The sequence below is a fragment of the Bufo bufo genome, chromosome 1 (assembly GCF_905171765.1).
Source record: "Bufo bufo chromosome 1, aBufBuf1.1, whole genome shotgun sequence".
In the NCBI taxonomy this organism is placed as follows: domain Eukaryota; kingdom Metazoa; phylum Chordata; class Amphibia; order Anura; family Bufonidae; genus Bufo; species Bufo bufo.
Genome location: NC_053389.1, coordinates 682543608 through 682687786, shown reverse-complemented (window position 1 = coordinate 682687786; position 144179 = coordinate 682543608). Strand labels below are relative to the sequence as shown.

General features: G+C 44.0%; 1 protein-coding gene across 1 annotated transcript; it reads left to right on the top strand.

The window, feature by feature from the left end:
* The first annotated feature begins 61022 nt into the window (after window positions 1-61022).
* ABHD17C (abhydrolase domain containing 17C, depalmitoylase) lies at window positions 61023-105792 on the top strand. The gene is made up of 3 exons (XM_040414145.1): window positions 61023-61749; window positions 99853-100032; window positions 104271-105792. The coding sequence occupies exons 1-3, from the start codon at window positions 61202-61204 to the stop codon at window positions 104488-104490; spliced, it is 948 nt and encodes a 315-aa protein (XP_040270079.1). The 5' UTR covers window positions 61023-61201; the 3' UTR covers window positions 104491-105792.
* Window positions 105793-144179: the final 38387 nt, after the last annotated feature.

The window sequence follows — 144179 nt, the reverse complement described above, 5'->3', positions numbered from 1 at the left end:
AATGGATAAGTGCCGCTGATTGAAGGCTACTATTAATCACATTCTGGCAAGCCAACCTCAACTGCACTGATTTGTGCCAACACAGTTGTCTATGGAAAGTGAGAGAGTCCATTGTAGCTATATCCTCCATAATCATGCATCCCTTGTGCCTTTTCTGTAAATTATATTTATAACGTCCAGCCCCTCATGAAGTTTTCAATCAGACATAATGGTTTTGATTCCGACTTACTGATACGGACTGAGCAACATTTTGAATAGACTCCAAGTCACAATAAAGACATCAAACATCCTCCAGCTCTTTCTGACTCTGCCCAGTATATGTCCTGTACAACACTGTACAAATCTTTTTTTTTTTCCTATGAAGAGAATTTGGAAAGAGCTAATAGGTGACCATTGCGAGGAGTATGTTTTCATTACAGTACTGCATTTTGGGATGATTTGCACTAAGAAATTATTCAATTTGTAGAAAGCAGAATCCTCTTCTGACTTTGTCTACCTGAAATGTAAATAATTAAAGGAGTATTCCAGGTTAAAAATACTGATGACTTGTCATTAGGATAGGTCATCAATGTCAGATCAGATCTACTACTGAGAATGGAGCCTGAAGCACAGCTCCCTTTTGGACCTCCGCCAATCTGATATTGATGGATAGTTCGATCTGATCTGATATTGATAGTTCATCAATATCATTAGCCTGGTAAACCCCTTTAGTGTTAGAGAAATTATATTTGCAGAAATCTGCTAACTTTCTTCATGAACTGTAGTTGTATCTCCTGTAGGTAGGGACAGACATGGACTTTAATCCCTGACCTACTACCTAGCCTGCTTTTCCCTACCTACTTGCAGTACAAGCCTGCAACTGATCGACAGTCCTTGCGCCACTTACTTGCAAAGACAGACAAACACCAAGAGACAAAACAACACAAAAACAGGGTCATACATAAATGGGTCAGAACCAGCCTATGCAGTACCAAATGAGAGACAGAGAGTGGCTAGAAGACAAGCCAAGATCTGAACCAGACAGACAACGCAGTACCAAACGAGAGACAGAGAGTCGCCAGAAGACAAGTTGGGGTCAGAGGAAAGAGCAAGTCAATAAGCACAAGAACCAGGAACACAGCTAGTGAGTCAGAGACTATCACTGGCACTTGTGTATGACCAGGAAGGGGTTTAAATAGAGCACTAAGTTCCAGGATCAGAACCTAATAGGTCATGACTCAGCGCTCCATTAGTCAGAAACACAGAAACACTAGCACATAGGATAGAGCAGCTGTGCTGTGACCACTGCTAATCTCCTCCAGCACACACCTGCTATGGGGAGAAACAGAGCATTGCATCCTGTCGAGGTTATGGCTGCTCTCCAAAAAGGGGTGGTAAACTGTGGTGCACTCCAACAGAAAATTAGTCCAGAGAGTCAGGGTCTGGAATAAACCATTGTGCTTCTTTACTGGAGCAACTCAAGGTTAAAAGGCAATGCACTGAGCTGTCTTCTTCAGTCTCCTCCCTGGCGGAAGAAGGTTTTATGCTGAGGAAAGGCCTGAGCTAGCTGTCCCTTTTTCTAAGAAGGCTGGTACTCTGGCCAAAGCTGGTGGCCCAGGGTCTGTGGCTCAGTCATCCAGCTGCCTCCCTGGTCAACAGGCTGGTTACCTAGGGCTCAATATCTCCATCTCAGTGTCGTCGTCTGGTTACTCATGCAGTCTGGCAGAGTCCCTTCCACTAAACAGTGGTCCCTATCTGCAGACAACTAGGGGATCTAACTGCTCTCCTTATTTACAGTTGCTAACTTAACTAGAAAGTTCTACTGAAAGGGGTGGTGTGGAGTGGAGAATCACAGCCTAAACAGAAAAATTTTTACAACTTCTGCCTGCCATAGACTTGTATAGAGTTTCAATGCAAGTCTATGGGAATTACTAAGCAGTTTTTCCAGACATAAACACGTCTTCAGACATAAATAATAGAGCTAATTTAGACAGTCAAAAGGTCAGTGGGTCTGTTTTATTCCCTCCAAAACTATATATACGGTAGATAAACAAAACAAGCAATGCAACAGCTCACTGCAAATCAAATAAGGCCAAGCTAAATACTAACACTAATTAAAATCAACCTGTGGGACAGACGAGCTGGAAGGAGTGCACGACTGACCCCCTTTTTCTTTGCAGTTTGTACTGGAGGTGTGGCTACCTCCCCAGTCGTGCACTCCTGACCAGCTCGTCTGTCCCACAGGTTGATTTTAATTAGTGTTAGTATTTAGCTTGGCCCGCTCCCCCCCACTCACTGAAGCCATCTGGCACCAGGAGAGAGATAGTGTGTGGACTCTCATTGCAGTCCTTGGTGACCATGTGGCGCCAGGGGTGGTGTGGAGTGGGCCCGGCGTACATGCTGGTAACTGCTTTCCCTGGATATAATGGAGGCCATTTTGGCACCGAAAATGACGGAAATTCAGGCGGATCCAGCATGTAAGTGGAACCTACACTTTCTGAATTTTATGATAGCCGCTATGGCACATAGCAGGTATATTTAGTGTTAGGAACCCGTCTAACTAGAGATTGCCTTGACATTCGGCAGACGGGCTCAAATAATTTTGTACAAAACGATTTGCCAAGTATCTCTAACTTATTAGTTCAGCATTTGCTATTATGATGCAATTTTGTACCTTATTTGATTTGCAGTGAGCTGTTGCATTGCTTGTTTTGTTTAACAATCTTGTTCTCAGCCATAGCAATGTGCCCCTGCGCTTTGGGATGTGCTGACTGACCCCCTTTTTCTTTGCACTATATATACGGTAGGTAGAAAGTAATAAAGTCTCTCAGTATTAGCAGGCTGTGCATTAACCCTTTCCCCAGTGCAGTGCAATAACAGCACGAATGAACAAGATATATTATGATACACATATACAATTGCAAGAAAAAGTATGTGAACCCTTTGGAATGATATGGATTTCTGCACAAATTGGTCATAAAATGTGATCTGATCTTCATCTAAGTCACAACAATAGACAATCACAGTCTGCTTAAACTAATAACACACAAAGAATTAAATGTTACCATGTTTTTATTGAACACACCATGTAAACATTCACAGTGCAGGTGGAAAAGGTATGTGAATCCCTAGACTAATGACATCTCCAAGAGCTAATTGGAGTGAGGTGTCAGCCAACTGGAGTCCAATCAATGAGATGAGATTGGAGGTGCTGGTTACAGCTGTCCTGCCCTATAAAAACACACACCAGTTCTGGGTTTGCTTTTCACAAGAAGCATTGCCTGATGTGAATGATGCCTCGCACAAAAGAGCTCTCAGAAGACCTACCATTAAGAATTTTTGACTTGCATAAAGCTGGAAAGGGTTATAAAAGTATCTCCTAAAGCCTTGCTGTTCATCAGTCCACGGTAAGACAAATTGTCTATAAATGGAGAAAGTTTAGCACTGCTGCTACTCTACCTAGGAGTGGCCGTCCTGTAAAGATGACTGCAAGAGCACAGCGCAGACTGCTCAATGAGGTGAAGAAGAATCCTAGAGTGTCAGCTAAAGACTTACAAAAGTCTCTGGCATATGCTAACATCCCTGTTAGCGAATCTACGATACGTAAAACACTAAACAAGAATGGAATTCATGGGAGGATACCACAGAGGAAGCCACTGCTGTCCAAAAAAAACATTGCTGCACGTTTACAGTTTGCACAACAGCACCTGGATGTTCCACAGCAGTACTGGCAAAATATTCTGTGGACAGATGAAACCAAAGTTGAGTTGTTTGGAAGAAACACGTGTGGAGAAAAAGAGGCACAGCACACCAACATCAAAACCTCATCCCAACTGTAAAGTATGGTGGTGGGGGCCTCATGGTTTGGGGCTGCTTTGCGGCGTAAGGGTCTGGGCGGATTTCTATCATCGAAGTAAAAATGAATCCCCAAGTTTATCAAGACATTTTGAAGGAGAACTTAAGGCCATCTGTCCACCAGCTGAAGTTCAACAGAAGATGGGTGTTATAACAGGACAACGAACCAAAGCATAGAAGTAAATCAACAATGGAATGGCTTAAACAGAAGAAAATATGCCTTCTGCAGTGGCCCAGTCAGAGTCCTGACCTCAACCCGATTGAGATGCTGTGGCATGACCTCAAGAAAGCGTTCACACCAGACATCCCAAGAATATTGCTGAACTGAAACAGTTCTGTAAAGAGGAATGGTCAAGAATTACTCCTGACCGTTGTGCACGTCTGATCTGCAACCACAGGAAACGTTTGGTTGAAGTTATTGCTGCCAAAGGAGGTTCAACCAGTTATCAAATCCAAGGGTTCACATACTTTTTGCACCTGCACTGTGAATGTTTACATGGTGTGTTCAATAAAAACATGGTAACATTTAATTATTTGTGTGTTATTAGTTTAAGCAGACTGTGATTGTCTATTGTTGTGACTTAGATGAAGATCAGATCACATTTTATGACCAATTTGTGCAGAAATCCATATCATTCCAAAGGATTCACATACTTTTTCTTGCAACTGTAAAATGCACAATATACGTGCACACAACAGCATAAATCACATTGCAAGCTAACCCTTCAAAGTGCAATAACGTCATGAGTTAATTGCTTTGCATAGTTCCAATAAGGGCAAATGTCCACAAACATCCATAGTCCAAAGTACCTTGCTCCAGGGCACTAGATATACACCAAACACCGGGCCAAAGAAATCATTGTCTCAGATATACAACCAATAATAATAACAGTCTCTCTTAGCTTGTACCTGTGTAATCTAACCAAACAGAAAATACCTATAAACAGCTGTACACAAGGTAATATTGGAAATATATACTGGCACTTTATTAAACTGTTTACCTACCTTCCATGTAGTTATGGCCTATCCTCAGGATGGGCTTTTACCTGATGATCGGCGGTGGTCCAACACCCCACACCCCCACCCCCACTGCTCAGCTGTTCAGCAACAGCTCTGGTGCCGTAAGCAGACTGTCTACTTTGTAGTGGACTGAACTCATCCCTGAAGTTGACTTGAAGTCAGTTGGAACAGTGTTGCAGCGACAAGCTTGGTCCACTATAAAGTAGACAAAGCTGTCCGCTTCCGGCGTCAGAGCTATTGACGAAATGCTGATCAGCGGGTGAGCGGGGCATCAGGCTGCTGCGATCAGCTAGTGATGGCCCAACACTTAAACCAGAACCTGGATCTGAATACTTTTGTAATTGCAGGCAATTATAAATTTAGTATAGATACTGAGTTAATTAATAAAATGTATCTGTATAGCGCCATCTGCTGTTTGTTTTTTCTTATTTCTTTGTCCTACTCACTGAGAAGGTCGCACATGCTCAGTTTCATCCTTCAACTGCCTCCTGAGCTGTGACTGGGAGAGAGCTTCAAAAGAAAGATATGCCCCTAAGAAAGGACACTCCCCTTGAGCTACCAGCTTGATATAAATCTAGCAGAGCAATTACAGTAATGAATGGGGACATTTCTGGATTCACTTGACGTACAGGACTGGTTCTAGCTTTGTTAGGGCTCATGCACATGACCGCAGCCTGTTTTGCGGTCCACAAATTGTGGATCCGCAAAAAACGGATACCGGCAGTGTGCATTCTTTTGCAGAACGGAATATCTGGCCCATAATAGAACAGTCCTATCCTTGTTTGCAATGAGGACAAGAATGGGACATGTTCTATATTTTTGCAGATGCCACGGAACGGACATACCGATGCCGACCTGCAAAAAACGCAAATTGGATGTGGACAAAAAATATATATGTTTGTGTGCATAAGCCCTTAGGCCTCATGCACCCAGACGTTGCCCGGCCATGCCTGTATTGCGGCCCGCAAACAGCCGGTTCCCAATATACAGGTCCGCCCGTTTGTGCACCGCATCACGGATGAAGATCCATTTAATTGAACATGTTCTATTTTTTTGCGGTGTAAACGGATCAAGGACCCATTTAAATTGAATGGGTCTGGATCCGTCTGCGGCAGCCGCATGGATGGTGCCACTGCATTGGGGACCGCAAATTGCGGTCCCCAATGCACAGAACAGCTGGACAACAGCCGTGTGCATGAGGCCTTAGAAAGAGATCGTCATGTCCTATGTGATGTCTGATTTTCATTTTTTACAGTAATCATGGGATGACTCCTAATATAAGGTAGAAAACCCCTTTAAGCTAAAATATGGGATAAAATACATAAAAAATTATTCATAAGGAAAGGGAATGCACACAGGAAGTGGGTGGTTACACAGTGTCAGTAGATCCAAAAGTCATAAATACAGCTGAACAATCTAACAAATGCATCAAAGTTCAATGGTCTACAGCCGGCACTGAAAAGAAAGAACACGTAGCAAGTGCTGCCAGCAGATTAATGGCTTGTTCACATGAACGTATTTTGCGTTCCGTATACAGGTCCGTATACGGAACCATTCATTTCAAAGGGTCTGCAAAAGATGCGGACAGCACTCTGTGTGCTGTCCGCATCCGTTGCTCTGTCCCGTGGCCCCGCAAAAATTATGAGTCCTGTCCTATTCTTGCCTGTTTTGCAGACAAGAATAGGCATTTCTATAATGGGCCTCCTGTTCTGTTCCTCAAATTGCGGAAGGCACACGGGCGGCATCCGTTTTTTGCAGATCCGCAATTTGCGGACCGCAAAAAATAGCACGATCGTGTGAACAAGCCTGCATCACAAAGCATAAAGTATACCAAACAATGTGGCCCCTGCACCTCAATGCATGTTTCGCTCTCGCTTCTCTGGGGGATGCCTCAGACATGTTATCTACAAAGGTAAAAAAGAAATATAAAAAACACGATACAACATTGTGTTAAAGCAAACCTCCAGTCAAAAATGAAAGTGTTCTCCTGAATTTCAATGTGTCATAGCTGTGGCAGTCTTTCCTTGTAAGCTCAGTTCTGAAGCAGTCTGAGTTACCATCCTCAATCATATTAGCCCTTGCAATTGAGCAGCCTGCTGAGGACATGTTCACTAACATGGCTAATGACATCATAACTATCTACTTGTCCTGAATGAGCATAGCAATCGTCCAAAAACAATGTGACTAAAGCTCCTGGGCCTGATGATCAACATTCTCTTACAGAACTTAGCTCTTATTTCTGCTATATAGTCATTAGTCATACCAAGTTATCCCCTGTCCACAGGGAAGGGGGGTCCTGATCGCTGGGACCCCATTAATCACAAGACATGAATGAAGCATGCCGCTCCATTCATTCTCTATTGGACTGCTGGACATAGGTGAGTACAGGTGACTACAGCCCACAGTAATTTCCAGTAGTCCCATACAGAATTAATGGAGCGGCTTGGTGCATGCTAAACTATGGACAAGACTGACATATACACTCACCTAAAGAATTATTAGGAACACCATACTAATACGGTGTTGGGCCCCCTTTTGCCTTCAGAACTGCCTTAATTCTACGTGGCATTGATTCAACAAGGTGCTGATAGCATTCTTTAGAAATGTTGGCCCATATTGATAGGATAGCATCTGGCAGTTGATAGAGATTTGAGGGATGCACATCCAGGGCACGAAGCTCCCGTTCCACCACATCCCAAAGATGCTCTATTGGGTTGAGATCTGGTGACTGTGGGGGCCATTTTAGTACAGTGAACTCATTGTCATGTTCAAGAAACCAATTTGAAATGATTCGAGCTTTGTGACATGGTGCATTATCCTGCTGGAAGTAGCCATCAGAGGATGGGTACATGGTGGTCATGAAGGGATGGACATGGTCAGAAACAATGCTCAGGTAGACCGTGGCATTTTAACGATGCCCAATTGGCACTAAGGGGCCTAAAGTGTGCCCAGAAAACATCCCCCACACCATTACACCACCACCACCAGCCTGCACAGTGGTAACAAGGCATGATGGATACATGTTCTCATTCTGTTTACACCAAATTCGGACTCTACCATTTGAATGTCTCAACAGAAATCGAGACTCATCAGACCTGGCAACATTTTTCCAGTCTTCAACAGTCCAATTTTGGTGAGCTCGTGCAAATTGTAGCCTCTTTTTCCTATTTGTAGTTGAGATGAGTGGTACCCGGTGGGGTCTTCTGCTGTTGTAGCCCATCCGCCTCAAGGTTGTGCGTGTTGTGGCTTCACAAATGCTTTGCTGCATACCTTGGTTGTAATGAGTGGTTATTTCAGTCAACGTTGCTCTTCTATCAGCTTGAATCAGTCGGCCCATTCTCCTCTGACCTCTAGCATCCACAAGGCATTTTTGCCCACAGGACTGCCGCATACTGGATGTTTTTCCCTTTTCACACCATTCTTTGTAAACCCTAGAAATGGTTGTGCGTGAAAATCCCAGTAACTGAGCAGATTGTGAAATACTCAGACCGGCCCGTCCGGCACCAGCAACCATGCCACGCTCAAAATTGCTTAAATCACCTTTCTTTCCCATTCTGACATTCAGTTTGGAGTTCAGGAGATTGTCTTGACCAGGACCACCCCCCTAAATGCATTGAAGCAACTGCCATGTGATTGGTTGACTAGATAATTGCATTAATGAGAAATAGAACAGGTGTTCCTAATAATTCTTTAGGTGAGTGTATATTTCTAAATGGTCCCTATCATAACTTATGCAATAAATTATTTGTTTCATGAACCCAACAGAGAACATAGGGTCACTGCTACAGTTAAATGAAATCCAATTTCATCAAAAAGTTCTAAAGCGTTACTTTATGGTCCAAATCCTAAAATTTGGAACATGCTCCCAAATGAATTGATAATGGCTATGTGAATAGCTTTAAGAAGGGGTTAGATATCTTCCTGCCAGAACACAATATATAGCGTTATATTTACTAGTATACAATGTGATTCTGGGATGTCCTGATTGCCACCAGGTCAGGAAGGAATTTTTTTCCAGTTAAGGGGTTATTTCCATCTCAGCAATTAGGGGTATATCACTAGGATATGCCCCAATGTCTTAGATGGGAATAACCCTTTAAGGCTTCATGCACAAGGCTGTGTCCATTCTATACTTTTCTCGCTCTCATCAATAGAAAGGACTATTCTTGTCCACAGTACGGACAAAAATAGGCCATGTGCTATAATTTGCGAAACAACTACATGGATCCATAAAAAAATAGAGATGTGTGCATGGCCGTATAGAAACACATGGATCAGTGTGCTATCTGCACACAGATGAAACATACAGTTGTGTACATGAGGCCTAATGGTGAATTGCTTTTTGCCTTCCTCTGTACCAACAGGGCATGTAAGTATAAAATGGTTGAACTTGATGGAATTCGGAACTATGTAACTATGTTTATACACCTTGTGAAGCCTGTGATCTTGGACTTCTAGTGATTTCCAGAATTAAATGTTTCTTAAACCCATGTGGCACTGGGCAGAGATTTTTCTCAATGGGAATCTGACAAATCTTTCTAAGAAAAGGGCCATTCATATGTTTACTTAGAATATTGACTTAAAATGAGCCATGCTCTGATCCGTATATATTTCTTGCAAAAAAACAAGAGTTGATCCCCATAAGAGAAAATCCCTGAAGTTACTTCGAGATGTGGGGGGAATTTATCATGAGGGTAATATTTGAAGCCAGTTTTGCTTGAGTCTAAATTGGAGAACTATTCCCCAAATTTATCAAATGCCGCACGTTGAGGGAGATTTATCAAGATTGGCAGATGACTACCAATAAATTAGGCGCATCTCTGGGAGACCGTGCACAGGAAACTGAAGTCTATGCCAGCTAGGAGCTGGCATATACAATCAGCTATAACTTACTCCAGTACACACCTCCCAACTTTTGAAAATCATAAAGCGGGACAATATATGCCGACATGCATCGTGGCAATTTTTTTCATACTAGGCCACACTTCTAACTCTGTCAGAAGGATAATTACTGACACCGTCATAACTGCGGCAGCTGGGGATCGGTTAGGAGGGTGTAAGTCCCTTTATTTTTTTTACAGCATGTGGAGCCTCTGGGACAATTTTTTTTCTTGCACTTCAATACCCATTTAAATATTAGCTTATAAATCATCAGATTATAGATATTTTAAGGTCCAAATTGCACCAAATAAGGAAGTTATGGTCTAATGTACAGGTAGAAACCATACAGATAGTTTAGTAAGGATAATGTAGTAAATTGATTAATGTACATTTGTGCATTAATTCTCCAAGTCAAAAAGAGGGACCTTTAAGGATCAAAGAGGGACAGAGGGACTTGGGTGAAAAAGAGGGACTGTTCCTCCAAAAGAGGGACTCTTGGGAGGCATGGTTCTCCTGACAGGCTGGGGGCTGTAGTTGGGCCCTGTAGTTCTCCTCACAGGCTGGGGGCTGCAGCTGGGCTAGTCCAGTATAGTAAATCAGGTGGGCTTCACAAAACCCCCACCTGCTAAGCCCCACTCCTGCAAATTATGGTGCAAATATGGCATGTGGCATAATTTAAAACTTTTTTAAGCCACAATAGTAAAATTTTTAGTAAATGCCCCTCAATGTTTGTTAAATTTGGCTCACCTTTAAACCTACTTGTCCATTTTTTTCCCACCCCCTACTTGAGTGAGTTTTTACCTTTTTTGCGATATTTTTTTAAGCTCTAGAGATAAATCTGGAGTGAAACCAATGAACTTTTCAAAACTGGAGTGAGTAGTGTAAAAATGCAGAAAGTGGTAATTTTTGCACAAATAAGCTAACAAGACCTTTTAAAGCCATTTGACAATTGTGTGAAATAAAATGTGTTTCATGTAGTTAAGAACATGTAACAAGTTCAGGCAACTTCTTTACCAGACATGTTTCTTTGTCCTAGAAAGTGATTTATTGCATGACTCCAAAGATTTAGGCTAGGGCTACATGGTGCCGCTCAAAAGTCGCGCAATTTTTTTTATAATGATATGGTGTCTATGGTGTTGCATTGCGAAATGCGACATGTGGCTGCGACGCGACAGTCGCAAAAAATCCATCCAAGATGGATTTTAATGTGACTGTTGCGTCGCAGTCGCAGCATGTCGCGTGTCGCAGTGCAACACCATAGATTATCATTATAAAAATTGTGGCTTCTTCACCTTTTTTTAGGCCACCATTCCAGACTTGTGTAATGCGCATCACACGGTGCTTGCTTGGACGTCTGTGATCTCACTATTATGAAGCATACGAGCCACCTCCACTGCTGTGTTTACCGCGCCAGAACTGATGGACCTTGTGATGAGCTGACTTGTTGACTCTGATATTTGCCTGGGCGTCCACCTCTTAGCTTTTGAATGGATAGACGGACTTAATTTCATATTCTTCCAACTATCACTCACATGATGCAGTTTGGCAATTTTCCTGGCTGATATACGGCTATCGAAGAGCTGGATGATGCTTCTTCACGGCTCCTCGAATTGAACCACTGACCTTTCGCTTGGGAATCAACCTAATAACTCACTGTGCTATTAGGGAATGTAAGAACAGGTTGCAATTTGTACTATACAAGAAGAAAAAGATTGTTCCACCACCAGTAGCAAAACAGTAACAATGCAGTTACATGACAAGAATCTGTATAACGTATCACATGCTAAGTAGCAAGTTCAGTTTATGTATGAGATAGCCAAGATGATGGTCTATAAAACAATGGTAGTCTCAGTTTGGAAGCTGTAGTGGATAGTGAGATATGGAGCCTGAATATCAAAAAGTTTAAACATTGTTACCCTTTTGCTCGTCAGTGTATATTTTACTGAATAACTTAGTGGCTATACTATTTTTTTTATTACACACAATTACAAAGGCATTCAAATCCAAGTGCTGGTTTAAAAAAATGTAAAATATGTTTTGTGTGGCAACCACCTAAAGATTATAACTAAAAATCAACAAAATCTGTGTATTTCTCCATGTTTTGTTGCTCTTTGACTATACTGGTGTCCTGATATGGCACAATTCTCATATAAAAAGAGGAAATTGTTTGTGCCCCTTTCATCCTTTGTTCATATAGCATGTGCAGTGTTGCATTACTGATTATAATAATACATTATTATTTCTTTATTTATTTGGAAGAGGATGTGGAACTCGATTGAGCTGCCAAAAAGAGCTATATTTATTAATCATTCGTCCATGTGTACATTGTTATATGAAAGGATGACTATCTTGTTCCTGAATGTTCCCTTGTGCTATAGTCAGCACATTGCTGGGACATAACATAATTGTTTTGATTTAGCTGTAAAGTATTAGGAATGAAGGAGATAGAATAAGATAGGACTTGGCAAGCAAAATTTCAGTCTTGTATGCACTATCGTCACTTGTTTGCCGTAAAATTCTGTAGGTAATTCATTAAAAGGCATTGGGAATGGTCACAGACACATGGTCTTCATATGAGCTGTATTATTTGCAAAGCATAGCTACATACTATGGATTAACTGCTTAATGAATTCCATTACGTCTCCTGTATGCCGTGTCTGTAGTAATGTTCATCACTTAGGAAGGTATACTTGGTGTGGCAAAGTGGAATGCAACTGTAATATGTCTGTTATACCGTATTTCATTCAAGACAGACAACGGTAGTTAGCAGATGAATGCCTGTGTCATTAATAATCTTACAAATCATTAACCATCACGGATATACTGTGGTGTTATCTGATGCTTGCTGCTAACAATTTAGTTTCCTTATATTAAAACATTCCAGGGTAAAATTGCATACATAGATCACTTGGAATGTAACTACACCAAAAGAACATCATTGAACACTGTGTTCTGTTTTTTTAACCTAATTAGGTCCAAATATCTGTGCTGATTTGTCTCTTAATATATCTTTATAGCAGTCAGAGCGCCTTTTTTTCTTATACAGAGCTCCAAATTCCCTTTATAAATATTAAGGCATTGGGTGTTAAACCACTATGTCAACCAACAGATTTGACTTTGGGCTACTTCTAAGGGTGTTATCCTGGAAGTCCCCTGGTATACCCTTTAACCCCTTTGCAGGGATCTGGACTTCGCTGCACGGAGGCCACTAGGATGCCAATTCCTGGAGTAGTCTCTGTATGATTGACAGCTAACCCACAAGGGTCAGAGACACCTGTGCAAAGTACTGAGGGCTTAGGCAATATCATAGTCCAAGGTCAGGGCAGGCAGAGGGTCACAATCAAGTAAATGGGCAGAAGGTACACGAGCAGATAACAGAACAGCCCACCTTTGCAAGAACTTAGAAATCTATGAACCTATTGCTCAGGCAACCTTCCACAGGGGAAGCAGCTAAAGTACCACAAGGTAGCCAGCCACTGGCTGGTGACAATTAGGACATGTGTGCTGGTTCCTTAAGTGTCAGAGGGACCACACATTCACCCTAGGGGCAGAGGAAAAGAGGACTTGCCAGCAACCAGGCCGATGGAGGGACAAAGCAGGCCCAGTGGCATGACCCACCTAGAAAAAGGGAAAAGTGGGAGACAGGTCCAAACCACCTGGTACCTGGGATCGGGAGCAGTTGAGCTGAACAGCGGCAGCCACAGGCTGCATCTATAAACATAGATTTAATTGGGTTTTACAGGGGTTCATTATTGATAGTCTGTGCTCAGGAAAGGTCATCAATATCTGATCGGTGGGGTTCCAACTCCCAGCACCTCCACCGATAAGCTGTTTGAAGAGGCCACAGTGCTACAGTTTGAGCACTAAGGCTTCTTCACCGCATACCATTGTATAGTGGATGTCCTTGGCATTGCAACCCAAGCTCATTCACTTGAATTGGACAGAAATGCAAATAGGTTATGTGATTAATGACCATGACCTCACTGGTGTAGGAAGAGGCTGTGGCATTGAACTGCCATGGCTTCTTCAAAAAGCTGAATGGTGGAGGTGCCAGGAGTCTGACCCCTAATAGTCAGATATTGATGACCTACCCAAAATGAACATGCTATTTGCATTTAATTCACTAACTGGGTCAATGTCTGAATGAAAAACACAAAAAATTGAAAGCTTTATTGATTACCTAAAATACAAATTGGAGATTGTCCTATTTCAGTGTTCTGCAGGGGAGGTGGAGAGGATGGGAGTAGTTGTACTCACGGTGGCAGCTTTCACTCCAGTGCTCCCTGGGTTGTGCAGTGATAACAGGATGCACCTTGTCTTCACTCGGGACACGCTGTGGTTCTGGGGACCTCTGTCTGGTAATAGTGGAGGTGCCCATGATGTTAGTGAGGTTTGGGGATGCAAGGCAAGGATCCCTTGAATGGTCCAATTATGGCAATGATGAGACAGGTTGTAGTATAACAGACTGACTGTACTTTACTGCAGCATATAAGTAACTGGTTCACACAGGCACTAAATACATTAAGTGCAACCTTCACAGTGGTCATATACAGATTCCCTAGGTTGTGTATGAATGGCAGTGATCACAATAGAAGTTCCATCTTGTCTTTTTGTATATAGCTTGCACAGTCTTCCCAAATCGCTCAAGGGGTTCAACTTGTCTCTCTCACTCTCGCTATATTGATATCTCTGCAATATAGTCCAGTCTCAACAGATGGCCTGTTTGCTCTTGCTGTATGTTAGGGAACCTGAAGTGTATTGCTTCCACCAACATGTAAGGATGTCTGTAGCCACAATGTAAATTCCCTTCTCTGCCACGTGCTCTGTACAACTTCCTCTATGGTCATTCAACCTTCTGTAGAATCCAGTAGCTCTTTTACTTAAGAGCTGGTGTATATGTTGTCAATTTGCTGCTTTTTTAATTCACAGGGTAAAAGGTTTCCCTGCTTTGTTACTTGCTGATACTTAAAGTCTATGTACACCTTTGGAGGCAATTTTTGTTTATGATTGCATTTTACTCATTTTTGGCTACAAATCATATTTTAAATTGGCTTTTCTTAAAAATATTGAGCTGTTCTGTCACAAAGGTTTAAAGAGGACCTTTTTTTATGTTTTTTTTTAAATTCTAGATAAATACCTTTAATGCTGCACCCTGCTTGTTTTTTTTTTAAATATTGCTCATGTGCCCCCCTGTAGTTTTCCAGCTCAGTATGTTAATACTGAGCATCGGTACAGGGAGGAGGAGACGCCAGGGTTTCTCAATGGGTGTCTCCTTCTCCCTGGCTGTGCCGCGATCCAATCACAGTGGAGAGCACCACAGCCAGAAAGAAAAAAAACTCACTTTCTCCCTGGCTGGGACGCTCTCCGCTGTGATTCGATCGCGGCACAGCCAGGGAGAAGGAGACGCCCATTGAGAAACCCTGGCATCTCCTCCTCCCTGTACCAATGCTCAGTATTAACATACTGAGCCGGAAAACTACAGGAGGTCACAGCGGGCATAGGAGCGATATTTTTAAAAAAGCAGGCAGGGTGGCAGCATCAGCGGGGGGTACCCCGCAAGTAAAGGTATTTATCTAGAATAAAAAAAAAAACATAAATGGTCCTCTTTAACTGTTTTTCTAACTGTGTGACTGGTACTTTCACCTTGTGCCATCATCTAATAAACCTCATCCCTAAACTACTAAGAGGTCATAAGCTTAGTTAAGCCACATTCTTATCAGTAAGATAAGGAATGATCTTTAATAAGTGTTTATAATGTCAGAGAGCAGAGATAAGGAGCCTATCAGCTCGCCAACTGACGGAAAAGAAAGAAAATCCACAGGACGCCACTAATAAAGTTAATAGCAAGTATATAACAGGTACTCAATCATCCAGAAATGTATGAAGAGGCAGATATGTAGATTTAAACAGTATTTATTAAATCCATATACATATAAAAAACATAAAAATATCTAAGTTATTATAAAAAAAAAGTAAATATATACAGTACAGACCAAAAGTTTGGACACACCTTCTCATTCAAAGAGTTTTCTTTATTTTCATGACTATGAAAATTGTAGATTCACACTGAAGGCATCAAAACTATGAATTAACACATGTGGAATTATATACATAACAAACAAGTGTGAAACAACTGAAAATATGTCATATTCTAGGTTCTTCAAAGTAGCCACCTTTTGCTTTGATTACTGCTTTGCACACTCTTGGCATTCTCTTGATGAGCTTCAAGAGGTAGTCCCCTGAAATGGTTTTCACTTCACAGGTGTGCCCTGTCAGGTTTAATAAGTGGGATTTCTTGCCTTATAAATGGGGTTGGGACCATCAGTTGCGTTGAGGAGAAGTCAGGTGGATACACAGCTGATAGTCCTACTGAATAGACTGTTAGAATTTGTATTATGGCAAGAAAAAAGCAGCTAAGTAAAGAAAAACGAGTAGCCATCATTACTTTAAGAAATGAAGGTCAGTCAGTCAGCCGAAAAATTGGGAAAACTTTGAAAGTAAGGGCTATTTGACCATGACGGAGAGTGATGGGGTGCTGCGCCAGATGACCTGGCCTCCACAGTCACAGGACCTGAACCCAATCGAGATGGTTTGTGGTGAGCTGGACTGCAGAGTGAAGGCAAAAGGGCCAACAAGTGCTAAGCATCTCTGGGAACTCCTTCAAGACTGTTGGAAGACCATTTCAGGGGACTACCTCTTGAAGCTCATCAAGAGAATGCCAAGAGTGTGCAAAGCAGTAATCAAAGCAAAAGGTGGCTACTTTGAATAACCTAGAATATGACATATTTTCAGTTGTTTCACACTTGTTTGTTATGTATATAATTCCACATGTGTTAATTCATAGTTTTGATGCCTTCATAGTCATGAAAATAAAGAAAACTCTTTGAATGAGAAGGTGTGTCCAAACTTTTGGTCTGTACTGTATATAATATATAAAACCATAGAGGATAAATGCACAGATGATAATGTGTCTTCCGGTCTGGCCCAGTGATGCCTAGATGGACTGGTTTGGTATAATAACTGAGGCAGATGGGAGTACGCCTAATCAGCTGTGTATACCAGACTACCGTAATGTGTTATATTAGCAATAGTGGAAAACATTAGTAACAAAATGTATTTTTGTAAGGCAAATCTGTATTTAGTTCTTCTTAACCATAGATATTAATAGTTGTTCCTATTTCCTATTAATGCGCTCAGCTTGTTCAGCGTCTTGGTCAGGCTGCTTGTTGAATCGCTGGTAATGTGCGCTTTACCTTTTTCGGCTCGGGTCTTGGGTAGAGTTCGCAAATTACGCTTTAGACTGCCGGTGTCTCAGAACGGTTATGTCGAGGGTCTTGTTTGGATTATAGTAGTACCATACGCGTTTCGAAGAGACCTGCTCCTTCCTCAGGGGTTGCAAAGCAAAAATTATTAATTTCATTACTATCAATAAGGAATGCCATACAACATAACTCATGAATATTAATTGAATATAAATCATGAACATTATTAAGCTATGTTTCCTATTAAGCACATGCGATTATAAATGAAATGGGACATTATTGAATTCAACTCAACAATTATGGTATCTATTTTTCATTCTAATCATGTGCATCAAAAAAACAATCAAGTTGAACTAGCCACTATATAAGACTTTAAAGAGATTGAAGTTCATATAAAAGTTTTCATTTAATCAAGTCTCTATCCAATCATGATAATTTGAAATAGGAACAACTATCGATAATTATGGTTAACCCCTTCACGACCGCAATCCGTATATATACGTGATAGCTGCACATACCCCGTGCATACCCCGTGCAGCTACCACGTGTATAGACGTCATGGCAGCTCTTTAATCCAAGCGCTGCAAAGCGCTTGGATTAAAGCTTCTGCCCCTGCCCTGGTGTTGTCACGGACAGCATACAGTTCAGTAATGCCGGCAAGAGACCAATCAGAGTGGTCCCTTGCCGGCAATCGATCCGATTGGTTAGTCTGTGCAGACTAACCAATCGGATCGCGTCAGTGAAAAAATGCCGGTTTCAGGCTCTGATCTGTGCTCTGCAGATCAGAGCCTGAAATTAGTGTCCTCGTGCCCCCCCGATCTGTGCCCCCCGATCTGTGCGCCAAGCCCCCCCTTGTCCCCGCCTGCCCCTTATGAAGTCGTCCCCCCGCTTCCATCCACATTCCTGCAGCCTGCCCAGTGCCCTCATGCGGTCCACCTCCTGCCGCCATTTGCGCTGCCCCTCAATGCTGGCCGTACCCGCCCAACCCCCAATAAAACTGGCACCTTATCCCCTAGTTTTTGGGAGTTTCTGCTGTAAGGATGCATCAGGGGGGCTTTAAATGGGACATGGCATCTAAAACCAGTTTAGCAAAATCTGCCTTCCAAAAACCATACGTCGTTCCTTTCCTTCTGCGCCCCGCCCTGAGCCCTTACATCAGTTTACGACCACATGTGGGGTGTTTCTGTAAACCGCAGAATCAGGGTAATAAATGTTGAGTTTTGTTTGGCTGTTAACCCTCAATGTGTTAAAGAAAAAAATGTAGAAAAATGGAAAATCTGCCAAAAAAGTGAAATTTAGAAAGTTCATCTCCATTTTCCTTTAATTCTTGTGGAACACCTAAAGGGTTAACAAAATTTGTAAAATCAGTTTTGAGTAACTTGAGGGGTGTAGTTTCTACAATGGGGTCATTTATGGGGGGTTTCCACTATGTAAGCCCCACAAAGTGACTTCAAACCTGAACTGGTCCTTAAAAAGTGAGTTTTGGAAATTTTCTTAAAAATTTTGAGGATTGCTTCTAAACTTCTAAGTCTTCTAACATCCTAAAAAAATAAAATGACATTTCCAAAATGATGCCAACATAAAGTAGACATATGGGAAATGTTAAGTAATAAATATTTTATTAGGTATGACTTTCTGTTTTAGAAGCAGAGAAATGGAAATTTTGAAAATTGTGAATTTTTAAAAAATTTGGAAAAATTCACGATTTTTTCATAAATAAAGGTGAAATATATTGACTCACATTTATGACCATCATTAAGTACAATATGTCACGAGAAAACATTCTCAGAATGGCTTGGATAAATAAAAGTGTTCTAAAGCAATTACCACATAAAGTGACGCATGTCAGATTTGTAAATTTTGACCTGGACACTGGGGCATCAATGACCCTTGGTCATGAAAGGGTTAAGAAGAACTAAATACAGATTTGCCTTACAAAAAGACATTTTGTTACTAATGTTTTCCACTATTGCTAATATAACACATTACGGTAGTCTGGTATACACATCTGATTAGGCGTACACCCATCTGCCTCAGTTATTATGCCAACCAGATCATCTAGGCATCACTGGGCCAGACGGGAAGACGCATTATCATCTGTGCATTTATCCTCTATGGTTTTATATATTTGTGTATATATATATATATATATATTTTTTTTTTTATATATATACACCGTATATATATATATATATATTCTTTTAGATTAATTTAGATATTTTTATGTTTTTTTATATGTATTGTGACACAGTGAGAGGTTTAGTCTGGGAAAACAGGTATTTTCCTCCCAGCATGTGCTGCTGGGATAATTTACAGCCAGATGAGGTCAAATACCGGACCGGATTTTAAATGCCGGTCCGGGTTTTGGCAGCACCTGGCTGTCCTTAAATAGGCAGCTGGGCTCAGAAGCCATGTCTCTGTGTTGGGATCTGGGAGCCTTGTGTCTGGATGAAGGCTTGCTACCTGTTTGGCATGAAAACAGGTTGGTGCTGCTATGAGCAAGGACTTTCTGAGGCAGAAATGCCTGGTGGTATGACTGCTTGTTTTGTCACTTGCCTAAAGTGTGAATAAAACACTGAACTGTTTGATCCAAAGAACTTGTTGTTGCCTCTATACTGTGACAGCTAATCCTGTCGACCAGAGCGAGTCCCCACAATTGGTGGAGGATGCGGGAAAGAGCAGTGAGGCTGGCGTGAATGCCAATATTTTTGTTTTCTGCATTTTTCAGGCACGGTTGTATGTCATACATTAAACCAGCTGTATTACAACCAGTGCCCCACGACAAAATGGAGGCTGTTGTGAAGGCCCTCATGGAGGCTAATCTGCAGCAGCGAGAGACAAACCTGCAGCAACACAAGGCTAATAAGCAGCAGCAGGAGACTAACCAGTTGCTGCTACAACACGTGATGGCTTTGCAGACAGCAGGAGTAACCCTGAGCGTCCATGATGTCCGGAAAGCAGTCCGTGCCGCGATTCCTAAGATGACCCCCGCAGACGACATCGAAACCTACCTGCCGAAAGTGGCCATCAGGGAAAAGCTACCCCGTGACCAGTGGGTTGAGGTCGTCGCTCCATTCCTGGCATCCGATTCCCAGCCGGTGTATTTCGACTTGCCGATGATCAAGCGGCCGACTACCAAAAAGTGAAGGGTGAGATGTTGGCAAGACTGGGGGTGAATGTGTTGGTGTGGGTCCAGCGGGTACATCAGTGGGGGTTTAAGCGGCTGAGCCTGCGAGGATCCAGTATTATGACTTACTCCACCTCTTGCAAAAGTGGCTACAGCCTGATGTGCTGAGTCCCCCGGCTATGCTGGATAGACTATTAGCCGATATGTTCTGGAGGGCTTTGCCATACCCTCTCCAGCACTGAATCGGCCAGGTGTCTCCTGGCAATACTCTTGAGATTACTGTTGTAATTCCTACACCATTCACCTGATTTGGATGTAAATACCCTCAAATTAAAGCTGACAGTCTGCAGTTAAAGAACATCTTGTTTGTTTCATTTCAAATCCATTGTGGTGGTGTATAGAGCCAAAAATGTTAGAATTGTGTCAATGTCCCAATATTTATGGACCTGACTGTATATATATGTATATATACAGTAGATACGCAAGGAACGTTCACTCACCAGGTTAGGGGGTGCGCTAAATAACAAATGACTGGCACATCAGTCCTCCAATAAATGGAGAGCGCTAGGGACAGATTTACTAAGACTGGATTAAGATTCACTAAAGTTATTAAGAGGTGCAGGCCTCTCAAAGTGTTTTCCAGCTTTGGGTAGTCACACATATGGCAGCGGATCCAGCGGGCTGTTCTGGCAGAGAACCAGATTTAGCCAGAATCAGCATTGCTGGATTCTACAGTTCACCGCTGGATCTGCATTGACTATAGTGGGGTCCAGCAATGATCCAGCCACTTTCCTGCATTAATGCCAGGTTTCAGACTGACAAATACAACTGTCTGTAGCATTTGTTGTCATGCTGACAGCCGGCATTTATACCAGAAAAGGCTAACGGAAGAGCCTGACTGATTTGAATTGCAACTGTGAAGGTACCCTTAGGGGAATTTTTTTCAATTTTAACCCCAGTCTGCAACAACTGTAAAAAAAAAAACATACTCACCTGCTCCCCTCTGTTCTTCCAGTCCCCGTTCTGTAACTTTGGTGCATCCTCTGGCAGTCCATGCACCAGAAACTGCTTGGGCAGAGAAGTGGCAGATGTAAAGTTATGCACATGGGAAGGAATAATGCAAGTCACCAGTACATACTAAATGGAAAAACACTGGGTAACACTGACATGGAAAAGAGCCTAGGAATTTTAGTGAACTGAAAACTAAGCTGTAGAAACCAGTGTCAGGCAGCTGCTGCCAAGGCCAATAAGATAATGGGTTGCATCAAAAGGGGCATAGATGCCGTGATGAAAACATAGTCCTACCACTTTACAAATCACTAGTCAGACCACACATGGAGTACTGTGTACAGTTCTGGGCTCCTGTGTGCAAGGCAGACATAGCAGAACTGGAGAGGGTTCAGAGGAGGGCAACAAAAGTAATAACTGGAATGGGGGGACTACAGTACCCAGAAAGATTATCAAAATTAGGGTTATTCACTTTAGAAAAAAGACGACTGAGGGGAGATCCAATAAATATGTATAAATATATCAGAGGACAGTACAGAGATCTCTCCCATCATCTATTTATCCACAGGACTGTGACTGTGACGAGGGGACATCCTCTGCGTTTGGAGGAAAGAAGGTTTGTACACAAACATAGAAAAGGATTCTTTACGGTAAGAGCAGTGAGACTATGGAACTCTCTGCCTGAGGAGGTGGTGATGGTGAGTACAATAAAGGAATTCAAGAGGGGCCTGGATGTATTTCTGGAGTGTAATAATATTACAGGCTATAGCTACTAGAGAGGGGTCGTTGATCCAGGGAGTTATTCTGATTGCATGATTGGAGTCGGGAAGGAATTTTTTTTCACCTAAAGTGGAGAAAATTGGCTTCTACCTTTTTTGCCTTCCTCTGGATCTACTTGCAGCATAACAGGCTGAACTGGATGGACAAATGTCTTTTTTCAGCCTTATGAACTATGTTTATGTTTAAATTTATAGCAGTTATAAGTCACATTTTGAAACCCCTGCCCTGGGCACCATGAGAGTTTGTTCTGCCTCCACCTCAGCCTCTTGTCACTGGATCTGATTTACAGTAGATCCTTTTTACAGCAAGAAGCATTATAACATGCATTATAACAAGTTGGCGTTTTCATGTACGCGCTCCTAGATATGGAATGTTTTCTTTTAATAAAAGGCTAATACCATAATGCAGATTCCAGAGCAGCGTTATTAATATCTCTGTAACTGGACTCTGTACAGCTTGTCCGCCTGACACCAAGCTGCTGGAAAACACTACTTTTCATCAACTTACTCCTATTACAGTTTGGTAAGGTTAATTCATTTCCTTATTTGAATTGGCCAGTAGATGAAGGTGAAGGCTATGACGCTGCCAGCTGGGATAAGCTGTACTTTTGCAATAGGCAGCAGCCAGTGCAGACCTAATGACAACTTCACAACATGCAATGTAATACTACCCAAAATTAAGGTAAGCGTCTAGGATTTGGAGTTGTTTTGCCCTTTTCCATCTGTCACCACCTCTTACATGTCTGTTTTACCAAACATTTGTGTATAACATGAAGTGTCAATTCTGGAGCATCGATTCTTATGACTCTACGTTGTCCCGTTCCTCTATTATTCCTGCCAGACGTTTAATAAATTGACTCCTGTTACCAGTTCTCTGACATTGTCTAGTCAGTGCTGGCAGTGGCCGACTGTGCAGGAAGACATCACTTTGACAAGGGGAAAGGTAACACCCAGTTGGCAATTTACTTAGAAATTTATAGCAGGAATGATAGAGGAATGGTACAACATACAGTCATAAAAATAGACGCTTTGGAATAGTTATTACATGAGGATCACAAGTAATTACTAAAACAGACACGTCAGAGGAGGTGACAGGTCCTCGTTAAGAAAAGATGCCTTATAATTGATGGTTTATGAGGAATACAAGGAGATCAGCGAGTTTCTATTTAAAGGGCACGTATACATCTGTTCATATGATCTTTACCCATCCCACCCTCTTATACATACATGCTTGACAGAGTTTGCATTTGTTCTGAATGAGGAGAGGGAAATAAGTTGCTAGCAGATCCCCCTGGTGGTGACATGTCTACCCAAGAACAAAAGTATTGAAGTGGGCCAGTCGGGGGCGGAGCCTGGCAGCAGAGCGGAATGGCCGCAAGTTAGATCGCTCTGCTGTGGACTGACAAAGAATAGGGCATTATTAGAAGTTTTTATCAGCTAACATGGGCAAGCCGCTGAGGGATAAGTCTAAGGAGGCCACGGCACATGCCAAGCACGCTTCGGGGCAAGGAGATCTGGACAAATTTGTCAAAAAGACATCGGCGTTGCAGCCTAAGAAGCCGGAGAAAATGGCGCCGCCAGAAGATCCTGATATGCAAACTGACGCTTCGGGTTCTGAGGAAGGTGAAGGCAGTGAAGTAACTGTCCCGTCACTGAAAGAGCACCTCCCGGTCTCGAGACCTTTCATGAGGAAACTCCTAGCAGAAGCTTTGGACCCAATAGTGCAGGAGCTGAAAGATTATAAAAAGGATCTCCAGCACATGGGAGAAAGAATGGAATCGGTGGAAACAGCTCAGACTGCCATTATTGAATTTGGTTCAGCGGTGACACACTCTCTGGACTACACTCAAGCACACATTAACACGCTGTACACACAGCTGGAAGACCAAGACAACCGGGGTCGCAGGAACAACCTGCGTCTTAAGGGCTTCCCGGAAAGCATCATGCCGGACGCCATTGCATCCGCATTAGAAACTTTCTTCACTCACCTCGTGGGACCAGCAATAACCCTGGACTTCACCCTGGAGAGAGCCCATCGAGCGTTGAGGCCGCCGCCAGGACCTACAGATCCGCCCAGAGATATAATCTGTAAGCTTGCAAGTTACCAGGCTAAGGAGGGTATACTGAAAGCTGCCCGCGGCAAAGCTGCTTTGAAGTTTGAGGGGGCGTCGGTAGCCATTTTTCAAGATCTTTCTCCTGTTACGCTGCGCAAGAGAAGAGCGCTGAAACCTCTGCTAGACGTACTAAGGGAAAAGAAGCTCCTTTATCGTTGGCTGTTCCCATTCGGGCTTCTTATAAATGCGCCTGACAAGAAATTAGTTCTCAGGTCCCATAGTGACCTAAGGCGTATATATGAATACCTGGGCATTGGTGATCAAGATATCCAGGACTGGAACCTAGCACAAGAGATCACCGACATTCCGCCTTTGCCGCTTCCTACGTCGTGGGTGCCAGGACGTCAAGCAAAACCCCAGAGGCAGAGGCAGAGAAAGAGAAGCGGGAATGGGGCCTCAAGGAGAGAATCGGAAGGAGAAACCTGAGACGCTAACTCTCCCTAGATGTAATAGTCCAGGACTTGAATGTTTTTAGGAGAGGGGGTGAGAGTCTTATAAGATGCCTGTTATCTAATTGTATAATTATCCATAATATTCACATGATGCCTTCTTCCCCCTTCCCTCTCACATGTGATTATACTAGTGAGTACACTTGTACTTACTCCTGGTTTAAACTTATTTTTCTTCATTCTACTAGAGAGGTGCTTATGTGTCTGTGGAGGGGACAGGAATTTCTTCTCTCCACGGTCACATAGGCCGACTCCTCATTATTGATGATTAAATAGTATGATGAATTGTGACTAGCCGGAGTTGTATACACTTTAAGGATTCTTACTGATGGAATGTACGAACAATTCTTATTGGGTGGTCACATACTGTGCTGTGGCCCATGCCAGACATAATTCCGGGTGCAGATAGAGTAAAGTCGATCCTGGGAAGTTTGCCCTGGCTATAGGGATTGTGGAGGTGCTGGCATGGTTCACAGTACATTTAAACTGTGTCTCCTTAATGATGGTTTTTTCCTGGAATATACTTTGTATGATCTAAGAGTGCATCCTTGCTCATGTCAATTTAGTTGCCCGATCTTTGATGTTAGTCCGTTAGTCGGCTTCCCCCGCCCACTACAACTAAAACTGTCTTCTTCTTGGAAGATAAGTTTTTCATCCTTATGGATGGGAGGTCAGCACGCGCATTTTCACTCTTGGTTTAGGGGAATGTGCGGAGCTATACTTCTTCTTTTTATAGACATATGTCATGTTCCTTATGTTGGTTACCTTGTTAATGTTTACACCCGGCGATGTACACATCATGGAATAGAAACAGAGGGAAAGCTGCTGAGATCAATTGTGCTAAATATGATAGGACTATGGAGCCCTTAAAAGTAATATCGCTCAATGTGAATGGGCTAAATGGGCCGCAAAAAAGAAGTAGGGTTTTCCAGATGTTGAAGAAAGAGAAGGTAGATTTATTGCTCTTACAGGAAACCCACTTCAGGCACAATAGGGTACCTGCACTCTACACGAAAATGTTCTCCACATGGGTGCATAGTACTCATACGTCAGCTTCCAAGGGCGTCTCAATAGGAATTAGGCAAGGTCTCCCCTTCCAAGTTCAGGCACAGCTAGTAGACCCTTTAGGACGGTTTGTATTTGTGAAAGGGTCACTCTTTGGTAATAGGGTTACACTTGCCAATGTATATGCCCCCAATATCAACCAGGTCAGATGGTTAGGAGATACTCTACAAACCCTACACACGTTCAAAGAAGGAGCTTTAATATTGGGAGGTGATCTTAACATTGCTCTGGACCATCCTCTGGACTCCACCTCTCTTCTCCCAAGACATCCTGCTTCACAAGTGAGAAAGCTGAAGAGAGCTTTAGATGCACATCAAGTTTCTGATGCATGGAGAGTATTTCACCCTCAGGGGAAAGATTATACCTTTTTCTCAGCTATGCACGGTACTTATAGGAGATTGGATTATATATTTGTGTCAAACCATCTCCTGGAGAGAGTGGAGTCTGTGAGCATTGGTCCAATCACGGTGACAGATCATGCACCCGTATCGGTGGGAATCCATTTTCAGGGAGCTCCCCCTAGATCTTGGACCTGGAGGCTTAATGAGACCCTTCTGGAAGATGCCAGGCATAGGTCCCAGATAGAAGGAAAAATAAAAATGTTTTTTGAAATAAATGAAAACCCACAAATGGCCAAACCTATTATATGGGAGGCACACAAGGCCTTTGTAAGAGGGGAGCTAATCGCCCTGGGTTCGTGGGACCGCAAACAAAGAATGAAGGAGGTTGATTTAGTAATATCCCAGATAGCGGTATTAGAAAACCTTAATAAGAAACAGCCCTCCAGGGTAACCCATGAAGATATAACTAAACTGCGCATGCAACTCAAAGACCTTCTAAATATTAGAACAGCAAAAATGCTTAAAATGGCGAAGTTTCAGACCTATGTCCATGGTAACAGAGGTTCGAAACTACTAACGAGATTAATAAAAGGCCAGAGAGAAAAGACGCATATTGCTCGCATCCAAAACGGTAAAGGTGAATCCCTGTCCTCAATTCCAGCTATAGCAAATGAATTCGCATCTTCCTATTTTGTATTATAAAAAACTTCAGAAGACACTGCTTCCCCAACTCACAATATTTTGTAATTCGCTATTAGAGGGATCTTCCCTGCCCGCACAGTCCCTGATGGCTCATATAGTAGTTTTGCACAAGGAAGGGAAAGATCCAAACAGATGTGGAAGTTATAGGCCCATTTCGATTTTAAATACCGACGTGAAACTATGGGCCAAAATACTTAGCCTTAGGATAGCCAAATATCTTCCCCAGCTCCTCAAGGAAGAGCAGGTGGGATTCGTAGGAGGCAGAGAGGGTAGACATAATGTTAGTAGGATTTTCCATGCCATCCATTATGCCAGAAAAGAGAGGATTCCTTTAATACTTGTAGGGACGGACGCGGAGAAGGCCTTTGATAGGGTAAGCTGGTCTTTTATGAAGAGTGCACTTTTGCATTTTGGCTTTCCTTCCGCGTTCGTTGCTGCAATTTTCACCCTCTATGGAAATCCTTCAGCGAGGGTTTTGGCTAACGGATACCTCTCTGCCCCCTTCGGAATCTCCAATGGGACGCGTCAAGGCTGCCCCTTATCCCCCACACTTTTTGTACTAGCTCTAGAGATCTTTCTAAATAAAATTAGAACCTCTGACAAAATAAAAGGGCTACGGATAGGAAGATACACACACACAGTAGCGGCTTTCGCCGACGACCTCTTATTGCTGGTCACCAATCCGGCAGAAGCCTTGCCAGAACTTATGAAATTACTGAAAGATTATGGAGAAGTCTCGAATTTCAAGATTAACTTTGAGAAGTCCGAAATACTTAATATCTCCATAGAAAAGAAAAAAGTAGATACCCTAGTTTCACTCTCGCCATTCCAATGGCCAAACCGGGCCATAAAGTTCCTGGGAATTCAAGTTCCTTCAGATCCCCAGCAATTCTATAGCCTAAACTATCCTCCCCTGTTTTCCAAAATCAAGTCCTACCTTAATTCCATAAAAATCCCCTTCTTATCTTGGCTTGGTAGAAAAAATGTACTGACAACGTATGCCCTCCCACAGATCCTTTACATTTTGAGGTGTTTACCTAAAAAAATCTCAGATAAACTCTTTGCTGATTTCAGGAAGCTTTTTACCAAATTTTTGTGGGCCAGTGGGAAACCACGTCTATCCTATACTCTCCTCATTAAGAAGAGAGGGGCAGGAGGTCTTTCTTTCCCCGATATAAGAACTTACCACCACGCTTTACACTTAGAAAGATGGACTGAACTGGCAGACATGTCCAATAACAAATTACATGTAGACATTGAGCGTAGCCTCATGGGCACTAATGCCACAAGATATATGTGGGTGGCATACAAAGATAGGAAGAAGCCTTTGTTCCTTTCGGATATGACTAATACTATGCTGTCTTATTGTCAGAAAACAGTAGGTCTCCTGATGCATCATAATAAGCTTTCCCCACTTGCCCCGCTCTCGGTACTGCCTTATTTCATGAGGGGTAGGGGAAATGTAAGTCAGCAGTGCTGGTACAAGCTCACGGAGATGAGAATCTCGAACTTGCGGAAGGCTGTTGACCTGGACTCCTTTATTGGAGGTATATTAGAGAAACTCCCGAGAACCCTGGGAAACTCTTTGGCAATAAGAGACCTGACTATTACATGTGGAGAATATAAAAAGAAGTATACTAGTGAAGCTTTGGACCCAACATGGTTAGAGAACTTATCGTTGTCCTCCAATAAACCCCCACCGAAATTCTTGTCCTATTTGTACTCCCAACTGCTCCTCACACCACCTTGTGAGAAGACCTTGTATTTAAAGGCATGGGAAAATGAGCTTGGAATACTCATACCAGACTTAGAAGTCAAAACTATCCTGGCTAACTCGCATGGCTTCTCAAGAAGCATTCGTTTGCAAGAGAACTCTTTTAAAATTCTCACAAGGTGGTATAGGACTCCAGACTTCTTGTACAAAATAAATTTACTCCCCGATGACAGGTGCTGGAGATGTCTGGTTGATAAAGGTACGATTTCCCACATATGGTGGTCTTGTTCCTCCTTGAACCATTTCTGGAGAGAAATTGGGAGACAAATAAACACGATATGTAACAAGAGCATTATACTAACTCCAGAGTTAGTGTTGTTGTGGAAGCCCCAGTCGGATTTCGTGCCCTCGTCTAAAAATCTACCCACACACCTGATAGCAGCTGCAAAAATTCTAATACCAAGGAGATGGAGGGATAGGGAGCCTCCAGGGATGGAAGAATGGTTGGAGGAAGTTCATAATATATGCCTAATGGAAGAACAGGTGGGGTGGAGTACAGGAAATAGGGGGGCATTCCTTAAGATCTGGAATCCTTGGCTAAATTTTCACGCAAAGAGAATACAAACCACTAACCCATAATAACTCACACTTAACCTACTTCTGATAGTATGGTCAAGATTTGGCCTTTGGTGGTACTGAGTAGTGGTGTATGCCTACCTCTTGTTGCTAATTAGTCTGCCCATTGCAGTGAGATTTCACATTGATCCTCTGAATAGGGTCTACTAATAGAACAGCTATTCCATTGAAATATCCGCTTAGTTATTCGCTGAGACAGGGTGTGTGTTTGTTTTATGTTATAACTCAACATTATTTTCCTTTCTTTTTATTACTTTAAAAATGTTTTATACATATAGATATATTATTTGAGAGAATGCATTTGCATGGGAACTCGTATACAAGAAAAATCTCCAAGGGTACAACACTTTCATAAGATTAATGACAATGTAATTTTGGATATTTATTGTACATGCACAATTCCTTATTGTACAATGTGAATGCCAATTACTCTGCCTACAAAAATAAAGAATTGTTAAAAAAAAAAGAACAAAAGTATTGGGCATGTTGAAATTCAACTCCCCAGTCCTTCTCTCCGCCAACAACAAATTGGCCCAAACCCTCCAAAACTATTGGGTTTGTCTGACATTAAAGGGGTTATATATAGTTTAATGAGAAAAGATTCAGTAAAACTTGTAGTTTATTCATTTAAATTCCCGCTGATCCTGGGTTTTGAAGTCCAGGAGACGGTCCTATCAGTGATTGACAGCCTTCCCTCTATGACTGTGTATACATAGATAGATGCCAATCACTGATAGGACCGTCTCCTGGACTTCAAAGCCCAAAATGAGCAGGAATTTAAATGAATAAATTACAAGTTTTACTGAATCTTTTCCCATAAAACTATATATCAATCTGCTCAGCTCCTCCTGCTCTATAACATGCTGCCTGTAGCTCAGACACCATGCTCAATGTGACAGGATTCCTTTAAATATTAACGAAGTTTATTTTTTTCCAGTAGCCATGAGTCTAAAATCTGTAGAAACTCATCATGACAAGCTTATTTCATACATAAAATCTACTAGGAATTTAGAATATTATGTTATCCACTTCACAACCTCTTTAATTGGCATTATCTGTAATGATAAAAGCATGTAATTTCACAACGACATTATAATTACTGTAATAAAATAGGACTAAACAATTGACAACGCGGGTTTTGATTTATTAATTTATTATTCAGTGTAATTCCATGTTAATGCAACTATATTACACATTAACACAGCCAATTCCATCCTTACTGAAAAGCAGGAAGAGCAGAAGGAGGACGTCATACTCAACCATCATGGAACAGACTCAGTCAGTGGCGTAACTAGAAATGACTAGGCCCCACAGAAATTTTTTGTTGTTCAAATACTTTTATTATCAAGAGCCAAAATAAACACATTACATTTAAGGATAGCCCGAACATAAATCAGGACCAAATAGAATATCATCATACAGGTAAATGGTCACAGTAAAAGTATGCAAAAACCATGTGAACATGGATATGAGCAAAGAAATAACATATGATCCCAACATCAGAATAAAAGCATCTTAAAGACCCAGTTGTGGGAAAGAGGTATCAAGAGCTCCTACATAGGATACATAACAAATTTAGACAAACAAGACAGGACACAGGGGGGAAAACAGGGGGGGGGGGGATCCCTGAACTGACAAGTCGAGGTAGAAAGGACTATGTAAAATAAAATTTGTTAAGGCGTGCCGAGTATATGTGGGTTAAGATCCAATGGGATGTGCAATCTCCCTGGGGACTGACGACCCCCTGTTCAGCCACGTGATAAAATCAGGAGAACCCTTAAATAGAATCCAAGGAGTCCAGATTTTCAGGAACTTATTAGTATTGCCCATGTCTTCCGTCCAAAGTTCCTCACAGAAATTTTTTGAACGCCCCCCTCCCCCCAGCAACTTCTTCGGAAGTCCCTACTCCCGTGCAACCCCTGCTCCTGCAGCTAGTCCAGGTCACTCTCTCAGACCATCCGTTTCCTTCATGTATATACTGTATGTCATGTCAGTATTTTGTAGGAAGGCGTAAGGTTCCATCATTGACGGAAAGTATGTGTCACCGAGATTCCTGGCCTCGGTGTCAGCGGCAGCTAGTGATGGCTGACATGGTTTTGCTATTTAGTATGGCTGTAAAGCCGATCCGGACCGGCTCTTACTGGGAGCAGCCAAAGTGCAGGGTGGGTGGCTTCTCCCCAAGTTCCAGGCCCGGTCTTGGTTTAGGCTATAAAACACAGGCATCGGTAGGAATTTACTCCTCTCTGACAGTGAAGCTCTGTCAGTCTCTGTGCTGGGACCTGGGAGTTTGGGCCTGGGTAAAGGCCTGCTACCTTGTTGGTGTGAGAGCAGGTGGTTTCTGCTATGTCCAAGGACTTCTGCATTGCTGCATGGTGTGAACAAACACCAGACTCAAGGTGACTGTTTTCCTTGAAACTGACTTTTTGATTAGCTTATCCTTATGTGTGAATAAACACTGAACTGTTTAAGTTAAAGACGTTGTCGTTGCCTCTATACTGCTTCCGCAAGCCTGTCTACCAGAGCAAATCCCCACAATATATACACTGTCACTGTATATTATGTCATTGCATAATACTGCTGAGGGGGCCCTGACAAAATCTTTTTTTAATCCTCCTTCTGGGTGGGCCCCTTCTGAGTTCGGGCCCCAAAGCAGCTGCTTCCCTTATAGCTATGCCCCTGGACTCAGCACTTTCTGGAGGCTAATTTTCAGGCAATAATCCATATCATCCAAACCAGGGAACCTCTGTAGACAGCACTATTTCTGGGTTTTGTCCCTCATCAGTACAGAGTAAGCCACAGGCAGGCTGTATGAGATGTCTTAGACCAGGGGCAGACTGGGAACTTAAAGTGACCATGGAAAAAAAAAGTAAGTTGCCCCATGTTGTTTGGGGGGGAAAAGGTCAGCACAAGTAGGCGGGATGAGCAATACCATAGTGCTGCACAAAATATCGCCTCAACAGAACAAAATAACACAATGTAGCAAAACAAATACTGCCCAGAAGCTGCCCCATGTGGTGGCCAACACCCTAAAGGAGAATACAACTCTATATACCTCTTACTTTAAGTGACGTCTCCTCTGATGTAAAAGTTCTCATTCCTCATCTTCTCCATTCAGCCCAGACTGCATTGACAACTTCTGGGGACAGCAATACAATTGAATTCAGGAAGGCACCTGCAGCAACCGGCCTGGTACATACAGTAGGTACCTGGCCATATTTATTGCTGGGAGCATCAGATCTTTATGTACCCGACTCAGGGGGAGGATTCATGCAGACCCCTGGGCATCAGCCCCTCAGTAATCTTCCCTGTAGGGTCTGTGGCAAGTCCGCCATTGTCTTAGATGCAGCTATACAAGCCAAGTAGAAATTCCCTGACAGAGGCCAGGACTTTGTGTGAGGGCCAGAGAAATCATGCGCGGATAAAGAGCACAGGAATACAGACAGAATTTAGTAGCGTAATTTGAGAAGTAAATGGCACAATCTGTGGCTGAGATTTATTTTGGGATATGAAATTTATCATGGTAGACTGCACCAATACTGCCAAGATCCTGTAGAGCAGTTAACCTATGTAACACCTACCAGAGGGGCACTGTTTTGGCATATACCTGGCCCATAGAAATTATGATCTGGTTAGATACTTTTTTTCACTTATCATATGTATCCTGCTGATGTAGCCCATGAACGCAGTGTGAATACAGCCTTGATAAAGAATTGATGTCAGCATAACCCTCAAATACAGATATAACCAGAACCACAAAGCACCGAACATTACATTATTTATCGCATTCATCGAACCAACTTCGAATGCTGGAGGCAAAGAGCATCATGTGTTTGTATCTGATGTTTTGCAGGTTGGCACTGAAAAGCCAGATATGCCCAAGCAGCTATAACAGTCAGTGCCAAAAAGGAAAAAGAGATTGCTATGGAGCACAGGGATTATGTGGCTGGCATTGGTATGGAGGCATCTGCCTGGCACCTTGTTACCGAGGCCTCTGTGACTGTGATTGCTCTGGGGTATCAGTCATTGGCACTTTCTTAGGAAGGCATCTGGACTTTCTTATAAGGAAACCTGTTTCTTATTGCTGACTTGAAGTATATTTATCAGTGAGGCTGTCTAGAGATTCATTTACATAAGAAAACACACCCACTTTCAGAAAACTGGCGAGCATAGTGCAGAGCGATTGCGCAAAAATTTGCGACTTTTTCACTCCATTATTCTGACTTGATCTAATGATAAATCTGGCCCATAGAGAGTAGGTATGAGTGGACCCGTGGATGTTCGGGTTCGCCTGAACTTCGGATTAAAGTTCGGGACCCAAACTAGAACCCGAACCCCATTGAAGTTAATGGGGACCCAAACTTTGGTGCAGCAAAATGGCTGTAAAATAGTCGTAGTAAGGGCATAGATGACATATTTGTCCTATGGAGTGGCCCCAGTGACATTGGCATGCATTTTACACATGAATTGCATAATGACCATATATCATTTCTTGATCTTGATATTAGGCTTCAGGATGGTGTCATTCATACACGGACCTACAGAAAGCCCACCGCCACCAACAGTCTCCTTCGCTGGGAGAGCCATCATCCAACCAGTTTAAAACGTGGCATACCGAAGGGACAATACCTTCGCTTAAGGAGAAATTGTTCTACCGTGAATTAATTCCACCATCAAGCTAGGGATTTATGCAATAGCTTCACAGAAAGAAGATATCCTCAACAGGTCCTATCAGAGGCCTACAAACATGCCTCACATAGGGACAGGTCTGAACTCCTGGTTCACGGTCTACTAAGAGAAATGAAGAACCTGATTCAGCCCTGAGAATTATAGGGACCTTTGATAACAAGAGTAGAAAGGTACGTGAGATTCTTAATAGGTACGGGGACATTATTAAAGATTTGAGAGATATTCTACCAGATCATCCTACAGAAAAGGTAGATCTCTAAGAGATCGCCTTATACATAGCCACTATTCTCCACCTAAACAGCAGGGTACTTGGTTGGCTACCAAGATTTGTGGCATGTTTAGATGTAGTGGCTGCATTGCGTGTCCATACATTGACAGGACCAAGAAGTTTATAAGTGTGGTAACACAGAAGGTATTTGATATCTGGGATTTCGCCAATTGTAAGACCTCAGGTGTTGTTTATTTATGTACCTGCACATGTCCGCTTCAGTATGTAGGGAAGACAGCACGTGAATTACGAAAGAGAGTAGGAGAACACCTTAGTGACATCAGACATAAGAAGGATACTCCGATCTCACGACACGTGCATGAGATACACAATGGCAATCCCAGATCTCTCAAATTCTGTGTAATCAAAAAGTTGTGCCCATTACCAAGAGGGGGCGATTTAGATAAAATTATTTTGCAAAAAGAATATGCATGGACTTTTAGACTCAAGTCCTTGAGTCCGTTGGGTCTCAACGAATCCATATCTTATACTTGTTTTTTTGTGACAATACCCTGGTCTTGTCCTTCAATATAGATCTATTATGTGTTATTACTGTATTTTTTGGTCCGTTTGGATTTATTTGATCCCCATGATCTAATTTCCACCCACACGTATCTAATTGTGGTCAAGGATAATCGTCATGTTTTAGGTATCATATATTTTTTGGCTTGTATCTTTCTCTAGCCTTGAATTTCCTATACATGTATTTCTAGTTGACCGTATATACCCACACACTTAGGCCAGTGTTAACGATTTATTTAGTAGGTTTTTTCCTACATATTTACCTCTCAATTTTATGTTGTCCCTGGACATTGTACTTGTTACCTAGTTGCCATGGTGCTGGGACGCATATACTATGTTCGTCCCGCGTCCATTCATTATGTTTGGCAGCCAGCGTCCGAGATAACGCGAGGCCCGTGATTACGGGCTTGACCTAGTCCCCGTGCATGCGCTCTGCCTCCTGGGATTCCCTGTGAGAACTCGGGCAGTCGTCCTGACGTCATGCGCCCGACGTCTTATGCTCGCATGTGCAGTTACAACATTGGGGCGCGGTCGCATCAGGTGAGTGGGTATTTAAACTGGTGGTGGTTATCTATGCGCGCTGCTGGTCATCACATTGGCCACTATCGCCACAGCCATTGTGCTATTTACCTTCTCCCCTGATGAACCTTCGCATCGAAGTTGGGGAAACGCATCGGGAGATTTGGATTCTGGGACACCCATTGGACTTTTTATCATCAACATTGGGCATCCGTGCATGGGATATCCAGGCAGGGATTCTAATTCCAGGGGCTACGTTTATAGGTAGGATAGTTCTCCCATCGGGGGGTTCTGTCCTGCTTTAGGTAGGGATAGTATAGGTTGTTAGGGGCAGTTATCCCATTGTTTGCCTATCTATGGAAACACACTGCCAGCTGTTTTCATCTTATCTTTGCTGGGTGACCTCGATCTACTATCATCGGATATCCAGTAAGAACTGCTGATCCTACTCTGGATCTATTACTTTCCAGTTCATCCCATCTATTATTCACTGTATCATGAGTTGCCATTCCATCTACAATCTACGGTATCACGAGTAACCGCATAGCGGTAACCCCTCATTCGTATTGCCTCCAGCTATTGTTTTAGTTCCACTGGGTTATCTGTCCCAATAATCTAATTACCTACTACGTTTATTTGTTTGTCTTTACCTTGGTGGGTCTTATTTTACTCATATATATTAAAAGTGACGTTTTAAAGGGTACATTTACTAGCTTCATTGATATTTATGTTTACCTACCCTACCTTATCTATACATGCAGTGATTTAAGGGCTAGAGGGCTGCAAAAGGAAGCATGGGGGTAAGAGCAGGACAATTGCCCTGCAAACAAATGTGGATAGGGAAAGGACTTAAAATAACATAGAATATTTATTTTAGCTGGTTATATTAAGAGACATGCAAGAACTTAAAGGATAGTATTGGATTGACATGCAAGAACTTTTTTTTTAGTATTGGATTGTGGTGATTAACCACTTAAGGACCGCAGGTTTATACCCCCCTAGTGACCTGGCCCTTTTTTACAAATCGGCACTTCACAACTTTAACAGTTAATTGCTCGGTCATGCAACTTGGCACCCAAATGAATTTTACCTCCTTTTCTTCTCACAAATACAGCTTTCTTTTGGTGGTATTTCATTGCTGCTGAGATTTTTTGTTTTTCTGATATTAATCAAAATTTTCCAAAAAAAAGTGTATTTTTAAGTTTCTCTGGTTAAATTGTTCAAATATAATTACATTTCTATACAAGTTTGTGTCAGAATTTATTGTGCTACATGTCTTTGATAAAAAAAAATCCAATAGGTGTATATTTATTGGTTGGCGCAAAAGTTAGAGCGTTTACAAACTATGGTACAAAAATTAGAATTTCCGCATTTTGAAGCAGCTCTGACTTTCTGAGCACCTGTCATGTTTCTTGAGGTGCTAGAATGCCAGGATAGTATAAATACCCCCCAAATGACCCCATTTTAGAAAGAAGACACCCCAAAGTATTCGCGGAGGGGCATGGTAAGTTTATGTATGATTTAATTTTTTTTCACAAGTTAGCGGGAAATGACACTTTCGGAGGAAAAAAATAAATAAATAAAGTTTCCATTTCTGCTAACTTCTGGCAAAAAAAATAAAAATCTCCCATGGACTCACTACGCCCCTCAGTGAATACCTTGGGGTGTCTCCATTTTCCGAAATGGGGTCATTTGTGGGGTGTGTTTACTGTTCTGGCATTTTGGGCGGGGCTAAACTGTGAGCAACCCTGTAAAGCCAAAAGGTACTCGTTGGACTTTCGGCCCCTTTACGCACCTAGGCTGCAAAAAAGTGTCACTCATGTGGTATCACCGTACTCAGAAGAAGTAGGACAATGTGTTTTGGGGTGTATTTTTACATATACCTATGCTGGGTGAGAGAAATATCTCTGTAAATTGACAACTTTGTATAAAAAAAATTAAAAAGTTGTCATTTACAGAGATATTTCTCACACACAGTATGGGTATATGTAAAAATACACCCCAAAACACATTGCCCTACTTCTTCTGAGTACGGCGATACCACATGTGTGACACTTTTTTGCAGCCTAGGTGCACAAAGGGGCCCAAATTCCAATGAGTACCTTTAGGATTTCACAGGGCATTTTTACGCATTTGGACTCCAAACTACTTCTCACGCTTTAGGGCCCCTAAAATGCCAGGGCAGTATAAATACCCCACAAGTGACCCCATTTTGGAAAGAAGACACCCCAAGGTATTCCGTGAGGGGCATGGTGAGTTCATAGAAGATTCTTTTTTTTGGCGCAAGTTAGCGGAAATTTATTAAATTTTTTCTTTTTTTTCTTACAAAGTCTCATATTCCACAAACTTGTGACAAAAAATTTAATTTTACATGAACTCGCCATGCCCCTCACGGAATACCTTGGGGTGTCCTCTTTCCAGAATGGGGTCACTTGTGGTGTTTTTATACTGCCCTGGCATTTTAGGGGCCCTAAAGCGTGAGAAGTAGTTTGGAATTCAAAAGCGTAAAAATGCCCTGTGAAATCCTAAAGGTACTCATTGGAATTTGGGCCCCTTTGTGCACCTAGGCTGCAAAAAAGTGTCACACATTGGGGATCGCCGTACTCAGAAGAAGTAGGGCAATGTGTTTTGGGGTGTATTTTTACATATACCCATACTGTGTGTGAGAAATATCTCTGTAAAAAATTTAATACAAAGTTGTCAATTTACAGAGATATTTCTCTCACCCAGCATGGGTATATGTAAAAATACACCTCAAAACACATTGCCCTACTTCTTCTGAGTACGGCGATACCACATGTGTGACCCTTTTTTGCAGCCTAGGTGCACAAAGAGGCCCAAATTCCAATGAGTACCTTTAGGATTTCACAGGGCATTTTTTACGCATTTGGATTCCAAACTACTTCTCACGCTTTAGGGCCCCTAAAATGCCAGGGCAGTATAAATACCCCACAAGTGACCCCATTTTGGAAAGAAGACACCCCAAGGTATTCCGTGAGGGGCATGGCGAGTTCATAGAAGATTTATTTTTTTTTGGCACAAGTTAGCGGAAAATGATTTATTTTTTTTATTTTTTTCTTACAAAGTCTCATATTCCACTAACTTGTGACAAAAATTAAAATTTTACATGAACTCGCCATGCCCCTCATGGAATACCTTGGGGGGGGGGTCTTCTTTCCAAAATGGGGTCACTTGTGGGGTATTTATACTGCCCTGGCATTTTAGGGGCCCTAAAGCGTGAGAAGTAGTTTGGAATCCAAATGCGTAAAAAATGCCCTGTGAAATCCTAAAGGAACTCATTGGAATTTGGTCCCCTTTGTGCACCTAGGCTGCAAAAAAGTGTCACACATGTGGTATCGCCGTCCCCATCTCAGCAGCAATCAAATACCACCAAAAAAAAAGCTGTATTTGTGAGAAGAAAAGGAGGTAAAATTCATTTGGGTGCCAAGTTGCATGACCGAGCAATAAACCGTTAAAGTTGTGAAGTGCCGATTGGTAAAAAAGGGCCTGGTCACTAGGGGGGGTATAAACCTGCGGTCCTTAAGTGGTTAATCACCACAATCCAATACTCAAAAAAAAAAAAAAATACGACAGTTTTTTTTAAGTTCTTACATGTCTAAAAAGTTGTCATTTACAGAGATATTTCTCACATACATTATGGGTATATGTAAAAATACACCCCAAAACACATTGCCCTACTTCTGAGTACGGCGATACCACATGTGTGACACCTTTTTGCAGCCTAGGTGCACAAAGGGGCCTAAATTCCAATGAGTACCTTTAGCATTTTACAGGGCATTTTTTATGCATTTGGATTCCAAACTACTTCTCACGCTTTAGGGCCCCTAAAATGCCAGGGCAGTATAAATACCCCACAAGTGACCCCATTTTGGAAAGAAGATACCCCAAGGTATTCCGTGAGGGGCATGGCGAGTTCATAGAAGATTTTATTTTTTTTGGCACAAGCTAGCGGAAAATGATTTATTTTTTTTATTTTTTTCTTACAAAGTCTCATATTCCACTAACTTGTGACAAAAATTAAAATTTCACATGAACTCGCCATGCCCCTCATGGAATACCTTGGGGCGGGGGGTCTTCTTTCCAAAATGGGGTCACTTGTGGGGTATTTATACTGCCCTGGCATTTTAGGGGCCCTAAAGCGTGAGAAGTAGTTTGGAATCCAAATGCGTAAAAAATGCCCTGTGAAATCCTAAAGGAACTCATTGGAATTTGGTCCCCTTTGTGCACCTAGGCTGCAAAAAAGTGTCACACATGTGGTATCGCCGTCCCCATCTCAGCAGCAATCAAATACCACCAAAAAAAAAGCTGTATTTGTGAGAAGAAAAGGAGGTAAAATTCATTTGAGTGCCAAGTTGCATGACCGAGCAATAAACCGTTAAAGTTGTGAAGTGCCGATTTGTAAAAAAGGGCCTGGTCACTAGGGGGGGTATAAACCTGCGGTCCTTAAGTGGTTAATCACCACAATCCAATACTCAAAAAAAATAAAAAATACGACAGTTATCTTTTAAGTTCTTACATGTCTAAAAAGTTGTCATTTACAGAGATATTTCTCACATACATTATGGGTATATGTAAAAATACACCCCAAAACACATTGCCCTACTTCTTCTGAGTACGGCGATACCACATGTGTGACACTTTTTTGCAGCCTAGGTGCACAAAGGGGCCCAAATTCCAATGAGTACCTTTAGGATTTCACAGGGCATTTTTACGCATTTGGACTCCAAACTACTTCTCACGCTTTAGGGCCCCTAAAATGCCAGGGCAGTATAAATACCCCACAAGTGACCCCATTTTGGAAAGAAGACACCCCAAGGTATTCCGTGAGGGGCATGGTGAGTTCATAGAAGATTCTTTTTTTTTGGCACAAGTTAGCGGAAATTTATTAAATTTTTTCTTTTTTTTCTTACAAAGTCTCATATTCCACAAACTTGTGACAAAAAATTTAATTTTACATGAACTCGCCATGCCCCTCACGGAATACCTTGGGGTGTCCTCTTTCCAGAATGGGGTCACTTGTGGTGTTTTTATACTGCCCTGGCATTTTAGGGGCCCTAAAGCGTGAGAAGTAGTTTGGAATCCAAATGCGTAAAAAATGCCCTGTGAAATCCTAAAGGTACTCATTGGAATTTGGGCCCCTTTGTGCACCTAGGCTGCAAAAAGGTGTCACACATGTGGTTTTTCCGTACTCAGAAGAAGTAGGGCAATGTGTTTTGGGGTGTATTTTTACATATACCCATACTGTGTGTGAGAAATATCTTTGTAAATGACAACTTTTTCCATTTTTTTTATACAAAGTTGTCAATTTACAGAGATATTTATCTCACCCAGCATGGGTATATGTAAAAATACACCCCAAAACACATTGCCCTTCTTCTTCTGAGTACGGCAATACCACATGTGTGACACTTTTTTGCAGCCTAGGTGCACAAAGGGGCCCAAATTCCAATGAGTACCTTTAGGATTTCACAGGGCATTTTTTACGCATTTGAATTCCAAACTTCTTCTCACGCTTTAGGGCCCCTAAAATTCCAGGGCAGTATAAATACCCCACATGTGACCCCATTTTGGAAAGAAGACACCCCAAGGTATTCCGTGAGGGGCATGGCGAGTTCATAGAAGATTTTTTTTTTTTGCCACAAGTTAGCGGAAATTATTATTTTTTTTTTTCTCACAAAGTCTCCCTTTCCGCTAACTTGTGACAAAAAGTTCAATCTTTCATGGACTCACTATGCCCCTCAGCGAATACCTTGGGGTGTCTTCTTTCCAAAATGGGGTCATTTGTGGGGTGTTTGTACTGCCCTGGCATTTGAGGGTCTCTACAATCATTACATGTATGGCCAGCATTAGGAGTTTCTGCTATTCTCCTTATATTGAGCATACGGGTAATGAGATTTTTTTTTCCGTTCAGTGTCTGGGCTGAAAGAAAAAATGAACGGCACAGATTTCTTCATTTGCATCGATCAATGTGGATGAAAAAATCTCTGCCAAAAAATGTGCAAAAAAAAAGAGGGGAAAGGCGTCAGGACATAGGAGCTCCACCCAACATCCAAACCCACTTCAGCTCGTATGCCCTGGCAAACCCGATTTCTCCATTCACATCAATCGATGTGGATGAATAAATCATTGCCAGAATTTTTATTTTTTTTAATAAAAAATGTTTGCCAAAGCATATGAACACCGCCCCTCAGCTCTTAAGCCTCGGCAAACGTATCTTTTTTACTGCAGAGGAGAAATCTCGTCTTGCAGCGCCGCATACACCGACTTTGTGTAATCTGACAGCAGCGCAATGCTTCTGTCAGAATGCACATCAGTGCTGCAGCTGGTTGATCGCTTGGTCCACCTAGAAGCTAAAAAAAAACAAAAAAAAAACAGGCAGCAACGCAATAAATTTATTAACATCAACTTTTATAAACTTTATATAACATTTGAAACAGAACATTAACTTTTTTGCTTACCTGTGATTTTTTATTTCTTTTTTACCTTTAGAGGACAAACCTCTCCTTCCCCATGGGACAATGTGCAAAGTGCAAATCACCCAGAGATGTGGCGAAGTACATTATGCACTTTGCCCCAGGTGAAAGGAGAGGTTTGTAGCTGCTCTGTGTGAAAGGGCCCTGAGACCCCTGAGTGCCTGTCCTGTGTCACGCGATCCCTACACTAATAGTGTTCCTGTGTGTGGTACTTGCGGAAACACTCCCCTATGCATAGGGCAGGCTGGTCAGGACAGTCAGGACAAAAAACGGTGGTGTCACGCCTTATTCCAGCCCTGCTACAGACACGACATCTTTTTCTTGGGGAACGCTGAGTTGGGGTACCAGGATAGACACTCGGGAAGTGTCTGTCATGTAGCCGGCTAACTACATTAGGGACTTGGGGCACGGACCCTCCTGGATACAGGAGTTCCGAAAGGATCTCTTCTTGGAATTTTAGGAAGGATCCCGTTCTCCCAGCCTTACTGTAGAGAACAAAACTATTATAGACAGCCAATTGAATTAAATAAACAGACACCTTCTTATACCAGCGTCTGGTGTGGCGGGACACTAAATAGGGAGCCAACATCTGGTCATTGAAGTCCACCCCTCCCATGTGAAGGTTATAGTCGTGGACAGAGAGGGGTTTCTCAATGACTCCAGTTGCCCTTTCAATTTGGACAGTCGTGTCTGCGTGAATGGTGGACTGAGGGTAAACGTCCCTCTTGTCCCTCCACTTCACCGCGAGCAGTTCTTGGTCACACAAGGCAGCCCTCTCCCCCCGTGCAAGTCGGGTATTAAATAGCCGTTGGGGGAAGCCCCGGCGACTAGGTCGCGCGGTGCCTCAGCATTGAATTCCGACTATATGTAAGTGCCAAAAGAGGGCCACGCTTGTGTAAAAATTGTCCACGTATAAGTGGTACCCCTTGTGGAGTAAGGGTGACACCAAGTCCCAAACAATCTTGCCACTGCTCCCCAGGTAGTCAGGGCATCCGACCGGCTCCAGTTTTGAGTCGTTTCCCTCATAGACCCTAAAACGATATGTATAGCCTGTGGCCCTTTCATAGAGCTTATACAGTTTGACCCCATACCGGGCGCGCTTGCTGGGGATGTACTGTTTGATGCCAAGGCGCCCGGTAAAATGTACAACGGACTCGTCCATGCAGATGTTCTGATTGGGGGTATACACATCTGCAAACCTGGATGACAAACGGTCTATGAGGGGCCGAATTTTGTGGAGCCGGTCATAAGCAGGGTGGCCTCTTGGATGACAGGTTTTATTGTCAGTAAAATGAATAAAGCGCATGATGCCCTCAAAACGTGCCCTGGACATAGCAGCAGGGAACATGGGCATGTAATGTATTGGGTCTTTAGACCAATAGGACTGCAATACATTTTTTTTAGTTAGACCCATGCTGAGGATAAGGCCCAAAAATATTTTAAATTCGGAAACTGTGACTGGTTTCCACTGGAAAGGCTGGGCATAGAAGCTTTCCGGATTGGCGGTTATATACTGTGTGGCGTAGCGGTTGGTTTCTGCCACAACAAAGTCATAGAGATCCGCGGTGAAGAACAGCTCAAAAAACTCAAGGGCTGATCCTAAATGAGCTGTCTCCACGCGAACTCCAGACTGGGCGGTGAAAGGGGGCAATACGGGTGCGGCGGAAGCAGGGGATTGCCAATTTGGGTTTGCCAGCACCTCTGGGAGACTAAGGGCTCTACGGGCCTGTGAACGTGGTGGCTGCGACGGGGGAGTTACTGCACGTGCCACCGTACCAGCTTGAACTGCCCTTCTGGTGCTTGCCACTTCACCAGGGAATACGGCAGTGCTGGTAGAAGGTCCAGGATGTGCTGCGCTGCTGGTGTATGCCGCACCATAAAAAAGATCAGCGCTAGCACCACTCTGCTGCAAATGAGGATCACTCATAGAGTGCCACTGCTGTCTACAGGTTCATATTCTGAACCACTGGATTCAGCAGGTGAGGCGTCCCCATCACTTTCATCCATCACGGCCAGAATCCTGTAGGCCTCTTCAGCGGAATGCCCCTTTGAAATTTTGGGATAACTAAATTTAGGGGGTATTCCTCTGAGACTACCCAGGAAAAAGAGCACACCTGCCTAGTAAAAAGGAGTGCTTGCGAAGTAAAGCTGCGATCGCTAATAAAGATCCAGAAAGCTCAAAAGTGATCTTTATAGCGGCGCAGCGATTTTACTGTGTTATTGCAGTGATCAGAAAAAAAAAAATTCTGTCACTGCCGAAGCTTCCAAGTAAAGGAGGGGGCGCGCGGCAATTACCCACTCCCGACTCGGGGAGGTAGTGACGATAAATAACAATACAGGACTCTTAAGATGCCCTGTTATTGGAATGATTAATAAAAAATTATAGGGAATGTCACTGGGGTATTTTTGGAAACGCTAGACAGGAGAGGCCCTGCCGCCGCTTTGTTGACTCTAGATAATTTCTGCCTGATCGCACGTCCCCGTGACGTCCACGATCCAGTTGGATATCTTCTCCATCAACTTTCGATGTTCTTTTCTGAGCCTACCATGTTGATCATGGTTATCGGCGAATCAGGGTTCCACGCCGGAGAGGGAGCGTGAGAAAGGGAGACCACATCCAAGGGAGGTCAATGGCTGCAATGTGATCGAGCTGAAATGTGGGACAAGTTATTAAAGCGGAAGGATCGAATGAAAGGGCCAATTAAAGACGAATTTTACAAATTTAAGTCCCTGTCACCTATGCAGAGCAGGGGTTTTTCATCGGCAAAAATGGGTTAATGTCACCCACCAATGTAACAGACGATTTTTACAAAAAATAAGGTCCCAGTCACCTATGTAGGGCAGGGGTTTGTATACGGCAAAATTAGTAAAATCACCCAAGAATGTAACAGACAAATTAGTGAAATTTATTAACCTGTCCACTAGGTAGAGCAGGGGTATATCACAGCCAAAAATGTGGGATATGTAACCCAACAATGTATCAGACAAATGAGTGAAATGACTTAAAATAAAATACAATACGTAAAAATTAACAAAAAATAATCTTGATGTATGAGGTCCATATGGAGTAGGAGGCAGTGGACGTAGCAGTGAAGGTGGAAGAGGCGGTGGAGGAGGACGAGGTAGCCAATACTGTTTTTTGGTTTAAATTTTTATTTTATTTTTTAAAATTAGGGTACACCCCAAAAGAGTGGGAAATATCAAAAATACAACAATGAGCAATTGCGCTGTAGTATAACAATGGCTGGGTAAGGCCGGTAAAACATGCCTATTCTGCACAATGTACGGACAAGTCCTGTGGGATCTATGCCTGGTTCATTTTAATGAACGTGAGCTTGTCCACATTGGCTGTGGACAGGCGGTTGCGCTTGTCTGTGATGACGCACCCATGAGGCCAGCACCTCCAAGGCATAAAGGGCAAGCTCAGGCCAGGTGCCCAATTTGGAGACCCAGAAGTTGAAGGGGGCAGACCCATCATCCAGTACGTTTAGGCATGTGCACACATACTGCTCCACCATGTTGCTGAAATGCTGCCTCCTGCTAAGACGTTCCATATCAGCTGGTGTGCTGGTTGTTGTGGCGTGCTGACAAAGCTTTTCCACATTTTGGCCATGCTAACCCTGCCTTTTGAGGTGCTGGTGGTGCCCCAGCTGCGTTGGCTACCTCTTCCTCCTCCTCTGCCTTCGCCTTGTGCTTCCACTGTGCCCCCGCTGTCAGGTGGGAATGCCACCAGCAGCATCTTACGATCATGCTCCAGTGACGGAATTAAGGACGGTCGTTGTCCTTGTAACGGGGATCCAGCACCGTGGCCACCCAGTAATTTGCACAAGTTAGAATGTGGGCAACTCGGCGGTCGTTGCGGAGACACTGCAGCATGTAATCGCTCATGTGTGCCAGGCTGCCCAGAGGCAATGGAATGCTGTCCTCTTTGGGAGGTGTATTGTCTGTGTCCTCTGTATCCCCCCAGCCAGTGATGGTCATGAGCTGGTTTGGGTGCCACCCTGCTATTAACACAGTTCCTCCTCCTCCATCTCCCCCTCCTTATCCTCCAGAACGGTGCCCTGGCTGGACAATTGTGTACCTGGCGTTTGTGGGTGCAGGAACCCACCCTCGGAGCCCCTTGTAAATGACTGGCCTGAAACCTTATGAAATGATCCCTCTTCCTCCTCCTGTGCCAGATCCTCTTCCATCATCGCCCAAAGCGTTTTTTCAAGGAGACATAGAAGTGGGATAGTAACGCTGAGAACTACATCATCGGCACTGGCCATGTTGGTGGAGTACTCGAAACAGCGCAACAAGGAACACAGGTCTCGCATGGAGGCCCAGTCATTGGTGGTGAAGTGGTGCTGTTCCACAGAGCGACTCACCCGTGCGTGCTGCAGCTGAAACTCCACTATCACCTGCTGCTGCTCGCACAGTCTGGCCAGCATCCACCTTGTGGGCACGTCGTATATGAGGCGGTGAGCGGGAAGGCCGAAGTTACGCTGCAGCGCTGACAGGCGAGCAGCAGCAGGGTGAGAACGCCGAAAGCGCGCACAGATGGCCCGCACTTCCTGCAGCAGCTCTGACATATTAGGGTAATTTTTAAGGAATTTCTGCACCACCAAATTCAACACATGCGCCAGGCAAGCTATGTGCGTCAAACCGGCTAGGCCCAGAGCTGCTACGAGATTTCGCCCATTATCGCATACCACCAGACCGGGCTTGAGGCTCACTGGCACAACCACTCATCGGTCTGTTGTTCCATGCCTGTGCACAGCTCCTGCGCTGTGTGGGGTTTGTCCCCCAAACAGGTACGTTTTAAAACTGCCTGCTGTCGTTTACCACTGGCTGTGTTGAAGTTGGTGGTGAAGGTTTTACGCTGACCGGATGAGGAGGCGGTAGAGGATAAGGAAGCGGAGTAGGAGGAGGAAGCAACAGGAGGCAAACTGAAGCACCCTGCAATCCTCGGTGGTGGAAGGACATGCGCCAAACTGCTATCCGCCTCAGGCCCAGCCGCCACTGCATTTACCTAGTGTGCTGTTATGGAGATATAACGTCCCTGACCATGCTTACTGGTCCACGTAGCCGTAGTCAGGTGCACCTTGCCACAGATGGCGTTGTGCAGTGCACACCTGATTTTGTCCCACACTTGGTTGTGCAGGGAAGGGATGGCTCGCCTGGAAAAGTAGTGGTGGCTGGGCACGACGTACTGTGGGACAGCGACCGCCATAAGGCTTTTAAAACTCTCTGCCTCCACCAGACGGAATGACAGCATTTCAAAGGCCAGTAATTTTGAAATGCTGGCATTCAGGGCCAGGGATCGCGGGTGGGTAGGGGGGTACTTCCTCTTTCGCTCCAGTGTTTGTGAGATAGAGAGTTGAACGCTTCAATAGGACATTGTGGAGATGCTTGGTGACCCAGGTGGTGGCGTTGCTGGCAGATCCTCTGTTTGCGGGGTGGCAGGCGGTACTGTCACTCCAGAGGTGAATGAAAAGGCATGGACTGCAGCAGAAGAGGAAGCAGGAGGAGCCAGAGACCTTTCTTGGGTTTTGAGGTGTCTACTCCACTGCAGCTCGTGCTTTTTACACTTAGATGGCTGGTCATGCAGGTTGTGCTCAGGTTGAGAACGTTTATGCCTCGCTTCAGGCTCTGATTGTCGTCAGCACATTGTCTGAAGAACTGCCATGCCAGGGAACTCCTTAGAGTTGGCTTTGGTATGCTCGATCCCTTGGTGCGGTGGGGAGTAGGAGGCGTACTGTCTAGGGATGGCCGCTCCGCTTTTGCACCCTGCTCCCTCTTCTGCTGTGCTGGTGGCTCTCTGCGACCACCGTCTCTTCCTCCGAACTACACAGGTCACTCGCATGACCTTGATTCCATGTGGGGTCGAGGACCTCATCGTCCTCCACCTCATCTTCCGCCCAGTCTTCACCCCTGCCATCCTTGGCGGTCTGCACACTGCAGAAAGCCACAGCAGTTGGCACCTGTGTTTTGTCAACATCCGAGACGTGCTGCGGTGGTCCTCCCATGTACTCATACTGAAACATAAGTGGTTGGGCATCGGTGCACTCAATCTCTTCCACTTCTGAGGCAGGGCTATGTGGATGGCCCTGGGAAACCCTGCTAGCAGAATCATCAAAAAGCAGAAGAGACTGCTGCATGACTTGGGGCTCAGACTGCTTGGCTGATTTGCAAGCTGGTGAGGTGAAGGACTGATGGGCTGCAGGTACCAACTCTGATCTTTCAGCAGGAGACTGGGTGGGAGACAATGTGAAGGAACTGGAGGCACTGTCAGCAACCCAATCTACTATCGCCTGTACTTGTTCTGGCCTCACCATTAGTAGAGCCGCATTCGGCCCAAACAAATAACGTTGAAGGTTCTGTCGCCTACTCGCACCTGAGGAAGGTGTATTACTTGTGCATGTAGCTGGCACAGATAGACCACGTCCTCTCCCTGCAACCACGTCCTCTCCCTCCACAAGCAGCACCACAACGGGGGCCACGTCCCTTTTTTGACACTCTCCTCATTCTTTGCATTCACACACCAAACTAACAGATGGTTAGTGTCAGGCGACAATGTAACCACCAATAATCAACAATTAAGTTCACGGAGAGTAAGGCAGTGCCGGTGTCATAAAGAGGAAAAATTTCTTGAGGTCACACAACAGTGTGACAGGCGAATTTTATACAATTACTTCACTGTCCCCAAAAAAAAAAAAATTTGTCAGCCAACAATGTAACTGCAGTATTGACTGGTTGTATTTGACTGTGACAAATGCAGCAAAGGCCCCAAATGTAGTGTCTTGCAAATAATTGGTGTTTTTTTAAACCCAGAATATAACAGCAGTATCTAACGCTTGTATTTGACTATCACAAATGCAACATAGGCCACAAATGTATTATCTTTCCCAAAATGGGTGTTTTTTTAATACCAGAAAATAACAGCACTATCTAACACTTGTATTTCACTGTGACAAATGCAGCAAAGGCACCAGATGTAGGGTATTGCCAAAAATAGGTGATTTTTTTAAACCCAGAATCTAATTGCAGTATTTCAAGCTTGTACTGGACTGTCACAAGTGCTGGTGCACTGAGCTTGCATAAAATGGCCGTCGCCACCCAACTTACTAACAGACGGATGAAAGTTGTTTTTCTGTGTCACTGGGCTCAGGGCAGGGTAAAAAAATTGTGCACTGCACCCACAAAACAAAATCGCTGTAGATCGCTGAGTTAACAAGCACTTCTGATAACAGATTCTTTTGTATTCTGTCCCTCACAGCAGCAGCAGTATACTATTCCTACACTAGTAAGAGCAGAGTGACGTGCAGCGATACGTGACTCCAGCTTATATAGAGCCTGGGTCACATGCTGCACTGGCCAATCACAGCCATGCCATTAGTAGCCATGGCTGTGATGGCTTCTAATGGCACAAGAGTTAAACGCTTGTTGATTGGCTGCTCTGCAGCCTTTCAAAAAGCGCCGAACCCGAACTTTTACTGAAAAGTTCGGGTTCGAGGTCCAAAAATCCTAAAGTTCGGTACAAACCCGAACTTTACAGTTCGGGTTCGCTCAACCCTAGTCCTGTGGGATCCATGCCTTTGTCGCGAATCAGTGGAAGTGGACCCACTGTGCTACAGACTGGCTGTACCCTGGAGGGGCGTGACTAAGCAGCTACCTGGTTTTCACTAGAGCCTCTGGTGGTGAGGACAGACTTGGGCCATTAGGGTAGCTGCCAGGTACCACTCCAGGGCAGTCCCAGAGTCAGTAGCAGCTGGTCCAGGCAGACCAGGAGGTACCTGCAAGGGTACCTACAGTACAGACATAGTTAGACAGGCAGGGTCGTTACTAGGAGCAACCAGACAGGACCGGTGGACAAGGCAGAGACGTAGTCGAGACAAGAAATGGGTCAGGGCAGGTGGCACAGGCACGAAGTCAGACAATCCGGGTCAGCAACAGGAGGAGTGATGCAAGCAGGGATCAGACGAAGAGCGTAGTCTAGGAAAAAGGCACATATTTAGGAACACAAGTGGCAGCAAGCTCAATTGCACAGGATAGTACCTCGACTCTGAGGCACTTGGGTAGAAGTCTCTCAGGACACAGCCCGGAAGAGGCCTGCATCGCATCGCTGACATGGAGGTAAGTATAAGGCCTCTTTCACACGGGCGTTGCGGGAAAAGGTGCGGGTGCGTTGCGGGAACATGCGCGATTTTTCCGCACGAGTGCAAAACATTGTAATGCGTTTTGCACGCGCATGAGAAAAATCGGCATATTTGGTACCCAAACCCGAACTTCTTCACAGAAGTACGGGCTTGGGATCGGTGTTCTGTAGATTGTATTATTTTCCCTTATAACATGGTTATAAGGGAAAAGAATAGCATTCTGAGTACAGAATGCATAGTACAATAGCGCTGGAGGGGTTAAAAAAAAATAAAAAAAATTATTTTTATTTTTTTTTAACTTACCTTAATCCACTTGTTCGCGCAGCCGGCATCTCTTCTGTCTTCATCTGTGAGCAATAGGACCTTTGATGACGTCACTGCGTTCATCACATGGTTCATCACATGATCCATCATGATGGATCATGTGATGAGCGTAGTGACGTCATCAAAGGTCCTATTGCTCATAGCACAGATGAAGACAGAAGAGATGCCGGCTGCGCGAACAAGTGGATTAAGGTGAGTTAAAGGATAACTGTCACACTTAGACCCTAATTTCAATTTTCATATATGTAGTTACTAATAACATGATATTCCAGAATCAGTTACTATTAGACTGACTTACCCCATATTTAATAAGATTCAGCCCTTAGCAACCAGTCTCCATAAAACTGCAATTTCACTATTCAGTTAAGATGGCCACCACTGCCCTCACCCCGAGGCTAATCCCGCCTGCCCTCACTAGCCAGTAACAATAGCCCCCCAAAAGTGTCAGTAACCAGAGCCCTCCCCCCTAAAGGGTTAATCTCCTGCAGCACAAAGGGGTCCTCTTACCACATGTTGCTTTCATTTATACACTGAGCAGATGGCAGATCTCCCTTCCCTGGTCTGCGCTGCTTCCACTCTGCATTCTCCAGCTCTGCTGAGTGAGGGAGCGACTGCCAAGCGCAGGGGCAGGGAGAAGTGCACACAGCCCAGGCACTGTTATCAGCTGCTGGGGAGGACCTGGCTTTAATCATTTACTTACAGTCCCTAGCTGTCAGTAATGTGACCTTGCACGCAGTGTCCTCCGGACCCTAGCAACTCTATTTTAACCACCTCAGCCCCCAGTGCTTAAACACCCTGAAAGACCAGGCCACTTTTTACACTTCTGACCTACACTACTTTCACCGTTTATTGCTCGGTCATGCAACTTACCACCCAAATGAATTTTACCTCCTTTTCTTCTCACTAATAGAGCTTTCATTTGGTGGTATTTCATTGCTGCTGACATTTTTACTTTTTTTGTTATTAATCGAAATTTAAAGATTTTTTTGCAAAAAAATGACATTTTTCACTTTCAGTTGTAAAATTTTGCAAAAAAAACGAGATCCATATATAAATTTTGCTCTAAATTTATTGTTCTACATGTCTTTGATAAAAAAAAAAATGTTTGGGTAAAAGTTATAGCGTTTACAAAATATGGTACAAAAATGTGAATTTCCGCTTTTTGAAGCAGCTCTGACTTTCTGAGCACCTGTCATGTTTCCTGAGGTTCTACAATGGCCAGACAGTACAAACACCCCACAAATGACCCCATTTCGGAAAGTAGACACCCTAAGGTATTCGCTGATGGGCATAGTGAGTTCATAGAACTTTTTATTTTTTGTCACAAGTTAGCGGAAAATGATGATTTTTTTTTTTTTCTTACAAAGTCTCATATTCCACTAACTTGTGACAAAAAATAAAAACTTCCATGAACTCACTATGCCCATCAGCGAATACCTTGGGGTGTCTTCTTTCCAAAATGGGGTCACTTGTGGGGTAGTTATACTGCCCTGGCATTCTAGGGGCCCAAATGTGTGGTAAGGAGTTTGAAATCAAATTCTGTAAAAAATGACCAGTGAAATCCGAAAGGTGCTCTTTGGAATATGGGCCCCTTTGCCCACCTAGGCTGCAAAAAAATGTCACACATCTGGTATCTCCGTATTCAGGAGAAGTTGGGGAATGTGTTTTGGGGTGTCATTTTACATATACCCATGCTGGGTGAGATAAATATCTTGGTCAAATGCCAACTTTGTATAAAAAAAATGGGAAAAGTTGTCTTTTGCCAAGATATTTCTCTCACCCAGCATGGGTATATGTAAAATGACACCCCAAAACACATTCCCCAACTTCTCCTGAATACGGAGATACCAGATGTGTGACACTTTATTGCAGCCTAGGTGGGCAAAGGGGCCCATATTCCAAAGAGCACCTTTCGGATTTCACTGGTCATTTTTTACAGAATTTGATTTCAAACTCCTTACCACACATTTGGGCCCCTAGAATGCCAGGGCAGTATAACTACCCCACAAGTGACCCCATTTTAGAAAGAAGACACCCCAAGGTATTCCGTGAGGGGCATGGCGAGTTCCTAGAATTTTTTATTTTTAGCCAACCCAGAAGGAGGCCATTTTAGATTTAGTATTCACAAATGGGAATTTGGTATCTGATATTACTGTAGGGGAAAGCTTGGGATCTAGTGATCACCAGTCAGTGTGGTTTACTATAAGTACAGTGACTGAGTCACACCACACAAAAACAAAAGTTTTAGATTTTAGAAAAACAGACTTTTCTAAAATTAGATTAGTGGTATACAAGTCCCTATCAGACTGGAACAGTTTCATTGGAGTCCAGGAGAAATGGGACTACTTAAAAGTGGCACTATTGAAGGCAACAGAAAATTGCATTAGGCTTGTCAGTAAAAGCAAAAAAAGGAAGAGACCACTGTGGTACTCAGCAGAAGTGGCCAAAATCATTAAAAACAAAAAGATAGCATTTAGGAATTATAAAAAAAAAAAAAACAAGGATGACAGACAAATTTATAAGATTAGGCAGAGAGAGGCCAAACAAGTTATAAGAGCTTCCAAAGCACAGGCAGAAGAGAAATTAGCTCAGTCAGGGAAAAAAGGCGAGAAGGCATTCTTCAGATACATAAATGAAAAAAGGAAACTAAAACAAGGAATTACCAAATTAAAAACAAAAGAAGGAAGGTATATAGAAGAAGATAAAGAACTAGCTGACTGCCTCAATGAATATTTCTGTTCAGTTTTTACAAAGGAAAATAAAGGAGAAGGACCTCAGTTAGGAAAGAAGACTAATGAATCTTTTGATGCATGTGTCTTTACAGAGGAAGAGGTTCTAAGTCAGCCGTCTAAAATTAATACAAATAAGTCACAGGGGCCTGATGGGATACACCCAAAGCTATTAAAAGAGCTCAGCGTTGAACTAGCAAAACCATTAACAGATTTATTTAACCAATCGCTGGCAACAGGAGTCGTCCCAGAAGATTGGAAATTAGCAAATGTTGTGCCCATTCACAAGAAAGGTAGTAGGGAGGAATCGGGCAACTATAGGCCAGTAAGCCTGACATCAATAGTGGGGAAATTAATGGAAACCATACTTAAGGAGAGGATTGTGGAACATCTAAAATCCCATGGATTGAAAGATGAAAAACAGCATGGGTTTACTTCAGGGAGATCATGTCAAACTAATCTTATTGATTTTTTCGATTCGGTGACTAAAATAATAGATGGAGGAGGTGCAGTAGACATCGCTTATCTAGACTTTAGTAAGGCTTTTGATACTGTCCCACATAGAAAGCTTATCAATAAAGTGCAGTCTTTGGGCTTGGACTCTCATATTGTTGAATGGATTAGGCAGTGGCTGAGGGACAGGCAACAGAGGGTTGTAGTCAATGGAGTATATTCAGACCAAGGTCTTGTTACCAGTGGGGTACCTCAGGGATCTGTTCTGGGACCCATATTGTTTAATATCTTTATCAGCGAAATTTCAGAAGGCCTCGATGGTAAGGTGTGTCTTTTTGCTGATGACACAAAGATTTGTAACAGGGTTGATGTTCCTGGAGGGATACACCAAATGGAAAAGGACTTAGGAAAACTAGAGGAATGGTCAAAAATATGGCAACTAAAATTTAATGTTGATAAGTGCAAGATAATGCACCTGGGACGTAAAAACCCAAGAGCAGAATATAAAATCAGTGATACAGTCCTAACCTCAGTATCTGAGGAAAGGGATTTAGGGGTCATTATTTCAGAAGACTTAAAGGTAGGCAGACAATGTCATAGAGCAGCAGGAAATGCTAGCAGAATGCTTGGGTGTATAGGGAGAGGAATTACCAGTAGAAAGAGGGAGGTGCTCATGCCGCTCTACAGAGCACTAGTGAGACCTCATTTGGAGTATTGTGCTCAGTACTGGAGACCATATCTCCAGAAGGATATTGATACTTTGGAGAGAGTTCAGAGAAGAGCTACTAAACTGGTACATGGATTGCAGGATAAAACTTACCAGGAAAGATTAAAGGACCTTAACATGTATAGCTTGGAAGAAAGACGAGACAGAGGGGATATGATAGAAACTTTTAAATACATAAAGGGAATCAACAAGGTAAAAGAGGAGAGAATATTTAAAAGAAGAAAAACTGCTACAAGAGGACATAGTTTTAAATTAGAGGGGCAAAGGTTTAAAAGCAATATCAGGAAGTATTACTTTACTGAGAGAGTAGTGGATGCATGGAATAGCCTTCCTGCAGAAGTGGTAGCTGCAAATACAGTGGAGGAGTTTAAGCATGCATGGGATAGGCATAAGGCCATTCTTCATATAAGATAGGGCCAGGGGCTATCCATAGTATTTAGTATATTGGGCAGACTGGATGGGCCAAATGGTTCTTATCTGCCGACACATTCTATGTTTCTATGTTTTGTCACAAGTTAGTGGAAAATGATGATTTTTTTTTTATTTATTTTTTTCTTACAAAGTCTCATATTCCACTAACTTGTGACAAAAAATAAATACTTCCATGAACTCACTATGCCCATCAGCGAATACCTTGGGGTGTCTTCTTTCCAAAATGGGGTCACTTGTGGGGTAGTTATACTGCCCTGGCATTCTAGGGGCCCAAATGTGTGGTAAGGAGTTTGAAATCAAATTCTGTAAAACATGACCAGTGAAATCCGAAAGGTGCTCTTTGGAATGTGGGCCCCTTTGCCCACCTAGGCTGCAAAAAAGTGCCACACATGTGGTTTCTCCGTATTCAGGAGAAGTTGGTGAATGTGTTTTGGGGTGTCATTTTACATATACCCATGCTGGGTGAGAGAAATATCTTGGCAAAAGACAACTTTTCCCATTTTTTTATACAAAGTTGGCATTTGACCAAGATATTTATCTCACCCAGCATGGGTATATGTAAAATGACACCCCAAAACACATTCCCCAACTTCTCCTGAATACGGAAATACCATATGTGTGACACTTTTTTGCAGCCTAGGTGGGCAAAGGGGCCCACATTCCAAAGAGCACCTTTCGGATTTCACTGGTCATTTTTTACAGAATTTGATTTCAAACTCCTTACCACACATTTGGGCCCCTAGAATGCCAGGGCAGTATAACTACCCCACAAGTGACCCCATTTTGGAAAGAAGACACCCCAAGGTATTCGCTGATGGGCATAGTGAGTTCATGGAAGTTTTTATTTTTTGTGACAAGTTAGTGGAATATGAGACTTTGTAAGGAAAAAAAAAAAAAAAAAAAAAATCATCATTTTCCACTAACTTGTGACAAAAAATAAAAAATTCTAGGAACTTGCCATGCCCCTCATGGAGTACCTTGGGGTGTCTTCTTTCCAAAATGGAGTCACTTGTGGGGTAGTTATACTGCCCTGGCATTTTCCAGGGGCCCTAATGTGTTGTAAGTAGGTAAATGACCTGTGAAATCCGAAAGGTGCTCTTTGGAATGAGGGCCCCTTTGCCCACCTAGGCTGCAAAAAAGTGCCACACATGTGGTATCGCCGTACTCAGGAGAAGTTGGGGAATGTGTTTTGGGGTGTCATTTTACATATACCCATGCTGGGTGAGATAAATATCTTGGTCAAATGCCAACTTTGTATAAAAAAATTTGGAAAAGTTGTCTTTTGCCAAGATATTTCTCTCACCCAGCATGGGTATATGTAAAATGACACCCCAAAACACATTCCCCAACTTCTCCTGAGTACGGCGATACCAGATGTGTGACACTTTTTTGCAGCCTAGATGCGCAAAGGGGCCCACATTCCTTTTATGAGGGCATTTTTAGACATTTGGATCCCAGACTTCTTCTCACGCTTTAGGGCCCCTAGAATGCCAGGGCAGTATAAATACTCCACATGTGACCCCATTTTGGAAAGAAGACACCCCAAGGTATTCAATGAGGGGCATGGCGAGTTCATAGAATTATTTTTTTTTTTGGCACAAGTTAGCGGAAATTGATTTTATTTATTTTTTTCTCACAAAGTCTCCCTTTCCGCTAACTTGGGACAAAAATTTCAATCTTTCATGGACTCAATATGCCCCTCACGGAATACCTGGGGGTGTCTTCTTTCCGAAATGGGGTCACATGTGGGGTATTTATACTGCCCTGGCATTCTAGGGGCCCTAAAGCGTGAGAAGAAGTCTGGAATATAAATGTCAAAAAATTTTTAAGCATTTGGATTCCGTGAGGGGTATGGTGAGTTCATGTGAGATTTTATTTTTTGACACAAGTTAGTGGAATATGAGACTTTGTAAGAAAAAAATAATAATTTCCGCTAACTTGGGCCAAAAAAATGTCTGAATGGAGCCTTACAGAGGGTGATCAATGACAGGGGTGGGTGATCAATGACAGGGGGGTGATCAATGACAGGGGGGTGATCAATGACAGGGGGGTGATCAGGGAGTCTATATGGGGTGATCACCCCCCTGTCATTGATCATGCCCCTGTAAGGCTCCATTCAGATGTCCGTATGTGTTTTGCGGATCCGATCCATTATATCAGTGGATCCGTAAAAATCATACGGACATCTGAATGCAGCCTGACAGGGGGGGGTGATCAATGACAGGGGGGTGATCAGGGAGTCTATATGGGGTGATCACCACAGTCATTGATCACGCCCCTGTAAGGCTTTATTCAGACGTCCGTATGCGTTTTGCGGATCCGATCCATCTATCAGTGGATCCGTAAAAATCATGCGGACATCTGAATGGATCTTACAGGGGAGTAATCAATGACAAGGGGGTGATCAGGGAGTCTATATGGGGTGATCACCACAGTCATTGATCACGCCCCTGTAAGGCTTTATTCAGACGTCCGTATGCGTTTTGCGGATCCGATCCATCTATCAGTGGATCCGTAAAAATCATGCGGACATCTGAATGGATCTTACAGGGGGGTAATCAATGACAGGGGGGTGATCAGGGAGTCTATATGGGGTGATCACCACAGTCATTGATCACGCCCCTGTAAGGCTTTATTCAGACGTCCGTATGCGTTTTGCGGATCCGATCCATCTATCAGTGGATCCGTAAAAATCATACGGACATCTGAATGGAGCTTTACAGGGGTGTGATCAATGACAGGGGGGTAATCAATGACAGGGGGGTGATCAGGGAGTCTATATGGGGTGATCACCACAGTCATTGATCACTCCCCTGTAAGGCTTTATTCAGACGTCCGTATGCGTTTTGCGGATCCGATCCATCTATCAGTGGATCCGTAAAAATCATGCGGACATCTGAATGGAGCTTTACAGGGGGGTGATCAATGACAGGGGGGTGATCAGGGAGTCTATATGGGGTGATCACCACAGTCATTGATCACGCCCCTGTAAGGCTTTATTCAGACGTCCGTATGCGTTTTGCGGATCCAATCCATCTATCAGTGGATCCGTAAAAATCATGCGGACATCTGAATGGAGCTTTACAGGGGGGTGATCAATGACAGGGGGGTAATCAATGACAGGGGGTGATCAGGGAGTCTATATGGGGTGATCAGGGGTGATCAAGGGTGAATAAGGGGTTAATAAGTGACAGGGGGGGGGGGTGTAGTGTAGTGGTGCTTGGTGCAACATATTACTGAGCTGCCTGTGTCCTCTGGTGGTCGATCCAAACAAAGGGGACCACCAGAGGACCAGGTAGCAGGTATATTAGACGCTGTTATCAAAACAGCGTCTAATATACCTGTTAGGGGTTAAAAAAAATCACATCTCCAGCCTGCCAGCGAACGATCGCCGCTGGCAGGCTGGAGATCCACTCTCTTACCTTCCGTTCCTGTGAGCGCGCGCGCCTGTGTGCGCACGTTCACAGGAAATCTCGGCCATCGCGAGATGACGCATATATGCGTGACTCTGCGCAGGGCTGCCACCTCCGGAACGCGAATCTGCGTTAGGCGGTCCGGAGGTGGTTAAGCAGAGGTAAAAGTAGGCAGTACAGGGAACAAAACTGTGGAATTAAGGGGTAATTGAGTACACAGTGAAAAGTTGAAATAGGGCCACCAAGGTGATATTAATCACCACAATCCAATACTCCAAAAAAATATATATACGACAGTTATACTTTCAATTATTTTTTATTTATTTTTTAACCCCTCCAGCACTATTGTACTATGCATTCTGTATTCAGAATGCTATTTTTTTCACTTATAACCATGTTATAAGGGAAAATAATAATGATCGGGTCCCCATCCCGATCGTCACCTAGCAACCGTTCGTGAAAATCGCACCGCATCCGCACTTGCTTGCGATTTTCACACAACCCCATTCATTTCTATGGGGCCTGCGTTACGTGAAAAACGCACAAAGAGGAGCATGCTGCGATTTTCACGCAACGAACAAATGATGCGTGAAAATCACCGCTCGTGTGCACAGCCCCATAGAAATGAATGGGTCATGATTCAGTGCGGGTGCAATGCGTTCAACTCACGCATCGCATCCGCGCTGAATACTCGCCCGTGTGAAAGGGGCCTAAGTGTTTTTATATGTACAATTACAATACTTTTACTGGCACATGATGGGGGGGGCCTCTTGTTACTGGCACATGATGGGGGTTGGGCTCTTGTTACTGGCACATGATGGGAGGGCCTCTTGTTACTGGCACATGATGGGGGGTGGGCTCTTGTTACTGGCACATGATAGGGGGTGGGCTCTTGTTACTGGCACATGATTGGGGGGGCTCTTGATACTGGCACATGATTGGGGGGCTCTTGTTACTGGCACATGATTGGGGGGGGTCTTGTTACTGGCACATGGTGGGGGTCCTCTTGTTACTGGCACATGATGGGGGCTCTTGTTACTGGCACATGATAGGGGGTGGGCTCTTGTTACTGGCACATGATAGGGGGTGGGCTCTTGTTACTGGCACATTATGGGGGGGGGCTCTTGATACTGGCACATAATTGGGGGGGGGCTCTTGATACTGGCACATGATTGGGGGGGCTCTTGTTACTGGCACATGATTGGGGGGGCTCTTGTTACTGGCACATGGTGGGGGCTCTTGTTACTGGCACATGATTGGGGGGGTTCTTGATACTGGCACATGATTGGGGGGGCTCTTGTTACTGGCACATGATTGGGGGGGCTCTTGATACTGGCACATGATTGGGGGGGCTCTTGTTACTGGCACATGATTGGGGGGGCTCTTGTTATTGGCACATGATTGGGGGGGCTCTTGTTATTGGCACATGATTGGGGAGCTCTTGTTACTGGCACATGAATGGGGGGCATCTATGGGGGCACATTATTAGGGGGCATCTATGGGGGCACTTATTACTGGCACATTATTGGTGGGCACTATAGGGGCATCTACTGAGGCCACAAAGAAGGATTATTTTATATGGGGGCTCTGTACAGTAGCATTTTATACTAGGACACATTATGGTGGGTACTGTGGAGGAGAGGAGAACTATGGGGTTATCTACAGGGGGCACTAAGAAGGGGTATTTTATACTTGCAAATTATGGGGGACACTGAGGGCATCAACTGGGGCACATGCACAGGATCTCAACACGTCGCTGTCAAGTGAGCCGTTGGTGTCAACCAAAGGAGTGGGCGTGACTTCACATGGGAGAGGTGTTACGGTCTGGAGGGCACAGAGGACCACCCCCTACCACACCTCTGTTAACACTCTGGGCCCCCATAAGTGTTTTACTTAAAATGTATTATTATTTTTTTTTTTTTATTAAGCTAAGTAAAGGCTAAAGAACAGATTCTATAAAGGTATGCAAGGTATCGATACATCAACATCTATTCAGCTATGCTGGTGATTTCATATGCATAAAACATATGACAGATGCACTTTATTTGTGTTATAAAAATTGCTCTGCGTTGCGTTTTCATTTTCTATAAAAAAGGCCCATTAAAAATCTTCAGCACCAGGCCCATGATGCTCTTAATCCGACCCTGCCCAGTGCACATACATATACTGGGTGGGACCCCAGTGCACATACATATACTGGGTGGGACCCCAGTGCACATACATATACTGGGTGGGACCCCAGTGCACATACATATACTGGGTGGGACCCCAGTGCACATACATATACTGGGTGGGACCCCAGTCCTCATACATATACTGGGTGGGACCCCAGTGCACATACATATACTGGGTGGGACCCCAGTGCACATACATATACTGGGTGGGACCCCAGTGCACATACATATACTGGGTAGGACCCCAGTGCACATACATATACTGGGTGGGACCCCAGTGCACATACATATACTGGGTGGGACCCCAGTGCACATACATATACTGGGTGGGACCCCAGTCCTCATACATATACTGGGTGGGACCCCAGTGCACATACATATACTGGGTGGGACCCCAGTGCACATACATATACTGGGTGGGACCCCAGTGCTCATACATATACTGGGTGGGACCCCAGTGCACATACATATACTGGGTGGGACCCCAGTGCACATACATATACTGGGTGGGACCCCAGTGCACATACATATACTGGGTGGGACCCCAGTGCACATACATATACTGGGTGGGACCCCAGTGCACATACATATACTGGGTGGGACCCCAGTGCACATACATATACTGGGTGGGACCCCAGTCCTCATACATATACTGGGTGGGACCCCAGTGCTCATACATATACTGGGTGGGACCCCAGTGCACATACATATACTGGGTGGGACCCCAGTGCACATACATATACTGGGTGGGACCCCAGTGCACATACATATACTGGGTGGGACCCCAGTGCACATACACATACTGGGTCGGACCCCAGTGCACATACATATACTGGGTCGGACCCCAGTGCTCATACATATACTGGGTCGGACCCCAGTGCTCATACACATACACATACTGGGTGGGACACCAGTGCACATACACATACTGGGTGGGACACCAGTGCACATACACATACTGGGTGGGACACCAGTGCACATACATATACTGGGTGGGACCCCAGTGCACATACACATACTATTGTGCTGTTTGGGATAATACATCGCCTCCCAATGGAGAGAGTCCTGATACTTTCCCATACACATCAGATGTCGGGGTCTGTCATGGAGACCACCTGCAGCACCGCAGTGACGTCTCCGCCTGCCCCTCCCCCTCCCTGTCACATTATCCCCTGTAATTTGCCATGCCTCTGCCTGCCCTTCTCTCTCCGCCATGCTAGGGGGCAGCACTCCTCCATCGCTCCTCGGCCTCGGTTTTCCCGTGCTCTCCCGGAAGCAGCTGCTAGGCCGGGCTCGAGTAGCAGGCAGATGAGCCGCTAGTTACTAGGCGCTGCAGGCCCGGTGCCGTGCTCAGGTACTCGCTCATCACCCGCAGGCCCGGGTCGCCCCAATGCCAGAGCAGGGACCGAGGATGAACGGCTTCTCTCTTGGGGAGCTATGCTGGCTCTTCTGCTGCCCGCCATGCCCGAGCCGGATCGCTGCCAAGCTGGCCTTCCTGCCCCCGGAGCCCACATACACGGTACGGGAGGCAGAGGGGGGCCCGAGCCAGGCCGCAGCGCAGGCGGACGAGCAGAGCGAGCCTGCGGCCTGTCCTCCTCCTCCGCCCTGTAGCCTGCACCTGACGGAGAGGGCGGACTGGCAGTACTCGCAGCGGGAGCTGGACGCGGTGGAGGTCTTCCGCTGGAGGACGGACCGGGGCAGCTGCCTGGGCTGCATGTTCGTGCGCTGCGCCCCCGGGAGCCGGTACACGCTGCTCTTCTCTCACGGGAACGCCGTGGACCTGGGCCAGATGTGCAGCTTCTACATCGGCCTGGGCTCCAGGATCAACTGCAACGTCTTCTCCTACGACTACTCCGGCTACGGAGTGAGCAGCGGCAAGCCCAGCGAGAAGAACCTGTACGCGGACATCGAGGCGGCCTGGCACGCCCTGAGGACACGGTACGTAGGCATAATGTCACCTCTGGCCACTCCAATGCCCAGGGGACACTTGGAAGATGTTGGCTTTTCTAAGAGTCACCTCATCTTAGGCCTCTCTAGTCCTGGGATAGTGGAAGACTCCACCAATAGTCATGTCTTCACAGGCCTCACTGGTTCTGGTATACTGGAAGACTCCCCCCAAATAGTCATGTCTTCACAGGCCTCACTGGTTCTGGTATACTGGAAGACTCCCCCCAAATAGTCATGTCTTCACAGGCCTTGCTGGTACTGGGATACTGGTAAACCCTTCCCCCTTCCAGTAGTCATGTCATTAGACATAACTGGTCCTGAGATACTGGTAGGCCCTCTCCCCATAGTCATGTCATCACCACAGGCCTCCTGGTAGTAGTTTCATCACATTTCTCATTGGTCCTGGGATACTGATGGTCCCAGGGACTAGTGCTGATGTCCCCTCAGGCCACACTTCATCAAGGCCCAGGAAACACTTTGAAGATGTTAGCTTTTCTAATAGCCATGTAATTACAGGGATACTGGTAGACTTCCCCCAATAGTCATGACCTCACTGGTTCTGGCATACTGGTAGCCACTCTCCCAATAATCGGGTCATCACCACAGGCCTCGCTGGTCCTGGGATACTGATAAGTCCTCCAGCCCATAGTCATGTCATCACAGACATCACTGGTCTGGAGGATGCCGGGTTGTACTGACAGTCAGGATACCATAGGCCACATTCCTCAAAGGGGAATTCCTTGTCTTGTCACCACAGACCGCACTGTTCTAGGCCAGGGATCCGCAACCTTCAGCTTTCTGAAACTACAATCCCCAGAATCCTCCTTTCACTTTTACAGGATTAACAAGTGCAGCTTAGTAAGTGTGTGTGCTGGGAGTTGTAGTTGCACAGCTGGATGGCTGAAAGTTGTGGACCCCAGGCCTAGGGGATATCGGGGTCTTCTCAGATCCTATAATATTCGCCTCACTGCTGGCCACACTCCACCCTACAGAGTAATAATGGTATCCCCATAGTCTGCTCTCTTGTCCGCAGCGCCTCTAGTTTAATGCTAACCGGTTTTTCTCCACTTCTCCTTAAGGGTGCATTCACACCACTATAAGTAAGTGCTTTGCAAAACATGGATACAAGCCATGTGCGGGCTACTTCATGGTGCGGACCCGTTGACTTCAAGGAGTCCGTGGTCTGCATGTTGTGTCAAAGCATAGGATGTCCTATCTTTTGTGGCGTGGCCACACATGCGGCCTCTCCGGTAAAGATAGGTCATGTTCTATACTTCACTGCAACACGCGCACTTCCGACCCATTGAAGTCAAGGGGTATGCCAAAAAAACCGGATGCAACACGAACGGTGTCTGTGATTTGCAGATCGCATAATGCATATAAGCGCTTGTGCCACTAGCACGGAGTATAGTCTTTGGCCTTGTTCACACTTGGTGTCATTACTGTATTTTGATCAGTGGACTTGTTTTTGTCAGATATTGTGTTATACAGGGTTTTATAAATCTCGTATACGCTGTACTGAGCAGAACTGCGCAGGATATGTGACAAACGTGTCAGCAACCCCAGGCATGCCGGAACCGTCTCGTGCTGCAGGTGTCCCCCAAAGCTGCACAGTGTGAGCAGGGCCTTGCATATTACGACGTTTGGGTGACTGGCACTCTGTGGGCACATGACAGGACTGCATGGGTAGCAGCTCAGATTTGTAATATTGGCATGCTCTGATACCACAGGGCCGTGTCAGGTCCGATGACAGCAGGTAAGAGAGGCGCTGTTAATGTCCATTACTAAGATTATATTTTTGTTCACCTTCTTGTTATGGCTCATCCCTAAATTCACACTGTTTATTGCGTTTTTATTTGTGAAATCCACACAAGAAAACACAACAGTTGGCATTCTGCCCGCAGGTGAATTGCTGCAGCTAAGGGTACTTTCACATTAGCGGTTTTGTTTTCCGGCATAGAGTTCCGTCCTAGGGGCTCAATACCGGAAAAGAACTGATCAGTTCAGTCAGTGAATGGCGTTTTGGATGGAGGAAATGCCGCGGCATGCTGCAGTGTTATCTCCGTCCCAAATTCCGAATTGGTTGCTGGAATGCCGGATCCGGCTTTAATTTACATTGAAATGTATTAGTGCCGGTTCCGGCATTAAAAATACTGCAATGCCTGATCCGCCCTTCTGGTATGCGTATGCGCAGATCGGTAAAAATGTGAAAAAAAGCAATAGAAACGGATCCATTTGTCCGTATGACAAACGGAGAGACGGATCCGTTCTTGCAATGCATTTGTGATCCGGATCTATCTACAAATGCTGTCCGTTTGCATGCAGATTGCCGGATCCCGGCGACGGGACTGCTTGCCGGGTCACTCTGCTGCAAGTGTGAAAGTAGCCTAAGAAAACGAGCAAAGTGTACGTGAGATTTATCTAATCTCCTACATTTTACTGGTACTGTACTGAACGGAGGTTTTTCCCGACATAATCTGCATTGTGAGCAGGCACCCTAAGGTTCCCTCAGTCCTCCTCCTGCACACAGCCTGTGGTTGCAGTCGGTGTTTTTCATGGACCCTTAGACTTGAAGGGTGGTGTTTGGACCTCATCACGGACCAGTGCAGGGGATTAGACCTCTCGTGTAGACTTTGCTTTTTCGTTCCATGCGGAAATTGATCTGCATGTCAATTCTTTGTGCCGTTCTTTTTTGTGGATTTTACCCTTTTCAATGCAAGGGTGAGATCTGTGGCAAAATCGCATCAAATCCGCCACAAAACTGCAAAGAACGTGATCTTAGATGCGGAAACCACAGAAATCCGCCTGAAAATGTTTGCAGATTTTCTGCTAGACAGCGCGCACCCGTGCGCAGGCTTTACTAGGAGGGTGGTATGTGCTGTGTATATTACATCTGAATATAATAATAGCAAAGACAGGTGCACTCTGCGCTCTTACTAAACCCTCAAACTGATGTTAAAATTGAGAGATTAGCCAACATGTCCTACTGTGGAGGACATGTCTGAGCCCGAGCACCGCGCCAAGGTTTCTCAAGTAGCTCTGGTCTGAACACTCACCTACCTGTGCCGTATGGGCAATACCAGGGGCCAGTGGGCGAATTACAAGAGCGTGAGGTCCGACTAACAGACAACTCACCAGTTACCTCCAGCATGTAGCCATGCTAGCAATGGGAGGAGGGAGGAGTCTGCGAGTCCCACTCAAGACTGACTGATATGGCCCAGGCCTCGCACCTAAATGTAGCCTGTGGATGGAAAGCAGGCTCATTTAAATTGGGGTTTATACACCTCCAGGCATCTCTATATACAAACAAACTGAAAAAAATGGCGTGGTGTATTACATCTGCCAGCTTACAGAAAACCTGATGTACAGCATTTTGTAATGATTTAGCATGCTCTAGCAAAACTTTTTAATGGGTTGTCTTATTAGAGAAAAATGCAGCAGCCAGGTGATCGCCCCTCCCCCTCTCAGGGAAAAGCCAGACATTTCTCCCCAGTATTACTTGGCAGCCATTCAGATGAATGTTGCCATTGTTGTACTACAAGGACAGGTAGTGTCCCCCAGAACAGGAGCTACTCGTACTGAGCAACCCTGCGTTCTGGCATTATAGCGGAGGGTCTCTCTATAATGTCCACATGCCTGCCCTAAAAGGACAAACTAATAAGTTGGCAAATATAATACTACTGACAGTTGTCCTCGTGTTCAGAGCCATACTGGAGTGATGCCAAGGGGGCTGCCTTATGTTCTGGGGGAACGTCCTATTGGTCACATGATATGGTTAATATATAATGAGGTTGGTTAGTCCATTCTGTTTACCTAGCCAGGGCTGCAGATGGCGACTTTTTAGTCTTTGTCGCCATTTCCGACTAGACCCGCAGCTCTGCAGTTGAATACAGCGGCGGGGCACAGGAGATGATCGTTCTCTGCCCCGCCGCCGATGTTCTTCTCAGCAGCGCAGTGGAGAAGGAGTCTCTCCCTCCCCCCTGTGCTGCTCCAGCCAATAAGAAGAGAGGCGGGGAGGGGCTGTGGCCACTGCGCCACCAATGAAGATAACTGACCTGTTAATACAAATACAGGAGGCGGGTGCCGGAATCAAATACCCGGCACCCGACCTCTATGACAGGGAGCTGCGATCCGCTGCAGTTAACCCCTCACGTGCGGTACCTGAGGGGTTAACTGCCGCTGATCGCAGCTCCCTGTCATACAGGTCGGGTGCCGGCTATCTGATTCCGGCACCCGCCTCCTGTATTTGTATTAACAGGTCAGTTATCTTCATTGGTGGCGCAGTGTTCCCCCCAACACCCCAGTATAATAAACATTGGTGGCGCAGTGGGCAGTGCCAATGAGTGTTATAATAAAAAAAAAATATATATATATATATATATATATATATATATATATATATATATATATATCTCTATATCTCCCCTCCTCCAATTGATCGCGTAGCTGCCGGTCTCATGTTCTTTCTTCAGGACCTGTGGTGAAGTCACTGAGCTCATCACATAGTCTATTACCATGGTGATGGATCATGTGATGTACCATGTGATGAGCTCAGTGACATCACCACAGGTCCTTTGACAGGTCCTGAAGAAAGAACAGGAGACCGGCTTTTACACTATCATATGGAGGAGGTGAGTTATTTTATTTTAACCCTCATTGGCACTGCCCACTGCGCCACCAATGTTTATTATACTGGGGGGGGGGGGGGCACTGCGCCACCAATGTTTATTATACTGGGGTGTTGGGGGGGGGGGGGGGGGGGCACTGCGCCACCAATGTTTTATACTGGGGTGTTGGGGGGGGGGGGGGCACTGCGCCACCAATGTTTATTATACTGGGGTGTATATAATGTTTATTATATTGACCTTCTACTAAGCATTCTGTATTAAAGAATGCTATTATTTTCCCTTATAACCATGTTATCAGGGAAAATAATAGTGAATACACTTTCATCCTAGCAACCATGTGTGAAAATCGCACCGCATCCGCACTTGCTTGCGATTTTTACGCAGCCCCATTAACTTTTATGGGGCCTGCGTTGCGTGAAAAACGCACAACATAGAGCATGCTGCGATTTTCACGCAACGCACAAGTGATGCGTCAAAATCACTGCTCATGTGCACAGCCCCATAGAAGTGAATGGGTCCGGATTCAGTGCGGGTGCAATGCGTTCACCTCACGCATTGCACCCGCGCAGAAATCTCGCCCATGTGAAAGGGGCCTAAGGGTGAATAGGACAAGGGTTCCATCCCCTAAGGGGGCTAATAGTAAGTAAAATAAAAAAACACAAACATTAAGGCCCCTTTCAAACGGGCGTTGCGGGAAAATGTGCAGGTGCGTTGCGGGAACACCCGCGATTTTTCCGCGCGAGTGCAAAACATTGTAATGCGTTTTGCACTCGCGTGAGAAAAATCGCGCGTGTTTGGTACCCAAACCCGAACTTCTTCACAGAAGTTCGGGCTTGGGATCGGTGTTCTGTAAATAGTATTATTTTCCCGTATAACATAGTTATAAGGGAAAATAATAGCATTCTGAATACAGAATGCATAGTAAAACTGGGCTGGAGGGGTTAAAAAAAAAATAAAAAATCATTTAACTCACCTTAATCCACTTGCTCGCGATGCCCGGCATCTCCGTCTGACTCTTTTACTGTATAGGACCTGTGGAGAGCATTAACTATAGTTTAAGGACCTGGGATGACGTCACTCTGGTCATCACATGGTACGTCACATGATCTTTTACCATGGTGATTCACCATGGTAAAAGATCATGTGACGTACCATGTGATGACCGGAGTGACGTCATCCCAGGTCCTTAAACTATAGTTAATGCTCTCCACAGGTCCTATACAGTAAAAGAGTCAGACGGAGATGCCGGGCATCGCGAGCAAGTGGATTAAGGTGAGTTAAATGATTTTTTTATTTTTTTTTAACCCCTCCAGCCCTGTTTTACTATGCATTCTGTATTCAGAATGCTATTATTTTCCCTTATAACCATGTTATAAGGGAAAATAATAAGGTTCGGGTCTCCATCCCGATCGTCTCCTAGCAACCGTGCGTGAAAATCGCACCGCATCCGCACTTGCTTGCGGATGCTTGCGATTTTCACGCAACCCCATTCATTTCTATGGGGCCTGCGTTACGTGAAAAACGCACAAAGAGGAGCATGCTGCGATTTTCACGAAAACGCAAAAGTGATGCGTGAAAATCACCGCTCGTGTGCACAGCCCCATAGAAATGAATGGGTCAGTATTCAGTGCGGGTGCAATGCGTTCACCTCCCGCATCGCATCCGCGTGGAATACTCGCTCGTGTGAAAGGGGCCTAAGGCTACTTTCACACTTGTGGCAGTGTGACCCGGCAAGCAGTTCCGTCGTCGGAACTGCCTGTCGGATCCGCCGATCTGGATGTGACTGAAGGCATTTGTGAGACGCATCCGGATGAGGATCCGTCTCACAAATGCATTGCAAGAACGAATCCATCTCTCCGCTTGTCATGCGGACAGACGGATCCATCTTGTATCTTTTTACACATTTTTACCGGTCTGCGCATGAAGACATCCTGAACAGATTGCTCTCCATTCAGAATGCCTGGGGATATGCCTGATCAGTTCTTTTCTGTTATAGAGCCCCTGTGACGGAACTCTGTGCCGGAAATAAAAAACGCTAGTGTGAAAGTACCCTAAAATATAAAGTTTAAATCCCCCCCTTTCCCAATTTTACATATAAAATATATAAACAATAAATAAACATATTACATAGCGCTGCGTCCGAAAAGTCCAAACTATTAAATTATAAAAAAATATCTCCTATGCGGTGAGCATTTTTTAGTCACCTTGTCACCCCAAAAAATAGGATAAGACTGTTGTATTATGGGCCGAACGTTTCATAAAATGCACGCGTCTTCTTTTTTTTTTTTTTTTGGTGTTTTTTTATTTTTTTGTGCGGTATTGAGCATCGCAATACTTTTTTATGGTGACGGAAGCGAATCAAAATTTTGGTATCGAAACAACGCTACGCCGATCTGATCGGCGTAGCGTTGTCACGATACCAACATTTTTATTCGGTTTCGATTTGGCGACTAAAATTTTCAGTTCAGGAGCCAATGGCTACTAGGTATTTTTTTTAGTCTGGAGTTTAGTTGTATTCCTTAAAGCAAATATCGACATTAGATAAGAGCAGGCCTGCAGATTAGGGGTGCACCGAAATTCCGGCAGCCGAAAATGCACCTAATCCACTTCGGCCGATATTGTTACATATCGGCCGAAAATATGGGGTGTGGGATTTGTCACCCACCATCTGCGGGCGGGCGCCGGGCGGGCGGTTTACTTTGTCACTGCATCTTTATTTTACCTTACAATCGTGACGCTCCAGTAACTAACAACTCTGCAGGCAGAGCGGAGGCCGGCGTAACGTCACTTACTCACGTGACGCGCCTGCTCCGCCGCCTCCATTCATAAAGTGGGCGGAGCAGGTGCGTCACGTGAGTAAGTGACGTTACGCCGCCCTCCGCTCTGCCTGCAGATTTGTTACCGGAGCGTCACGATTGTAAGGTAAAATAAAGATGCAGTGAGTGATGCTGTGAGCAGCAGGGCCGGGGCTGTTATGGGTAGGGGGATCGGTCTATGGCACTGCTATGGGGAGGGGGGATCTGTGCACTGTTATGGGGAAAGGGATCTGTGCACTGTTATGCCCATAACAGTGCACATATCCCCTTTCCATAACAGTGCACAGATCCCCCTCTCCATAACAGCGCCACCCACAGATCCCCCTCTCCATAACAGCGCCACCCACAGATCCCCCTCTCCATAACAGCGCCACCCACAGATCCCCCTCTCCATAACAGCGCCACCCACAGATCCCCCTCTCCATAACAGCGCCACCCACAGATCCCCCTCTCCATAACAGCGCCACCCACAGATCCCCCCTCTCCATAACAGCGCCACCCACAGATCCCCCTCTCCATAACAGCGCCACCCACAGATCCCCCTCTCCATAACAGCGCCACCCACAGATCCCCCTCTCCATAACAGCGCCACCCACAGATCCCCCTCTCCATAACAGCGCCACCCACAGATCCCCCTCTCCATAACAGCGCCACCCACAGATCCCCCTCTCCATAACAGCGCCACCCACAGATCCCCCTCTCCATAACAGCGCCACCCACAGATCCCCCTCTCCATAACAGCGCCACCCACAGATCCCCCTCTCCATAACAGCGCCACCCACAGATCCCCCTCTCCATAACAGCGCCACCCACAGATCCCCCTCTCCATAACAGCGCCACCCACAGATCCCCCTCTCCATAACAGCGCCACCCACAGATCCCCCTCTCCATAACAGCGCCACCCACAGATCCCCCTCTCCATAACAGCGCCACCCACAGATGAATTTCATTCATGAAAAAGAATTATTAATAAAATCATTTAAAAAAAAGTATTTTAAAAGTATTTGGGCAAAAAGGCAGTTTCGGTTTTCGGTCAAGGGCATCCTGAATTTTCGGTTTCGGACCAGAATTTTCATTTCGGTGCACCCCTACTGCAGATATTACATTGAGGTATGGGAATGTGTGCTATTTCTCTGCAGGGGTAAGAATAGGGCAGGTTGGCACCATGGGAATCAGTGGAGAGTGGAACTCTGGAACCCATTCACATTAGACTGTCAGCACATGCTGCTAAGAACCCAGGAATCGGTGAAAGCAGTTTTAACCTCCTAAGGGTTCATTCACACGAACGTATTTTGTTTGCGTGTCCGTTCCGTTTTTTGCGGATAGGATGCGGACCCGTTCATTTCAGTGGGTCTGCAAAAATATGCAGACAGCACACCGTGTGCTATCCGTATGTCCGTTCTGTAGCCCCGCAAAAAAGATAGAACATGTTCTATTCTTGTCCATCTTGCTAACAAGGATAGGCATTGTTACAATGGATCAGCCAAAAAAAAACAAACGTATGCCATACAGGACGTCATCCATGTTTTTTTTTGTTTTTTTGCGGATCTGCAATTTGCAGACCACAAAACACATATGGTTGTGTGAATGTATACTTTCAGCTGCATTCACAGCATCCCGATTTCCATCAGTGATATCTTCCCCTGTACTGGACATATTGGTGCCGTTCTGGTATTGTCTGAAAGCTTGGACTGTCGGCTTTCAAACAAGACCAGGTGCATGACCTAGCGGCATCTGAAGAGGCCCTCCCCCCTCCAGTTAGCTACTTCTCCCACTGCTGGAGCTGGACTCGGGCAAAACAGTCAGGGGGTTAACAGGGTTTCTCCAGGCTTTTCAAGAACCTGATGCCTTCTTCAGCCCTGCGAAATTAAGACAGCTCGGTTAATACTTGTCCGTCCGTCGTCTGCCCTGCGCTCACATGGGCTGTGGGTTCTTCACCTGTGACCGAAAGTGTGCCCTCGTCTTCCTGATCAACTTCATTTACTATTCTACAGCTGAACAGGCGAACAAGGGTACACTTCCGGTCAGAACCCTGGTGAAAGGGCCAGCAGGTCACAGACGGTGGCATTGGCAGCGCAAGGGATGGGTAAGCATTAAAGAGGACCTGTCACCACTCCTGACGTGCAGACTGCTAACAATACATTTATAACTTCTAGTAGGAATAATAAAGGAATGGCACAACATAGAGCCATAAGAATAGATGCTCCAGAACTGTTATTACATGGGGAATGCATGAAGCTATTAAAGCAGGCATGTCAGGAGCGGTGACAGGTCCTCTTTAAGCCAGCTGGGTTGCTGTAAAAGCCCGGAGAACCCCCTTAAGAAAAGATGAGGCAGTTTTTGAATAACATTTTACATTCCCATCTGGCAAATTTTAAAGCCACGTGCCCAGCGATGCCACGTGCATTTAGGTGCCAGGAGGTGATTAGTAGCGCAGCATTCCCATGACTTTGTCTTCAGGTCCCATAGGTATGAGTAATTGTTTCACTGACGTGAATAGGATGTGCTCGGCTTTTCATGGAAGGAAGCTCGGTTATTCTTGTATCCCTCTTGTTTGTGAATGATTCGTGCCCCCCCCCCCCCTTTCCCGCTGACCACATTTCCATCATTCTTCCGGCCCTGAATAGGGATTCACCGGTATGTCATGTGCTTCACTGGGGGATGTAACCTAGGATGGTGAGGATACATGCACAGCGCTGTATACTGTCACATTCACCCCTGTGTATATACAGAGCCCATAATACTGCTGGAGACCAACCACTTCATCTAGAAAGGCTACCTTAACCCTTTCCTGGACCGAAAGGTACTCTTACGCCCCAGTTGCAGTGTTCTGACTGCAGTAATGAGTCCAGTGAATGGCACGTGGGAGCTGTGGTGCCAATTGGAATATATAGCTGTGCCAGGGCTCGGAGTCCTCTCCCAGCCAAGCTACTTAACCCCTTAGATGACATGGTATATAGCAACTACTGCATTGAAGGTGTTTGACAGATGGGGGGGGGGGGAATATATTTTTTATAAAATGTAAAAGCAAGTAATACATTTAAACCGCATGATTCATGGTGTCGGGATGTTTTCCATCCCTCCTCAAATAAGGTAAATTATATGTAAAATTGGGCCAATACAAACTACACCTCAACCTGAAAAAAACAAGCCTTCATACAGCTACATCAACAGGAAAAAGTTACGGATCTAGAAATGTTCAAAAAAATGCAAAAAAAAAAACAACCACCCATAGTCCAGTGATGAAGAGGTTCTCCAGAGTACAGTGTTGATGACCAAGCGTCGGGATAGATCATCAGTATCAGATCTCTGGGGGTCCGACACACAGCACCCCCCATACCGATCAGCTGTTTAAAGAGGCCGCAGCCTCCTCTCATCATGCCTAGCACAGCGCTGTACATTGTATAGTGGCTGTGTGTGGTATTGCAGCCCAGGCCAATTTACTTCAGTGGGGCTAGGGATGAGTGAATTGATTCGTATAAATTTCACGACTCTGGGGGAGTATCCCTCTACAGACTGTTAACGAATGTGCTGGCAGATTAACATGACCGTCCATTGGTTTAAATATCACAACACATGAGCAGATACTCACAATAAAGGCGCATGCACAGGATTGCCAAGGCCGTGTGAGATGTGCGGCCATATTAATCTGCCAGCAGAGGGAGTGTCCTGAGCTGTTCAAATGAAAGAATCGATTCGGCCATCACTAAGCTGCACGTAGGCCATGTGACTGATGAAGAGGCCAGGGCCAGCAGCTGATTGATTGGTATTGGATTCCTGGAAAACCCCTTTAGTCACAATCTGCGGCCAGTCCGCAGCATTGTACAGAGCTAGCACAGTGGATAAGAATTTGAGAACTCTCATCCACATGCTGCGTAAAAAAAAAGTAGCAGAAAACTGCGCCATTGCGGATTTGAAATCCACAGCATGTTCATTTTATCCTGTGGTTTTCATTGCAGATTTTACCCTTTTTCAAAGCAAAGAATGACACTTTGACTAATCTGCAGTGTGTGCATTCATTTTTCGTTTTTCGTTTTTTTTCCGTGTGCATTCGTTTTTTTTGGTTTTTTTTGCTGCTGCAGCAGAAAATCCACAGCTAATCAGTCATGTGTGAACCCAGCCTTCTGCCTGCAGTTTTGCCCATTCTAAACTGCTGACTGCACTAGATAGGTGCAGGGCAGAGCAGGACAAACATACTTTTGTGGAGTTTTTGTTATTGGGATTAGTGTGAATATGAACTTTTGTTCTGCTCCTGGAAGTGCCCAGCAGGTAGGGCTTCACTGTGACATGCTCTTTGCATTGAGCTTCTTCATAGCCCCTCCCCTCAGCTCTGAGTGACAGCTGCAGCATCCAACCAGAAGACCACCTCCAGGGCACTTGCAGGAGCAGAACCTGGCAGAATAAAAGTTCATATTCAGATTACTCCTAATAATAAAAACTCCACAAAAGGTATACTTGTACAGCTCTCCCCAGCTACTACCTAGTTCGGTGAGCAGTTTAGCATGATCAAAACTGCTGACAGATGCCATTTAGGATCCATTATATAAATGCTACATTTATCAATTTCTAGACAGCAATGCAATTAAAGCTACTTTCACACTGGCAGCAGTGTGAACCGGTGGGCAGTTCCGTCGTCGGAACTGCCCGCCGGATCCGCCGATTTTGATGTGACTGAAAGCATTTGTGAGACGAATCTGTCTCACAAATGCATTGCAAGAACGGATGCGCAGGCCGGTATGCGCAGGCCGGAAGGACGGATCCGGCATTCAGGCAAGTCTTCAGTTTTTTTCCGCCGGAGATAAAACCGTAGCATGCTACGGTTTTATCTTCCGCCTGATCAGTCAAAACGACTGAACTGAAGACCTCCTGAACGGATTACTCTCCATTCAGAATGCATGGGGATATACCTGATCAGTTCTTTTCCGGTATAGAGACCCTGTGACGGAACTCTATGCCGGAAAAGAAAAACGCTAGTGTGAAAGTACCCTTAATAAGATAACGAAGTGGAACATTTCATTGCTGCCTTCCCTGGAGTTACTGGTGCATGGTAATATACTGCTGCTGGCCGGGCCGTGCTGGTACAATCCTGTCTAGAAATGGATTTGACAGATATGGGAAATATAAAGGAAAGACTTATACTTCTCCCGGCCGGATCCTCTTCTGGGTTTGGCTAAAAAAAAAAAAAGCGTTAAAAACAGCATGTGTGACTCCACAGAAAAGAACACAAGAAACTGGGGTGCAGTAGGGATCGTGTAGGTGCAGTGTCTAACTGCTCCCTAAGGGTACTTTCACACCGTTCAGTACTCATCAGGATGTCTTCAGTTCAGTCCCTTTTACGGCATTTGGCCGGAGGAAATACTGCAGCATTCGGAACACTTGCCGGATCCTGCATTAATTTCCATTGAAATGTATTAAGACCGTATTCGGTACCAAGTGTTCAGGAAATTGCCGCATTGACGGATCCGGTTTTCTCAGACCTTTTAAAAATGTTTTTCCGGGTGACACTGGAGAGATGGATCCGGTATTTCAATGCATTTGTCAAACGGATCCGCATCCGGAAACAAATTATCTCCATTTGCACACGGATTTCCATTGCCGGAATCCAACAACGCAAGTGTGAAAGTACCCTTAATGTTTCCGTCTCTTCTACTGTATAACATTAGCTTTGGCAGTGAATATTACATTATTTTTGCCTGTTCTATCACATTGACTGTATATTCTGTGGGAAGGGGGTTATAATATAAAAGTTACTGTCATGCACTATATCAATAAAACAAAAACTACCTATATTTTACTACAAATGCATTTTAATTTCACTGTGGTCACCAGTGTGTACCTATGACTGGACCAAATGTAGGAGTCCTTTTGTAAGTAATATCTGTATGGCCTTTTCATTGAATTCTAGAATACATTGCACAATCCTCAGACACGTGCCGTGGCCATCCCCCTCAGTAGTCGCCACGGTAGGCCGCTTCCTGTTTTGTATGGAAATTCCAAGAACGCCATGATAAACACATCTGCCTCAAAGCATGACCAACTGAGCGGCCACGTGACGTCATGGGCCGGCACCTTGCCAGGCAATGACAGGGTAAGTGTGCATAGGTGTCAGTATTATCAGGAGGTGTGCCGTGACTGGGGATGTCCGGGGACTTTGTACCGCAGTCCAGGAGAATGCACTGAGAGCTCTTTATGTAACTTATGTGGGACAGATGTTTCATTTATGCTATAGCTTAGCTTGCTGTCAGCATATGGGGGGGGGGGTTCTTTTTGTAAGGGGGTATTCACACGACCGTATTAATTTTTGCGGTCCTTAAACTGCAGATCTGCAAAACATGTCTGTGTGTGTTCCGCATTTTGCAGATCCCATCCTTTTGTGAGAAATGCTTATTCTTGTCCGCCAAATGTACAAGGATAAGACACGTTCTGTTTTTTATTTGTGGGACCGCAAAATGGACATACAGATACGGACAGTATGCTAAAATGAATTGGTCTGCATCTGATCCACACCGAAAATACGGTCGCGTGAATGGACCCTAAGTGAGATCTGATATACTTGACCTGAACTGGTGCTGTATACATATATAGTATATACCAGTGCTGCCCAACCATTTTTCGTCTGAGGGCCGCGCTAGACATGGTATAAATTTTGCGGGCCAGAATCAGGTAGCTTTGCCAGAAAGAAAAGCAAAAACTGTGAGGGGGCACGTGTGAGCATTACTAAAATACATAGGCCTACACTTGTTCAAATCTGCGTTGGAGGCTTAGTTCAGGGCGTCTGTTGCAGATTCTGTTGAAAGACCAGACAAAAAAGCCTTGTGCAGTACTTTTGTGTCCGGTAAAAAGACAGGATCCCGAACGGAAACTGAACGGATCCCATCATAGTCGGTGGAGTCTGTTCAGCTTCTTCCCTGTGTAGTGACAGGAGGAAGGGGAAGCAGGGTCACTAGTGGGGTGACAGGAGGAAGGGGAAGCGGGGTCAGTAGTGGGGTGACGGGAGGAGGAGGGAGCAGGGTCAGTAGTGGGGTGACGGGAGGAGGAGGGAGCAGGGTCAGTAGTGGGGTGACGGGAGGAGGAGGGAGCAGGCTCAGTAGTGGGGTGACGGGAGGAGGAGGGAGCAGGCTCAGTAGTGGGGTGACGGGAGGAGGAGGGAGCAGGCTCAGTAGTGGGGTGACGGGGGGAGGAGGAGGAGGGAGCAGGCTCAGTAGTGGGGTGGGAGGAGGAGGAGGGAGCAGGCTCAGTAGTGGGGTGACGGGAGGAGGAGGGAGCAGGGTCAGTAGTGGGGTGACGGGAGGAGGAGGGAGCAGGGTCAGTAGTGGGGTGACGGGAGGAGGCGGGAGCAGGCTCAGTAGTGGGGTGACGGGAGGAGGAGGGAGCAGGCTCAGTAGTGGGGTGATGGGAGGAGGGAGCAGGGTCAGTAGTGGGGTGACGGGAGCAGGGTCAGTAGTGGGGTGACGGGAGGAGGGAGCAGGGTCAGTAGTGGGGTGATGGGAGGGTAGTAACGCTTTACAAGAGGTGAAGACCGTTACAAGTAATGCTTCAATCTCAGCAACAACAATTTTAGGTTTTTCCCTGGGGATCATGAATATCAAGGTGAGATTTCATCACATGCTTTATTACAGAAGCGCTTGAATAATTACGGAGTACGGGAGCTCGGGGACCCCATGTGCCTCTATGCAGGCTTTGCCATGTTCATGAGGATTCATTGAAATGATATATTTTGTGGTTGAATGGGAAGAATGGTCTTGTATAAGATACTTCTGGGCATGGTGTAGCTGCAGAGATGACTACACTGCTCAAAAAAATAAAGGGAACACAAAAATAACACATCCTAGATCTGAGTTAATTAAATATTCTTCTGAAATACTTTGTGCTTTACATAGTTGAATGTGCTGACAACAAAATCACACAAAAATAAAAAAATGGAAATCAAATTTTTCAACCCATGGAGGCCTGGATTTGGAGTCACACTCAAAATTAAAGTGGAAAAGCACACTACAGGCTTATCCAACTTTGATGTAATGTCCTTTAAAACAAGTCAAGACGAGGCTCATTAGTGTGTGTGTGGCCTCCACGTGCCTGTATGACCTCCCTACAACGCCCGTGCATGCTCCTGATGAGGTGGCGGACGGTCTCCTGAGGGATCTCCTCCCATACCTGGACTAAAGTCATGCTGGAGGATGTTGCAGGCAGCAGAACGTTCTCCACGGCGTCTCCAGACTCTCACGTCTGTCACATGTGCTCAGTGTGAACCTGCTTTTATCTGTGACGAGCACAGGGCGCCAGTGGCGAATTTGCCAATCTTGGTGTTCTCTGGCAAATGCCAAACGTCCTGCACGGTGTTGGGCTGTAAGTACAACCCCCACCTGTGGAAGTCGGGCCCTCATATCATCCTCATGGAGTCTGTTTCTGACCGTTTGAGCAGACACATGCACATTTGTGGCCTGCTGGAGGTCATTTTGCAGGGCTCTGGCAGTGCTCCTCCTGTTCCTCCTTGCACAAAGGCGGAGGTAGCGGTCCTGCTGCTGGGTTGTTGCCCTCCTACGGCCTCCTCCACGTCTCCTGATGTCCTGGCCTGTCTCCTGGTAGTGCCTCCATGCTCTGGACACTACGCTGACAGACACAGCAAACCTTCTTGCCACAGCTCGCATTGATGTGCCATCCTGGATAAGCTGCACTACCTGAGCCACTTGTGTGGGTTGTAGACTCCGTCTCATGCTACCACTAGAGTGACAGCGCCGCCAGCATTCAAAAGTGACCGAAACATCAGCCAGGAAGCATAGGAACTGAGAAGTGGTCTGTGGTCACCACCTGCAGAACCACTCCTTTATTGGGGGTGTCTTGGTAATTGCCTATAATTTCCACCTGTTGTCTATCCCATTTGCACAACAGCATGTGAAATTGATTGTCACTCAGTGTTGCTTCCTAAGTGGACAGTTTGATTTCACAGAAGTGTGATTGACTTGGAGTTACATTGTGTTGTTTAAGTGTTCCCTTTATTTTTTTGAGCAGTGTATAATGAGCTACTAAACCATTGCCGACGTTAACCATACAAATCAATCGCTGCCATAGAATGCAGCAACATAAGAGGAGAGGGGAGCAGGGTCACCGGAGAGCAGTCACATGAGTCTACGGCTCCTTACCTTTCCAGCGGCCCTGTCATGTTTCCCAAGGTCCTCCAGCAGTGCGCCCCGCTCTCCTTACAACAGCCACCCTGGTAGCCGGCCCCTCCTTCTTCCAGCTTCCACCGGCTTCCCCTGCTGCAGGACCTGTATGGCTCCGGCACGCGCCTATACCAACCAATAACAAGGCTCCTTGCTGTAAGGAGCTTTGCTATTGGTCATTTCAGGCACAGGCAGCATCGCTGCGCTGCCTGTGCCATTCACAGCGCTCACTGCGCTGATGAATGTGGGTCACTGCACGAGCCGCATGACACAGCTTCGCGGGCCATAGGTTGGGCATCACTGGTATATACCCATCTATATAATATATGATGTCATCTGTTGTCCTTATTACAGTCACTTCGAACGGTTTGTTTTTCACTTCCATGGTAGGTAACACATTCTTGGCTCCTGCTTGTCCCAGGCCCAGCATTGCCAAGGTTCTCCCCAGCCTGCCTATTGTACTTGTCACGCTGTTATTTCCCCGGGCTGGATGGTTAATAATTACCGACGCATCATATTATGTGCCCAAACACTGGAAACCTGGGCTCTGGTAGTTCTAGTTGCAGGGCAGGTGAGGTGAGAGGAGCAGACGAGGCCATGGGCTCATTTCATCCTCCATCCGCATCCTAAGTGGCTGCCCGTTGGGGTATGTGCTAATAACATTTCATGGCTTGTTGACCTCTCCTGTAGCCTGAGGCTCTGTGAAGTCTTTTAAGAAGCCAAAAGGCTGGAAAATGGTTTTCTGCAGTCTTTATGATGTTCTTGTATATTGTGCGGTGATACTAATGATCCTTCTTCTCAGCCCTCACTCCTTCACATGTAATTACACAGGATTTACTGCTCTTCAGTCTTCTTTGTGTTCTGCTTTAGGCCCCTTGCAGACGAGCGTGAGCGAATTAGGTCCAGATGCGTTGCGGATGCGTTCAGTGAGAACTGCGTGATTTCGCAAGCAAGTTCATTCAGTTTTGTCTGCGATCGCGTTCCGTTTTTATCGCGCGGGTGCAATGCGATTTAATGCGTTTTGCACGCTTGTGATAAAAAAACTGAAATCTCTTAGCAACTATCAGTGAAAAACGCATCGCATCCACACTTGCTTGCGGATGCGATTTTCACGCAGCCCCATTCAATTCTAAATTGCTGAATATAGAACATGGTGCGATTTTCACGCAACACACAAGTGATGCGTAAAAACCAACGCTCATGTACACAGACCCATTGAAATGAATGGGTCCGGATTCCGTGCGGGTGCAATACGTTTTCATCACGCATTGCACCCGCGTGGAATACTCACTCGTGTGAATGGGGTCTTACTCTAAATGGCTTGTGTCCTTAGATGTTTTCCCTCTTCACTGTCTGTAATGAGTCTTAAAGGGGTTATCCCATGTCTAATGTCAAAATTCAGACTCAGAGGTCATATAGTACCTGACAATCTCTTTCTAACAAAGCTAGAACCAGCCCTGGACCTCACATGGATCCAGAGATCTCCACGTTCATTGCTTCGCTAGATTTATAGCAAGCTGACGGCTCAAGGGGAGTGTCTTTTCTGCTGCAGCTCAGGGGGCGTGTCTCAGCTCTCCCTATCACAGCTCAGGGGTGTGTCTCATCTCTCCCTATCACAGCTCAGGAGGCAGCTGCAGGATGAAACTGAGCATGTGCGACCGTGTCAGTGAGCAGGACAAAGAAATAAAAATAAAACAGCAGGTGGCGCTACAAAGATACATTTTATTGAATCTCTCAGTGGCTGTGCTAACGTTTTAATTATATACAATTGCAAAAGTATTCAGATCCCGTTGCTGGTTTGAAAACCTGTAGAATATTTTTAATGGGACAACCACTTTAAGCCTGGAAAGGATGAAGCTTCTTGAAACCATCATTTTCCCTAGTTTGTAAGTTCTCACTCTAGTGCAACAGATCTGTTGAGATCACTGTGATAGGGAATCAGTAAGTTATGGCTAACCTGTTACAGACCAAGTGCCCAAACTGTAACCCAAAACCCTCATATTTATCACTAAGTGCCAACACTGCAATTTAACCTGAATACTACAGCCCAGTATAGTATATCTTCCATGTACTTTATCATTTAGCTATAATATCCTGCCTACATTCAGTGCGCTGTTCATAGTGCGCCCTGCGCTGATTAATGACGGGAAAAGTTTAAGGGTACTTTCACACTCGCGGTTGGTGCGGATCCGTTCAGATAATACAACCGTCTGCATCCGTTCAGAATGGATCCGTTTGTATTATCTTTAACATAGCCAATCCGTCTTAAACACCATTGAAAGTCAATGGAGGGCGGATCCGTTTTCTATTGTGCCAGATTGTGTCATAGAAAATGGATCCGTCCCCCATTGACTTACATTGTGTGTCAGAACAGATCCGTTTGGCTCAGTTTTGTCAGACGGACACCAAAAAGCTGCTTGCAGCGAAATGGTGACTGAACGGAGGCAAACTGATGCATTCTGAGCGGATCCTTTTCCATTCAGAATGGATTAGGGCAAAACTGATCAGTTTTGGACCGCTTGTGAGAGCCCTGAACGGATCTCGCAAACGGAAAGCCAAAATGGGAGTGTGAAAGTAGCCTAAGGCATATTTGGTACACCATAGACTTTTTCCAGGGCATGGGTGCCCACAGAGTGGGCTCTGAGTGCCATCTCTGGCACCCGTGCCATAGGTTCGCCACCACTGCCCTATTACATGTTGTGGCTTTCTGGTGGGGTCATGAAATCTATGTAGTCCCAGATGGCACTACTGGAAATATACTGGCATTCTCTCCTTTTACCAACCTCTTTGCACTGATCTCTTACTGACCACTCAGGTGATGAACTTATGTATTTAATATGTAAAATGTTTTTCGGGCGGTCGCGTATCGGTGTGTACACGCTAGCCCATCAATTTTGTGTGCCTTTTAGGCAAATAGGAGGGCGGCCCTGTATGCATACTGTCGTGCCCCAGGACCTGTCACCACTCCTGACGTGCCTGTTTTAGAGCATAATTGCATTCCCCATGAGCATATTTTTTTTCTTCTTCTTAGAATGCAATGCTGTGCCATCGCTAGGATATGCCACTACTATCTCCAGAATGGCCCCCCAAAGTGAAGGAGCGCGGTCTTCGCCACCTGCAGTATATCGCCCCTGTGCGACGTGTGTTTTCTCCTTTATGACATTTTCTAGCTGATAATATACAGCCGTCATATGACCTTCTTGCAGCTTTTCTATGGTGCCATAGTTCAGTATGTTTGCACACTGTCATAGTGTGGGTGTTTTTTTTCTTTCTATCTTTAAGAGGACGTATCTGAGAGGTTCTGTAAGTGTTAGAGCTTATAGCATTGACATCGCCCTGCTATTATGTACATGTAATGAATAGCTGAGGTTTATTGATTGGCTATGGATGCTAGTTTGCTGTTAGTTGACCTGGCTGACGGTCTTGTGACAAGCTTGGGTTTCTGCCATGTTCTTGTCTAAGCTTTGTTTAAAAGCATCTGCCACACTCCACCATATCGAAAGTCCGCTCCTTCCATCTTCATCGACATCGCTACTGGAGCCGTCAGGTGATTACACCCCTCAAAATAAATGCGGGTAAATGCCCACTAATAGCGTATGTGTTTACTACAGTATCCTATATCAAAACCTTAAAGCTGGCCATACACATTAATGTCATCCGAGCCTGCTAATTTTGGCAGAATCTGCTAACCTTTTGTCCGTATCTGATCCGCGTTTTTTTTTTGCGCATCGAATGTGTACCCATTAATTTCATTTGGGTTGCAAAAGATGTGGGCAGCATGCCCGTGTCCACATTTGTATGTTCCACAGCCCCACAAAAAAATAGAACATGTCCTATTCTTTTGTCTGTTTTGCAGACAAGGATAGGACATTTCTACAGAAGTTTAAAAATAAATGGCGGCATGCACTGGGCTGGTATCTGTGTTTTGCAGATCCGCAATTTGCGGACGGCCGTGTGCATGAGCCCTTAGATAGATTTCAAGTTTTGTAGAAAATGTCAGGTTCGGCTGAAGTAGTATCATGTGTAGAAGGCCTGGCTGCTTTCAGCGGTGATTAGTTTGTCCAGAGTGTAGCTGGTGGTCTTGTCTGTATGATGGGCTTCAGAATTATATTTCATCCATTGGCAATAGGAATGGGTACGTAATGGGAAGTTCTCGCTTGGGTTAAAGAAGTGTCTTGCTTGGTCTTCAGTGTTTATCACGATAACTTTCATTTTTGAGGAAGAAGTTTTGTATTTTCATAAGGGTACTTTCACACTAGCGTTATTCTTTTCCGGCATAGAGTTCCGTCAAAAGGGCTCTATGCCGGAAAAAAACTGATCAGGCATATCCCCATGCAGTGCTCCAGACTAAAAAAAATACCTAGTAGCCACTGGCTCCTGAACTGAAAAATTTAGGAGCCAAATTAAATTTTTTGTCGCCAAATCGGAACCGAATCAAAATTTTGGTATGGTGACAACGCTACGCCGATCAGATCGGCGTAGGGTTGTTTCGATACCAAAATTTTGATTTGCTTTAGTCACATTAAAAAAGTATTGTGATACTCAATACCGCGAAAAAAAAAAAAAAACAAAAAAAGCCGCGTGCATTTCGCATTTTATGAAACGTTCGGCCCATAATAGAACAGTCCTATCCTATTTTTTGGGGTGACAAGGTTACTAAAAAATGCCGAATGCTCACCGCATAGGAGATATTTTTTAATAGTTTGGACTTTTCGGACGCAGCGCTATGTAATATGTTTATTTATTTATTGTTTATATATTTTATATGTAAAATTGGAAAAGGGGGGATTTAAACTTAATATTTTAGGGTACTTTCACACTAGCGTTTTTCTTTTTCGGCATAGAGTTCCGTCCTAGGAACTCTATACCAGAAAAGAACTGATCAGGCATATCCCCATGCATTCTGAATGGAGAGTAATCCATTCAGGATGCATCAGGACGCCTTCAGTTCAGTCGTTTTGACTGATCAGGTAAAAGATAAAACCCCAGCATGCTGTGGTTTTATCTCCGGCGAAAAAAACTGAAGACTTGCCTGAATGCCGGATCCGGCATTTTTCCCGATAGGAATGTATTAGTGCCGGATCCGGCATTCAAAATACCGGAATGCAGGATCCATCCTTCCGGTCTGCGCATGCGCAGACCGGTAAAAATGTGTAAAAAGATACAAGACTGATCCGTCTGACCGCATGACAAGCGGAGAGATGATCCGTCCTTGCAATGCATTTGTGAGATGGATCCGCATGCGGATGCGTCTCAAAAATGCTTTGTCACATCCAGATTGCCGGATCACACTGCCGCAAGTGTGAAAGTAGCCTTAGTGTTCGTGTTTTTCATTTTATTTTTACTTACTATTAGCCCCCTTAGGGGCTGGAACCCTTGTCCTATTCACCCTTAGGCCCCTTTCACATGGGGCGAGATTTCTGCACGGGTGCAATGCGTGAGGTGAACGCATTACACCCGCACTGAATCCGGACCCATTCACTTCTTCTATGGGTCTGTGCACATGAGCCGTGATTTTCACGCATCACTTGTGCGTTGTGTGAAAATCGCAGCATGCTCTATGTTGTGTGTTTTCATGCAATGCAGGCCCCATAGAAGTTAATGGGGCTGCGTGAAAATCGCATGGTGGCTGGGATCAAAGTCTCTTCACTGTATTATTTGTTATAAGGGAAAAAAGCATTCTTTATACAGAATGCTTAGTAGACGGTCAATATAATAAACATTATATACACCCCAGTATAATAAACATTGGTGGCGCAGTGCACCCTCTCCCCCCCCCACAACACCCCAGTATAATAGACATTGGTGGGCAGTGCGTGTCCCCCCCCCCCCACAACACCCCAGTATAATAAACATTGGTGGCGCAGTGCGCCCCCCCCAGTATAATAAGCATTGGTGGCACAGTGTCCGCTCAAAATGCCTGATCAGTCGCCGGAATGCCGGATCCGGCATTAATTCCCATTGACTTGCAAAACAACTGAAGGACGGATCCGGGAAAGCTGTGAAAAAGACTGCAAGACGGATCCGTCCATCCGCATGACAAGCGGAGAGACGGATCCGTTCTTGCAATGCATTTGTAGACGGATCCGCACCCGGATCAGTCTACAAATGCTGTCAGTTGTCACACTGATCGGCGGAACCGGCAGGCAGCTCCGACGACGGAATTGCCTGCCGGATCACACTAACGCGAGTGTGAAAGTACCCTAACCCTAAGTTCACACTTGCGCGTTTTAAAGCGCGTTCGAACACGCTGTAAAACGCATAACCGATGCAAGCCAATGCTTCCCTATGGGACTGGCTCACATTTTCGCGTTTTACAGCGCGTTCGAACGCACTGAAAAACGCCCGACGCATAAACAAGTTCTTGAGCTTCTTTGGGGCGTTTTGTCACGCGTTTGCGGCCATAGGACACTGCTGTCAATCACACAAACGCGCGTAATACGCGCGTTGACTATGGACAAAAACGCGCGTTAAACGCGCATATCAAATACGCTCAGGTCTGAACCCAGTGTAAGCCAGAAAAGGGACTGCTGATACCACAGAGCAAATATGTGTTCTTGTAATATTGACTGAAGATTACGACCACTGCTCATTGTCTCCTACTTTGTTTATCAAGCGCCAATATTGAAGGACTTCTTAGAAAATGCCCTTACACATATATAGCCAGGTCCATAAATATTGGGACATCAACACAATTCTAACATTTTTGGCTCTATATACCACCACGACGGATTTGAAACGAACAAGATGTGCTTTAACTGCAGACTGTCAGCTTTAATTTGAGGGTATTTACATCCAAATCATGTGAACGGTGTAGGAATTACAACAGTTTGCATATGTGCCTCCCAATTGTTAAGGGACCAAAAGTAATGGGACAATTGGCTTTTCAGCTGTTTCATGGCCAGGTGTGTGTTATTCCCTCATTATCCCAATTACAATGAGCAGATAAAAGATCCAGAGTTTATTTCAAGTGTGCTATTTGCACATCTGTTGAAGGAAAAAGAATGAACACTCCGGTGAGCTCAGCAACACCAAAGGACCCGGAAGACCACGGAAAACAACTGTGGTGGATGACCGAAGAATTCTTTCCCTGGTGAAGAAAACACCATTCACAACAGTTGGCCAGATCAAGAACACTCCCCAGGAGGTAGGTGTATGTGTGTCAAAGTCAACAATCAAGAGAAGACTTCACCAGAGTGAATACAGAGGGTTCACCACAAGATATAAACCATTGGTGAGCCTCAAAAACAGGAAGGCCAGATTAGAGTTTGCCAAACGACATCTAAGAAAGCCTTCACAGTTCTGGAACAACATTCTATGGACAGATGAGACCAAGATCAACTTGTACCAGAGTGATGGGAAGAGTATGGAGAAGGAAAGGAACTGCTCATGATCCTAAGCATACCACCTCATCAGTGAAGCATGGTGGTGATAGTGTCATGGCGTGGGCATGTATGGCTGCCAATGGAACTGGTTATCTTGTATTTATTGATGATGTGACTGCTGACAAAAGCAGCAGGATGAATTCTGAAGTGTTTCAGGCAATATTATCTGCTCATATTCAGCTAAATGCTTTAGAACTCATTGGACGGCGCTTCTCAGTGCAGATGGACAATGAGCCAAAGAGTTTAAGGGAAAGAAGTGGAATGTTATGCAATGGCCAAGTCAGTCACCTGACCTGAATCCGATTAGGCATGCATTTCACTTGTTGAAGACAAAACTGAAGGGAAATTGCCCCAAGAACAAGCAGGAACTGAAGACAGTTGCAGCAGAGGCCTGGCAGAGCATCACCAGGGATGAAACCCAGCGTCTGGTGATGTCTATGCGTTCCAGACTTCAGGCTGTAATTGACTGCAAAGGATTTGCAACCAAGTATTAGAAAGTGAAAGTTTGATTTATGATTATTATTCTGTCCCATTACTTTTGGTCCCCTAACAAGTGGGAGGCACATATGCAAACTGTTGTTTCCTACACCGTTCACCTGATTTGGATGTAAATACCCTCAAATTAAAGCTGACAGCCTGCAGTTAAAGGACATCTTGTTCGTTTCAGTTCAAATCCATTGTGGTGGTGTATAGAGCCAAAAATGTTGGAATTGTGTAGATGTCCCAATATTTATGGACCTGACTATATAACATCCAGAGGACAGTATGCGTGGTGGAAGCAGGGGGTATAGATGCATGTTATAACAAATCACAAACCTATGGCCATTGCGAGTGGGTTTATATAATAAAACTAAGGGGGTTGTAGCAGCACTTACGGGTCTGTTTCTTTAGCCAGTATTGTGGTGGTGCCAGCGGTGATGGGTACCAGTCCACAGTACCCCCAAACTTCTTTATAAAATGTAGAAAAGACTGCAGCACTCCCAGGTCTTCAAGCAACTCTGATTTATTCACCAAATAGTGGGACGTTTAAGCATCCTTGATGCTTGAAAAAGACCATGTAAGGTCGAAACGTTGCACTATTTGGTGAATAAATCAGAGTTGCTTGAAGACCTGGGAGTGCTGCAGTCTTTTCTACATTGTGAGTGTGTGTTTTAGGATATTGTCTATTAGGCAAGAAAGTGGGGTTGTTTCACGTATCCTGTCAGGTGGACTGGTTTTGAGCAGTTAGCGCCTCATGATTAGTGATATAAACTCTAAGCCTGTCGTTTGAGTCCCCTTACACTGGCCAGTAATGAGCTTCTAGCGACTAAATACCAGCCGATTAGCAATCGTTTAAAGTTCCTTTTATATGACCCGATGCAGAGTTGTTTGCATTGTTCTTACGATTGTTCATCCTCCATTTGCATATTGTTGGCAGTACATCCCTGTTTACACAGGGCAATGTGCGACATCAAACAGGGATTTTGGTGGCCTGCGATCACCCATCAGACTAGCAGGTTTCTCGATGATCAGCGGCAATGATTTGGAGCAGTTGTTGGTACAGCTGTTCATAGCCAATAACTAGCCTAAATCTCAGCCCGTGTAAAAGGCCCCTTTCACACACTCGTTATTTCTAGCATTCTAAAAACGCCATTAAAACTGCCCGCATTTATTTTTTCAGTTTCATACTGCTTTTTTTTACAACAAAAAAGAAAAAAAAATCAAAACTGGCACCATAAACACAAAAGCGTGCAAAAAAAAAACATTAAAGGGATTTTCCAACTGTTTTATACTAATGACCTGTCCTCAGCATAGGTCATCAGTATCTGATCGGTGGGGGTCCGACACCACTGATCAGCCTTTTGAGAAGGCCGCAGCTCACTACTGTACATTGTATAGTGGCTGTGCTTGGTATCGCAGCGCTGCCCCATTCACTAGGCCATGTGACTGATGAATGGGACTTCACAGGCTTAGTGTAAGCTACAGACTCCCAATCCGATATTGATGATCCACTCTGAGGATAAGTCATCAGTATAAGGCCTCAAGCATATAAATGTCTGTCTTTTTTTGCGGCCTATATGTGGAACTATTCACTTCAATGTGGCTGCAAAAAACTGAAACGATCCTTGTGCGTTTCGTGTCTACATGTCCTATTGTTATCTGCATTATGGACAAGGATAGGACTGTTCTATTAGGAACCAGCACTTCTGTTCCGCAAAATACAGAATGCACACTGTCAGTATCTGTGGTTTGTGGTTCGGAAAACATCCAATGGTTTTGTGCATGAGCCCTAAAACTGTTGGAAAACCTTTTTAATAACCTACGTGTAAACTAAGGCTGTGGGGTGTTCACACGTGTCAGATATGTTGTACCACGTTAATATACCCACAGAAACAGTCAGTACTCTTATCACGCGGGTTTGCTGTGGATAATTTCTAGAACAAATATTCAATCAACCTGCAGGGAAATACACAGGACAAATCTGCACCAAATTGTGCCCGCCCCTCCCCCGGTTAAGTCGGTGGGAAAAATTTGCGGCAAATCCCCAGACAACAGGGGTCATTTAGGGTGGGCGCTAAACCAGTTTTTGGAATAAAAAAACGCCCGTTTCTGTGCCATGCTCGCCCCTTGGGAGTGATGACACATTTACTATCTTTTATGCCCGGAAACGGGCATAAAAGTGAAGGGAAAAACTACTCCAGTCAGGGGCTGGAGTAGTTTTTACTCCAGGTGCTTGGACTGCCGGCAGTGTCATTAATGAGGAGGCCTGAGCAAGAGCAGGGAGAAATAAAACGCCGGTCTTTGTAACTGACCCCCAATACGTCGGAGAAATTGACGCTCAGCAACTTGTTCATTTACACTAAGGGTACTTTCACACTAGCGTTTTTCTTTTCTGGCATAGTTCCGTCCTAGAGGCTCAATACCGGAGAAGAACTGATCAGTTTTATCCCCTTGCATTCTGAATGCAGTGCAATCCGTTCAGGATGCATCAGGATGTCTTCAGTTCAGTCTTTTTGACTTTTCAGGGCGGAGATAATACCGCAGCATGCTACGGTTTTATCTCCGGCCAAAAATCTGGCATTTAAAAAAAATATATATTAGTGCTGAATCCGGCATTCAAAATACCGCAATGCCGGATCCAAATGTGAAAAAATAAAAATAAATGCTGGATCCGTTTTTCCGGATGACACTGGAAAGACTGATCCGGCATTTCAATGCATTTGTAAGGCTACTTTCACACTAGCGTTCGGGTGTCCGCTCGTGCGCACCGTTTGAAGGGGCTCACGAGCGGCCCCGAACGCATCCGTCTGGCCCCAATGCATTCTCAGTGGAGGCGGATCCACTGAGAATGCATCCGCCTGCCAGCGTTCAGCCTCCGCTCCGCTCAGTGAGCGGACACCTGAACGCTGCTTGCAGCGTTCGGGTGTCCGCCTGGCCGTGCGGAGGCGAGCGGATCCGTCCAGATTTACAATGTAAGTCAATGGGGACGGATCCGCTTGAAGATGACACTATATGGCTCAATCTTCAAGCGGATCCGTCCCCCATTGACTTTCAATGTAAAGTCTGAACGGATCCGCTCAGGCTACTTTCAGACTTAGAAAATTTTCTAAGTAATAATGCAGACGGATCCGTTCTGAACGGATGCGAACGTCTGCATTATCGGAGCGGATCCGTCTGATGAAACATCAGACGGATCCGCTCCGAACGCTAGTGTGAAAGTAGCCTAAGACGGATCAGGATCCTGATCCGTCTTACAAATGCCATCACTTGGCATACGTTTTGACAGATCCGGCAGGCAGTTCCGGCGACGGAACTGCCTGACGGATTCCTCTGCCCCAAGTGTGAAAGTACCCTTATAAAAACCCTCTTGAGTTTTGTGTTCTAGACGCGTTACAGTCCCAAATTTTTATATATATATAATTATTATTATTATTATTATTATTATTATTATTATTATTTTTTTTTTTTTTTTTTATTTTATTTTATTTTATTTTTTTCCGTCACCCACTGAGAAAAAAAACAAAAAGCAAAGTGTGACCTTGCTGCACACTCTGATAAATGCAGCCCAGCGCCTCTTTTGCAGGGATTATGCCCATGCTGGAAGCGAATGTTGTAACCTTGCTGTGTTACTCCCTGCGACGCCTATGAGGCAGCACCCTGCGTCTGATCACTAGGTTATCTTAGTGATTTATTGTATAATTCATATACACATAATAATGAACCGCATCTGGGGCCACATACAGACTTTGTCTCCTGATAGTTTCCTTTACCGATCTTCAGAAAACTGTCACATGACGAATATGTCACTAGGAAAGTTATGAGCAAAGCCATGAAAAAATCTACCTACAAAAAGTTGGGGGAATTTTGTGTGTGTGTTAGTATGATTAATGTGGCGTACACCTACTGCACTCACCTAGTCAGCGGCACTCACTTTCCCATTGAAATGAACATGAGTGCCCTCTAGATACCCCCTTCCCACCCGTCTGGACATGCTTTGGGTACATAAAAAACAAGACTGTACCCCTAACACCTGCAACAATTGTAGGTGAAGACTGATAATAGAATTCTATTTATTGTTATATTGGTCATGTGATACAAGATGCCACCTTTTGTGTACCCGTTTATATAGTGGTAGGTCCGTCCACGTGGCCCACTTCTGCCCTGTAACGTAATGCAGCTTGTCATATGCATTGTTAACCCCTTAAGGACCAGGCTCATTTTCACCTTAAGGACCAGGCCATTTTTTGGAAATCTGACCAGTGTCACTTTAAGTGCTAATAACTTTAAAACGCTTTGAGTTATCCAGGCCATTCTGAGATGGTTTTTTCTTCACATATTGTACTTCATGACACTGGTAAAATGAAGTCAAAAAAATTATTTTTTTTGCACAAAAAAATACCTAATTTACCAAAAATTTGGAAAAATTTGCAAATTTCAAAGTTTCAGTTTCTCTACTTCTGTAATACATAGTAATACCCCCAAAAATTGTGATGACTTTACATTCCCCATATGTCTACTTCATGCTTGAATTATTTTGGGAATGATATTTTATTTTTTGGGGATGTTATAAGGCTTAGAAGTTTAGAAGCAAATCTTGAAATTTTTCCGAAATTTACAAAAACTCAATTTTTAGGGACCAGTTCAGGTCTGAAGTCACTTTGCGAGGCTTACATAATAGAAACCACCCAAAAATGACCCCATCTAAGAAACTACACCCCTCAAGGTATTCAAAACTGATTTTGCATACATTGTTAACCCTTTAGGTGTTGCACAAGAGTTATTGGCAAATGGGGAGGAAATTTGAGAATTTCATTTTTTTGTCTAATTTTTCATTTTAACCCATTTTTTCCACTAACAAAGCAAGGGTTAACAGCCAAACAAGACTGTATCTTTATTGCCCTGACTCTGCCGTTTACAGAAACACCCAATATGTGGCTGTAAACTACTGTACGGCCACACAGCGGGGCGTAGAGTGAAAGGTGCGCCGTTTGGTTTTTGGAAAGCTGATTTTTATGGACTGGTTTATTTACACCATGTCCCATTTGAAGCCCCCTGATGCACCCCTAGAGTAGAAACTCCCTAAAAGTGACCCCATCTAAGAAACTACACCCCTCAAGGTATTCAAAACTGATTTTACATACGTCATTAACCCTTTAGGTGTTGCACAAGAGTTATTGGCAAATGGAGATGAAATTTGAGAATTTCATTTTTTTGCCTAATTTTCAATTTTTAACCCATTTTTTCCACTAACAAAGCAAGGGTTAACAGCCAAACAAGACTGTATCTTTATTGCCCTGACTCTGCTGTTCACAGAAACACCCCATATGTGGCCGTAAACTACTGTATGGCCACACAGCGGGGCGTAGAGTGAAAGGTGCGCCGTTTGGTTTTTGGAGGGCTAATTTTGCTGGACTGTTTTTTTTACACCATGTCCCATTTGAAGCCCCCCTGATGCACCCCTAGAGTAGAAACTCCATAAAAGTGACCCCATCTAAGAAACTACACCCCTCAAGGTATTCAAAACAGATTTTACAAACTTTGTTAACCCTTTAGGTGTTGCACAAGATTTAATGGAAAATAGAGACACAAATTAAAAAATTCACATTTTTGGCAGATTTTCCATTTTAAAATTTTCTTTTTCCAGTTACAAAGCAAGGGTTAACAGCCAAACAAAACTCATTATTTATGGCCCTGATTCTGTAGTTTACAGAAGCACCCCATATGTGGTCGTAAACCGCTGTACGGGCACACGGCAGGGCGCAGAAGGAAAGGAATGCCATACGGTTTTTGGAAGGCAGGTTTTGCTGGACTGTTTTTTTTGACACCATGTCCCATTTGAAGCCCCCCTGATGCACCCCTAGGTTAGAAACTCCAAAAAAGTGCCCCATTTTGGAAACTACGGGATAAGGTGGCAGTTTTGTTGGTACTATTTTAGGGTACATATGATTTTTGGTTGCTCTATATTAGGCAAAGTAACAAAAAATAGAAATTCAGAAATTTCATCTCCATTTGCCATTAACTCTTGTGGAACACTTAAAGGGTTAACAAAGTTTGTAAAATCAGTTTTGAATACCTTGAGGGGTGTAGTTTCCAAAATGGGGTCATTTTTTGGAGTTTATACTCTAGGGGGGCTTCAAATGGGACAGTGTCAAAAAACCAGTCCAGCAAAAACTGCCTTCCAAAAACCATATGGCGCTCCTTTCCTTCTGCGCCCTGCCGTGTGGCCATACAGAAGTTTACGACCACATATGGGGCATTTCTATAAACTAAAGAATCAGGGCAATAAATATTGAGTTTTGTTTGGCTGTTAACCCTTGCTTTTGTTATGGGAAAAAATGAATAAAAATTGAAAATTTGCCAAAAAATAGCTGTTTTGGCACTTTTTATTTTTTATTATTTACAACGTTCATCTGACAGGTTAGATCATGTGCTATTTTTATAGAGCAGGTTCTTACGGACGTGACGATACCTAATATGTATACTTTTTTATTTATTTAGGTTTTACACAATAATATCATTTTTGACACAAAAAAAAACATGTTTTAGTGTCTCCATAGTCTGAGAGCCATAGTTTTTTCAGTTTTTTGGCGATTGTCTCAGGTTGGGTATCATTTTTGCGGGATGAGATGACGGTTAGATTGGTACTATGTTTGGGTGCATATGACTTTTTGATCGCTTGCTATTAAACTTTTTGTGATGTAAGGTAACAAAAAAATAGCTTTTTTGACACCGTTTTTATTAAAAAAAAAATTACAGTGTTCACCTGAGGGGTTAGGTCATGTGGTATTTTTATAGATCAGGTTCTTACGGACATGGCAATACCTAATATGTCTACCTTTTTATAATTTATCAGGGTTTTACACAATAATATCATTTTTGAAACAAAAAAAAATCATGTTTTAGTATCTCCATAGTCTGAGACCCATAGTTTTTTTATTTTTTGGGCCATTGTCTCATGTAAGGGCTCATTTTTTGCGGGATGAGGTGACGGTTTGATTGGTACTTTTTTGGCGTACATGCGACTTTTTTGATCACTTTTATTACCTTTTTTGGGAAGTAAGGTGGGCAAAATTTCAATTTCCTCATAGTTTTTATTTTTTTATTTTTATGGCGTTCACCGTGCGGGGAAAGTAACATGACCGTTTTATAGATCAGGTCGTTACGGACGCGGCGATACCTAATATGTGTAGTGTATTTTATTTTTATTTATTTTTTATTCAGTGATAAATGTGTTTTTTTGAAACTTTACTTTTTTCACTTTTTTTTACTTTTTTTTTTGACCCAGACCCACTTGGTTCTTGAAGATCCAGTGGGTCTGATGTCTGTATAATACAGTACAGTACAATATATTTTGTACTGTACTGTATTTTACTTACACTGAACAGATCTATGCTTTTAGCATAGATCTGTTCAGCACCATGGACAGCAGGATGCCTGAGAGGCGTCCTGTTGCCATGGGAACCTTCCCCGTCTGCTCAGTAGTGATCAGAACTGCGCAGACGGGGAAGGGGGTAAGCACAGGGCTGAGGGGGGCTCTCTCCCTCTCCCATCGGGGGGCTGCAAAGGCACAGAAGCCCCCCGATGGGAGAGGGAGGGAGCTCCCTGCGCTGTTAACCTTTTCCATACAGCGGTCCGTACGGACCACTGTATGGAAAGGGTTAAACGGCTGACATCGCATCGCAGATGTCAGCCGTTTATACCAGGGTGCCAGCAATGTGCTGGCACCCTGGTATACCCACTAGACACCAACGATCATTCAAGGGGAGGCGGGCGGGGGATCGCGATCCCGCCTGCCGCACCGCCTGCGACACCTCTCCTGCACCACCCGCCCACATAATATCATTCAGGGGTGCAGGGGGGTGAAAAAGCTTTATTTTAGACATACTAAAGTTTCTGATCCCCGCGGTCAGGGACCTCGGGGATCAGAAACTGCAGAAAGCGCTACAAACCGCAGGTCTGAATTGACCTGCGGTTTGCAGCGATCGCCGATAGGGGGGGTCACAGGACCCCCCTCGGCATTGACCCAAGGTGCCTGGCTGTGTGTGACAGCCGGGATCTCAGCTCTGTCATCATGTCTGCAGACATGGTGACAGTTAAATGCCATGACGTGTATACTCATCATGGCGCGCTAAGTAGCAGTGCGCCATGACGAGTATACTCGTCATAGGTCGGGAATATTTTCACACTATCTCCTTCTCTGATCGCTTCCCTGACAGGAATTGGGGCGATCAGAGAAGGAGAAGCACATAGTCCCTCCCTAAATCCCCCTTACCTGCCCCGATGCGCTGCGATTGGTCCCTCTGCAGTAATGGACCAATCACAGCGATCGCGGGCGGGTCAGAGCGCCTATACAGTGCCTGCCGGCTTCTCTGGTTGCCTAGCAACCCCAGCACGCCGGCTTCACTGAAGCTTCAGCGCTTCGCTCCCTGCGCTGACAGTGAAAGCCGATCACGTACATGCACGTGGGGATGCGGTGAGGCACCACATTCCCCCACGTACATGTACGTGATGTTGCGTGAAGGGGTTAATATGGGCGCTGGTGACTAATACCTTTTCTGGAAGATAATGAGCTGACCTAGCTGCCGCCACCCCCAGTCATGGCTGTAATACCGCCTGATTGGGTTACACTGTTTCTAAATAACGTGCGGTAAAGCTGTTCCAGAAGTGATTCATTCGCCGTCATACGGTAACATTCCTGATATTGACCAAAACTGTGAAAAATGATATACTGACAACAGCGTTGGGTTTTCTTGCAGCTACGGTATGTTATTTCCATCATCCTCATTTCTTAATAGACCTTGGGGTGAGCTCTGTTATATTGCTCATAGCAACATGTCTCGTATAGCCTTGTAATTTCACATAATGAAAAGCCCCCTCTGACCGTCATATACGACTTGGGACATGTTCTCACTCTAGGTGTATGTGCCAAGCATATCCAGAGGCTTCTGTTCACCCGACTGAAGCCAGAAGAGCATCCCTTTGGGGCCGGTATATGACAAGGTATGGAATAGTGCAGTAGACTACACTATTCCATAGGGAGATACCACTAAAGTTGGGAGCTTTCCCCAGGGCTGTGTCAAGCGGGGGCCACAGCATGTTGTAATCGGGCCCTCACTATCACCGTGGTCATGATGATCTGTACTTCTGTGCAGGGCAGATAATCAGATTTAATTATTCTGCTCATTTCATGTAGCAATTATCTCCACATTCTTGGTTTGAAGTCTAAACCAAGCCCTTTGTTTCCTACAGTGTCGCCACCTAAAAGTTATTGAAGGAGATTTATCAAAACCGCTCAAATCTAGGTCTTCACCGCTCATATCTAGGTCTTTGATATATATAAAAAAAATTAAATCCATTGATTTTTATCCACCCTGAGGCACCCTTAAACCCAGGGCCTCATCACTAGAGACGAGCGAACTTGTGTTTTCAAGTTTGGCGTACAAGGTTCGGGTTATCTAAGAATTCAGTTATGGATTCCGCTACCGCCTAATAGCGGAATCAATAACAAAATTCTTAGATAACACGAACCTTGTACGCCAAACTTGAAAACACAAGTACGCCAAACTTGAAAACACAAGTTGGCTCAACAATACTCAGCGCTCCAGGCGGCTGTGTTGACCACCATGTAGAGTTTCTAGATAAATCCACACAACGGGGATCCATTGTAACAATGCCTAAAACTGACAAGAATAGGACATGTTCTATTTTTAAATTTTTTTTTTTAAAGGGGCTACGGAACGGACATACGGAAACAAAATACGTTCATGTGCATGAGGCCTTATGCAGGAAATGTTTTAGGGCATTTTTTTTAGATTAGAGATTGCTAGTTATATAAGCCACAAATTGTTCTCTTGTAGTATTCTAAAAAGTTTCGTGGTATGTGTCACCCGCTAGACGGCAGCGCCAACAGCCGAACCGCTCTCCATGTACTTGCGTTGCTGCAGCCTGTTAACAAATACAAATGAGCTTAATGCCTGATTCATTTGCTCATTGTGCTTAACTCGTGTGCTCCCCGAGGCTCCCAGGGTTTAGTTTGTGGTTGATTTAGGAATGTCTGGATTTTTATTCCATATCACCAGGGGCATATTGCTTAGCACAGCCAGCACTGTTAAGAATCTGTTCTCTTTTACTCCTTGGTGGTTGTTTATCCTGTTGGTCAGTTTTTGGCTGTTGCACCTGTAATGAATAATGGGGAGCAGACTTGATGACTCTTATGACAATTTATGAAAGATACCGGGGAACATTTATCAAACTGGTGTAAAGTAGAACTGGCTTAGTTGCCCATAGCAACCAATCAGATTCCTCCTTTCATTTTCCAAAGGAGCTCTTTAACTTGAATGGCCCTTTAAGTATAATTATGCACAGAAGGTAGCCACGACCCTAGACGATCATTGTATGCATAAAATGTTAACGAACTTGAGGCATGAGGAGTCCACCTTCAGTGAACCTGAGGAAACAACATGTACAACAATTTTCTGATATAAATTATAGAACAGAATCTCCTCATTTTAGGAGCGGGATAGATTCTGATTATAGAGCAGGAAAGCTGAGCTGAACACTAATTCTCTAGGTACTGCCTTTTGGGAAGTGCATGCTTTTTTATGGCAGCCTGTGTGTTTTGCCCATACAGTGTATGCGTACGGTTCATAATTATTGTTCATATAACACGTGCTGTGTAAATGATGATTGTCAGGAGCCTTCCATGGTGGCTCCGTGCCTATTCTCCCCATGCATTGTGCTTGGTATCTGTCCTTCTCTTGGCCTGGCACACATTGCCTCTGATAAGATACAGAATTGATGAAATAACTTTGCAGCAGCTTGTGGCAGCTCCAGATGACATTTCCAAGGACGGTGGCTCCAGTCTGTCTGTTAAACGTTCATCTCCTCTCCGTCCTCTGCAAGTATGTGGAACATCGCAGTTGGAGAGTCCGAACAGGACGTCTCCTCCACGCTACTAGACACAAAAACCCAGTGCTAATTAACCACAGCTTTATTGGAACAGTCAAGGGTCTCATTTTGGTTTTCGGGGAACTTATTATCCAGCGTTCAGGTTGCTAATTTGAAGCAGGAGCTGGAGCCTTGCGTGTTCTGACACTACTCCTTAGTGTTTTATTCACTCCTACGATGTTTGGAGGAGGATTACAGCAATTTTCAGGGTGTTTTCAGGTCTTGCTTCAGTAGAAAAATGTAATGGTACATAGTAAGTAGCGCTGATTACATTGTGTCAGGCACAGTCCACCTCTTGGTTTGCTGCGCATACCAGTATCTCTGGTTAGCAGCACTTGCTATTCTTATGGAACCTCATTTCAGGACGATTGCTGTCATCCATCTTCACTGTATAGCAGAAAAAGTGGCTTCTCCAGTCCACCAAGTTCTTATGCCCAAGAAGCTTGGGAGGTGGATGTGGTTGACAGGCTCCATGAATGTGTCTTGCCATGTAGTTGGAAGGAAGGTATTTCTTTTATAAATGAAGGCCTATAATCCTTTTCAGTTACTATACACTATATCAAATGTACACTATATGATAGCCGCAGTAGATTCGGTGCCGTTCTGTGCAGGACTTCCCTGAGCATGTGCTACAGTTCTGATGGTCACTCATATAACGATCTTTATTATTTGTAATGAAGCCTCTGCCGCAGATCCGGTCAAAATGGCACCAAATACTGTCCAGTAAAATGCCAGGCCCCCATTATAGTCGATGGGGTCCTTTTGTGTCATGAACTACATCCTGCTGTTATTTTCATTGTTCTCCTTGTATAATGACGTGCAGATGTGACCAGAACCATATAATCTGGGTTAGCAGACAACACACTGCTGATGGCGAGGTGTGCTGTAGGTTAGCATTTACATGGAGGGCTATATGCAGACTTTTACTGGACAGCCTGTAACTAATACGGCAGGCTTCCCCAGGCTGGAGATGTGATTCATTACCATCACAATGTGTAACATACTTCCAAGAAATTGAAGTTAATGGCATCTTGAGAGGAGCAGAAGGCAACGTGAATGTTATTTGATGAGGATATAAGCTATTGTGCTGCAACGTGAAGCCTGAATTGTTGTATAATTTACTATCTGGAATGCTACTAGGCTGAAGGATATAAAACACGACTGCCTGCCTCCAGTAACAGTTGAGTGAGATGATGCAGCCATGGAGCTGATCTCCAATACCACATTTAACCAGTAGACCAGCATGGCGCTGTTCCTGGAAAAAAAAACAGCAATGTTTTTCCTTATCCTGTAGCATGCCTTTAAATCAGGGATCAGCAACGTCCAGCACTCCATCTCTGGTGAAACTACTAGATGTGAATGGGGCATGCTGAGAGTTGTAGTTTCGCCACAGCTGGAGTGCCAGTGGTTGCTTTCTTTAAATTGCTTGTACTAGTGTTGACTGTATTAAACAGCCAAGTCAATGCTTGCAGTGCTCTGATGTGTGTGTTTTTATTTTTATTTTTTTCTCCCGTTTTGTCATGATGGCACAACGCTTTTCCCAATGAGTTGTTACATGTCTTTTTGCTGCAATGTAATAATTAGAGTAACTATAATCAGTAACATCTGAGTACTGTTAAGACATTGGGAAAAGTTAGTAGAGCCACCCTATTTGTATTGAGTCTTCTTTATTAAAGGGATTGTCTGGTTTATAAAAACCCATGTGATAATACTGAGTTAATACTTGGGTCCACCTTCAACACCGTCATCTATTACCCAGAGCAGAGAGCAGCTACAATGCAGGATCCAGGATGTCCATGGACAGCTTATTGATTTCAATAGGAGCTGTGCAGTGCTTAATTTCCCCTGTGGTGGCGCTGCTGGAGAAATGAGCACAAGCTGGTGGCTACTCCGCAGATTACAGCTGATTGCTGGGGGTCCCATCTACTACCAAGGCGTGATTACCTTACTTTGGGTGGAAACTTTGAGCAACAGTAAAAAGTTGACTGACCCTTTAATCCCCTGCTGTACTAGTAAACTTTAAGTTTAATCCATTTCCGAAACCAAATCTGATCAAACGTCTTCTCTGCAGCCAGTGTGAAGTGTTGGCCTTAGAAAAGGTGCTGAAATCTTTAAGCGGATTTTTCTGTTCACCACATGACGGTCAGGGGAACACCTGCAGTCACGCTCTATTCTTCATCTATCCTTCCTGGCCATGGAGCTCTCGCTCATTAGTGAGGCTCACAGCTACCCACTGTGAATAGCTCTCGGAGGCCCCTACATTTGATACCCCAACCGTGAAATTCCTCCTCCCCAGTCATGTTGTTTGCTGACCAGACAGATGACTTCTGCCTGCTTACTGTCTAGAGCTAGGGTCTCGGAGAGAGCATTACTGCAGCGGCTACCACTGAGCTGTCAGCAGCTTCACTACATTGCTGTGGTATTACTCATCCCCACACCATCATTCTTCATGTATGTTCCTGTTTTGCTTCTACTTGCCAAATTTGTTTGGGTTATTTTTTATTTTCTTCAAGGTGTTGCTATTCAGCTACTTGTCAAGAATCTAGAACAGTGTAAATTGGCTGATCTAGGCCTTGTGCCTATGTGATTGCTTTATTACGATAGAATGATACCATTTGAAATATGAACTTGAATCAGGTACCTAAATTTCCAATTTTTTTTTTTTTTTTCCCTACAGATATGGAGTCAGCCCTGAGAACATTATCCTCTATGGCCAAAGCATTGGCACTGTCCCTACAGTAGACCTAGCATCACGTTATGAATGTGCAGCTGTCATTTTACATTCCCCCCTCATGTCGGGGCTGAGGGTTGCTTTTCCCGACACAAGGAAGACCTACTGTTTTGACGCCTTCCCCAGGTAAGACAACATTTTGATTGCACAGATGGTAGTCTGGAAGCATTGCATTCATTATGTTCAGAAATGTATTCAGTCACCTCGAAAAAATCTGTTGAAGGGGTTATCCCATGACTAATCTAAAAAATGAAAATTTAGACGACATTTAGTACATGGCAAGCTCTTTCTAACAAAGCTAGAACCAGCCCTGGACCTCACATGGATCCAGAGATCTCCACATTCATTGCTCTGCTAGATTTATATCAAGCTGACAGCTCAGGGGAGTGTCTTTTCTGCTGCAGCTCAGGGGCGTGTCTCAGCTCTCCCTATCACAGCTCAGGGGCGTGTCTCAGCTCTCCCTATCACAGCTCAGGAGGCAATTGAAGGATGAAACTGAGCATGTGCAGCCTTATCAGTGAGGAGGTCAAAGAAATAAGGAAAAGAACATACAGCAGGTGGTGCTATACATATACATTTTATTGAATAGCTCAGTGGCTATGCGAAATTTTTAGTTATATGCTATTACAAAAGTATTCAGATACAGGTGCTGGTTTGAAAACCTGTAGAATATTTTTCGTGGGACAATCCCTTTAAATCGTAAGGCCCCGTTTACAGGATTCCACTGGCAATGCATGTACATGGGGTATTTTATACTACAGTTACCATACGTGGGGATATCTTCCTCAGTGTGTGAGTATTTCACCCTCAGTGTATCTGTTCTGTCAGAGGGGATCATATTACATTCTCTCTTAAAGAGGTTGTCTCATGTCAGCAAATGGAGTTTATCATGTAGACAACGTTAATACAAGGCACTTAGTAATATATGTCCATATTGCTGCAATTGATTCCTTTTTATAATCACATTATATACTCCTTGTATCCATAGTTACGACCACCCTGTATTGTGATTGTCCATATTGCCACCTTTGATCCATTTTTCCAAATCACATTATACATTGCTTGCATCCAGGAGTTATGACCAACCTGAAGTCCAGCAGTGGTGGTCGTGCTTGCTCACTATAGCAAAAAGCGCCAGCCTATGTGCAGTCCCGGTCACCAGAGAGGCCGGCACTTTTCCCTATAGTGTGCAAGCACGACCACCACTGCTGGACTTCAGGTTGGTCATAACTCCTGGATGCAAGCAATGTATAATGTGATTTGGAAAAATGGATCAAAGGTGGCAATATGGACAATCACAATACATTAATAGTAAGTGCCTTGTATTCATGTTGTCTACATGATAAAGGCCATTTGCTGTAGTGAGACAACTCCTTTACACTGCTCAATGGAATAGACGATTGTTGGGAAGGAAGCATTCCTTCCTGACAATCATCTGCCAGTCAGTGGAGGTGACTGCTGCATTTACATGCAGCGATCTCCTCCACAGTATGGGGCGGAGCGATCGCTAATACCATCGCTCATCTCCATACAGAATCATTATTTGCTGGCAGCAGAGTGCTGTTTAAATGACACAATCTGCTGCCAACAAGCGAAGATTTAGGACTTTAGGTGTCTGCACCCGCGATCATTACCCGATGAACAAGTGTTTCACTTGTTCAGTGGGTAATCGGCAGCACCTTTACACAGGCAGATTATCCGAGTGAACGCTCGTTAGCGATAATCTGCCCACACATCAGGCAGTGTAATGGGGCCTTTAGTCTGAGGAGTGGAGACATCTGATTGGTCAGGGCACACAGCACAGTTGTGACATCAGGAATAACCTGCCTACTCGGCACCGGCAGGTTATATATGTACTGCATGTAATACACATCTACGGCTACCAAAGGAGACATCTGGATCTTTGTTTTGTAGCGGTAGACACTATCACAGTACTGGCGGTAAGCAGGTGCTATGAATTTTTCCTTGATTAAAACCATCCGTTTTTATGGCAAGCTGTATCTGGGACGTAGAGGCCGCCATCTTCTGGGTAATCTTCCCCCTTATATTATTAATCCTGTGTTCTTTACTTGCCAGACTCCCCTTATTATTGTGCCGTCTGCTCAGTATTAGTATACCGAGCGCTCCTAATTGGTCCTATCATCTTGGCGTCCTGAATATAATCCCTCTATTTTCTGAGATGACGGCTCACGGTCAGCATTCGATTACCCTGACATTTCAGGGAAGAAAGTTTCAGCTGTGGAGGAACTATCCACACACTGTGCTGTTTAAACATTGCCTTCTCCGCTGGTCGGAAGAGTAGTTGGCCAAGGGAACCATTCCAGTTTCTGCAAAATGCAAATACTGTTTAACTGGAGCAAAGGAAAAACCAGCGGCAGAAATGTCACTGCTGATGTAACCTGAGCAAAGGTAAATGTGAATCCTGTGTTTACACCCTGTCTTATGAAATATTCAGTCCTGGTAATCAAATTAAAGGGGTTTCCAGTATTAAAATGAATAAAACATAATCCTTGTGCAATGAAATGTTCTGCAACCTCCCATTATACTCTGTGTTTGTCACTCTATTCAAGGTATTTGTTTGCTGTCAGTGACTGGACATATTCTCAGTCAGTATCGGGTCTTATTCTGCACAGCAGTGAAGTGTCTTAGCAGTCCTTGGAGATAAATGTACCGGTCTAGGTAAAGCTTTATGGGCCGTGAGCGCACCGTTTTGTCGCTTACAGGAGATTGCATTTACAGTTCTAGCAAACGGAAAGGGAAAACCAGTCCATGTGAGGTTCACATTTCCTGCACTGTCCACGCCATGATGCCGTGAGTACAGAAGAGTACGGGCAGTGGAGCTGGCACTCATGGCATTGAAGATGGTTATGATGCAGTGAGTTCAGGTTCAGCCGAGCTGCAATTGGTCTGCAGAATGCGGCCTCGGTCTCGCGGACCAGTTTTCCTTATCTGTTTTTAGGTATTTTATGAGGTTTTAGGCCCTGGGTGTAGACAAGAATGTCCCAAATTCCAAGAAAAGGTCTCGAGATGCGTTTCCTTGGCCGAAATATCAGACAGGGGATGACATCAATGCTTGATTGGTGGGGCCTGACTGCTGCAACACCTGTAATCACAGACATGGCAGCAGCGATAAGAGTGCAATTTCATCCTTCTCCAGGTGACCCCTGTTCAGCCTGCTATAGTCAGCGAACCACTTGTGGTCTTTGGAGACAAAGCAGTCCTTAGCATTGCTAGTGACCCTGCCCCTTTGTTTTGGCTATTTGATGGGACTCTCAGTGGTCAGACCCCGACTAGCAATATGCCATCAGTGCTCGTCCTAAACGGGTTGTGTCACTTCAACAAATGGCATTTTTCATGTAGAGAAAGTTAATACAAGGCACTTACTAATGTATTGTGATTGTCCATATTGCTTCCTTTCCTGGCTGGATTCATTTTTCCATCACATTATGCACTGCTTGTTTCCGTGGTTCCGACCACCTGTAATCAACCAGTGGTGGTCGTGCTTGCACACTATAAGAAAAAGCGTCAGCCCCTCTGTTGGCCAGGACCGTTGGACAGACATAGGCTAGTGCTTTCTCCTACATCGTGCAAGCACGACCACTGCTGCTGGATTGCAGGGTGGTTGTAACTATAGAAACAAGCCGTGTATAATGTGATGGAAAAATGATTCAAGCCAGCAAACAAAGCAATATGGATAATAACAATACAATAGTAAGTGCCTTGTATTACCTTCTGCTACATAATAAATGCTAGTTTGTGAAGGGAGACAACCCCTTTAAGATAATCCATTTTAGTGTAGACATTGTATTAGGCTACTTTCACACTAGCGTTCGGAGCGGATCCGTCTGATGTTTCATCAGACGGATCCGCTCCGATAATGCAGACGTTCGCATCCGTTCAGAACGGATGCGTCTGCATTAAAACTTAGAAAATTTTCTAAGTGTGAAAGTTGTCTGAGCGGATCCGTTCAGACTTTACATTGAAAGTCAATGGGGAACGGATCCGCTTGAAGATTGAGCCATATAGTGTCATCTTCAAGCGGATCCGTCCCCATTGACTTACATTGTAAGTGTGGACGGATCCGCTCTCCTCCGCACGGCCAGGCGGACACCCGAACGCTGCAAGCAGCGTTTAGGTGTCCGCTCACTGAGCGGAGCGGAGGCTGAACGCTGGCAGGCGGATGCATTCTCAGTGGATCCGCCTCCACTGAGAATGCATTGGGGCCAGACGGATGCGTTCGGGGCCGCTCGTGAGCCCCTTCAAACGGTGCGCACGAGCGGACACCCGAACGCTAGTGTGAAAGTAGCCTTAACTGTAAGTCTGCGCATATAAGTTTTCTAATAAAAAATTCTTTTTTCTTGCAGCATTGACAAAATTTCCAAGGTGACGTCCCCAGTACTAATAATCCATGGAACAGAAGATGAAGTGATTGATTTCTCCCATGGCCTGGCTATGTATGAGCGCTGCCCACGGGCTGTTGAGCCTCTGTGGGTGGAAGGAGCAGGGCACAATGACATAGAGCTGTATGCGCAGTATCTAGAAAGACTAAAGCAGTTCATATCTCATGAGTTACCCAACTCTTGAGAGCTTCCTCCGGTCTTACCTCATTTACTGTGAACGGCAGGAGCGACGAGTCTATAAAGACGTGTCCACTATGGTGCTGGGCAACCATACCAATGCCCAAATATGCCCACACTGGGGCTGGATTATTCAGATCAAGCATCCAGTGGCACCCGTCTTTTCTTATTTAGTTTTCATTTTTCTTGTTCATGTGCTGTCAGCTGCTGTAACTAAAATCTCAGCCTTTTAGAGGAGTCCACAAATAAGGATCCGGAGTCTCATTTTCTAGAGCACAGTTTATAGAACATGTTTACACGACAACATTTTGGAGGACATCTCATTAAGCTGACTGTTATTCCCGTAAGAGAGGGGAAGGGGGGAAAGCAAAAAAAAAAAAGCTCTGGGGCCGCTGGCTTTCTTTTTGGATCTGATGCCGAATTTTAGCTGATACTACACATATATTCTACTTCAATGGATGATCTTTTTTAACTGAATCAAGAGGAGTTTTTTGCTTGTTTGGTAAATTATACACCGTGGTATTGTGGTGGGGCATTTCCTGGCAGATTTGTTATTCCCGGTAGGAAGCTGATTAATTAAAGTATTTATCTATGGGTAAATTATTTCCATTTGATATCATGTACGACGAGTAAACGGATAGAGTTCATAGGTCAATAATAATCTTTTGATAAATTCTTAACCCGGGCTCATGGGACATTCGCATAAGCAGAATGTGATGTAAAAATTTTAATGTGAACCTTTCTTAGTAGAAAATTGTAACTCCTTTTTGCCTTTTTGTTTCTGTTCCCGCACTCACGAATGCATTCCATATCTGTTATCGACACTAAAGTCTTGCCGTTCTGTTGACTTCTTGTCCTTAGAAATGACTGGCCCATTTTTTTTAAACTACTCCAAGGGTTTTGTTAACTTTTTATTCCTGGATTTGTTTTCTTTTTCTATTAAGTGGTTTTTTATAAGGATTTGTGAGAGAAACTCTGTAAGACTACAAAAATCCGACTTCAGTTTGTAGAATATTTTCCCTTTTTTTTTGACACTGGAAAGGCACAAACTCTTGAGTGTAACACTACATGTTTGGGTCTGAATATGTCCCCTTGCTGGAGAGATGTAGGCTCGACTCGGTTCTCTATCCCTGTGGATGAACGGGTGAACGTCCCTTTTCATTGATTTCTGGCATTAAAGGGATTGTAGACCTGAAATATACTGTGAGTCTAAGAAATAGTTTTGTTAACAGAATATGCTCTGATTTGTTTCTTGTTGCTTGAGGACCGTACTAAATTGTGTTGGAATAAAGACTGCATGGAAAGGATATCTCAAGTCTGCCGTTGTCTTCATTTCGGTTCAAATGGAACATGTCAGAAAGTTACCTACTGTTTGAAGTCTTTGTTTAATGCCTCATTCACACGTCCGTGTTTGGTCAGTGATTTCCATCAGTGATTTTGAGCCAAAACCAGACGCGGCTCTAAACCCACAACAGGAGCAGATCTTTCCCTTATACCTTATGTCTGTGGAGGCTCCAATCCTGGTTTTGGCTCAAAATCACTGATGTGTGAATGAGGCTTAAAGGGATTGTCCAGACTACAGATATTGATTACCTATCCTTAGGGATAGGTCATGAAATCTGATTGTTGGGGGTCTGACTCCCAGCCCTCCGGCTGATCAGCTATTAGAAGGGGTTTTGGTGCTTGTGTGTGAGCACCACTACTTCTCCATTGCTTACCTGCACTCCGTCTCCATTGTAGCAGTGGTGCAATGTAGCTATGGCTTGAATGGGACAAAAGCTGTAATTGCTGCGCGCCACCACTACAAAGTAGATGGGTAAACATTGAAGCCCCTTCCAAAATATTTGATTGGCGATGGTGCTGATCTGATATTGATGACCTTTCCTGAGGTCTGTAGCCCAGACAACCCCTTTAAAGGATAACTTTAATTTTAACAAACGTCTCATGTCAGAAATTTTAATCACGGAAGAAAAGCAGGTTTTAAGACTCTCATTAATCACTAAAACAAAGGAGCATCCATAAAGTCCATGAACTTCCTGCAAATCTGACCGTTACAACCTTGTTTATTTGAGGAGACCTAAAATGAAGGGACAGAGTGCTCAGATGAGAGCTTCTGCCCCTTCGTATTAGCAGTCACTGGGAGGGTCACGTGTCAGAAGTTTGTTTAAATCAGGGGTGCACAACCTGCGGCCTGGGGGCCACATGCGGCTCTTGATACCATTCTGAGCAACCCCCAACCATCTGGTAATGGACATGTATGTCTTGTGGCTGCTAGCATGTATTTTTCATATATTTCTTCCATTAGATGTCCTGGAAGTGTAACTAGACTTTAATGCTGTATACTGTGTGTTCAATATGCCATAAATACAGTATTTCAGTTTTTAATACCCCTTTAAATTTTATTTTCTGCCCTCGTCATCGGTTCAGTCTGGCAATGTGGCCCCCAACCAGAAAATGTTGTGCACCCCTGGTTTAAAGGGAACCTGTCACCTGGATTTTGGGTATAGAGCAGAGGACATGGGCTGCTAGATGGCCGCTAGCACATCCACAATACCCAGTCCCCATAGCTCTGTGTGCTTTTATTGTGTGAAAAAACGGATTTGATACATATGCAAATTAACCTGAGATGAGTCAGAGCTTGAAAATATGACTCTTCTCTGGTCACACAAGTAAGATATGACTTTTTTTTTTTTAATGTTAATTTGCATATGTATCAAATCGGTTTTTCTACACAATAAAAGCACACAGAGCTATGGGGACTGGGTATTGCGGATGTGCTAGCGGCCATCTAGCAACCCATGTCCTCAGCTCTATACACAAAATCCCGGTGACAGGTTCCTTTAAGTGTTTGCTTTACAGTGTTACAAGTGTGTGTACACAGGTCACAGAGCATGACCAACACCCTCCCATAGAAGTCAGTCACCTCTACACTTCAATATCTTATATCCAGGTATAGTAGCTGCTGTAAAGCAAATGTCTGAACTGCTGTTCACAGCACGATACATATATGTGTGCAATGTCTAAAAGTAAAGTTGAATAGTAATGAGATTCCTTACGTTAAAGGATTGCCTAACTTTCAACATCCAAGATGTAGGGTGATGAGAGATTTGGATGGAGGGAGGTTCTCTTATGATTTTCTGAGATTCCTTGATGGCAGGCAAGAATGTGCTTCTTTAGTTTTAAAGGGTTTCTGTCACCCCACAAAACTCATTATTTTTTTTTTTGGATAGTTAGATTCCTCATAGCGCGATATAGGAGAATATAATAGTCTTACTTACTTTCATGCGGCCGATTCTTTATAAAACAAAGTTTTATAATATGTAAATGAGGGCTCTACCAGCAAGTAGGGCGTCTACTTGCTGGTAGCCGCAGTAGAAAACCGGCCTCTCGCCGTGTTGATTGACAGGGCCAGCCGTGATCTCCTCCGGCCGGCCCTGTCAGTAATTCAAAAATCGCGCGCCTCTGGTCATTCGGCGCAGGCGCTCTGAGATGAGGAGGCTCGTCTCCTCAGCACTCCCTCAGTGCGCCTGCGCCGATGACATCACCGAAAGAGAAGACGTCATCGGCGCAGGCGCACTGAGGGAGTGCTGAGGAGACGAGCCTCCTCATCTCAGAGCGCCTGCGCAGAATGACCAGAGGCGCGCGATTTTTGAAATACTGACCGGGCCGGCCGGAGGAGGAGATCACGGCTGGCCCTGTCAATCAACACGGCGAGGGGGCGGATTTCTGCTGCGGCTACCAGCAAGTAGACGCCCTACTTGCTGGTAGAGCCCTCATTTACATATTATAAAACTTTGTTTTATAAAGAATCGGCCGCATGAAAGTAAGTAAGACTATTATATTCTCCTATATCGCGCTATGAGGAATCTAACTATCCAAAAAAAAAAAAAATGAGTTTTGTGGGGTGACAGAAACCCTTTAAGTTCTTCCTACATTGTGAAATATTTAGTAAGTAAAATAAATAAATGTAAAAATAAAATTCTAGAAAAATACAAGGACAGTATTGTTTCTTAAAGGGCATCTGTCACCATGATCAACCCTACTACTCCAGGCATACTGCCTGGTAGGGTTGATCATGCTGATTGAAATCTTACGTTCATTATGTTTGTGTTGCCCCATTGTCTAGAAGTCACTATTTTTATAATTATGCAAATTATCAAGTTTAAGCACCAAAGGGCCGGTTAGAGCACCCGTTTTGTAACGTCCCTCTATTATGTCCACTCCTCCCTTCACCTGGATTGACAGCTCATCTCACCTTGTCTTCTCCCACCTGCGCCATGGCACAGTGTCTCTGCGCTGCTTGGGAAGTCATAGCAAATATGCTGCTCAAGCGCTGAGACACAGAGCCATGGTGCATGAGAAGGCAGGGCTGACGTGCCAAACATGCCACATTCACCATTTTTCATTGAGAATCAGTTGGGCTGATGGATATTACTGCTGCTCCCGTGTCCATTATGGAATCAATAAAGCCCTCAAACGACAGTAGCGCAGACTGCTTGGATGAATAATTACATGCCTGTATGTCATTTACCTATATACCATTGTTGATTAAATTTTGCATATGTTATTACCATATTTTAGGATTTTTCTCCTAGTTTATACTTTAAAGGGTTGTCTCCCATTCATCTTAACAGGCTGAACAGCTGCAAATGGTATGGGACTAGTATCCATTAGGCCTCATGCACACAACCACATGTATATTGCAGTCCGCAAAATACAGATGCAGTCTGTGTTGCATCCGCATTTTTTGCTGACCCATTGACTTCAATGGGTCCATAGTATGTATTATGCGGCCAAGTATAGTACATGTTCTATCTTGTTTGCAGAATGGACATACAGATACGGAAAGCACACTAATATGTGCGCACCATGGACCTATTGAAGTAAAAAAAAAAAAAAATGCAGATGACACACGACTGTATCCGTATCTTGCAGATCTGCGGTTTGCGGATCTCAAAGCGGACACTGTCCTGTGCATGAGGCCTAACCTGGATGGCTATTCATATGAATGTATGACCAACCAGATCTTCCCTCACCTATAAAGCCTGACTCGCGGTGAAGGCTTCAGGCTGACATGGTAAGGGCCTGCACAGTCACTGATGAACAGGCAAGCAGGGGTCTTTCATAATGCAATATATCGTGTCCCGCAGTCACATGCTTTCCTAGTAGTGTGTGCAAACATTTTAGCTGATCATTTACTATTTATTTTGTACTATTCGACCAACATTTGTATTGAATGCAGATTCAAGCCTGTACAATATGTGTGCAAGAAAGAGGGGCTCCACCTTCATAAACCAGATATTAAATGCATTTGCCTACATCTATACATACACACAATCGCACACATTATGGATTGTAGAGGTAAATCTTTTATTCAATTCTGGTGAAAAGCTTTGACGTTATATGGAATTCCAAACATGCTGAACTTGATTTCCCTAAATGATCAATTGACTGTGCCAGAGTCAGGTCCCATTCACATGACCGTGTCCATTTTGTGGCCCATAAACCGTGGATATAAAAAAAACATGGACACCAACCTCGTGCGGACCCATTGACTTCAATGGCTCTGCGATCTGCAAGATGCGGCCAAAAATAGGACATGTCCTATCTTTTCCTGGTGCGGCTGCATGTTAATGGAAACTCATGGAAGCTCCCCCACACACTCATTCTCAGCCACCATCAAAAGAGTTATGACTTTTTTTTATTTTTATTAACCTTTTCCTCATTAAATAATCATATCAACTTCTGATCCTGCTTTCAATGGGACTTGGACCATTTTGCTTGCGCACCTGACCAGCTTCATCTCTGTAGTAGCAGGCGTAGGATGACAGGACATGCATTTTTTAGTTTAGAAATCTAGAGCTCTATCATAAGTTGTCTTGTTCTACTAGTATTTTTCTGGTATGATTTTATTATGAAGTGGCCGTATGTTGGGAAATACCGCAGGATCAGCAGTTTATGGTAGGTAATGTCTCGAACGATCATGTATTGCCATTCCTTGGAGATATGGTACCTTAGTGGGCACTACACTAACCAAAACAGCGGCTATGGAACGTGATCCCTGAGGCCATGCACCTCTGCTAATGGAGAAGTGGACTTGTTCACCTGTATAATAGAATGTATATGTGGTGTTGCTATAAGCTGTGTTCCATGGTTCTAAAACTCATAGGAGCATATTTACTTCTCCTGACCTGCTGTGTGTATGGGATCACCATATAACGTGAGGCATGTTGTTGAAAGGAGGCAGGTATCTTTAGTAAATCAGAGGCACACTGCGTGGTTTGCAAGGCGAACCTCCCTCCCGATACGGAAAGTTTTTAAGTGTCAGAAATGGTAGCAGACTTAGAAAAATATGCTGCTCGTCCTGAGCCTTTCACTGGAGCAGATGAGCACAGCCCAAATCTAAGAGGTAATTGCTGCGGTGGAAGGAAAAAAAAAAGGGTGTGGATCATTTGCCAGTTCATACATTCTGCAAACTAGGCAGCCTTCGTAATAAACTGAAACTTGACTCAGGACTCGTTTTTGGTGGTGGCTGTTCTTGTTCTGCTGCTTATCACCCTTCAGGGCTTACAGCAGTCTCAACTTGTTGTCACGAATTGCTATGCTGAAAAATCTGTAAAAAAAATATATATATATTTTTTCTGAAATCCAAACATGATATATTTTAAACAGTCAGCTAGGTCAGTGTTTCCCAACCAGTGTGCCTCCAGCTGTTGCAAAACGACACCTCCCAGCATGCCCGCACAGCCAAATGCAGTCTGGGCATGCTGGGAGTTGTAGTTTTGCAACAGCTGGAGGCACACTGGTTGGGAAACACTGAGCTAGGTGAAAGCCTGAGGCTCATGCAGTAGGTAACACAAGAGGATGATATTTTTATATTTCTTTTTCTTTTTTCCAGATCCATTAGGAAGGAGTGCGCATCTGTGACCACAGCTTAGGTACAGTGCCTACAGCTAGTCTAAAGTAGTCTGAGACAGAACCTCTTTCATCATTGGACCAAGCAACTGCTTTCTTCCACCTCCCAGCAGCTCTGATGTATCGAAACACTATTATTTCACAGGCTTAGGAAGTCATTGCATGGAAATCTGACTTTCCGTAGAGCAAGGGTAGAATGATCATAAAGTATAGACTACTAAGCCACTAGTGATAAAAAGATTATCAGGTAATTAACAAACACATACTGAGGGGAATGAGCTTTACCAAAACTGGCCATACACATGCAATAGCTTTTGGCCAAACGCTTGATTGGCTGACAGCCGTGTCTCACTCCAAATTTCCCCATACATATACATGCTTGGCCGAGCATGCATATGTAGTTAAAGGAGTTGTCCCAAAAAAAAATTTGTACAGTTTTCAAACCAACACCTGGATCTGAATACTTTTGTAATTGCACGTAATTAAAAATTTATTATGGCTAATGAGTTATTCAATGAAATCTATCCGTATAGCGCCACCTGCTATTTACTCTTTTTCTAATTTCTCTGTCCTTTTCACTGAGATGGAAACATATGCTCAGTTCCAGCCTTCAGCCGCCACCAGCTGCAGCAGATAGGACGCACCCTCTAACTTGACAGCTTAAAATAAATCTAGCAGAACAATTGGAGCAATGAATGGGGAGATCTCTGGATCCATGTGAAGGTACAGGGCTGGTTCTAGCTGTTAGGCCAAATGCACACGGCCGTTCCGTGCAGCCGGGACGGATCGAGACCCATTCAACTTGAATGGGTCCGTGATCCGTCCGCACCGCAAAAAAATAGAACATGTTCTATTTTTTATTTTTTTGCAGTGCAGAGGCACGGCCTCTATTCCACACCGCAGCTCCGGATTGCGGACCCATTCAAGTGAATGGGTCCTCATCCGTGATGCGGAGAGCACATGGCTAGTGCCCGCATATTGCCCGCTGAATGGGTCCGTATCCTATCTGCAAAAAAAACGGAATGAACACAGAAACAAACAACGTTCATGTGTATGCAGCCTTAAAAGCACAGAAATTCATATTAAGAATTTTGGATTGCTTTATGAATAAAGATACTGTATAGAAAATGTTGTCAAATTTACCACAAACATGAAGTACAATGTGTCACGAGAAAACAATCTCAGAATGGCTTGGATAAGTAAAAGGTCTCCAGAGTTCACATAAAGTGACATATGTCAGATTTGAAAAATGGGGCTTTGGCATTTGGTCCAAACTGGCTTTTGCTTGAAGGGGATAATATAATGATCACACAGTCATGTCCATAAATATTGGGACATCGACACAATTGTAACATTTTTGGCTCTATACACCACCACAATGGATTTGAAATGAAACGAACAAGATGTACTTTAACTGCAGACTGTCAGCTTTAATTTGAGGGTATTTACATCCAAATCAGGTGAACGGTGTAGGAATTACAGTTTGCATATGTGCCTCCCACTTGTTAAGGGACCAAAAGTAATGGGACAATTGGCTTCTCAGCTGTTCCATGGCCAGGTGTGTGTTATTCCCTCATTATTCTAATTACAATGAGCAGATAAAAGGTCCAGAGTTAATTTCAAGTGTGCTATTTGCATTTGGAATCTGTTGCTCTCAACTCTCAAGATGAGATCCAAAGAGCTGTTACTATCAGTGAAGCAAGCCATCATTAGGCTGAAAAAACACAACAAACCCATCAGAGAGATAGCAAAAACATTAGGCGTGGCCAAAACAACTGTTTGGAACATTCTTAAAAAGAAGAAATGCATCGGTGAGCTCAGCAACTCCAAAAGACCCGGAAGACCACGGAAAACAACTGAAAGAATTATTTCCCTGGTGAAGAAACACCCTTCACCACAGTTGGCCAGATCAAGAACACTCTCCAGGAGGTAGGTGTATGTGTGTCAAATTCAATAATCAAGAGAAGACTTCACCAGAGTGAATACAGAGGGTTCACCACAAGATGTAAACCATTGGTGAGCATCAAAAACATGAAGGCCAGATTAGAGTTTACAATACAAGGAGAAGAAAGAAGCAGAGTTGTGGCACTCACCAGGATGCAGTCGGTAACTTTATTGAAGCTTCCTTAGAAGTAGATACATTGAGGATCCAGGGGCGGACACACTGTTGCAGGTGGCGACGGCCGTTTCGCGCTTCCTCAGGCCTGAGGAATGTATCTACTTCTAAGGAAGCTTCAATAAAGTTACCGACTGCATCCTGGTGAGTGCTGCAACTCTGCTTCTTTCTTCTCCTTGTATTGTGAACCTCCACTTGATGACTTTTTGTTGCTGAGCACCGCGTACTGGAGATCTTCATACCGCATGTAAACTGTTAACAGCGGTCACATCAGTGGGGGCAGTGCCGCCGTGGTTTCCCTCTCTCTCCGTACCTGACCAGATTAGAGTTTGCCAAACAACATCTAAAAAAGCCTTCACAGTTCTGAAACAACATTCTATGGACAGATGAGACCAAGATCAACTTGTACCAGAGTGATGGGAAGAGAAGAATATGGTGAAGGAAAGGAACTGCTCATGATCCTAAGCATACCACCTCATCAGTGAAGCATGGTGTTGGTAATGTCATGGCGCGGGCATGTATGGCTGCCAATGGAACTGGTTCTCTTGTATTTATTGATGATGTGACTGCTGACAAAAGCAGCAGGATGAATTCTGAAGTGTTTTGGGCAATATTATCTGTTCATATTTAGCCAAATGCTTCAGAACTCATTGGACGGCGCTTCACAGTGCAGATGGACAATGACCCAAAGCATACTGCAAAAGCAACCAAAGAGTTTTTAAGGGAAAGAAGTGGAATGTTATGCAATGGCCAAGTCAATCACCTGACCTGAATCCGATTGAGCATGCATTTCACTTGCTGAAGACAAAACTGAAGGGAAAATGACCCAAGAACAAGCAGGAACTGAAGACAGTTGCAGTAGAGGCCTGGCAGAGCATCACCAGGGATGAAAACCAGCGTCTGGTGATGTCTATGCGTTCCAGACTTCAGGCTGTAATTGACTGCAAAGGATTTGCAACCAAGTATTAGAAAGTGAAAGTTTGATTTATGATTATTATTCTGTCCCATTACTTTTGGTCCCCTAACAAGTGGGAAGCACATATGCAAACTGTTGTAATTCCTGCACCGTTCACCTGATTTGGACGTAAATACCCTCAAATTAAAGCTGACAGTCTGCAGTTAACCCCTTAAGGACGCAGGGCGTACCGGTACGCCCTATTTCCCGAGTCCTTAAGGACCAAGGGCGTACCGGTACGTCCTGACTTAAATTCGGAATTCCGGCGCCGCAGGGGTTAATCGGAACGGGACGCCGGCTGAAATCATTCAGCCGGCATCCCGTAACAACGCAGGGGGGGGTCATTTGACCCCCCCGTATCGGCGATCGCAGCAAACCGCAGGTCAATTCAGACCTGCGGTTTGCTGCGCTTTTTGCAGTTTCTGATCGCCGCGGTCCCTGACCGCGGGGATCAGAAACTTTAGAGTGGCTAAAATCATTATTTTTCACCCCCCCCTGCACCCCTGCACGATTTTATGCCGGAGGGTGGTGCGGGGGGGGGGGTGTCGCAGGCGGTGGGGGCGTTGCGGGAGGCGGGCGGTGCGGCAGGCGGGATCGCGATCCCCCGCCCGCCTCCCCATGAACGATCGTTGGCTTCTAGTGGGTATACCAGGGTGCCAGCACATTGCTGGCACCCTGGTATAAACGGCTGACATCTGTGAAGATGTCAGCCGTTTAACCCTTTCCATACCGCGGTCCGTACGGACCGCTGTATGGAAAAAGTTAACTGTCATTGGTCAGGGAGCTCCCTCCCTCTCCATCGGGGGGCTGCTGTGGCTTTGCAGCCCCCCGATGGAGAGGGAGAGAGCCCCCAGAGAGCCCCCCTCAGCCCCGTCCTTACCCTTCCCCGTCTGCGAAGTTCTGAGCAGACGGGGAGGGTTCCCATGGCAACAGGACGCCTGCTCAGGCGTCCTGCTGTCCATGGTGCTGAACAGATCTGTGCTAAAAGCACAGATCTGTTCAGTGTAAGTAAAATACAGTACAGAACAATATATATTGTTCTGTACTGTATTATACAGACACCAGACCCACTGGATCTTCAAGAACCAAGTGGGTCTGGGTCACAAAAATGTAAAAAAAAGTGAAAAAAGTTAAGATAAAAAAACAAACATTTATCACTGAATAAAAATTAAAAAAATAAAATAAACTACACATATTAGGTATCGCCGCGTCCGTAACGACCTGATCTATAAAATGGTCATGTTACTTTCCCCGCACGGTGAACGCCATAAAAATAAAAAAATAAAAACTATGAGAAAATTGAAATTTTGCCCACCTTACTTCCCAAAAAAGGTAATAAAAGTGATCAAAAAAGTCGCATGTACGCCAAAATAGTACCAATCAAACCGTCATCTCATCCCGCAAAAAATGAGACCCTACTCAAGATAATCGCCCAAAAGCTGAAAAAACTATGGCTCTTAGACTATGGAGACACTAAAACATGATTTTTTTTTTTTCAAAAATGAACTCATTCTGTAAAACTTACATAAATAAAAAAAAAGTATACATATTAGGTATCGCCGCGTCCGTATCGACCGGCTCTATAAAAATATCACATGACCTAACCCCTCAGATGACCACCGTAAAAAAAAAAAAATAAAAACACTGTAAAAAAAGCCATTTTTTGCCATCTTACGTCACAAAAAGTGTAATAGCAAGCGATCAAAAAATCATATGCACCCCAAAATAGTGCCAATCAAACCGTCATCTCATCCCGCAAAAAATGAGACCCTACTCAAGATAATCGCCCAAAAACTGAAAAAACTATGGCTCTTAGAATATGGAGACACTAAAACATTTTTTTGGTTTTAAAAATGAAGTTATTGTATAAAACTTACATAAATAAAAAAAAATGTATACATATTAGGTATCGCCGCGTCCGCGACAACCTGCTCTATAAAATGACCACATGATCTAACCTGTCAGATGAATGTTGTAAATAACAAAAAAAAAAAACGTGCCAAAAAAGCTATTTCTTGTTACCTTGCTGCACAAAAAGTGTAATATAGAGCAACCAAAAATCATATGTACCCTAAACTAGTACCAACAAAACTGCCACCCTATCCCGTAGTTTCTAAAATGGGGTCACTTTTTTGGAGTTTCTACTCTAGGGGTGCATCAGGGGGGCTTCAAATGGGACATGGTGTCAAAAAAAACAGTCCAGCAAAACCTGCCTTCCAAAAACCGTATGGAATTCCTTTCCTTCTGCGCCCTGCCGTGTGCCCGTACAGCGGTTTACGACCACATATGGGGTGTTTCTGTAAACTACAGAATTAGGGCCATAAATAATGAGTTTTGTTTGGCTGTTAACCCTTGCTTTGTAACTGGAAAAAAAATATTAAAATGGAAAATCTGCCAAAAATGTGAAATTTTGAAATTGTGTCTCTATTTTCCATTAAATCTTGTGCAACACCTAAAGGGTTAACAAAGTTTGTAAAATCAGTTTTGAATAGCTTGAGGGGTGTAGTTTCTTAGATGGGGTCACTTTTATGGAGTTTCTACTCTAGGGGTGCATCAGGGGGGCTTCAAATGGGACATGGTGTCAAAAAACCAGTCCAGCAAAATCTGGCTTCCAAAAACCAAACCGCGCACCTTTCACTCTACGCCCTACTGTGTGCCCGTACAGTAGTTTACGGCCACATATGGGGTGTTTCTGTAAACGGCAGAGTCAGGGCAATAAAGATACAATCTTGTTTGGCTGTTAACCCTTGCTTTGTTAGTGGAAAAAATGGGTTAAAATTGAAAATTAGGCAAAAAAATGAAATTCTCAAATTTCATCCCCATTTGCCAATAACTCTTGTGCAACACCTAAAGGGTTAACGACGTATGTAAAATCAGTTTTGAATACCTTGAGGGGTGTAGTTTCTTAGATGGGGTCACTTTTAGGGAGTTTCTCCTCTTGGGGTGCATCAGGGGGCTTCAAATGGGACATGGTGTCAAAAAACCAGTCCATAAAAATCAGCCTTCCAAAAACCATATGGTGCACCTTTCACTCTACGCCCCGCTGTGTGGCCGTACAGTAGTTTACGGCCACATATTGGGTGTTTCTGTAAACGGCAGAGTCAGGGCAATAAAGATACAATCTTGTTTGGCTGTTAACCCTTGCTTTGTTAGTGGAAAAAATGGGTTAAAATGAAAAATTTGACAAAAATATGAAATTCTCAAATTTCCTCCCCATTTGCCAATAACTCTTGTGCAACACCTAAAGGGTTAACAATGTATGCAAAATCAGTTTTGAATACCTTGAGGGGTGTAGTTTCTTAGATGGGGTCATTTTTGGGTGGTTTCTATTATGTAAGCCTCGCAAAGTGACTTCAGACCTGAACTGGTCGCTAAAAATTGAGTTTTTGTAAATTTCTGAAAAATTTCAAGATTTGCTTCTAAACTTCTAAGCCTTATAACATCCCCAAAAAATAAAATATCATTCCCAAAACAATTCAAACATGAAGTAGACATATGGGGAATGTAAAGTCATCACAATTTTTTGGGGTATTACTATGTATTACAGAAGTAGAGAAACTGAAACTTTGAAATTTGCTAATTTTTTTCAAATTTTTGGTAAATTAGGTATTTTTTTGTGCAAAAAAAATAATTTTTTTGACTTCATTTTACCAGTGTCATGAAGTACAATATGTGACGAAAAAACAATCTCAGAATGGCCTGGATAAGTCAAAGCGTTTTAAAGTTATGAGCACTTAAAGTGACACTGGTCAGATTTGCAAAAAATGGCCTGGTCCTTAAGGTGAAAATGAGCCCGGTCCTTAAGGGGTTAAAGTACATCATGTTTGTTTCATTTCAAATCCATTGTGGTGCTTTATAGAGCCAAAAATGTTAGAATTGTGTCAATGTCCCAATATTTATGGACCTGACTGTATATGGTGCCTGTGAATAAACCAGTAATATGTATTATTTATTATAATTATGTATTGTTTCTAAGCATAAAATACACTATCCTCAATATTGTAAGGCTATAGCATTTTATTATGGGATAAATGAGAGAGAAAAAAACATTAGGGAAAAAAAAAATCTATAAGTCTCTCCAAAGACTTGAACTTAGGATCTTTGCATGCAAGGCTGACTGCTTACCTCCAGGATACAGCTTATTATATTGAGGACTGTGTTTTTTCTGTACTTAGAAAGATAACACATATTACTGGCTTCTTTATAATCACATATTGTGCTAGTTAATAAAGCAGTAATATGTGTATTCGTTTTCTAAACTGAAATCCACTCCTCTCGCTATGGTAAGGCTATAGTATGTAGTGTATATGATATGTACATGCTAGGACACAGTTCTTCTGTTATAATGCTGATGTCTAGCCCTGTCAATGAAGGGGAAGGGGTCCAGAGCAGTGCTCTAAGGATTCAGCTCTGCCCCCGGTGCTCCAACTTGCTAATTTGCATATGAATAAAACACAGATATCTCTGCAGCTGTTTAGCATACAAAGGTATTGTTTTAAGCAGCATGATGATGAGCCCAACCAGGCAGTACACCTAGTTTAATAGGGTTGATCATGCTGACAGAGCCTCTTTAACTCTCTGTGGCACTGCCGTCTCCACTGCGTTTATGTGACCTCTCAGATCCTGACTGGATGTATTTCTGAGTCTTCCTGCTCAGCCGCATTTACAGTATGCAGCTGAACAGGAAGACTAAGGAACACATCCTGTCAGGTCCTGAGAGGAAGAACCTGCATCCAGTCATGATCACTTGAGTATAGCAGAGATGGCGGAATTGAAGGCCTGACAGAGGGGTAAGTACTGAGCAGACTTATCTTTCGTCCACAGCTCAGCACACAGGAGGATTTCCACCAAAGCCTGGAGAACTACATTAAAGCAAACTATGCCCCCGCGGCCTTCCCGGGACCCTTCCTAGGTGTCCTCTTCTCACTTTCGTAAACACCTACAGATAATTTACAGGTAGAACTTTTTACATCAGCAGGCACCTTCCTCTAGGCTTGCCTATATGGTCGGATACATGATTGGTCACCTGCTATCGAGCAATACAGTATGAAATCATAAGGTCACTTAGGAAATCTTGTATCTTATTTTATAAGTATACATACTCAGTAACCCTCCATCTTGGAGGCTGTTCCAGAACTGTTTGGTGCCTGTGGATATGACTAGCAATTTGAATAAGAATACTGATGCAATGCCTTCCTACTAATTTCCTTTAGAAACCTAGCTGAATCCAGAAGTACAGCCTGTACCTAGTATTTCTTAGCAACCGTTCACACAGATAATTTACTGTCATTTTAAGCATAGCTGATTTGCAGTAAAGTCATTGCAGGTTACTTGCTGCCAGACCTTTATTAAATTTACTGTGACCTCACTCCCACATATAGATCACCTGGAATTCAATTAGAATTGGTTCAAAATGTTCTGGGCCAGAGGTCCTATCTGCTTCTGCCTGTAATCACATCCTTTTTAGTTCAGCTTCTTTAGATAATTAGCACTTGGGCTGTTATGGGCCCAATTAACCCTTTTTATAATGGGCTATAAAGTGACAATGTCATCACATAATGTGAGTTGTAATTGCATAGCAATATGCAGTTATTACTATAAAGCACATAAGTAAGAGAATGTATTCTAGAAGGACAGCACTTTGAAAAGTCAGGTCACCCTACACAACTCTGCCCCTACATGAACCCACTGTTACTGATGAACAGCATTGTCTCATACAATCTATATGCGAGTAGCTATGGCCAAAAGTTGTTAGAAATATTTAAACCTATAAACTTAAGGGCTATTCTGATTTACACAAATAAAGGTTATACAATGCATTACACTAATATGTCAATTACTCACTACTTCAAGATGTCTGCTTGTAGTGAAACAATAGAAAACCTCACCGTTTCCTCCTGGCGGATAGAAATTTGTTCAGGACCAAGAGAGGTTTTTAACCCTTAGAAGTAGCAAACAACAAAGGTTCTTAATGACAGCAAGCAGAGATCTTAAAGAAAATGTGAGTGATTAATACAGAAAGGAAAGCTTGAACTGCACTACCCTTTTAATATATTGGGGGAGGATTTATAAAGCTCTGTAAGTCAGTTTTCACAAAATTCTGTGCAAAAATGTACAACTTTCTCCGATTTTTTTGTTGGTGTCGTAATTATTGAAAAGTTGGTGGGAAAGTCATCGTGGTTAATTAGGTGAGTCGGCATACACTAAGTTTAAAGGGGTTTTCCCACGAATGTACAGTTTTCAAACCAGCACCTGGATGTGAATACTTTTGTAATTGCATGTAATTAAAAATGTATTATAGTTACTGTTATTCAATGAAGTCCATCTGTATAGAACCACCTGCTGTTTGCTATTTTTCTAATTTCTCTGTCCTGCTCACTGAGACGGAAGCACATGCTCAGTTCCATCCTTCAACTGCCACTAGTTGCAGCAAAAAGGACAAGTCCCAGAACGTTGCAGCAGAAAGGACATCCCACAACACTCGGGTGTATGGAGGCCTCGTTGTGAGCAGTCAGTCACCCCTAGTAGTAATACGAAGGTCATTAACAGTTCAATGATATGTGCAGGACATCCCGTAAGCTACATGTGTTGCCTCTCCTGGCGGGGCTTGCCTCTCGTGGCGTTTTTAAGCAGGCTCACCCACACAGCAAGGGTTTTCCCAGGAACGTCTCTGCCAGATTGCAACACTTCCTGGGCCTGCCCGGTCACCAGATTTACCACCATTTGAGCATTTATGGGACCAGTTGAGACGCCAGCTTCAGCAACCTATGAGTGTGCAGAATTTACAGGCTGCAACATCTGTGGTCAAATGTGCCTCAGGATGCAACAACCTGTACAGATGCATCTTAATAAATGAGAATATTGAAAAGTTAATTTAAGTAATTCAATTAAAAAGTGAAACTCATATTTTATATAGATTCACTACACAGAGTGATCTATTTCAAGCATTTATTTATTTTAATTTCGATGATTATGGCTTACAGCTATTGAAAACCAATCAGTATCTCAGAAAATTTGAATATCATATTTATAAGACCAATTAAAAAATTATTTTAATACAGAAATGGCCTACTAAAAACGTATGTACAGTATATGTACTCAATACTTGGTCGGGGCTCATTTTACATGAATTACTGCATCGGTGTGGTGTAGCATGGAGGTGGTCAGCCTGTGGTACTGCTGAGGTGTTATGGAAGCCCAGGTTGCTTTGATAGCGGCTTTCAGCTCGTTTGCATTGTTGTGTCTGGTGTCTCATCTTTCTCTTGATAATACCCCATAAATTCTCTATGGGGTTTAGGTCACATAAGTTTGCTGGCCAATCAAGCACAGTGATAACATGGTTATTAATCCAGGTATTGGTACTTTTGGCAGTGTGGGTAGGTGCCAAGTCCTGCTGGAAAATGAAATCAGCATCTCCATAAAGCTTGAAGTGCTCTAAACTTTCTTGCTAGATGGCTGCCCTGACTTTGGACTTTATATATCACAGTGGACCAACACCAGCAGATGACATGGCTCCCCAAACCATCACTGACTGTGGAAAGTTCACACTGGACCTCAAGCAACTTGGATTGTGTGCCTCTCCAATCTTCCTCCAGACTCTGGGACCTTGATTTCCAAAAGAAATGCAAAATTTACTTTCATCTAAAAACAAGGCTTTGGACCACATAGTCCAGTCCTTTTTCTCCTTAGCCCAGGTGAGATGCTTCTGATGTTGTCTCTGGGTCATGAGTGGTTTGACACACAGAATGCGACAGTTGTAGGCCAAGTGCTGGATATGTCTATGTGTGGTGGCTCTTGAAGCACTGACTCCAGCCGCAGTCCACTCTTTATGAATCTCCCCCAAATTATTGAATGACCTTTTCTTGACAATCAAACTCAACCTTCCATTAATATGCTTGGATACAGCACTCACTCTGTGAACAGCCAGCTTCTTTAGCAATGACCTTTTGTGGTTACCCTCCTTGTGGAGGGTGACTTGACAGTTGTCCAGAAGACAGTCTTCCCCATGATTGTGGTGTAGCCTACTGAACCAGACTGAGGGACTATTTTAAAGGGAGTCTGTCAGCAACTTCAGTCATGTCAAATATACTACATTGTAGGTCACACACACAGATAATATACAATACCTTATTTTGCCATTTCTGTGGCTGCAATGTTCCAAAAATGAAGTTTATTCCATATGCCGCTCCAAGAGCTGACGCCCCCCAGCACTACTCAGTGAAAACTTTTCCCCTCTATAGCAGTTAGCCAGCCCAGTATCCATGTGACATCACTATCTTCACTGTGTGCCGGTCCACGCATGCGCTGTGCGATATCCACTCTGTGGAATTATATACTCTGTGGAATTATATACATAACAAACAAGTGTGAAACAACTGAAAATATGTCATATTCTAGGTTCTTCAAAGTAGCCACCTTTTGCTTTGATTACTGCTTTGCACACTCTTGGCATTCTCTTGATGAGCTTCAAGAGGTAGTCCCCTGAAATGGTCTTCCAACAGTCTTGAAGGAGTTCCCAGAGATGCTTAGCACTTGTTGGCCCTTTTGCCTTCACTCTGCGGTCCAGCTCACCCCAAACCATCTCGATTGGGTTCAGGTCCGGTGACTGTGGAGGCCAGGTCATCTGGCGCAGCACCCCATCACTCTCCTTCATGGTCAAATAGCCCTTACTTTCAAAGTTTTCCCAATTTTTCGGCTGACTGACTGATCTTCATTTCTTAAAGTAATGATGGCCACTCGTTTTTCTTTACTTAGCTGCTTTTTTCTTGCCATAATACAAATTCTAACAGTCTATTCAGTAGGACTATCAGCTGTGTATCCACCTGACTTCTCCTAAACGCAACTGATGGTCCCAACCCCATTTATAAGGCAAGAAATCCCACTTATTAAACCTGACAGGGCACACCTGTGAAGTGAAAACCATTTCAGGGGACTACCTCTTGAAGCTCATCAAGAGAATGCCAAGAGTGTGCAAAGCAGTAATCAAAGCAAAAGGTGGCTACTTTGAAGAACCTAGAATATGACATATTTTCAGTTGTTTCACACTTGTTTGTTATATATATAATTCCACATGTGTTAATTCATAGTTTTGATGCCTTCAGTGTGAATCTACAATTTTCATAGTCATGAAAATAAAGAAAACTCTTTGAATGAGAAGGTGTGTCCAAACTTTTGGTCTGTACTGTATATATATATATATATATATATAGAGAGAGAGAGAGAGAGAGAGAGCAGGGCTGGTCAACCTGCGGCTCTCCTGCTGTTGCAAAACTACAACTCCCAGCATGCCCAGACAGCCTACAACTATCAGCCTACAGCAGGGCATCGTGGGAATTGTAGTTTTACCACAGCTGGAGAGCCGCAGGTTGGCCAGCCATGATATACAGAGAGAGAGAGAAAAGGGGTGGCACCACCGTCAAAGCAAAAAGCAGGTGGGTGCAAAAAGCCCAATTGGGGATAAGCAAACCCCATATATAAAAAACTGAAAAATGGGTAGCACTCCAGAAAATAAAGTAAAAAAGCAATTTATTGACCCATAAGGCAATGCGACGTTTCGGCTCAGTGCTAGAGCCTTCAAGGAAGACAGTTCATACAGCAACACAGTCACCTGTTATCCTCCTAGGTGTTAGTTCACACCCAATCGGCATTACTCAGGACAGAGCAGACCTCCCAAACTCAGGCCAATCCAACGATTGCCAGAGCTCCTCTGTCAGAGAGAGGTAATCCTCTGTCAGAGAGAGGGTTTTTTTATAGGCCAGTCAAGACCCGGCCTGGAACGTGGGGAGTAGTCACCCACCCAGCACTTTGACTACTCCCAGTTGCTTGAGAAAGACCTTTACGGTCGAAACGTCACATTTTTTTTGCTGGTGAAATAAATTCCACTGAATTGAAGACCGGAGAGTGCTGCGGTTTCTTCTATATGACATACTCCCAGTAAGAGCCGTCCCGGATCAGCTATACAGCTATACTATATAGCTAGGTGTCAAACAACAACTGCTGCTGACACATGAAAACTGGCCCTTACTCCACCGAGGCCAGGAACCTTTGTGACACATACCTTCCATCAACGATGGACCCTTGCACCTTCCTATTATATATATAAAAAAAAAATATTTGTTTAAAGCAGGTACATCCTCCAATTAAAAAAATGCAACATTTTGGCAGTCACAACCGCCTTTGTCTACTATACAAAACAGTGTGTATTACGCATATATATATATATACTCCTACCCACAATTCCATTGGTCATTACACCAGTGTTCCCCATATGCATTATAATATCAGTTTACAGGGGGAGTTCAAATACTGATTTATAGTCACCTATCTTCCCCAAGGTATCCATGATCATTGTAAAATAGTTATATATGTATCTGTCGTAAAAGGGTCGGTGTATGCGTTAATGATGCGCCACCAGCATCATCACAGATGTGTCCCAAATGTCATCAAAATATATATATACTACGCTCCTGCATTCTTAATTACAGTGCATAACGAATACCGGGTCTTCAGTGGTATGTATTGTTCTGACACTATCTAATAAGCCGCACCTTTTTGAGGATTTATTGCTATTATTCAAATAGTGACTATTCAGCGGTTCTACATGTCTCCTGCACTGATCCTCTTCAAATTACTGCATTTTTTAATGATGGCATTATTTGGGACTATTTCTCTATATTTTTTATTTTTCATGAAAGTTCTTAATTACTAGATTCAACACCACGACTGGCCCGCGGATAGAATTACCTGTACATTGTATGTCTGCTATAACTATTTTCATTTATTTCACGTTTATTTTAATAATAACATTTTATACGCAATTGGATAGGCGACAATTTCAATATCTCTCCTGTATGTAATAAGGAGCTACACTAAGATCCTGCGTAAATTTCCCTAGTTCATATCCTTCTGTATATTACCCATTAAAACATTACACCTTATTGTCAGGTAGTGAGAGTGCCAGCTTTACAGAATTTTGGGACTATATTCCTCTTCATACATATTTTCTAATGGTGAGGTCGGATCCGATATGTGAATTCTCTCTCCAGTGTGCATCAGGGAAACTATAAAAAAAAAAGGGAAAGAATTTGATCAAAAACAAATACATACACAATAAGGATCTAAACCCATTATTATGACTGTAAGGGACATCATAAATACATAAAAGATGTAAAGATATTTATACAACCACCAGAAGGGTTTCAAACTATAGTTCCCAATTCATGTATCCACCATAATTCCCTCTGTTTCAATAATTTCTCTCCGTCTCCTCCTCTGCATGGCGGGGGTGGGTGGGGGGATAGGAGGTACACAATCAATTATCCTAAATCTCAACTGGCTGATATTATTATGTCCCTGTTTCCCTGTATCAAATTAGTAAACAAAATCTGAGTGACACATAAAGCTATATTTAATCTTGTATCTTTTTACCTGTATGTGGATGTGAAAATAAATTTCCTTTCATTAAATTATTATTAGTGACTACATTCCAGAAAAGGAAAATTACCTAATGCAGGCGGTTGTAAATCTGGCTGTGTTTCACTTCTCCTAGTGCCTATATCTGACTTCATTAGATTGTCCCTAAAATTCTTTCCTCTCCTATAGGCCAATACTGGTTGTTCTCCTAACCACATCCCAGTTATCTTTCATCATCCTCCCAATCTTACCACTAAGTATGTTGTAAGTAGAAACATACGGAAACATACAGACCTACAGTATCTTCCAGTTTCCCCCTCCTTGTGGATACACCATTGAGTTATGTAATTTTGTTGTTGATATTTCCTCAACAATGATTTGGGGTATCCTCGGTAACATTTTCAGCCATGTTTTTCAACTCCAAATCCAGATGTCGGGGATTAGACACAATGTTCTTGACCTGCAACATCTGGCTCCAAGAGAGTGATCCAACCATAGGCCTTGGATGAAAACTATCAAATAACCTGCTTATTTTAGATATTTCTTTGGCTGTTGTCCTGGTGACCACATGCACAGCAGATTAAGGGACCATTTGTTCACTTCCATACTCATTGGATGTCAGTACTATTGTCTGAGTCATGCAAGGACCTATGTACATTGGCAGGTACCTCTATTACTGGGACTCAGAACGGGTTGCCCATAGAATCTTGGGGACTATCAATAATAAAGCCTCTTTCCTTAGTACGCCATTTTGTAACAGCTTGAGGAAAAAATTTGAGGTGATTTGAGGAAATGTATTGTCCTGGAACTTAATGTACAGTATCTCACAAAAATGAGTACACCCCTCACATTTTTGTAAATATTTTATTATATCTTTTCCTGGGACAACACTGAAGATACAGTCCTGATCAAAAGTTTAAGACCACTTGAAAAATGGCAAAAAATCATATTTTACATTGTTGGATCTTAACAAGGTTCGAAGTAGAGCTTCAACATGCAACAAGAAGAAATGGGAGTGAGACAAAACATTTTTTGAGTATTCAATTTAATGAAAACAACGAATAAACTGAAACAGGCTGTTTTTCAGCTGATCAAAAGTTTAGGACCACATGCCTTTAAAAGGCCAAATCTGTGCAAAGATGTGGATTCATTGTCATTATCTGTCACGTAGTCTCTCGTTGTGATGGCAAAGGCAAAAAAACTCTCCCTTTTTGAACGTGGTCGGGTTGTTGAACTGCATAAGCAGGGTCTCTCACAGCGCGCCATCGCTGCTGAGGTGGGACGCAGTAAGACAGTCATTTGGAATTTCTTAAATGATCCTGAGGGTTATGGAACAAAAAAGTCAAGTGGAAGACCCAAAAAATTTTCACCAGCACTGAGCCGGAGGATCCAATTGGCTGTCCGTCAAGACACTGGACGATCATCGACCCAAATTAAGGCCCTTACTGGTGCTGACTGCAGCCCCATAACCATCAGACGGCATCTGAGACTGAAGGGCTTCAAAAACAAAAAACGTCTTCAAAGACCTCGTCTCCTTGAACGCCACAGAACTGCTCGTTTGGACTTTGCAAGAGAGCACCAAACATGGGACATTCAATGGTGGAAGAAAGTTTTATTCTCTGATGAGAAAAAATTTAACCTTGATGGTCTTGATGGTTTCCAACGTTACTGGCATGACAGGCAGATCCCACCTGAGATGTTTTCTACGTGCCACAGTGGAGGGGGCGCCATAATAGTCTGGGGTTCTTTTTCCTTCAGTGGAACAATGGAGCTTCAGGAAGTGCAGGGGCGTCAAACGGAGGCTAGCTATGTCCAGATTTTGCAGAGAGCATTTCTCATGACTGAGGGCCCTCGTCTGTGTGATAACGACTGGGTTTTTCAACAGGACAACGCTACAGTACACAATGCCCGCAGAACAAGGGACTTCTTCCAGGAGAATAACATCACTCTTGGCCCATCCTGCGTGTTCCCCTGATCTAAATCCAATTGAGAACCTTTGGGGATGGATGGCAAGGGAAGTTTACAAAAATGGACAACAGTTCCAGACAGTAGATGGCCTTCGTGCGGCCGTCTTCACCACTTGGAGAAATGTTCCCAATTACCTCATGGAAACGCTTGCATCAAGCATGCCGAAACAAATTTTTGAAGTGATCAACAATAACGGCGGAGCTACTCATTAGTGAGTTCATGTTTGGAAGTTGGATTTCTGTTTTGGGGGTGTTTATTTTTTTTTTTGGAGGTGTGGTCCTAAACTTTTGATCAGCTGAAAAACAGCCTGTTTCAGTTTATTCGTTGTTTTCATTAAATTGAATGCTCAAAAAATGTTTTGTCTCACTCCCATTTCTTCTTGTTGCATGTTGAAGCTCTACTTCGAACCTTGTTAAGATCCAGCCATGCTAAATATGCTTTTTTGCCATTTTTCAAGTGGCCTTAAACTTTTGATCAGGACTGTATGACACTTTGATACGGTGTAAAGTCGTCAGTGTACAGCTTGTATAACAGTGTAAATTTGGTGTGCCCTCAAAATAACTCAACACACAGCCATTAATGTCTAAACCACTGGCAACAGAAGTGAGTACACCCCTAAGTGAAAATGGCCAAATTGTGCCCAAAGTGTCAATATTTTGTGTGGCCACCATTATTTCCCAGCACTGCCTTAACTCTCTTGGGCATGGAGTTCACAGGTTGCCACTGGAATCCTCTTCCACACCTCCATGATGACATCATGAAGCTGGGAAACGTTAGACACCTTGCACTCCTCCAACTTCAGTTTGAGGATACCCCACAGATGCCCAATAGGTTTTAGGTCTGGAGACATGCTTGGTCAGTCCAGTACCTTTACCCTAAGTTTCTTTAGCAAGGCAGTGGTCATCTTGGAGGTGTGTTTGGGGTCATTATCATGTTGGAATACTGACCTGTGGCCTAGTTTCTGAAGGAAGGGGATCATGCTCTGCTTCAGTATGTCAGAGTACATGTTGGCATTCATGGTTCCCTCAATGAACTTTAGCTCCCCACAGCCGGCAGCCTTCATGCAGCCCCAAACCATGAGACTGTGCTTGACTGTAGGCAAGGAACACTTGTCTTTGTTCTCCTCATCTGGTTGCCGCCACACACGCTTGACACCATCTGAACCATATAAGTTTATCTTGGTCTCATCAGACCACGGGACATGGTTCCAGTAATCTAAGTCCTTAGTCTGCTTTTCCTCAGCAAACAGTTTGCGGGCATCATCCTTAGAAAAAAGGCTTCCTTCTGGGACGACAACAATGCAGATCAATTTGATGCAGTGTGTGGCATATGGTCTGAGCACTGACATGAGGATCCCCCATTTTTTACTTAGGGGTGTACTCACTTTTGTTGCCAGTGGTTTAGACATTAATAGCTGTGTGTTGAGTTATTTTGAGGGCACACCAGTATTACACTGTTATTCAAGCTGTACACTGACTACTTTACATTGTATCAAAGTGTCAGATCTTAAGTGCCGTCCAATGAAAAGATATAATAAAATAAAATGAGAGGTGTACTCACTTTTGTTGAGATACTGTATCTACTTTAAGATAATATTATAAAGCATAAAGAATACCAGGGGAGATGCATTCACATTTGGCCCTAAACCTTCCACATAATGAATTTTTCCATCAGAAATTCTTACAGATTTCAAATAAATATGCATTTGATATAATGCTGCTTAATATGGAGTTTTTACAGGAAGATGTGAAGAAAACTATGGAGAGGTCTATGACATCTGAGAGGTCAAATACTAGGAACGGTGCTTCGGGGCCTGCCATAGAGAAGTTCCTATAGTAAGGTAATAATTCTCCCATAGACTTGCAATGGTAAATCATTTCAGTCTATGGGAGAAGCGATCAAATCACATATTATAGTCCCCTAGGGGAACTAAAAATAAGTGTAAATATAAATGTTTAAAACAAGTTTTTTTTTTAAATACCGGTATATAAAAATCAAATCACCCCCTTCAGCCATTTTTCAAAATAAAAATAAACAATAAAATAATAAAGGTAATAGGTATTGACACATCCCAAAATGCCTGAACTATTAAAATATACAAGTATTTATTCCATATTTATTCTGTGAACGGTGTAATGGAAAAAATCACAATGGACAATTTGCCATTTTTGGTTGTTTTACCTCCCAAAAAAAAAGGAATAAACAGTGATGAAAACGTTATACACATTCCAAAATGGTACAAATCGCCCTGCATTTTTAAGGATTAAAACACAAGAAATACTGAAAAAAAATGTGGTATAACTATATTCATACTGACCTGGTGAATGAAGATAATGCATCATTTTTAGGGATTTCCTTAAAACGAAACCCATAAAGTCAGGGCACAATTGCGTGTTTTTTTCCCACCTCATTTAGAATATTATTTCCTGCTTCCCACTTCATCATTTGCAATAGTAATTGGTGCCACAACTTGTCCTGCAAAAAAACAAGTCACGAAGGGTGTATGTGAATGGAAAAATAAAAAAGTTATGGAAGCAGGGAGCAAAAAACTATTGTCCAGCTTCAAAACAAATAAATAGAGCCTTGACAGCACTGTACCTAACATACAAAATGTCCCTGCTGGCTCACATGCTGCTTAGGGATACGTCACCGCTGAGGCTAGTGATTGGCCGCAGCAGTGCATGTGAACCCGTCTAGATGTTTACCTTCCATGGGAAGGAAGGAGCCAGGCTGCACCCTTGGCACTGGAACAGAGTGGCCCCATCACTGATCAGTAACATTCATAAAGGTCAATTGTCTTCAGCGACACTGGATAGGGGAGGGATGACGGCAACTAATAGGGACTCTAACTTTGCAAGTGTACTGCGGGAGCTGGACCTACATGACATTTGGCGGGTGAGGAATCCGAGTGCGCGTCAGTTTTCGTGTTTCTCTAGTTCTCATCATTCACTGTCACGGATTGATCTAGCGATAGGTTCGCCTGATGTGTTGTCGTTGGTAGCGGGAATTAAATACTTACCTAGAAGTCTCTCCGACCATTCCCCGATTTTTATAGACTTACATCCGGGCCTAGGCGCCTCCCTGGGATCGGGATGTGGAAACTTAACCCGTTTTGGCTACAATTAGTGGATGGGGAGAATGGCATGGTGGAGGAATTGAAAGAGTTCTACGCGCAAAACGCTGGGTCTGCAAGTGTGGGTGTGGTGTGGGATACTTGCAAAGCGTACGCTAGAGGCCTATATATTCAGAAAATTAGCAGACATAAAACTAAATCTCGCGAAACTCTGAAAAAGTTGCAAGCGGTAGTAGTGGAGGCGGAGGAAAGGTTTATAGTTGCTCCTGACAGGGCAAGTGAGGACTCCCTTATAGCAGCTCAGGCGGGATTGAAGCAGCATTTAATGAAAACGGCAGAAAATCGTAGGTTTTTTGTAAAACAAAAATACTTTGAGGCCGGGGAAAGTTCTGGCAGGCTACTGGCAAGGATTATTAGAGCCCAGGAGGGACCGTCCAAAATCTTGTCTATTCAGAGGGCTGATGGTTCTCTGGCCACGGCAGATGAGGAGATTCTGTCAGTTTTCCACACTTATTATGAATCCCTGTATAGGACTAAATTAAAGGTGGATTCTACTAATATAGCTGAGTATCTTGCAGAGATTGAGGTTCCGAGATTATCCGTGACGTGTGCAGCAGGGCTAGAAGGTCCTTTAACACTCAAGGAGATGGAATTAGCTTTACAATCATTTCCCAATGAGAAAGCTCCAGGGATAGACGGTTTACCGATGGAATTTTTTAAAAAGTATAGTAGTGTCTTAATGCCCCACTTAATGTCAGTCTTTACTGAATCCCTTCAAACAGGAAACCTTCCCGCTTCTATGAAAGAGGCTATTGTAGTGGTACTGCCCAAACCTGGTAAGGATCCCAAATCCCCTGACTCGTACAGACCAATTTCACTGTTAACCTCTGATATTAAGATTCTGGCGAAAGTTTTAGCGAATCGTCTGCAGTCTGTCATTTCCACTATTATTCATAGTGATCAGGCGGGTTTCATGCCGGACAAATCTACTTCGGTGAATCTTAGACGCCTTTTTCTTAATACTCAGAGAAGAGATGAGTCTGTCGGAGGGCGTGTCATCCTCTCACTGGATGCGGCTAAAGCCTTTGATAGTGTTGAATGGTGTTATCTATGGGAGGTGTTGCGAGTCATGGGGTTTGGGAAGACCTTTATCTCCTGGGTTCGATTGTTATATAATGGCCCCACTGCTAGGATACGGGCGAATGGGGGAACGTCAGATTCGTTCAGTCTGGGTAGAGGGACTCGTCAGGGGTGCCCACTGTCCCCCCTTCTGTTCGCTATCGCGATTGAGCCGCTTGCCTGCGTATTGCGCTCATCTGACAAGATTGTGGGATTTCCCTGCGGGACTTGGGAGGAGAGGGTGTCCCTTTACGCTGACGACATGTTAATATATTTGGGCAATGTGGAACAGTCATTAGTCATTTTAATACACCGGGTGTATAGGACGCCAGAGTTTTTATGCCGGATAGGTGTTCGGGAAGGTGCGGATCGTCCTAGATGTGGCAGGAGTCCTGCATCCTTGTTACACATGTTCTGGGATTGTGCGGAGCTCCGGAACTTTTGGTCCGCGGTTTTAGCCCTAATAAAAGACGCATATAATATTGCAGTCCCGCCTGGTCCGAGAGCGTGTGTGGTCGGGATATTAGACATCAAAAATCGTCATCATCGTTTGGGAGTACAGCGTCTACTATTTCAAGCTAGGAAACTCATAGCTAGATTTTGGCTTAGACCTCAATCTCCGACTAGGGGAGAATTCCTCAATAGAATGTCAGAGATATTACGCTTAGAGAAAAGTGTGTATGTTAAAAGAAACTGTGCTGGGAAGTATGACAAAATATGGGATAACTGGGAGAAATGCAGGCTACAGTGTCCGGTTTAGCCTTTCCTTGTAGTTGGACTACGGGGTAGGAAGAGGCGCAGTATTGGTTTGGATAGGCTCTCTATCTCCTCTATCCTAATTTACTCTGGATGTATGCTGTATGCTGTATAAAGGTGTGTAGTACTACGCAGGTCGGGTGTGCAGAGGTCTGATACACAGACAGGAGGTGTACACCAATGGATGTGCCTTTGACATGTTAAAAAGATGTCCAATCTTGGAGTTTGGACCCGCTCCATCGCTTGGGTAGGGGGGGGGGGGGGGACTGGGCTTTAGTTGGGTAGGGAGGGTGGGTTTCCTGTTGATAAATTATTGAATGGGAAATGTGGTTCTGTACCAGATATATTTTGTAACTAGAATACGTGATTTTATGTGCTTCTTGTACCATGGTTTATGTTACTTGTGATACTTATGTAAGTAACTATCTGTCCGATCGTGTAATGCTATGGTATTTTTGTCATCTACTGTTGCATGTATGCTGTACAGACTGTCTTCCTTTGTTTTTTTGTGATTTTTTGAAAAACCAAATAAAAATTATCTGATTTAATAAAGGTCAATTGTGTGAAAACTCCTCTAATGGATTAAATTGGATCTGGATGGATACGGTGCAGTAAATTGGCAAATAAAGGATGATATATGTTTTACAGAAAAAAACTAAGTTCAGTCTGTACCTGATGCACACACCGTCGAATGGCTCTGCTGAACTATGCTGTAATAGACCAGCATTGTAGCACATGTGGCCTCTACGGTACCTCTATTTCAGATGGAGACATATGGAGGTTCTCTTTATCAGATACATTATAAATCCCCCGAAAATTAATGTGGCATGCTGTATGTACTCCACAGAGCCCATTCACAATGACCATATACTGCTATACAACCTCAGCATGAGGCCCCGATTTGCTTCACTGTAGGAACAAAAATAGTCACATATAAAGCTTTGGCCTTAATATGGTTTATAACTAGACCCTTATATCCCCCAAATAAATCTAATATTCTGTAAAAATAGGGGAGGGAGGTAAGAGGAGCCGAGACCATCAGCAAATGTCCCCACTGTGTTATCAGCAGCATTCCTAGTAACAGATTTCCAGGAATAAAGTTTGTAACATGAACTTTAAAAATGATTTAATTTCTCTCCTCTTTTTTTATATCTTCAGTTGCCATAAATAACATACATGACTAGCAATGAGAAAGCATACCCAGACTCTGGGGGGTGTCTTATGCTAGTCGTAATAAAAAAAATTCCCTGGAGTCAGATATTCCAAATTTAATAAGTGGAGCAGGCCTCTAAATAAATTTGGTGCATCTTTCTGACTGTTTGTGTATCAGAAAGGCAAATCCACTCCAGCTATGAGCTGGCGTCGCGTTGTACAATAATTGACTCCAGTTTCTGGCATAAATGATAGTAATTTTTTGGCAGTGGGAGATCATGCAACCTCAAACTAAGACCTTCCGACTTTAAATTTAAAAAAATGATGGCGAACGTAGTATAAAAACACAAAGGTGTACACCAGGCTATGATAACCAGGTGTGCTGCCAGATGATTTGTCTGATTTATGACGAGGCATGCACCTCATCATAAATTAGGTGCAGCATCCGACTGTCTCGCGTCTGAAGCCCTGGCTGGCGTAGAGCTCAGTGTTCTTCTTAGCTAGAAAACTGACAAAGAAGATGATTAATGTGGTGGGTCTGACAACCCCGCCCTCACCACTGCCCTTTTTGGGGAAAGTGGTAAGGCCGATGGAGAAACGGAACTTGCAGTTTGTGACTTTTTCACACCACTAAAGTGATGATAAATGTGGCCCAAAAAGTCATGATAAATTCCCCACATCGAGGGACACTTACAAAGGGCTTTACGCCATTATTGTTGTGTAAAAAGTCGCAAATTATGGTGCACAGTATACACTCACCTAAAGAATTATTAGGAACACCTGTTCTATTTCTCATTAATGCAATTATCTAGTCAACCAATCACATGGCAGTTGCTTCAATGCATTTAGGGGTGTGGTCCTGGTCAAGACAATCTCCTGAACTCCAAACTGAATGTCAGAATGGGAAAGAAAGGTGATTTAAGCAATTTTGAGTGTGGCATGGTTGTTGGTGACAGACGGGCCGGTCTGAGTATTTCATAATCTGCTCAGTTACTGGGATTTTCACGCACAACCATTTCTAGGGTTTACAAAGAATGGTGTGAAAAGGGAAAAACATCCAGTATGCGGCAGTCCTGTGGGCAAAAATGCCTTGTGGATGCTAGAGGTCAGAGGAGAATGGGCCGACTGATTCAAGCTGATAGAAGAGCAACGTTGACTGATATAACCACTCGTTACAACCGAGGTATGCAGCAAAGCATTTGTGAAGCCACAACACGCCCAAACTTGAGGCGGATGGGCTACAACAGCAAAAGACCCCATCGGGTACCACTCATCTCCACTACAAATAGGAAAAAGAGGCTACAATTTGCACGAGCTCACCAAAATTGGACTGTTGAAGACTGAAAAAATGTTGCCTGGTCTGATGAGTCTCGATTTCTGTTGAGACATTCAAATGGTAGAGTCCGAATTTGGCGTAAACAGAATGAGAACATGTATCCATCCTCTGATGGCTACTTCCAGCAGGATAATGCACCATGTCACAAAGCTCAAATAATTTCAAATTGGTTTCTTGAACATGACAATGAGTTCACTGTACTAAAATGGCCCCCACAGTCACCAGATCTCAACCCAATAGAGCATCTTTGGGATGTGGTGGAACGGGAGCTTCGTGCCCTGGATGTGCATCCCTCAAATCTCCATCAACTGCAAGATGCTATCCTATCAATATGGGCCAACATTTCTAAAGAATGCTATCAGCACCTTGTTGAATCAATGCCACGTAGAATTAAGGCAGTTCTGAAGGCAAAAGGGGGTCCAACACCGTATTAGTATGGTGTTCCTAATAATTCTTTAGGTGAGTGTATGTGCGCCATAATTTGCGACTTTTTAAGCTCCTCACCACTTTTCTAAACTGGAGAGAAATGGGGCCTACGCTTTGTGTGGCCTGTCAGATTTACTATAACTTTTGTCAGAAACTAATATGGTTTTGAGAGAGTAGATGGAGTCTGTAGAAAAATATTGTTTTTTTGTTATTTTTTTTATTTCTTTTTGCTTCTTAATATTAACGAATATATATATATTAAGGGATAAAGCAAAGTTTTTGATACAAAAGGCATCATGAAGAAAAAAACCGCATGAAAACCGCATGTATAACTGCATGGTTTTAAACTGTTAAAATATGGAATTATAATGTGCAAAGATCTGTTGATTTGGGTACAGATGATGCACTATAGAGATATGATGAGGTAAAATATATGAATACCACAATAAAAGAGAGCTTGTTATTGCAAGGACAGCTGGATATAAAAAGATTCCATATACAGGTTTTACTTTGGACTTAATTTGTGATTTAACCCACTTCAGCTTTACAACTTTCTCATAACACTATAAATAAGATGGTATCGCCATATCCACAAATATATGCCACTGAAGAAGGAGCTAGTGCCCCGAATCGAGTTTGGTTACTATCTACAATATACCTATCTATACTTATATATGGTCCAGACCGAAGGTATATACAGCAGTATTCCATTTGAAGTGAACTCGCTACGGTGGGAGGAGGCAGCGCACCACAACCTAATACTGATTACCGCTTGGGGATCCGCACCTTAGAAGCCGGCTACTACTATAGCGATCTCCACCAGGTATCAAATTATCTAGCGTTGATGAGAGAGGAGGAGGGGTAAGTGCATAAATCCAACCCCGTACCCTTAGGACTGAGATACTGCGCTACAAGTAAGTGTCTTTTGGAGACATTACCAGAGATACTTATTAACCAATTTGGCGATACAATTCTATCATTATTATACAGTGACTGCAATAGACTTTCAAAGTGATGGTAACGATGAATATGCATCCTGTTTGACACTTGTACTTGGTCTGCCAACTGTCTCTATCGCTGCCATATTTCAACTAGTCAATGACCATACAGTGACTGTAGCAGGAAACTAATATTTAACATTGTTGGCAACAATTAATTTTGTTCTACAAACCAGGCATAACACGCACGCTGGACTTGCTATCTAACTCAGCGCTACCCATTATAGACAATCAATGCCTGTATGGAATGTTGTGGGATGATGTTGATGAATGTCAGCAAATATTAACTTGATTATGAACTGAGTCTTCCAATTTGCGGCATCTGTTTATAATTGCTAAATATTTTAGTTATGAATCTATGCTAAATATCACTAAATATTGAGAGATAATATTGCTGCAGCCTCATCCATTTGGATTAGTTGGATTCTCTATACTCAGTGTTTTGTGGGAATTGAATATAGATACTCACATACCATTTATATTATAGTATCATGTGCCATAATTGATTGTATATGAATTTTTTATTTTAATTTTTTGGGGAGATTGTTTAATATTTTCTATACATTTTATTTTATAATTTTTTATTAAATAAGGGATCCTATATGCAAAACTAGAAGAAGGAGTGCATACCTTGTTTTTCTTTATTTGCATTTATTATTTCTACTGGGATTGGGTGACCCAGTTAGGTGTTGAACCCTCAATATCCATACATCCGAATGTGAGCCCCTTATATTTTCATATTCCTTTGTCAGAAACTGTTGTAAAGTTAAAGCTGAAGTCTACGCCGGCCAGGGGCTGGCCTAGACCACAGTTTCTGGTGCACAGTAGGGTGGAGAAGCACCTAATTTATTAGGCGGCATCTGCTGCTTAATAAATTAGGCACATCTCACACCAGCACAGGGAGATCAGGACAGGGTACACCACATTTGATAAATGTCCCTCATTGTGTACAATTTTCTTGCATATTTACTTCTAAAGCTGACTAAATTCTACCCAATGTGATCACGATCAGAAGCGATTGATATCGCTCAAGGGAGATGTAAACTCTCCAAGGCTCATACCACTCCTGACAGGGTTTCCAGGAACAGTTTCATTGGGTCTACATGGCCATCTTCTCAGCACCAGACTCGAGGTGTCCATCTTTCAGCATATATTTGTCACATCTGTGACAGGTCTCAGAAGGTCTGAAAGATTATCTACGCATTAGTGATCTGACAGCCTCTTTCGGTTTCACTTTGTCTGTGTGTTGCTGGTATGTCCACACCTCCTGTTCAGGTGTGGATCATGTGACCTTTACCTCGCCCTATTTAGTCTGACTTTTCCCATCACTTCTTGCTTGGGATAGCTTTATTTGGTCTTGGAAGAGCTGGAGTGTGGTTCGTGTTGAAGTCCTGTTCATCCATCATCCTCTGAAGTTAAGTGTTCCGCTTGTTGTGTTTTGTATTCCCTCCCCCCTGGTTGTTTACTAGGCCTCAGTGAGATGCTAGTTCCTTCACCAGGGAAGGAACGGGTGGTCTCTGCCCTGTCATTATCTTTAGGGCATCTGAGGGTCACCAGGGTTTTCTAGGTTCCTGTGTATGGGTATCTCTACCATGGAGAGGTGCCCATACGGATAGGAGTTAGGGCCAGGAGCAGGGTTTTATAGGTGGTGACCCTTTTCATTCCCTAGCGGTGAGGCCTAGTGTCTTTCCCCTTCCTTCTTGTTGTCTTTTGGTGTTCTCCCCTACTACATCCGTGACATTATCCCAAGCCGATACCGCCATTTTTGTTCTGATCTGTGCAGCTATGGATACTATGTCTGCATTGGTCGAACAGCTGCAGAATCTTACTTTGGAGGTAGCAGACCTCCGCGCAACTGTCTTGCAGATTCAGAGTCCACAGGCTGATGGTTCCGGTGGTGGGTCCCAGGCCTGTCCTGAACCGAAGGTGGCTCTCCCGGACAGGTTTTCCGGGGGTAGTGACAATTTCATCCGGTTCAGGGAGTCACCTTCAGGACGTACTGTCCAATAAGGGTACTGCTTCCTTTGACACTTATGGTGGAGAGACACTGGTAGTTGCGCCTTGTGATAAGCCTATGCAGTTAGAAGGAGCTACTCCTGGCAAAAGCTTGGGTCATGTGAAAGGAGTCTGCTTTAATTGTGGCAAGAAGGGACATTTTGTGAATATTTGTCCGTACTTGCAGCATCAAGATGTAAACAAAAAGGAAAAAACTTTTAATCCTTAAATTACTATTGGTGGTGTGGGTGGGGAGCAAGAAAACCTACTTTTGTCTTTTACTGGTAGTACCCGTTTTCTCCTGTCTGCCGAGGTGGCACTAGAGTCCAAAACTGTGAAAATCAAAGCATTTTTATCGACAGTGGGGCAGGAGTTAACTTGATTGATGGAGAGTTTGTACGCATTCATGGGTTGACTACTAATGCATTAGAGAAAAGTATTTCTGTCTTTGCAATTGACTCAGCACCTCCCACCCAAAAATGCCTGTCGCAGGTAGTGAATGACATTCATTTAAGAGTGGGTGATTTGCATCAGGAATCTATCTCCTGTTCTGTATTGGAGGGTCTGCCTGCTCTGTTGGTGTTGGGCTTACCATGGTTACTAAACATAACCCTAACATCGACTGGCAAGCGAGACAGATTCTCGATTGGAGTGATTTTTGCATGGACAACTGTCTTAATGCATCATTCTCTATGGTGACCACTAAAACTGTACCCTCGTTCATTTCAGAATTTTATGATGTTTTCTCTGAGAGTGGTAATCAGGAGTTGCCTCCGCACCGGGAGTATGACTGTCCCGTCAATCTTCTTCCCGGAGCTAAATTGCCCAAATCTCGGTTGTATAATCTTTCGGAACCCGAAAGAAAGGCCATGCGAGAGTATATTACAGAGAGTTTGGCAAAGGGACTGTTATGGCACCCCGTGCATAAAAGGGGGTAAAAGCCGTTTAAGAGATATTCCCTTTCCAGATGCAAAGGCAGCTACTAAAGACACCAATCTTCCAAACTGGAAACCATATGAATGCTGCATACAGCCGAATAGGAAAAACCATATGAAAGGTTTACACTCCTAGCAGTCGGACTGGAACAGCATACAATCTCCCCAAGAACGAGACCAAACTCTGTGTTGAGGGTAAAGCAGTGGACAGCCAGAGCTGTGTGTTTATTGTTCTTATATACACATTCTTACACATTAGTACCACCCACAGGGTTTTGTAAAACAACCAGTAAACACGTACAATACACTCAGACACTCCCACACAAAATCCTCCCCTCTGCCTGTGATACAATTACCTTACACAATGGGTTAATGTAATTATCACATGCAGGAAAATACATAGTTTTATACAATATTCATAACTTTAAAAGTATGCATCACATTCACATAAAACTTATATTTCAAGAATCAATCCATTCACGGGAACAACATATCCAAAAATGGCACGAATTAGACCAGGGGTTCAAAAGTTAGTAAAAGTCCTTTGTGACCAAAGGAAGCATGGCTTTTCTGCCCAAAACCAGTTTTTACAGAGTTAGGCTGTGTGATATAATTGGCTTAACTGGGTGTGGTAAGCCAACTAGGTACAGAAAATGCCTCTATTCACAACAGCAAAACTACACAAAAATACATAACTCCTATCAAACTGAACAGAATCCCCACATTCAAGTTATCCCCAGATGGCTTGGATCTGAGCGCTCAATATATCCGAACAGCGCTCAGATGCCACAAACACAGTCAAATCGCCATGGGGTTTAAGTTTAGCATGGGCTGATAAGAGGGCCCATAATCCTGGGGCAAGAGGCTGGCAACCAGGCTTCTCCAGCACCCAGTGGCAAGGTTGGTTTCGCCAAATTTCTCCCCTTTTCCAAACAGACTAACAGGGTATCTGACCTTCTGCCGGTCAGTGCCCTTGTTAGTCCAGCAGCCAACCCACAAAATAGAAACAGCAGTACAGCCCACCCACAATAAATGGTTACTACACCTGAGCAAGGGATAAACTTGTCCATGTCCAGGTGCCTCACCACGGCTGTGTGGGGGACTGGTAGACTGCCTTGGTGGGTTGCTGAGTTGGCAGACACCAGCGGTACTCTGCCCTGGTGCCAGCGCTACCAAGGAAGTAGCCTGGTTGGAGCCTAGTTGTTGGAGGGGAGACCGACTGTCTCCCCTTTAGATACACAGCTCTGCTGTTGTAGGGAGAGACCGACTGTCTCCCCTTTAGATAGACCACCATGCTGCTGTGGGGGGAGACCGACTGTCTCCCCTTTGGCTAAACATCCCTGTTGCTGGGGGACAGGACAAGACTGTCCCTACCCCCTGTGCTGTGAGTGCAGAGACCACGGTCCCATCTGCACTGTTGTGGTGCTTACTGTCTCCCTCTGGTGCGTTAAACTGCCGCTGGGGGATGGAGACTGGGCTCCCAATTCCCTGTAAATCACACGGCCGCTGGGGAATGGAGACTGTGCTCCCAGTTCCCTGTAAATCACACGGCCGCTGGGGAATGGAGACTGGGCTCCCAATTCCCTTTAAATCACATGGCCGCTGGGGAATGGAGACTGGGCTCCCAATTCCCTGCAATTTACACTGCCAATAGGGAGAGGGGGTAACAAGCTCCTCTCCCATACATACTTCCAGCCTCTGGGGAGGGAGACCGACTGTCTCCGCTCCCAATACAGTGTCCTGTTGCTAGGGAAAGGAGACTGGGCTCTCTATTCCCTGTAGGACACTCTGCCGCTGAGGAATGGAGACTGGGCTCCCAATTCCCTGTAAATCACACGGCCTCTGGGGAATGGAGACTGGGCTCCCAATTCCCTGCAGGACTGGTGGAGAGACCTCGGTCCCATCCCCACCGGCCACCTGGGGTTCTTCCCAGTAACACTCCACAATATCTGCCCAGCTGACTGGGTCTGGATCCGGGTCTGTCATCTTGCTGTCCTGCTGAGCCTTCCTAATGGAGTGGAAGAGATCTCAGTAGTCGTGCTCCAGTTCCCACTCCAGGGTTGCTAGGTGAGCCAGGTCTTTCTCTACCTCATCGGGGTCATCCCAATCCTGCCTAGCCTCCCTCTCATAGAAAATGTACTGAAATCTGGACTGTGCAGGGCTCCCGAAGTCAGGCTCTGCAAAGGACTCCCATAACAAGCCAAGGACCATCAAACTCCTCTCCCTCTGGCTTGTCATGCTCAGCTGTCCAGGGTATAGACTGTGCCATATACCACCAGAGCGCCTGGTAGGCATCCTCCAGCCATAGCTCCTGCCATACTTGGTGCTCTAGTTCCTTCACCCATTCCTCCAGGGGCTGCTCTCCCAGGAAGGGCATCCGCAGGGCCACTTGCTTCTGCAATCGCTGCTCTTTACTGGGTTGACTCTCGCCTTGCTGGTATTGTACACTATCCAGGGCCTGTTACCCGATGCCTTTCCTTAATGCATCCCGGCCATCCAGGTCTTCCTCATCGTATGCCACTGCTGGTTCCATCCTGCTGCTGTCAGGGTCGCTGTACTGGGACATGCGTTGCCCTTAAATTGTAATTTCAGGGAATGATGTTACTTTGTACTGTCTTTCTGGACTGGGAGAACCATCCCGTCGCTTGCCACCAATTGTTACGGCACCCCGTGCATAAAAGGGGGTAAAAGCCGTTAAAGAGATATTCCCTTTCCAGATGCAAAGGCAGCTACTAAAGACACCAATCTTCCAAACTGGAAACCATATGAATGCTGCATACAGCCGAATAGGAAAAACCATATGAAAGGTTTACACTCCTAGCAGTCGGACTGGAACAGCATACAATCTCCCCAAGAACGAGACCAAACTCTGTGTTGAGGGTAAAGCAGTGGACAGCCAGAGCTGTGTGTTTATTGTTCTTATATACACATTCTTACACATTAGTACCACCCACAGGGTTTTGTAAAACAACCAGTAAACACGTACAATACACTCAGACACTCCCACACAAAATCCTCCCCTCTGCCTGTGATACAATTACCTTACACAATGGGTTAATGTAGTTATCACATGCAGGAAAATACACAGTTTTATACAATATTCATAACTTTAAAAGTATGCATCACATTCACATAAAACTTATATTTCAAGAATCAATCCATTCACGGGAACAACATATCCAAAAATGGCACGAATTAGACCAGGGGTTCAAAAGTTAGTAAAAGTCCTTTGTGACCAAAACCAGTTTTTACAGAGTTAGGCTGTGTGAGATAATTGGCTTAACTGGGTGTGGTAAGCCAACTAGGTACAGAAAATGTCTCTATTCACAACAACAGCAAAACTACACAAATACATAACTCCTATCAAACTGAACAGAACCCCCACATTCAACTTATCCCCAGATGGCTTGGATCTGAGCACTCAATATATCCGAACAGCGCTCAGATGCCACAGACACAGTCAAATCGCCATGGGGTTTAAGTTTAGCATGGGCTGATGAGAGGGCCCATAATCCTGGGGCAAGAGGCTAGCAACCAGGCTTCTCCAGCACCCAGTGGCGAGGTTGGTTTCACCACAGGGACATATTAGACCATTCAAGTCCCCAGTAGCTGCTGGGTTTTTCTTTGTAAAGAAAAAAGATGGTACCCTGAGACCATGCCTGTACTTCCTTGAGCTCAATCGTATTACCGTCCGTGATCCTTACCCCCTTCCTTTGATTCCGGATTTGTTTAGTCAGATTGTCGGTGCAAAGGTGCTCTCTAAATTGGATCTGAGGGGGGCATATAATCTGGTAAGGATCAAGGAGGGGGATGAGTGGAAGACCGCATTTAATACCCCTGAGGGTCATTTTGAAAACCTGGTCATGCCCTTTGGGTTAACTAATGCTCCTCAGTTTTTTCAACACTTTGTCAATGACATCTTTCATCATCTGGTGGGGAGGTTTGTCGTTGTATACCTTGATGACATACTAATTTATTCGCCTAATATGGAGACTCATCAGGATCATGTGAGACAGGTGTTTCAGATCCTAAGAGAGAATAAGTTGTATGCTAAGATGGAAAAGTGTGTATTTGCCGTACAGGAAGTGCAATTTCTGGGTTACCTGCTCTCATCCTCAGGTTTTCGTATGGATCCCGAGAAGGTCCGTGCCGTGTTGGACTGGGATCGACCCGAAAATCTGAAAACACTTATGCAGTTTATGGGGTTTACCAACTACTACCGTAAATTTATCTTGAACTATTCATCGGTGGTTAAACCTTTAACAGACATGACTAGGAAGGGTGCGGATATTTCTGTCTGGTCTGATGTGGCATTACAGGCCTTTTCTGCTGTTAACCGCCTCCGGACCGCCTAACGCACGGATGTGTCCTAGAGGCGGTCGATTCATTCCTCCTGGACGCATCCGTGCGTCATCTCGTGAGACGCGAGATTTCCTGTGAACGCGCGCACACAGGCGTGCGCGTTCACAGGATCGGAAGGTAAGCGAGTGTTCGCTGGCAGGCTGTAGATGCGATTTTTTTTAACCCCTAACAGGTATAT

Bases quoted from the DNA above. Each gene is read 5' to 3' on its own strand.
- ABHD17C (XM_040414145.1), top strand. From the start codon at position 61,202: ATGCCAGAGCAGGGACCGAGGATGAACGGCTTCTCTCTTGGGGAGCTA. The intron at 61,750-99,852 runs GTACGTAGGCAT...TTTTCCCTACAG, and splicing joins TGGCACGCCCTGAGGACACG to ATATGGAGTCAGCCCTGAGA. The intron at 100,033-104,270 runs GTAAGACAACAT...TTTTTCTTGCAG, and splicing joins TGTTTTGACGCCTTCCCCAG to CATTGACAAAATTTCCAAGG.